The sequence below is a fragment of the Sinohyriopsis cumingii genome, chromosome 6 (assembly GCF_028554795.1).
Source record: "Sinohyriopsis cumingii isolate HCF-2022 chromosome 6, ASM2855479v2, whole genome shotgun sequence".
Taxonomy (NCBI): Eukaryota; Metazoa; Mollusca; class Bivalvia; order Unionida; family Unionidae; genus Sinohyriopsis; species Sinohyriopsis cumingii.
Window position 1 is genome coordinate 137,916,659 of NC_142966.1, and position 144,179 is coordinate 138,060,837.

A 144,179-nucleotide genomic window follows, 5' to 3' on the forward strand; every position below is an offset into this window, starting at 1 on the left:
ATAATAGTAATAATAATAACGATGATGATAATAACAGCAACGAAAACAATTATGTAAGTTTCACACAACTACTACTACCAGGCGTAATAATAATAATAATAATAATAATAATAATAATAATAACAACAACAATAATAACAATAATAATAATAATAATAATAATAATAATAATAATAATAATAATAATAATAATAATAACAATAATAATAATAATAATAATAACGAAAACAATTATGTTAAAGTGTCACACTACAACTACTACTACCAGACGTAATAATAATAATAATAATAACAATAATAATAATAATAATAATAATAACGAAAACAATTATGTTAAAGTGTCACACTACAACTACTACTACCAGACGTAATAATAATAATAATAATAATAATAACGAAAACAATTATGTTAAAGTTTCACACTACAACTACTACTACCAGACGTAATAACAATAATAATAATAATAATAATAATAACAATAATAATAATAATAATAATAATAATAATAATAATAACGAAAACAATTATGTTAAAGTGTCACACTACAACTACTACTACCAGACGTAATAATAATAATAATAATAATAATAACGAAAACAATTATGTTAAAGTGTCACACTACAACTACTACTACCAGACGTAATAATAATAACAGTAATGATAATAGGAGGCTCAATGCACTCTCGTGCATGTAATAAATGAAGTTTAATGGATGCAATGTGTTTCCCATGGGATAAGGTCTTGGACATTTATTGTAAGGGAGTACGATTTATGTAGAAAGTTATTGACCTTGTATTTTTAGGATTGTGCCCTTTTTTGGGTTTATCTTTGTTTTCTATTCTGTTTGAGGGAAGTTTTGCGACATCTGCACCTTTTCATATATCTTCTGTTGCATATCTAGTTTTGGTCTGAGGGTTTTGTCTTCCTAGGGACTTGGCAGAGAATTCGCTTTTAGTGTGCTACGTACATCTTGCTCATCACTACATCTAGGATTGCCGTTACATACATACATACATATATACATACATACATACATACATACATACATACAGCAACAACAATAACAACAACAACAACAATAATCATCATCATCATCATCATCTAATGACGATAACAACAAAAATCTTTAGAAATTATTTTTTGTAAATTCCCGCTCTAAGCAAAAATAAAATTCACTTCAATGAGGTAGATATACGAAAGTTTGTTAAAATTTAAAAGCAAAACTTACATATACAACCATTCCTCCGTTGCTGTATTTGTCATGTCTTGGTAAATTTGACAGTGCTCTTCTATAATGCAATGAATCCAAAGAGGATGAGGGAACAAACTATTTTGTATAGCTCTTTATATCAAGAATGAAATCAGGAGAAGCATGGTTCTCATGCTTACATTTGTACAAGATTCATCTTTCATCCGGTTTCATATACATGCGAGACGGACGGATTGACAGAGGGTTCAAAAACATTTCCATGAAAATATATGACTTCCATCATTTTTTTTTCTTGCTCTCGCAAAGGACAAGTTGTCTGACTTGCTGATTAGTTCAGCTCAACAGCTGCTGGCGGAAGACGAAAGTAACCAGAGGGGAGAGAGAGAGAGAGAGAGAGAGAGAGAGAGAGAGCATGGGAATATTGTTTGTCTGTTGCTCATCCATGTTTCTCAAGGAAACACATCTCCAGAGGACGATTAGGCGAACAAGAGAAGAAACGAAACAAAATAATGTTTCACTGTAAATATTTACAGAAATAATACAATTAGTTTTTTAAAATCGCATTTTTGTTCATATATTTTCAATCTCTTGAAATAACATTTGAAGTTTTTCATATTCAGCCAGATATATGTCGTAAAAATGTCAAAATGTATGGGAAATAAAAAATATTTGGTTAATGGCGAGCTACAGGCCAATATAAATAGCTGTAATTAAAGAAAGGCACATGCCTTGAAATTTCTCAAGATCAATGTTAAGACTTTTGTCTCTCTCGTAAACCACTCAGACAACCAGTTTCACACCATTTCAAATGGTATCACACTATTTAATCTGGATCACACTATGTAAAATAGTACCACACCATTTAAACTAGGTCACCCCATGTAAACTGGTATCACACCATTTAAACTAGGTCACACCATTTAAACTGGTATCACACCATTTAAACTGGTATTACACCATGTAAACTGGTACCACACCATTTAAACTAGGTCACCCCATGTAAACTGGTATCACACCATTTAAACTGGTATTACACCATGTAAACCGGTATCATACCATTTAAACTAGGTCACACCATGTAAACTGTTATTACACCATTTAAACTAGGTCACACCATTTAAACTGGTATCACACCATTTAAACTAGGTCATACCATGTACACTGGTATTAAACCATTTACACCAGGTCACACCATGTAAACTGGTATCACACCATTTAAACATGGTCACAGCATATAAACTGGTACCACACCATTTAAACTGGGTCACACCATGTAAACTGTATTACACCACTTAAGCTAGGTCACACCATTTGAACTGGTATCACACCATTTAAGCTGGGTTACGCCATTTAAACTGGTATTATACCAGTTAAAGTGGTATCATACATATTTTACAGCAGACCTAAAACAACCCAGTGAAAACTTTTAGTTTGCGGTTGCATTGCTAACAACGTTTCTTGAAGTACTCCAAAATAGTGTTATGAACATTATTTTACCATAAAGTCGAAAACAGAAACAAAAGCATGATTAAATATTTCTTGTGGTCATAAAAGTCTCTTAAAAAAAAGCGAAAGTAAACTATGGCTAGCTCTAGATCTCGTGCTGATGTGACCGCCACCCCTAATTAAGAAGCGATATTTTTTAAAAACTAACTACTTAGATAAATAAAGAATGAAAACGTTGGAAACGGTGTTTTCAAAACCTGTCATTGCCATTAATTTTTCAAACCTAATAAACTTTTAAAATGATGAACTTATTTAGAATGTCTAAGATAGTTATAATTTTATTTTGTGTTGTCCTTATTGTGTACAAAGGGCTCTTAACACTTCGTCGCAGTCTACCTGATGTAATGCAGTCTACCTGATGTGATGCAGTCTACCTAAAATTAATGTATCTTTTTCCTAAATTCAATTCTTAATTTTTAATATTCGTCGTGCAATGTATCCCGTAAAGAATTCACCAAGTTGTAACGAAGGCTTTACCATATCTACACGTTTTTATGTACATAGGAAAGGTGAGCTTTTTGAGTTGATATAAGGAAATATTTCACGAATGAAATGGGAACATTACTTTGTCATGAGTGAAATATATCCTTATATCTACTCAAAAGCACAGATTTTATTTTTATTTTATATTTTTTAGGCATAAACATTCCATTGGCGATGATTTGTTCTCTATTCTGTGTCAATGCAAATACCGTCGGCATTACTTCAAAATTTTATAATAATTTTGGACAGCGACCTTTTGCAAATTTATCTTGTACAAATATTGCTTTAAAATGCCAAAGTAGTAACTGATTTGAAAAAAAAATGATAAGAATTTTATTTTCGTAAACGCATTTATTGAGCGGACTAATACGGTAAACATTGTTGAGGTAGAGATACAGGTAGAATAATCACGAAACGGTCACATCCTAGCGTACAATCTTTAAACAAAAGACATGCATGACTGTGAGTTCACTTTTATAGATTTTGGTTCTTTATTTTGTTTGTTTTTGCCTCCAAGCGTGAAAGCGTGAAATTTTGCCTTGGCAACCACTAAGTCTAGTTCAGCAATATCCAATTTTTGATTGTCAGAAAATTTCGGCTTGCAATCAATGCTCATCAATGCCCGATTTCTCCATCCTTTTAAAGCATAGACAAAGTGTACAATAGACCTTTCCTTGTTATGTACATATGCCGCTATATGTTGCACGCACACCACTTTAATGTACGAGTTAAGAGTACACCACAATGTGACGACGGCATGTTGATAATTTCTAAGTAATTGCTGTTACAGGCATGAAGCCCGTTTCCGGAAGGTGTAAACATTCATTTTACCCAGGTCTTATCCTTAATCTTCTCTTATAAGATTCTAGTTTTAAAACAAAAAGGGCAGGCTAGAAGGATTATTCAAAGTCTAAGAGGATAAAAACAGAGTCAGTCACCTACTAGAATGAGTCAGATAGCGGTGTTTGATTGGTTGAATCCCAGCGCTGACGTCAGTGTGAAATTATCAATACTGCCTAAGCAATATTCCAATCAAGGGTGAAGTATACGTCGCTATTTAAGTTGTAAAGGGCAAGAAGGCTTTATTCAACTCGCAACATTCATGAGTATTTTAAAAATGATAACATATTTAGTGACCATTATCCAATCTTCACAACATGCTGGGATATTTAGTATGTATATTGTCATAACATTACTTGAAGGAAATAATATTAACAGCCAAATTTACTTTAAATAGACTCTACCGTTTTCAAAACAACGTACGAAAACTCTATATGTTAATGTTTGTTCTTTATCTTTCTTTTTCAATTAAAAAGAATTACCAAAGACAAAATGTCGACCTTTCTATATCTTTTCTGGACGGGGAGGTTGCGGTGGTGACTTCAGCTTCATGAAGTTAAACATCAAAATAAATTCTCTATTGAATTACGACAAAAAAGACCGGTGATGAAGTGGTGATTTTCAACCTCAACTTTATGCGTGAGTTAATTGACAAATCAATGCTTGCGTGTTCTTTGGTATTGTCTGGACTAACTGTATGCACGAGTTTCACTACAAATCATCAGTGGCGATTTTATTTGTGTGTGTGTGTGTGTGTGTGTGTGTGTGTGTGTTTTGGCTAGACTTTTCCTGGCCATAATATTGACTTCAAATTAAGGGGGGATAACCTTTTTCCCCTTGCGCAAAAGTGCCCGTCTCTTTGTCTTCCCTGCCCTGAAGAATATTATAATTTTATCACTTGACAAAGTACCATAAAAGATAATTTTTAAAAGATGTGACGTCACAATATATAATATATAGCTTATAGACATTTGGAATATATCCGTCTTTTTCCGATGCGAGTAGAATTACTTATACTTTTTGAAAGAGATTTTCTGAAAGAGACATAAGTTTAATCGTAGTGATACGTATCATTTTGGTAAATTTTGGCGGACGAACATCCAGCTTGATGAGAAAAGAACATACTTTTATACTCCGATGAATGTTGAAAATGTTACTCGACGACGCTTCAACAATCAACGAAGTACTTTCAGTTTTAATTCTTTTAATGTTATTCCTGCACTTTGTAGTGAAATAAATTAATCGTTCGGTTTAAATAACATGAAAGTATTGTTTACGATGCTGTTACATCCTTGCTAGTCAGGGTTCCGATATGATAACCCTATCTATACCTTGGCGTATCGAGCAGATATTTATGTGCTTCGGGTCTGTAAATTTCATTGTATACGGCGGCAAGCCACCGCATCCAATCAAAATTAAGTTGTTCAAACTTGAACACTGTTCCTAAATGATCGACATAAGGGTAACACACAACTTGAATGGACTGATAACTAAGCAATTTTCTAAAGTCGGTCCGTGTTTACCCAAATAATTTTCACTCAAATACACATGCAATGACTTCCCTCTGGTACATAGTCATACTTTCGATGTTAAACTTCCAATGTATCCTTTTTAGGTCAATTGCCCCCACCATTATCTGCCAATGTACAATGCACCGCGCTATTGGTTAGTTGGCATTACATACTAAGATTGACAACTCGTAAACCAATATATGTCGCTAGGCCACAACACCAATCTATCTGTTCGATCCGCCAAGGTATAGATAGGATCAATGCATTGGAACCTTGGCTAGCGAAGATGGTCAAGCCGAGATTTTGTTCCATCGCCGTATCAAACGATTTCTTCCCCTACCCAGGGCCGTCTTAACAACATTGTAGGCACTGGACAAAACAATGCACTGGGGCCCCCTACAGGCCCTACCCACCCACAGGAATAAAATGCTAGAAGCGTGAGGCCCTGGGCAACTGCCCAGTGTGCCCATGCCTTAAGATGGCACTGCCCCTACCCCCACCCTCGAATCGGGACAAAACGCTTATCCGGTTTGGTATTTATTACATATCCCCTTTTTATTCACATATTCTTTCTAAACAATTTAATGCATACTTAAAAATAATTAGACATTTAGGTGTTTTATGAATGATAGTGCACAACTCTTAACATGTGCATGTACTTAACCGTAGCTACGCCTATATAAGCTTATAGGTAAATCGAACTGCAAACAACATATATAGTCACAGTGTACTCGTGAAGAAGATCAGTTCAAAAATGTGTCAGATTTAATGGAAATTTAGTTTCTTTCCGAATAGTGCCTTTTGCTTCAGGTTAAATGGGGATGGGGTCGAGATAAAAGAAACTAACTGTATCCATTATATTAGTCTTAAGAAATAAATTATCTCGAGATGAAAACGAAAAGACAATATTCTAGTTCGAAATATAATCTCCTTTCCCTCTGCCTCGACAACAACCACCTAAACAAAATTGTCCGTCCTTTGATCTTTTTGCATTTTAATGACACTGATAAGCAAGAAGCAGGATGAATCATAAGTGCATTATATTAAAATCATGCATGGTTGTGTACAACAGCGTTACTTGCAAATACTATGATTCTACGATGGATTTTCAAAGTTACTATTTATTGTGTGCCATTCACGCAATGAAACAAATGAAAATGAACACCCACGTTTCGATTATTATGTTTTCTCGATTTTTACCAAGTCGCTTCCTCAAGTTGTGCAAAATATAGGACAAAATCAGTGAGGGCAAATGGGTTAAAGGATACATTTTCATTCCTCCCTATTGGAAAAGAGCTTCTGCATGCTTACAAGAAGACATAAGAGTGATCGACCCATAGGAAATCGTTAGTATGTCAAATAAAAATGCCATCTATCATGTAGCAGACTATACCCATTCTTCTGCTAAAGTAATGATTCGTATAAATTGTTGTCTTACATATTAATTCTGCTGAACAGATATTAAGGCGTGACGGATAAACACAGACATATTCCAAATCTTACCCAATGCAATAGCTAGCTGTATGAATCCAGCTGCCAGCAATTATTTGGAAGCAATGAAAGAGCTGATTGTATGAGAAATTTTATTTCAGAGTCTAGCCCATGTGAAAGGTAATGTGATTATATTCAATATTCTGGATATCTTTTTTATTTACTATCAGTATTTTCATGTCAATATATTCCATAAATATACCAAACATAAATCATTTTTATTTCATTGTGTTTCACACTATGTCCAGCCATTGTGAATTACAAGGTGACATTGCTTCATTAATATATTCAACTGAATATTTGTCGGTCAATCAGACCTGTTCATTAGCATTTCAATGTTCCTCCATTTGTACTTACAACACCGTTTCAACTGTTGGTTGATGTATAAAAAATAGCTCGCGGTCACTAACTAGATTTATAATTTTTATTTGGTATAAAGAGAGCACAGACTGCTTTTAAACATTTTCTAAAGTCACAGAAGGGTAAATTACGAGTTTTTTTTCATTCATATAATTTTGAATGGCTATAACAGGTGTTATGTTCAAAGATAAAAAATGTTTTTATAAGTTATTAGGACACATGTGACTAATATAGTCATCATTGTTTTCTTCATATTCAAAAGCAGATTTGAGAGAGAGAGAGAGAGAGAGAGAGAGAGAGAGAGAGAGAGAGAGAGAGAGAGAGAGAGAGAAAGAGAGAGAGAGATGGAAGGGTTTTAATGAAATGTTCATAAACACGGCATGCAGCTGTTTCATAGCATTTATATAGGTTACATACAACAATAAACATGGTAGGTATTTAACTATTCATAAGCACAAAAACTATTAAAGTACGACACGTGAAGGTTAGGTTCTATGATGTAACAAAAAGAATGTTCTTTCTGCGAATATACACATTTAGTAGTCTCATTATATCCAAACACATTTAGACATATTTAGAAGTCTCAATATTTCCAAATTTAGACATATTTACAAGTCTCAATATATTCACTTTAGTCATATTTATTAGTTCTCAGTATATCCACTTTTAGACATATTTAGAAGTCTCAATACATCCACTTTAGACGTATTAAGAAGTCTCAATATTTCCACATTTAGACATATTTACAAGTCTCAATATATTCACTTTAGACATATTTGTTAGTTCTCAGTATATCCACTTTTAGACATATTTAGAAGTCTCAATACATCCACTTTTAGACATATTTAGAAGTCTCAATATTTCCACATTTAGACATATTTACAAGTCTCAATATATTCACTTTAGACATATTTATTAGTTCTCAGTATATCCACTTTTAGACATATTTATAAGTCTCAATATATCTACTTTTAGACATATTTATAAGTCTCAATATATCCACATGTATACATATTTAGAAGTCTCAATATAACCACATTTAGACATATTTAGAAGCCTCAGTATATCCACATTTAAATATATTTAGGAGTCTCAATATATCCACATTTAGACATATTTAGAAATTCTCAGTATATCCACTTTGAGACATAATTAGAAGTCTCATTTACATCCAAACACTTTTAGACACATTTAGAAGTCTCAATATATCCACTTTAAGACATATTTAGATGTTCTCAGTATATCCACTTTGAGACATATTTAGAAGTCTAGTTTATATCCAAGCAATTTTAGACATATTTATAAGTTTTCAATATATCTACTTTTAGATATATTTAGAAGTGTCAATATATCCATTTTTAGACATATTTAGAAGTCTCAATATATCCACATTTAGACATATTTAGAAGTGTCAATATATCCACTTTTAGACATATTTAGAAGTTTCAATATATTCACGTTTAGACATATTTAGAAGTTTGGTTATATCTAAGCACTTTTAGACATATTTATAAGTTTCATTTTATGAAAACACTTTTAGACATATTTAGAGGTCTCAATATATCCAAACACTTTTGGACATACATATTCTTCTAAAAAAGGTGTTCAAAAGTATTGCTCTCTGGCAGATTTATCATTCATCTTATTTGTGTTGGGGACACTTTAGCGCTAAACGCCAACCTTGGATCTTTTATGCATGATCGAATTTATCGCAAACGGCAGAGTAGTTAAAGAATTTTTAAGGAGTTATGATCGCTCAGATCTGAACGTTTCTGATAAGGTGCAATCGCTAAAAAATGCTACACACTACCAAGAAAATCCACCGCTGTATTCTACAACTATTTCTGTCAAATTCACGCCATGAAGAGGTGATAGGGCGGAATTTATAGCCATTGCGCAAAGGTCGAAGTTGAGTGGAATATTCGAAAACAAAATTCAGCCAGCGTAATTGTAAAGTTATACTTGCCGGTTTATGTAGTTGCTGTTAAGCACAAAAATAACTTCAGCTCCCTCCCCCAAGACATGAAAAAATAAATACAAAATTACGTTTCGTGGCGTAGAAATGATAAAATATGGTTATAAAAATAGATGCGAAATTTCTTGGTGCTGGGTCTTATTTGCGCCATTGTATTACATCGCAAATTTCTTGATCTCAGCTTTTGGAAACCCACAGTTTTTTTTACGTCATGGACGTAAGCGCTGAAACGTCAAAACTGAAATGTCAGAGGTTGACGTTCAGTTCGATGGCATCCAGGGCTATTCTTACCACCTCGTCCGTGTACAACAGGTGCTTCTTGAACGTTCTCCACAGATTATGTACATTAGTTTGTGGCATCTATGTAGACTACAATGATCTCCTTTACATTTTGTAAAGAACACCACCGTAAAAAGGACCCAATCATTTACAACCTATTTTGTTCACCTCTCCTCTACTATCTAAAACAAAACTTTGCTTTGAAATCACACCGGTATGTGAAGTTAAAATAAAAATTTTACTATGACACCAAACTGGCAAGTGCAGTTTGACTGATTTCTATTGCGTTTGATAGACAAAGTAGTTATTGTTGGGCGATTTATTGCTGGGCGACAAAATTCATCAGTCCAATCCTTTCTTTCTGCACTTATGGGATAGTGAAGATATCGTTCGGTACAGTACATTATAGCTCCCAAAGTTCAAAGTCAATTTAACACCATCCAAAGTTGAAGATTAATATAATACCGAATATGCACTAGTGTTGATAAGAAATTTCAATCTGGGGGTCGGAATGTGAAGTGGGAACAAGGTTTTACCAAGTTGTTGTCCACAAATTCTGACCAAGAGGGTAAAGTTTTCTTTTTCCACCCTAGTAAATATGATTAACTATTTTTCTCTCATTTATTTCAGTCTCTGGTTAAATTCATAAAGAGGGATAGATTGCAATGTCCTGCAAATAAAATAGGCATTCATTTCAATCATATGCAACATAAAGTCAATTTCAGGTCATCATATTTTCTTACATGTTGATTTTATATTACACATGAACAGGCATAAAAGGAAAACACCCTACCAGTATCCTGCTGATTTTTCGTAAAACGAAAAGGAATTTCTCAATGACCCACTCCTTGCCGTTTTCATCATCAGTTGATGAAATTTAAACCATAAAGAATCTGAGATTTGTGAGACTGTGTCACAAATGTATAACATCAGCAGACTGTATCACAAATGTATAACATTAGTAGACTGTGTCACAAATGTGTAACATCAACAGACTGTATCACAAATGTATAACATCAGCAAATCAATTACATAATCACATAAATAACATAAATTGGTAGCTTATCATTACAGTAAATAAAATCAGTCTGCTTAAAAAAAAACTTCAAAAAGAAATTGATAAACGATTAGTTCATAAATTGCCCTGTGTTTTTTTTCTCCTGAGAAAAATATCATATGGTACAGTGCATTATAGCTTCCAAAGCTGAAGATCAATTTAATAAGTAAACAATAATTTGTGATGCAAAAAATAAAGAATCTGAGCATCTGTGAAACTGTTTCACAAATGTATAACATCAGCAAATAAATTACATTATTATATAAATAACATAAATTGCCTCGATATTTACTCGCTCTTAATATTTATTGCGAAACAATTACAATTGGTTCCTTAAGACTTCCTGTTATGAACAAAGTGACATTTATCACAGCCATCTTTAGGACGTAACGTATCATCTTTAATTTCAACCGTCCATAAAACACGGGCACGTTTTGCAGCGAATCAGTGCAGCAAACAAAATCCATCTGCTTGAAAAACTATTCTTCGTAAAGAAAATGACATAATGTCCGTTCATAAATTGCACTGTGCTTTTTTTCCTCAGAGTTCTTGTCTCCTTTGAATCCTATGTACAGCAACGGAAAGCTGGAATCTTCAGTCATCATTAGTGAATTTAATTTATGATTCCAAATTTACTACTTTGATCACAACTAGATCAGGATGATATGTAAACGTATCCTCAAGCAAGCTGTTTATTAACTGGAAACCATTTATGAATGAAAATGATCCCCAATGTATATTCTTCGACGGTTGCAGATGAAAATGAAATTCCACACCCACACCCACACAGCGATCAACACACGTGGTTTTCTTTTCACCTACAGTTCGGACAAAATTCTGAAAAGCTTTTGTACCTCTAATTAGTTCAAAATATAAAGATACACTATTTAAACTTAGAAACAAAGTGGACATGGTTTGACCTCCGCAATAAAATTACAACATTCGGTGAGTACATTTTTTTTGTTGTTGCGTCTTTAGAGCGTTTTTAGCATTGCTGTACTACCTTTCAATTACTTCTATGTAACGCTGATACATGTTTGTTCTTGTCACTGGTAAATTAAAATATTTGCTGACAACAAGTCGCTAACTTCCCCGATGATCTAAATATAAATGGATTGAACAATTAACTGTCGTTCACCTAGAAAATGTCAAGTTCACTGAAGGGATAAACTATATTACATTGGAATATTTATTTGCTTTCAGAGAGGTGGCCATGATGAAGTTGTCCAGTAATCTCGCTAATCACCTGGCTGTGAGGAGGAAAGTAAATGAAACCTCATATTATCCTCAATCAATGTAGATAAAATAATGAACGAACCAAATAACGGATCAATAAATAAATGAATGACAGAAAATGCATTACCTAATGATCTTCACTTTGATGGCTTAAAGACTTTTTTGTTACTGCGTAAAATAAATGTTACAAAATGTGTTTCTTGTACCATTTTTATGACGAATTTCTGCTGGAATTATGTTTGCTACAAAATATGTCTTTAATTACAAGGCGATATTCTGTCTTGCCCAAGAAACAGTATTGAAAAATATTCCCCCATCTTGTCTATCTTGCATTTTCACGTGAAGTTGGAAGGAAGCTATGGAACGAGCCTGCATCAGTGCGCGTTCCCCAAGTATAGGAACCAGAGCCAGTAAATACAGTTAAAGACGAAGAACATGCTCGGAAACAAGCATCTACTTAAGACATCAATCCTGCTAATACTATTTCCCTTCTCCGTGTCCGCTTTCTGGGTCAGTTTGGACCTATAAGCCATGTTCCCAGATAGACATCTCAGACACAGGGATAACCACTTGTAGTTCTCGCGTTCATTGTATCGTAAACTATACTTGAACATGTCTATGCGCTCTTTGCCCTCCTCTATCACCCCGGGAGGAAGGATACTTGGATTTTTCGGTAATAACAGCGCCTGTAAGAAGTAGCACACATATGAAAAGAACTGAGAAAACTAGATTTACTACTCACATACTGTGTGACGTATTTTGATACAAAAGTTTTGTTCATCAGTGCTATATTAAGGTATATAGTGAACGGTGTTTTTAAATTGATATGCATTAGTTACGTCAGGCATATATGCAACCTAATAACAAAGTACACATTATTCATTTTATTAGATTAATAAAACAAGCAGCTACTACTACTACTACTACTACTACTACTACTGTTTCATACTGTAATGACTAGAATTAATGGAAATAAAGCAATAGTTTTCATGTTAAACAAAAGTAGTTTATTTCAGTTCATCAAAGGACCTTAATTGTTTGAGAGTATTTACGTCGTTTACTATATTGATAGCTTTTGCTGCGCGCTTATAGAGAGGTACCTGATCTTCCTCGTCCTCTTCCTCTTTTGTATCCTTTGGTAAAGCCTTGGTGAAGTAGTTGACGAGAGCATACTCTATCATGGCAAACATTTCAAAGGCAAGACAAAAATTCAAATAGAGGTCCAAACCTGTAGCGTAGGAAATTCGAGGAAAACCTTCCCGGGCGTTCATGCCTATTCCTGCCGTTGCTAAAATTGTCATCACCCCTGTTTATAATAATAAAGGAACAACTTGATAAATAAATAAATATTCAAGGAAAGAGCTGAAATCGACACTCTGCATCTTGGCAGTACCGGGTTTAATCACTAAGTCCCTCTAGTGCTGTGCAACAAGAATTTCTGGGTCCTAAACATCAAAAACAAATTTAACCGTCAAAAATACCTGCTTAATTTTAAAAAAAAATATCATTTATCGGTTATCCTCCACAACATCAAAAACACAAGAGACACTAATACCATTTGCTGTATATACGGGTTTATGAGTTAGGTCGAAACTAAAACAACGTATATTCAGATATTTTGTCGTACAATGTATCGGCAGGGTCTATGTTGTTTGATCTATTGACTATTCCTAAAATAATTGCATAGACCCAGATCTGCTGAGGCATTCTAGCAAGACTGATTTGGCTCTATGCAGATTACATATTAACCTGACTTATATGCGAAAACATTCGGTACCTGCACAAACGGCTTGAGGTTGACAACAATCAGGAATATATTCCGAAGAACTAGTGCCTTGTTTGCATGGTTTGATTGCCACTGACTTATGTGGTAAAGTTACTTATTGCAATAATCATAAAAGAACAAATCTGAAACTTTAAGAAAGTGCATAAAAAGTTGCATTTGCTTGTTTAATAAAAACAGTACGATGTAAAATCTCCCTGCTTTCTGGGTCATGCAGACGCTTTGTGGTTACTTCCTCCACGTCAGTTTGTTTACATTAATAATACACAAACTGGAGACGGTCAACTTATGACGAAACCTTGCAGATATTATTGAACTAAGATGGGCTGATGTGCAGCAAAAGACAACAGAGGTCTATCGGTTATGACAATTATGTCATATTGTTGAGTGCTTATACATAAAACAGAAGAAAATAAATTGTGGTGTGAGACCTTCTTACCTAGAAACACTCTTCCTGGTGCTGCATCACGATGGATCCAGAACGAAACGAAGGAGAGACAAGTAATCAGGCTGCAGGGGAGGTACGTTTGCAGTAGAAAGTATCCTAGGTGGCGCTCGAAATGTATAAACACCTCCAACATTGAATACTCTTCTGAAATACAGAAAATACACAAGCTACAAAATTAGATCATTGGCTACTGTCACATTTTGTTTGAGTGTCAATGAAGTTAATGTTATTGTAACGTCAATGAAACTAATGATAGTGTGGTGTCAATGAAGCTAAGGTTATTGTAGTGTCAAGAAAACAATTTTTTTTGAATATCTGACAACTATTAGCTAAATAGGATTTCTTATATACAAGCATTTTATTGTACTTTTCGAGAAAAACAACCATTTCACAAAAGTCATCGTTCAAGACAGTTTATTAGGACTTTAGCTGATGAATTATATTTCAATCGCATGCACAATCCATGTAATATCCAAAAGTATGGTAGAGCATATCAAACTGATTTTCTCCCTTAATATACATTGCAAAATGCACCTGTGCGAAGACAACAGTCATCACGTGACCCATTCACTGTGGGGCATTTGTGCGTGTGTGAAAATGAGACGCACGTCTTTAAACAGGCACGAATAAATTAGAGGAAAATCATCAACATAAGACGAAAAGGAAATAAAGCATAAAATCTAGGACGATGAAAAGATGAAAAAATCAAGTCGAAAAGTGACGAAGAGCTGAAATTAAGAGAAAACTTATTCCTGTTAATGTGCGAGCTGGAAATCGTCTTATTAAAAAACACGCGATACCGGTACAAACAACGAGCATACTCCTACTCCATTATAACTTTATCATCTAATACACATAATATATACTAGTTCAACTAAAGACCCACGGGTAGTTTTTTTTGTGGCCCGCGCTCATATAAAATGTCAGTCTATCTAGTTATCATATTTCAGTCAAATGAAAAATATGCTATAGTTAATTCAATAAATACATTGAGGCATTCTGAAATATATTAATTACATGGTTAGTCACGAAACTTCCAAAATTAATAGTTCTGACAACTTTTATTTTATAGTTGATCACTTCTCGTAATGGACCATTAGGACACTTTGCATAACAAAAATCACGGGTGGTTCATTGATTGGCTGATTGATTGAAAGACTCATTGAATAAATGATTAAGTAAAAATTTGGGCTTTGTTTACGTTTGCTTCGCAAATGCACCTTCTATGATTAAATAAAAATGTAAATTAAAAAGAACACAGAAAAACAACAAAAAGCAAACAAATCTACATAAGAAAAAAGTAATTAATACACATGAAGTAGCTCGACATGCTGTGCACTCCTCAGTCTAAAAATAATCTGTCTATCCAGCGTGTATGTCGGTTGCTAATTTGATCTGGTATTGTAAAGCACTGTAACACAAATATGTAGTGCTGATGCGATTGGAGTAACGTCCCTTGCCTAATGATAGTTGCAAGAAATGTGAAATAACGTGCTTTGTGAATCTGTTTGACTTGAAAAAACTTAAGGTACATGGAAAATAAGGCGATACTTTCAAAAGAATATCACACTCCAGATGATTTTTATTTATCACATTATAACTATATTCATTGAAGCTTATACAATTTTAAGGAGACTTTTCTAAGAAGGGGATACACATGAGAACCATTTGGATCAACCTCGTTTCTTTCCCATGCGAGACGAAAAACGTGTTTTTGTTTTTGTTTTTTTCTCGGGGAGGGGGTGGGATGGAAAGGCTGAGGACTACTTGACTGATAAATACAATGTGAAAGGAATTCTGAAACGGAACAAATTATCACTTGAATGACACTTTATGGTATGACATAATAAGCTTTGAAATATTATTACATTTTTACCTCCCATAGTTGTATTCTTTGTGACATTTCTGCAATGTATCCCTACAAGGTCGAACTGGGCCATGCTTAGGTCATCATATCTGTCCACAGATTTGTCGTTGCCGTATTTCCAGACATAAATCACATCTTTTGTGGTATATCCACCTAAATGTTAAATGTTGTAATGAACTCATAATTCAGAACCGATTCATTCTGACCCTATGAAATGTATGGAGACGATTACGGGACATAAGTACCAAACTAATAGGTAACATTACCTTGCAGTGCAAGAAAGAATAAAGAAAACAAAAAAAAAAAAAAAAAAAAAAAAAAAAAAAAAAAATAGAGAAAGAAAGAAGAAGAAAGATATAAAGGAAGATAGACAAATTGACGTAAAGAAAGGGTGGACAAAAATACATTGATACTGATGGATATACACACAGACACGTTTAATACTGCATACTCCATTATACAACTTGGAACAAATTCTAAAAGTCTCTTTGCTTGGGTTCTGACCCTAGCTTTGCCATATTTTCCGAATGATATGGATGACTACTACAAACCATCGTAAAACTTTTCAAATCCCGAGGCAAACATTATTGTAATTTCCATATATTAGATTATAAATTCGTTCACGCACAAAACTATGGCGTAAAATTCTTAAGCACTTAAATGAAAAATGAATCGATTAAATATTTCCAATAAAATAAATGAAAATGAAGAAATCAATGCACGACGTGAGATTTTTTTTTTTAAAAAAGCTCCCTTTAGCGCCTCTTTCAACAAAAAGAAAACGAAGGCAGACATGAATATACAGAATTTAAACAGTCATGTGCAACTTTCTCAAGACCAATTGCAAATAAGCGATTTTTAAATATATCCGTATCATACAAAAGTTGCCGGATAAAACCAGGTCGATGGCCTAACCAGGCCGATGGCCTAATGCGGTCCGCGGGCCGTAGGTTGTTCATGCCTCATCTAAACAGTCATAGCTAAAATACTTAGATGTTTATTTAGTCAATTTTTAAATATGTACAGATCTTACGGTAGCAGCAGTCACGATGTTTATGAGTTCATCTGTGACTTTGAACCATTTTTGAAGTAGATCAGCAGTAGAAGATTTTGACTATTTCGTTTTATAAATGTTCAGTTAGATTTAACAATTTGACTTATGAAATTATCGATGCAAGAATGTGAACACGCTCACTATGTACATGTTTACCACAGGACATGGTCATTTAAGATAACGAACGGAGTGAAAGATAATGTCATTGGACGTTTTATCGACATTTAACGTAGCAAAGGTTCAACATCGTATGTACAAGATGCCTATTTGACAGATTATAGTATTTAGCATTAAACACAGATTGGAAATCCATGAATATAAGAATCTGGAGTGCGGGTAACGAACAAATCTTGCAATAACGTAAAACATACGGATAATATATATTTTCTGCTGTAGAATAAATACTCCTCACAGACCATGAACATACCATTTGTGTGTGTGTATATATATATATATATATATATATATATATATATATATATATATATATATATATATGGGTGTGACAATTGTTCGGTAAAAATAGTCATAAAGCAATTTGAAAAACCGTTTCAAAATGACATATCTGTAAATGTTTAAGAAATAATTGAATAAACTAAGATGAAACTGGTCACGAGAACTGAAATAGAATGACAAAGACTTACTGAGAATTAAATAATAGTTTAATACGGGGACGTAATGGCTATAACACTAAAGGCTGCCACTAGGTTGAAATAAAATATTTGTAATATTTATGACGAATGTTAAATTCAACATAGATAAAACGATAAAAAAATAATCTGTAAAACAGATATACAGGCATATATATATATATATATATATATATATATATATATATATATATATATATATATGCTTGAATTTTTTCTGCATACAACAGACAAGTTATAAGAACACAAAAAAATATATTACAATGAAGATAATACAATAGATATATACCTGAAGAAAGCTTAATTTTGAATTCAAAATAGAATTATCAACACCAATAAAAACTATCTATATGTTATTTATCATGACTTGGAAGGTATCATTCAACCTATGAAAGCAAAATTGATACGCAACTCAATTCATTATCCTGGACCATCAAAACAGCCGAAAACATTCAAGCAGTATTATCTTTGTATGTTAAATAAATACCCAAAATGCACCAACCAATAGTTAACAGAGGAACAGACTGTATCCAACTATTTGACAAATAAAAACCCCCAGACAAAATGGAGAATTTAGGGCCACAAACATATATGTCCATAGAGGGAGCTGAAAAACATCTTAGTTCAGCAAATGTTTGCAATATGCCAGAGAATGAGATAGTTGAGGAAATGAATAGACCATGGCCTTATAATAGATACGTATTAAGGTCCAGCACATACCGAACTTACTTTGAATTACAAATATCCCAAACATTTTACATTGTCATTCATAACTTGTCCGGATATGAAAGTCAACTGGTCAGCAAGACACTGGTTAATATAAAAGCAAGATCAGGACGTAACAATTTCAATGTAAAGAAATACATTTATTTCAGCGAGGATGTTATAGTCCATAGGGTCATTAAAGAAGGATAAGAAATCACGATTAAAAAGACATATCAGCCTCGAAGATAGCTTTAGATTCATGAATCATTCATAAGAAAAGTTGGATAAATGATAAAATACTTTAACAAATTTAACAATTTTCAAACATGCATCATACATATTTAAAGAAAGAAAATTATCCGTATTATGGCATGGATGGTTTTGAAATATCCAATGCAACCAAAGATAAAGTTTGTTCACCAGTTCACGGTTCGAACATATGAGACTTTTGGTCGTGAAAAGAAAATCCATTGAAAATATGATATAGTTTTGAAGAAAAAGACAAACTAGCTGCTTATTGTTATCGAGCTCAGGGATTGCATGTAATGTAAATGTAAAGATATCAGTTGTTAAATTAGAGCTGTTAACAGACCATAGCGCATTAATGCTGACTGAGGTAGAATTAACAGTGGAACAAGCAATAGAATGTATGGTGGAACAGTAAGTAGAATTGATAGTGGAACAAGTGGTAAAACCGAGCATGGAACAGGAGGTAGAATTTACATTAGAACAAGCATTAGAATTGATAGTGGAACAAACAGTAGAATTGATTGTGGAACAAACAGTAGAATTGATTGTGGAACAAACAGTAGAATTGATAGTGGAACAAACAGTAGAATTGATAGTGGAACAAACAGTAGAATTGATTGTGGAACAAACAGTAGAATTGATAGTGGAACAAACAGTAGAATTGATAGTGGAACAAACAGTAGAATTGATTGTGGAACAAACAGTAGAATTGATTGTGGAACAAACAGTAGAATTGATTGTGGAACAAACAGTAGAATTGATAGTGGAACAAACAGTAGAATTGATAGTGGAACAAACAGTAGAATTGATTGTGGAACAAACAGTAGAATTGATTGTGGAACAAACAGTAGAATTGATAGTGGAACAAGTGGTAAAACCGAGCATGGAACAGGAGGTAGAATTTACAATAGAACAAACAGTAGAATTGATTGTGGAACAAACAGTAGAATTGATAGTGGAACAAACAGTAGAATTGATTGTGGAACAAACAGTAGAATTGATTGTGGAACAAACAGTAGAATTGATTGTGGAACAAACAGTAGAATTGATTGTGGAACAAACAGTAGAATTGATAGTGGAACAAACAGTAGAATTGATTGTGGAACAAACAGTAGAATTGATTGTGGAACAAACAGTAGAATTGACTGTGGAATAAGAGGTAGAATTTACAGTGGAGAAAGCAGTAGAATTTACAGTGGAAAAATCAGTGGAATCGATAGTGGATCATTGACAGCGGAGCAAGCAGTACAATATACAGTGGAACAAGCGGTAGAACTGATAGTGGAACAAGAGGTAGAATTGACAGTGGAACAAGAAGTAGAACTGAAAGTTGAAAAAGCAGTAGTGGCAACACTAGGGTTGGTGTCACCCGGTGCGGTAACTCATGGTGTCACCCCATGGACCTCCTTCCTGCATAAAAATTCAAAAATGTTATAGACAGTCATGTGCGGTAACTCATGGTGTCACCCCCATGGATCCATTCCTTTACAAAAATTACAAACATTTACAGACAGTCATGTGCGGTAACTCATTGTGTTACCCCCATTGACCTACTTTCTGCAAAAAAATTCATTTTTTTTATAGACAGTCAGTTTGGTGTCACCCCCTCTGATGATGACAGCCCCCCCCCCCCATTGGCGCCACTACCAAGCAGTATAATTTACAGTGGGACAAGCAATAGTACTGATAGTGGAACTGGAAGTAGAATTGACAGTGGAACCTGCAGTGGAGCTGACAGAGGAACAGGAGATAGAATTGACAGTGGAACAAACAGTAGATTTCACAGTAGAAAAAGAGGGAGAATTGACAGTGGAACACGAAGCATAATTGACAGTGGAACAAGCGATAGAATTGACGGTGAAACAAGAAGTAGAACCGACAATGGAACACGAATCAGAATTGACAGTGGAACTAGAGATAGAATTGACAGTGCAACACGAGATAGAATTGACAGTCAAACAAGATAGAAGTGACAGTCAAACAAGAAGTAGAACCGACAATGGAACACGAATCAGAACTGACAGTGGAACTAGAGATAGAATTGACAGTGCAACACGAGATAGAATTGACAGTGGAACAAGAAGTGGAATTGACATTTAAACAATAAGTGGAATTGACAGTGGAACAAGAGATATGATTGATAGTGAAACAATAAGTGGAATTGACAGTGGAACAAGAGAAAGAATTGACAGTGGAACAAGAGATGGAATTGACATCGAAACAAGAGATATAACTGAGAGTGAAACAAGAAGCAGAATTAGCATGATACTACACGGACATGTTTAATTAACTGATAAATATTTACTTATTTAGAACCATAGCTTGACGACACGTTATAGTAATACAGGCTATTAGTGCCAACTAAAAGTTAGGTTCTTTCAGTAAGATAAAATATTAACACGAAAAACTATAGCAAAATATACCCTTCCAAATAAAAGTAAACATATTGTCAAAGAAAAAGATTAAAAAAGGCAGAGATGTTACAATGCCTTGATAGTTACATGAAATGGAAGATAAAGGTAAAAATGCCTATCAGAATCAAATCTATCAAACTTTAAAGTTACCTTATTTAATATGCATGCGTGGTAAACATTAGTTCTAAGTGCTTTTCACTATGGAAGAGTTATAAATTCATAGTGTCACGAAGGAGCAATGTTCGTCACATTCAGTCTGATTCAAATGATATTCTCAAGATCGCCTGTCTAAGAACGCATGATAATATTTACATGGCAATAATTACATTAACAAAAGATGATAGGCTTATGTGTAGAGGACACAATATACTAGTGATATGGAAAAATGGGAACCAGCCTGGAAATGGGTGAACAAAAAATAGAGTATATATGGGTTTGGTTGACCAGGATTGGTTAATAATGTAAGTTATGTTTTAGGGAAAAAGAATCTTTTTAGAACTTGTCCTAGTTGTAAGTGGGAAAAAATAGAGACATTGTTTTATTGTTGGAATTTCAGTCCTTTAACAGTCTTGAGTTTCGAACACTCATTGCTAAAACTAGCACCTGACTCTTTGGTGCGGAATTGAATGCACATGTTTCAAACACATGCAGGTCCAGAAAATGCCGCGGCTTATATCCTTTCCTCTACACAGAAGCTGACATCCAGGTTTCATCTATACTGATAAATATAGGTTTGATCATGAACACTAAATTTTTTTAAAGTTTTGAATTTTTAATATCATGGTGTTTGCATAGGTTTTAGTATGGGAACTGAATTAGTACCGTGAGTCCTAGAAGGGTCTTATTCCATTGAGATCTTGTAGAACTGAAATTACTTGATAGATGGAGGCAGACTATAAATAGCAGCAACCATAGATTGACCTCATGTTATGGACACAATTCAGTAAAACCTCATTATCTGAGTTCTGCTTATCTGACAGATCGCTATAACTGAGAATGATTTCTTACAAGTCTGTCATAAACTGAAGCCTTTTATTCAACTTCTCCTTTATTGGACACATTTAGTGGCAAAAATATGAGTCGGATAAATGAGATAGGACTATATTCTAGAGGCCATTGAACAATTTCCCCATTTTATCAAAATTAACTACTGATATCCCTTAAATTTTTATGTGATTATTGCGAAAATTGTCTATGAATTTTTAACGTTTTGATTCCTGCACAAAGTCATATAGTTTATATATGGTAATTACTACGATCATTTTGATCACAACATACAATTTCAAGTCTGTTGTACAATAGAAACTAAAAAAATTATCTTGATAAATGCCACAAAAAACTGAAATGTTTAAATGCTTCTAAATATAAACTAGTTAGAAAAAAAATTAAATGGATTTAAAAGTTAAAATTATTATATAAGAGAGAGAGAGAGAGCGAGAGCGAGAGAGAGAGAGAGAGAAATATTTATAGTCTATACTAAATTCTGATGAAATTGAGGTCGGCAAGTTAACTACCCTTTGTTTGGTCTCCTACTTACAGCTTCCGATGGTAAGTGGGCAGATCGGTTTGTCCATTGGGTACATACTGAGTTTCATTGGACAGGAAGCCCTGATAGTCACCCTGGCAAACAAAATCTCGATAATTAGTGCCAACATATAAATTAATAAAAACTGAAGTGATTACAGTAAATGTCAATTAAACTTTATTCATTATACTAAAATATGCCACATTCTTGTATCCCGCAGTTTTAAGAAGAGCACGAATATTGTTACACAGTCCATCTTCACGCATGCAATGTCCTTGAACTCTTCCCACACCGTTAAATTAGCCATATGAAACTTAAGTTAGCGATAATCATATGGATGCATATTGTGCCAACACTTTTGGAACTTTCATGACACCCCTGGGGGTGGGACAAAAAGGACATGTATTTGTTTTTACAAATAACTCCAGAGTTATATGTTTGATATGCCTGACAACTTGCAGTTGTGATCAATGACCAAGTCGTTAAGAATTATGACCCTGGGCTATAACATAGACATTCCAACCCCAAAACTATATTTGCACTTACAGGACATAAGCAACTGGTGTATATATTTAACGGACATCGACACTTGGGTTTATCCCTGTACCTCGGGAAATGAGTCCTTGAGTCATAACTTGGGAATTATTGAGATCCTTGTCATATCCCCATTATATACTTAATGGGCAGAATATGCAACCGAATCTGACCCCATGGTCCAAGCCTATCAACAAAAACTTTGCCCTTGGGTCATTGGTTTATAAATTATCACGATCTCCACTTTTTTAACCATATACTTATAGGAAATGAACAGATTAATGCGCATATTCAACCGATATTTGTCCACGGGACGATCACAACCTTGAAGAATATACCCAGAAGGTCCATTCTTCTGGGCATAGGTCGCAAAAAGGGAGCGTGGAAAAAGTGTTATACATGTGTAACACTATATATAACAATATATAATCAATAAAGCCCTACCATCTGAATACGGCTATCCCGATTTTCTCAATTCTTGCAACAGACTGAATTTTTACCTGGAAGTATTTTCATTTCTGTCTTTACAAGATGCATGTCTATGCATTCCGTGTGTGTGTGTGTGTGTGTGTGTGTGTGTGTGTGAGAGAGAGAGAGAGAGAGAGAGAGAGAGATTTCTGTTCTCACAGCTCCGGTGGGATTTAATGTGTCAAAAGTCAAACGATTTGAAGGTGTTTTCTGAAACAAAACTGTAAACAGATCACGAAAATAAAAGTCTTACTATTTTCTGTCTAAATGAGTTTCAAAAATTGTGTTGTTTAACAGATTTAACATAAAACTCAAGTCTGAAAAATGGGAATAGGGGTAGTGTTTGAAAGCCATGCTACACTGTAAAACTTCTTCTGTAGAATGACTGGTCATTTCATGAGCTCCTGACGTATTTAAAAACAATTTTGAAAATCAGATGAAGGTTAGAATGGACAAGAAGTCAAAGTTTAACCTAATTCCACTGAAAAACGACGACAACAAAGAGGAATAAATACAGTTCAAATATCTTTTCTCATACATCAACTTTCGACTTTTAGTTTGAGTAACTCTTTTGTATAATTAAGGTTAGGCACACAACTTTAGAGTTTTATTTGGAATACAGCTATTTTATTATCTTCTGTTTCCTAATTAAGGCTAGATTACACGATGTCCTCTCGTCAAGATACGTATGCATATTACACGATTTCCTCTCGTCAAGATACGTATGTATATTACACGATGTCCTCTCGTCAAGATACGTATGCATATTACACGATTTCCTCTAGTCAAGATGCGTATGCATATTACACGATGTCCTCTCGTCAAGATACGTATGCATATTACACGATTTCCTCTCGTCATGATGCGTATGCATATTACACGATGTCCTCTCGTCAAGATACGTATGTATATTACACGATGTCCCTTAGTCAAGATACGTTATGTATATTACTCGATGTTCTTTTGTCAAGATACGTATTTATATTACACGATGTCCACTAGTCAAGATACTTATGTATATTGCACGATGTCCTCTAGGGAACATGCGTATGCATATTACACGATGTCCTCTCGTCAAGATGAGTATGTATATTACACGATGTCCTCTCGTCATGATGCGTATGCATATTGCACGATGTCATCCCGTCAAGATACCTATGTATATTACACAATGTCCTTTAGTCAAGATACGTTATGTATATTACACCATGTTCTCTTGTCAAGATACGTATTTATATTACACGATGTTCTCTAGTCAAGATACGTATGTATATTAAACGATGTCCTCTAGTCAAGATACGGACGTATATTACGCGATGTCCTCTAGTCTTGATACGTAATTATATTACATGATGTCCTCTCGTCAAGATACGTATGTATATTACACGATTTCTTCTCGTCAAGATGCGTATGCATATTACACGACGTCCTCTCGTCAAGATACGTATGCATATTACACGATGTCCTCTCGTCAAGATACGTATGCATATTACACGATGTCTTCTCGTCAAGATGCGTATGCATATTACACGATTTCCTCTCGTCAAGATGCGTATACATATTGCACGATGTCCTCTCGTCAAGATACGTATGTATATTACACGATGTCCTCTCGTCAAGATGCGTATGCATATTACACGATGTCCTCTCGTCAAGATGTGTATGCATATTACACGATTTCCTCTCGTCAAGATACGTATGTATATTACACGATGTCCCTTAGTCAAGATACGTTATGTATATTACACGATGTCCTCTCGTCAAGATACGTATGCATATTACACGATTTCCTCTCGTCAAGATACGTTATGTATATTAAACGATGTCCTCTCATCAAAATGAGTATGCATATTACACGATGTCCTCTCTTCAAAAACACAAACAATTAAATAAACAAATTATAAATCTTGCTAGTGCAATACATTAACCAGATGAGATCATATGCGCGACATGCACGACTGAAAAGAAGATGCAACTGCATTAGATGGCTGTCATTCGTCCATTAATCTTCCGTCTTTCCTTGTGCACCTGTCATAGTGTTTTGACAGAATTTTGCGTATTTATAGAGAAATTCCTGAACTCTTTGCTTTTTTCAGTTCCTGTATTAATACAGATGAACGGTTGTCATGTTTGTTGAGAAAGTCCTTTACTCTTTACTTTTTTAGTTCCTGCATGAAATCCGATGAAGGATTGTCAAGATCCTGAGTCAAACGAGCGGTCCTGGTTATGGCGTATATCTGAACTCTAGCTTTGCTGCTTTCTCAGTATTGGTTCTGTCACCAGGCTCTCCCCTACCTAAGCCAAGTGTATACACAGTGACTAGTGTTTCATAAGGTATAAAAGTTAGCTGCTAAATACTACCCCTACCCTCATCTCATAAAGTATAAAGGTAGGCTGCTAAAAGCTACTCCTGCCCTCATTTCATAAAATATAAAGGTAAGCCGCTAAAAACTACCCCAACCCTCATTAAAAAAAATATCAAGGTAGGCTGCTAAAAACTACCCCTACTCTCATTTCATAAAGTATCAAGGTAGGCTGCTAAAATGTACCTCTATCCTCGTTTCATAAAGTATCAAGGTAGGCTGTTAAAAACTTCCCCTACCCTCATTTCATAAAGTATCAAGGTAGACCGCTAAAAACTACCCCTACCTTCATTTCATAAAGTATCAAGGTAGGCCGCTAAAAACTACCCCTACCTTCGTTTCATAAAGTATCGAGGTAGACAGCTAAAAAATACCCCTACCCTCTATTCATAAAGCATCAAGGTAGGCTGCTAAAAACTACCCCTACTCTCTATTCATAAAGTATCAAGGTAGACAGCTAAAAGGTACCCATACCCTCATTTCATAAAGCATCAACGTAGGCCACTAAAAACTAACCCTACCCTCATTTCATAAAGTATCCAGGTAGGCCGCTAAAAACTACCCATACCCTCATTTTTTGAGACTTGTGTTGTTCTGGATCATGTAATTTGTTAGACAGAAAATAGCATGATGTTTACGTTTGAAATCCAGGTAAAATGTTCTTTCAGAAATATCTTCAAACGTTTTGTTTACAGACACAACAACTGATCCCTCCGAATTACGGGACTGTACCTTCTTGAGAGGTAAACACGTCCATCTTCGCGTATTCTCACGAATAGATTGGGTACCGTGATGTTGTGCTGGTACGATTTTCGACCGTTGATAAAGTATGTGTTTGGTTTCCAAATGTGGTACAGGAAGAGATTGTTGAGTGTTATCTCATCTATGTCACGAATCTTGAATTTAAGACGCTCATCATACCATCTCTGACGGAAATAACACTGGAAAGAGTACTCCTGTAAAACAAAAATCAACGTTGATACATTAAAAAGTGTATATATATATATATATATATATATATATATATATATATATATATATATATATATATATATATATATATATATATAAAGTAAGACCGAAAGAACACTTTGCAAAGCAGTAAAGCTCTGATCGTCACTTATTTCTATTCATTAATTGCCTAACCACTGACCTTTTGAAGCATCATATGACGATTCTTAGCATGTGACATGACGCGTGATCATAAATCAATTTTAGGTCGAAGTAATGATCCTCGGTACACTAAAATCTTTTCAAACCGAACAATTAGTTTTCTGAAGATGGATTTCTATCTTGAGACATTTTAATCAAACGATGAGCTTTAAACGACCCTCATCAAAACGTCATGTCTAACGTACAGATCTCCCTAACTATTAAAAGACTACGTTCTCTTTCTAAAAACAAATACTGGTAGTATCTCTGAACGGCAGATTTTTCCGTTTCCCCAAACTAACATTTTATGTTTAAAGTTTTCGTGAACCTCTAGCACTATTATTAGCGCGCGCCAGAAACCCTTAGTTAGTAGATACGTCAAACTGAACTGTCCTGCAAATAAAAATTCCAAGTAATCGCTGATGAACCCTATCGATACATCGCTTTTTAAGTTAATTCTTAGCAATCATCTTCAAATTTCGATCAGTTATAAGCGTGCAAAAAGAAAAATATATTTAATTTGGATTTTGTAAAGGAAATTGTACGTATTTTTCAGTATCCATCCACCATTACTAATTTCAATTTATTGATCATAGCCCTCAACAGATAAAGTACACGTGCAAATGATAAGATGTATATAAATGGCAACAGGTTAGAAGTATATACATGACAACCGAAAAGACATATATATATATATATATATATATATATATATATATATATATATATATATATATATATATATATATAATGAATATGACAACCGATTAGCATTATAATATGCAATCGTTAACAATTACATGTTTTAATAATAATAATAATAATAATAATAATAATGAGGGCTTTGTATAGCGCCTAATCTTTAGAAGCTCTAAGCGTTTTACAACATTAGACAACACCTGTAAGAAAAAAAGACATATAATGATATGATTCCAAAAACAAACACCATGAAATTAGAAAACATAACAAAAATGCTGAGAACATTTAAGGTAGGAAACATTATTACGTCTTTAAGTTTGTTCTTGCAGTCGAAATAAGTGAGTTTTGAGAGCACTCTTGAATGGGATCACCGTGTCTTTGTGTCTAATTTCAGTGGGCAATCCATTCCACGTTGCTCGGCACTGGTATGCAAAATAACGCTGTCTATATGACTTTGTTTTCATAGTGGGGATACTGAGTATACGGTTGTCAGAAGAGGAGCGTAAGTATCTTGCTGGTGTGTACACATGGGTGAGGTCAGATAGGTATGTTGGACTAGAGTCCGACAGTGAAATGTAACACAGAGAACAAATTTTGTGTTTGATTCTGGATCGAATGGATAGCCAGTGTAGGGTACAGAGCAGCGTGGAGGTGTGCTCTGATCGTGGTACTCTAAGTATGATCCTAGCAGTTGTGTTTTGAACATTTTGAAGTTTCTGGAGCAGATATTGAGATGAACCAGTCAGAATTGAGTTACAATAGTCCAGTCTTGAAAGTATTAATGAACACACAAGTGTTTTAGTGGCATCAACTGAAAGGTATTTGCGAACTGAGCTGATGCGTCTCAGCTCAAAATATGCAGCCTTGCATATGTTCATGACATGTTGGTGCAATGTGAGTGTACTGTCCAGAGTAACACCTAGGTTTCGTACTGATTATGTGAATTTAATGTTGGTGGTGCTGATATTTATTGTTTGAGGTAAAGGATGTGAGTGAGAAAGTCTTTGTGTTGTGATCAGAATGGCCTCAGTTTTATCATCATTCATCTACAGCTTGTTACATGTCATCCATGATTTCACATCAGAAATGCACCTCTCTACATCTTGGATGGTAGCATCAACTTCATTTGGGTGGCTAGATTTGTATATTTGGGTGTCATCAGCGTACAATTGGTGAGACACTGGATGATGATCTATAATACTTGAGAGCGACTGAGTGTACAGAATGAAGACAACAGGTCCAAGAACAGACCCCTGTGGAACACCACAACATAGATCAACTGGGCTGGAGTGTATTCCATTTGCAGATACAATTTGTGTCCTGTTGACCAAGTAGGACTAGAACCACAGTAAGGCTGTATCATGAATGCCAAATACATGCTGGATACGGTGAAGTAATATATCATGGTTTATTGTGTCAACTGCTGCAGACAAATCAAGGAGTGTGAGGACTGTAGTCTTTCCGCTATCCAAAGCAGAGAGAATGTCATTAACTACTTTTAGAAGAGTAGTTTCAGTACTGTGGCAAGGGCGATATGCAGATTGTACATTGCTAAAAAGACTGTTTGAACTCAGATGAGATACAAGCTGGGATAGAACAACCTTTTCTAAGATTTTTGATAAGAATGGGAGATTAGAACCTGGGCGGTAGTTCTTTAAATCGTTATGGTCTAGTGTTGGTTTCTTCAGCAGAGGCTTTACAATGGCAGTTTTGAAAAATGATAGGAATTCCCCGGACGAGAGAGAGGTATTAATAACATCAGTTAGTGAAGGCAATACTGGATCTAAGCACTCAAGCAGCAGTGATGTTGGAATTGGATCAAGTTCACATGACTTTGGTGCACTCTTCATCAGGATTGTACGTACGAAATACATAGAGACAGGTTCAAATGCTGCTAATGGTTGCCGCTCAAATTCTGTATCCCAACTGTATGGTAACGACGAGTCAGTTGAAATTGTGGTGTCAAGCTTATCTCTAATGGTTTGTACTTTGTCACGGAAGAAATTTGCAAATATGTCCGGAAGGTCGACTGGAGAAAAGTTAGTTGGAAGTGGTGTAGATTTGTTCCTTGACATTAGCTTGTTAGTAATGTCGAAGAACTCTTTGCAGCTGGACCTTTCCATGATCTTAGTAGTGTAGTGGGCTGATTTCGCTGCTTGGACTATATTTGTGACATTCTTTTTAGCGGCTTCATAGATTTACTTATGAATAGTGAGTCTGGTGGAAAGCCAAAGCCTCGCAGCTTTACGGCGGTCTCTTTTAGCAGTGCGAAACTGGTCCCTAACACTGCTATACCATGGAGAACGCTTTTGAATTGATACGCTGCACTTGGTAGCTGGGGCAGGTTTGTCGAGCAATGAACGCAGGAAGTTATAGAGTTGTTCTGCGGTAGGAGGTAAGCAAGTTGTTGGGTTTGCTTGGATGTCGTGCATTAGTTTGGTTCTATTTATCGTACGGAGGTTTCTCTTAGTAGCAGATAAAGGCGGAGGGTTAGGGACTAATATGTCAAGATGTCATATAATGCAGAGGTAATCTGATGCAAGGCCATGGGATACCAGGAAGGACCGTAGAATATTATCATCCGGTCTATGAAGAATCCAGTCTAAAATGTGACAATGCTAATGGGTGGGTTGGTTAACTGACTGAGGCTGAAAACATTAATGGAATCTATGAGTTTTGATTGGGTTTCCGGGACAGTCAAAGTGAAAGTTGAAAGCTCCAAGAATGCCACCTATCGAATTTCCATACTCCAGGAGATTTGGAAACTGTTCCAAAAAGAGAGATTCAGCCAGCTCGTTTTTTCTACTAGCAGGAGGGCGGTATAGGCAAACAAAAATGGACTGACCTTCGTTCCAATGTGAGTGTGGTTTGCACTAGTTCAAACGATATGTGGTCGAAATTGAATGTTGTGGTGTGGTTAAGACGTTTGATCATGGAGTTCTTTGTGATGACAGCAATTTCACCTCCGCGAGAGTTACGGGGGAACGACTTGATGGAGTAACCAGTGTGTGTGAGATCTGCACACTTGGGCTCATCGCCTGACGTTTTTAGCCATGTCAGGAAAAAGACGTCACTATTCTGGTCGTTGATAAAATTAACTATTTCTGTGCGCTTTTCCGGTGGTCATACTGACTGGGCGTTGAATAATGCAATACGCAGAGGTAACTCTTGGATAGTTGACACAAAAGTTGACGATTTAATAGGGATTTGAATTAGGTTATCTAAATTAACTGTCGAATTGTTTTAAAATTGTTGAGCCGAAATAAGGGAGATAACTGGAATTCTTCTTCCTGTTCTACGACGGCCAGCTTTGAAACAACGTTTCTTTTTTCGCTTCTGTTTACATTTAGGTAATGATGAATGTAGTCCCAGTTCGTTTTGTCTGCAACACAATGTAGTGTGGAGAGCCAAGGAGTGATCATTTAAAGCAATTAATGAGGGTCCATCATAGCATAAACGGGTTGACTGGTGAGTATCACGTGATGACGGTTTGTTCAAAAGCAGCGGAGCAAGACAGCTGAGAAAAAGTCTAATTGTTCTCATTTCCAAAACAAGGAGATGAAGAAACACATAGGAATTGAACAGCCAATACATAATGTACACAATAACGTAGATGAAGACAGGCAACAAGCACAAATATCATGAAAACGGCACTAAAAAAAAAACGGAACAGCTGTATCAAGCCGATTAAGCGATAGCGGCCATCTTGTTTAATGGTACAAAGTAAGAACACAATAGTTTGAAGAAATTATCATTTTGAAGTAAGTTCAAGGTAGGTTTTGCAATAAGTGAGGTCAAACGTCAAAAGTGCACTCAAAAAGAAAAACACAATATACTTTTGATAAAAACATCCCTCCTTATATTCTATGACAAATAAAGTCCAAAAATTGTCATACCATGTTTGTATCAGAAATAGGGCCAAAACTTCGAATCAGCATGTCGGCTTCGATCAACAACGGGGCACCTGCCAATGAAAGTTGATATACGGTTAAGTTGAGTGATCCGACTGCGTGAAGTATGACATTTTTAGGCAACCAGGTAATCGTTCACAGCCGACTGGGCAAGATGACATTTAAGATGACATTTAAGTAGTTGACGCTTGACGTTGCATCCGTTCAGTCATGTTTTACCACTATAATGCAAACATATTTGTACTTTGGTATATTTATCTTTCAAAGCGAGTTTAATCGTCTGATCTTAATGGTTCTAGGCTTTTATTTAATAGTAAAACAATTTTATTATGTTCTTCAGAAACTTTTATATCGTCAGATTGTAAAGAATGTTTCATATGGCAGATTGAGAATGCGTAGCTCACAGAGGATAGCGTGAAATTTGTTATTTACGTGTAGGGGTGGGTGGGGTATATAACAAATTATAAATTATAAATTACAAAACGTCACTGAAACTATGCAAAAGGTACTGTTCAACATTTAGTTAAATTGTTGAGTGATGAAATTAGCCAATACTAGCAAGTGATGCAAAGGAAACTGGACTTTTGACGTTTTCTAATACAGCACTTTCCTGGCATCTACCATATATTTCCTTATTTAGTCCTGCGGAATGAGTAAAGTCAGTTACTTTCAACTTTTTCATACCCAAGTGCTAACATTTTCTTTGGGCTACCATTTTATTAGACACTTATATTTTATTCTTCCGCCACTTTATGGTATTCCAAAAAGACTTGTTGATGAAATATAAAGACTTTTGTTTATTTGAGATTGTTCATCATCTTTGTTAACTCTATCACAGTTGTATCTGTACCAAGTTTTATCATTGCTTGCCCTTGTACAACATAGCCGTTATTAAAAACAGGCTTTTCATGTGTCTTATCAAATTCGTCTCAGCCACTTTTTCGACTCAAATGGATTAAAATAAACTAACAAGAATTAGATGTCACAAATGGTGAAAATAGAAATGGCTTTATTTTCCATGGAAACTGAAAAATAAGCAAGAACAGCAAAAGGAAACCTACAGAGACTTACGTTGACAACGTTCACTGAAATGGTTCTGGACCTATAAACATTAGACGGTAAAGAAAGTAAGAACACCTAGGAAACCTTTTTCAAGGCAAGATCTGCTAAAGTATCTAAATCATCACATGTTATCATTGCAGAATTACTACCTTAGTTGCTTTACTTGATTTTTTTTATTACCGCTCCGGTGACCTAAATGGTTAGAGCACCTGTTCGAACTCTGGCCGAGTCCTACCAAAGACTTACAAAAATGGTACTATCAGCTGCCAAAATCGATACTTGTATCAGACAGTCAGATGAAGTCTAATATCTTTGAGTTAGGGGACCGCTCCGGTGGCCTAGTGGTTAGAGCGTGGGTTCGAACCCCGGCCGAGTCATACCAAAGACATACAAAAATGGTACTAACAGCTGCCTCGCTTGGCGCTAACCATTAAGAGATTAGTGTTACGACTGGTCGGCCTGTGACTGGGTGAGATATGATGCCACATGTCTGCGGTATGATACCCCAGTGCTAGACATCGCTAGCAACTGCCTCACTGCATAGCGATATGGCTGGAAAATTGTTAAAGCTACATTCAAAATCCAAATCACACACATTCTGATTTTTTTAAAGTCAATATGGGATACTTCTATCAGCACAAAGTGCTAGCTTCATGATATTCAACCACATCAAATATAAATAATAACAGAGAAAATCAAAGACACATAAAATAATGATAAATAAGTATGTTCTGGGTGCTTAGTAATCGATGTATTACTATTGTTATTACTGGTGTGTAAGTCTGGAAAGTATTTAAATATTTAAAGGAAAAAAGAGAAGATGCATAAGACTACGTCATCAAAAATCTCCCCGTCAATAAAGGTTTGCATGTTTTAAAGCTTCAATATTTCTTCTGTGTTCTGGTATTTATTAGCCTTTTTCTTATTTTTTTCCCATGGCTTTGATTTATAGTGCGTTCATCTAGTCAATACTTTATATTATGCCGTTAATTGGTCAGAAAAGTCCAAACAGATCAAAGAAATTATATGATTTGTATCTAAATTATCGTCGCTAATACCTTGGGGTTTGTTAATTTCAACCATCTACACATGAAAGCATGAAATGCTAAGTATTCTTAAAGTTGTATCGGATGTTAGATATTGTTTGAAAGTCATTTGTTGTTGTTTTGGGGTTGACACCATTTCTCAGCGAGAGATAGACCGTACATGGCGGGCCAGTAAGAAAAATCCGAGGAAAACACCGGTAAAAACGAACGACCCACGGGAAACTACTGGCAACTTTCTCACATACCTACATTGGTCAAGACCGAGTCTCGAACCTACGCGGACAGACGTGAGATGACAGTGATCGGTCAAGACCGTTCGGCAACAACTGGCCCCTTGAATGACCATTACGGACTTTTTCTTGAATCGTAAATTATCTAGAATAGTTCTTTTTACATTATCGTGCTCTGTCTTCTTTTCCCAAATAATTGTTGTCATCTTTATTTTCGGACCTCCATTTATATTAGGAATCATTATAATTTTCTCTGACTTATTTTATCATTTTAGCATTTTCCGTAAAGAACCCTTTGTTTTCTTGAGGTTTCCTGAAGGTTTTATTTGTACAAAGCTTACGGTAAATATACAATTTTCAGCTCATTTGAGACATCTCATAGTCTCCATTATCAAGGCTGTTTAATGAGATTTTCAATAAAGTGTATTTTATTCAAGTTTTCCCCATATCTTTCTTTGTAGTCAAAACAACCTTATGAGCCGTAATATTGCGAAGCTCATGGTGGTACGATCTTTTCTAACCCATTCGTAATAATTACGTTTGGTTGAAAAGACAATGCTTTGTACATATTACATTTAAGATCGTTTCTATCGCACACTATGTATCCTGTTATGGACCTGTTCTCGTCATGAGAGGTCCTAAATTAAGAGAGTTCACTTCTAATATAAAACAATCCTTGTATAGGAACAACACATGGTTCATCTTTAAAAAGGCTGTAAATTTTCTAATTTACTGGGTATATTATTTTTCTTGTAATAACTTGTGTCTTAAAAACTGGATGTTATCTTTCGGCAAAGTAAACGTCGTCTGTCTCTACATGAATATGAGGAATGTGTTTTTATTGTTGTATTATATTGCATTTTATTGTAGGATATCAACCACTTAGAAAACTCTAACAATATAACCATCCCCCTTCCCTTCAATAATTAGGCTTTGTCCATTAAATGTTCTTTAAACTTATTATTCCATATTTATGTATCTATGATTGTTCTCTTTGTAAATCATTGATCGTACTGGGCAATACTTGTTATCTATATATCGGAAAATAATGTCTGTATATTTAGAACTGGTGGGATGGGTCAATCAAAGCAACATTATAATATCGATAGGTGATTTGCTATTTCATACATTTTGTAAAATCTCTTTATAATGGTTCGACGAAAACCAGAAAAAATAGTAAACGAAAAGTACCTCTAGATTTAAGACGGCCGCTGAAAAAGCCAGCATATGGATTGCCTTTAATATATTCAAAGTTAGCAAGAACCAAATTTAGCAGAAACTAAACATGTTTTATTAGCCTGGAGAGAACGAAGAATAAATTCAATATTTTCATTGGTTCCTTGCATAAGCGAAAATCCTGCTGTTTTTTTTTTTTAAACCTTTAAACCATATCGTCAGATACTAAATGTTATCTAATGTTTTTGATATTATTCAACCATCTCAGTACAAATTAAATTAGTATTGAAAGTTATTGAACTGACAGAGAGAAAGACGGAAAATCTAAAGGTCAGGAGATGAACAATGATGCTTGATACATTCAATCCTCACCAGACATTTTGTACACTTAGTTCGTCATCTATTCAAATGAATTTCAGGCCTTCATATAATCATTATGATTCTCACTTTGAATAACGTAAAAGTAAGACAATTTTATGTTTTATCGTCCCAAATCAGTAATGTCATGATTCTAGGCTTTATTGTGCATATAGACTAATTCGTTGCGGAAGAAATTCAATATTTTTATGTTGTCGATCAAACGAAGCCAATGGTTTCAAGCATTGTCACACATATTTGTTAACACGGTTTTATAACGAAGATTTATACTCTTTCTTCAATAATTTCCTAACTATCTAGAAGATTTTCTTCAAGAGCAAGATTGATAGACTGAATTATAAGAAACTTTGATGCTTGTTCGTAAAATAGACTTAGAAATTTACAATAACAAAAGCTGTATGTTGTACTCGATTGTCTTAACATATCATGAAGTACACGATTTCGCCGTTACAAAATCAGTTTAATCAGATAATAGCAAAATACGATTCAACCGAATTATATACGATTTATTCACGACTGATTACTGAAGTTTGATAATACTTTATAATCAACTGTAAAAATTTTGACGATCAACTATAAAGAAACCATTTAACTTCTATTATTGCTTATTTCATTTACGTCTTTTGTTATTTCTTTTTTCATTTAAGTCCTCTGTTATTATTTAGTTCATTTACGTCCTTTGTTATTGCTTATTTAATTTACGTCCTCTGTTATTGCTTATTTCATTTACCTCCTCTGTTGATGCTTATTACGTCCTCTGGTCAATGACTTCGTGAGGACTACTTACAGTTCCTTAATACTTAAAGTTGTTTCCATTACTTTTAAAATGTCCTCTCTCAATTTACTTCAGCTTTGTTCCTGTATTCCAAAATTTTAACTTGGTCTAACAAAAATATTATAAATCCATGCCACAAAGTGTTCGCCAGTTGGTAGAATTATTGACAGAAATCTGTAATACTTCTCTATAACAAATGACCTTTGTTTCGTTGTCGATCAGTATTAATGGTGCCTCTCTGCACTATATCGAATGTTCCTGCATATGGCCTTCTGTATGCTAGCTATTAGGTAGGAAGAATTGCTTATTTCGGGGTATACGGAAAACTGTTCAACTATGCAGTGTTGACCACCATTCATAAATGACTAAAATATAATTGCTCTTGCTATATATGACAAACAAACAATTAAAGTTATTAGTTTAATTTCTGATACTTTGTAGCACTTATGCGTACGACGAACATTCCATAGACTGATTTTTGCCAGTGAAGTAGACTAGAAACCCTTGTCTACTTTAGACCTTTGCAAGCTTTGCACACGAACTTTTAGCAAAGGCAGTTTATTTTAAACCCAGCCCGTGGGTCAGTAATGTTACTACTGCTACAATAAAAGGTTGAACAATACTTCCCGGTTTAGAAGTCTTGGTCATCCTCCGCGCAAGCAAAAAGCAACACAGTTGGCCGGCTCGTCAGTATGTTTCTCACTTAATTGATATTGCGTACCTTATAATTATTTAGGCACAAAAGTAAATCCTTATTTATGTATTTTTCAGTTATTTTGGAAACAGTTGGAAGTACAACTCTCGGTCCATAATTAATGTGATTCAATCTAGAGCTGTCCATATCGATGGTAAGCAATTTTCTGAAATGTCGCCATCAGGAAATACATTTACTGAAATGCTTTTGTTGATTAAATATGTTCACAGGTTTGATACAAAGCCAGTTGATGAATGGCGTGTTTTAGAGCTGCTCCCATCAATGCCTGTATCTTTCATGGTATCTAATTCCATCAGGCATGTGTATACACGACTCTTTCATGTAGAGAATAATAAATTCAACGCTCGATAACATCTTCCCGTTCAATTAGTTTATCAGGTTTTGAGTTCTTGAATCTCCAGATTTTTGGTTGGTAGCAAACTTTGGCAGGAACATATTCAGTCGTAATATTTTGTTCACGTTCCATGTCAGACACATATTCAGTTGTATTATTTTGTTGTACAAGTCAGGCATAATCAGTAGTTGTACTATTTTGTTGACAGTGCATGCCAGACACAAATTCAGTTGTTGTACTATTTTGTTCACAGCCCATGCCAGATACATATTCAGTTGTGTTACTATTTTGTTCACAGTCCATGCCAGATACATATTCAGTTGTACTATTTTGTTCGCAGTCCTTACCCGACACACGTTCAGTTGTACAGTTTTGATCACGGTCCATGTCAGACACATCTTCAGTTGTTGTACTAATTTGTTCACGGTCCATGTCAGACACATCTTCAGTTGTTGTACTGTTTTGTTCACGGTCCATGTCAGACACATCTTCAGTTGTTGTACTAATTTGTTCACGGTCCATGTCAGACACATCTTCAGTTGTTGTACTGTTTTGTTCACGGTCCATGTCAGACATATCTTCAGTTGTTGTACTAATTTGTTCACGGTCCATGTCAGACTCATCTTCAGTTGTTGTACTAATTTGTTCACGGTCCATGTCAGACACATCTTCAGTTGTTGTACTGTTTTGTTCACGGTCCATGTCAGACATATCTTAAGTTGTTGTACTAATTTGTTCACGGTCCATATCATACACATCTTCAGTTGTTGTACTAATTTGTTCAAGGTCCATAATATGTCAATAAAGTATCTGAAGTTATTTTGGGTGGTGGTGGTGGTTGTGTTTCAATCTTGCAGAATGCTATGAACGTGTTTCCAGAGCATAATTCAATTTGTATTTTGTAATTGCTTCTAAACTTTGTTGCTATGATGATCAAAATTTTTATTTCATTCCTATTTTTGTCATTTGGTACGTTTTGTTTTATTATTGTTAAAATTTCTTAGTTTTTTACTGCATGTATTTCAGGAATAAACCAATCTGGTAATTGTTAATACTCATGGCGTTGTCTTACTACCCAATACACATTTCAGTGCATAATAATAATGAGCGTTTGCCTATGTTATAGACATGACATAACCTGGTGTATAGCACTCATTAAGGCGACTGATCATTGTCTTTTCTATCAAGAAATTCCAAGGTTTCAATTATTGCGATACAAGTGATCGTCGCTGAAATATTTAGACATGCAGACCGTTTAAGCATTTTGCTTTCATTTTCTAGTGCTGGACTGGTATTGTTCATAGTGATCTAATCATCAGAGGCGTTTAAATTATCGTCAAATTATTTATTCTGATTTTTTATATAACCTCATTGAGACATTCACTGTTCCAAATTATACACGCTCATTAGGTTTTGAAAAAGTAAAAACTGTGTTCAGCTTTACTACGTCCACTGTTTTACTGTACACAGTAACATGTCCTCAACAATTGTAGCAAGTGCTTTGCACATAACGGTTGCAATTGGCGTCTGTTAACAAGGACACATTACATAATATTGAGAAATATAGTACCAAATCACGATTCTTTCGTCTCGGCTCGTAAGGTGACCTCAAACCGCATGGATTAGTGAAGTCTTGGTTTGTTGCGAGATTGGGTTCCATATACTCAGTTAGACTCCCGATAAATGTGTAGTCCTTTATTGTAAAAGAAGGAGATTATTATCTGCAAAAGACAGAAGCTAACTCACATACGAATCTGACACTTCCTTAAAAGATCCTGCCGTAAATCCTCTTTAAACAAGATTGTACGTGATTATATTCTCATAAGATTCAATGGTTGGTAATAATATATTATGTGTCTCTTAATTATCGATGCAAGTATATGCATTTTGTAAAAGTCTTTAAAATGTCTCGAAAATTAAAAGTTTAAAACTTGACATTTTAAACCTCATCCAGAGGGTGAAAGTACACATACCCCGACACCCCTACCCCAAACTTAAACTCAGCCTCTTGCCCAAGTTAATAATGGACAAATGTACAATAAATATATCAAACAAAATATTCGAATATTTCTTTCTAGTCTGTCTTCTTTTTTTCAATAGTTATATTTGTTCTATATATTTTTGTTATTATTTATGTTAGCAAACTATTCATTTTATAGTGCATACGAGGTAGGTTTACACATATGAGCTGAAAGTTAGAAACTTATGTAAACCATGCTAAGAATTATGAAAACCATACTAAGAATTATCTTGACGAAGACTAAATTATTTCTTATAAAGCAAATATGCAATGAAGTGCTGATGGTCTAGAATTTAAACAACAATGAAAATAAAGCGCAATACTCATAATTAGATTTCAACGACTCAGATTAAACCTCTTTCATAATTTAACTTTATGTGGAATTATTCATATTTTATGCACACCCACTGAGACAACTTAATCCCCGTATTGGCTCCAAACAAGCTGCTGCATGGAACACTCCGTATAATGAAGACAGACAGAAAGCGCATTAAACTCGTAAAGCAACAGGTTCAAGTCCGTACCTGATCTCTCAAAAACCCTTAAACTCTGGATCTTTAAAATTTATCTAAATCGCGACCAACTATTCACTTAAATGGCCTAACTACAGATATAAGATGACGTGCACTAATCAATAATTAGTTTTTTTTCCCAAAGATTTAATACGATTTGACTCCGAAATGTGCTGATTTAGATCTCATTTAAATAACACACGATAAGCTGCAGCACGTACGTTAATCAACATAACATGTCTCAAAGAAGAAAATAAGCCTCGTTGTACAATGAAACCAAATAGCATCTGTACGAATTAATGAGGTGTGCTTGATTCTTTTATCGTCGCGTTCGATAGTTGAACTATTTTACACCGCCTCGTATTTTCTTCCGCTTTCGAGGTCAACATTAGCAGTTACCTGCAACGTGATTGACTTAAAACATAAATATCTGGCTTTGTCTTATGAATCCGCTGAATTATCCCCTTTACCCTTCACCCTCAACCCGTGACTCTTAGAGACCTTGTTTTAAATGGTTTAATCTTCATTATGTTTCATTGTACGTTTGTCACTATTATTCAGCCTATATGCTGCCAGCATTGGAAATATTTAAATGACATAATTATGAGAAAATACTACATCTTATGTACTGATTCATAGATTCCAACCAAACCAAAGTGGGCATCATTCTGAGACCTATTACATCAAAGTCTAATACTGGAATTTTCTACTGCTGACGTTTTATTTTAACGTTATTACTCTATATTATTCTACAATTCGATGGAAAATGCAGTGGACAAATCGAATAAGAGGTCCGACTTTTGTGAGAAGAAATAAATCTTGAAGAATATGTATAAATAAAAATAAATAAGTAAATAAATCAAACTAATTTGTAGCGTAATTTTCCAGCGATTTCTGAGCGACACAGTTGCATGTCATGTACTTGATCAGGACATTTAGACATATTTCTGAAACAAACAGAACTATGAGTGAAGATATTTTGAGGTTCTTGTAAATTTGACGTGTGACGCTTTCTGGACATGCGTTTGACAGATTGATCACGTTTTATATATTGAAGGAATGCTTTGACATTTAATCAGCGCCATACGTACTAATTTTACACACTCAGCTTTCAAATATAAAAGATAAATGTCAAGAGCTCTCATCACAGCTTTCAGACAGAAACACTAAATGTCAAGAACTATCATCACAGTTCCAAGACTGAGATGTTACCATAGAAAGAGGAAGTTTAATTAAGCCATAAACTTGGCTTTTTTGAAGTTTTTATTTGTTTTATGAAACTCCAGGACTTTTTTTATTTTTTGAGAAATATGTTGTAATTTTTTTTGTAGAAAACAATAAATTCCCCATATTACTTTCGAGTAAATTCTGATGTCGTAGCCATGGTATCTCATCAAAGATGAATGATAAATGTATCAAAAGTTCTACGTCATCAATTTATTCACGACAACAATATGTAGCAAATACGAATCCAATACCGTTAAAACAATATATGCTCTAAGTACTTGCTTTGAAATGAAAATGTATTGTTTTAGCCTTTTTGTCGCAAAGTCAGTCTCTCATTTCCATGGAAACGTTCCATAGCAATCATACATTGTTCCATTCACGTAATCCACACAAGAAACGACATTTTAATGTCCGATACATTTTTCGTTCTTTAATTGTGAAATTTATATCGTTCTTCACGACCTGAACTAATTGTCTTATATATTCAGAAATAAGTTAACTTTTAATTATTTCAATTTCGAGCATAGTTTTAAACACAACCGTGTATTTAATTATAGCGGAATCTCTCTCTCTCTCTCACTGGTATATATATATATATATATATATATATATATATATATATATATATATATATATATATATATATATATATATATATATATATATATATATGTGTGTGTGTGTGTGTGACTTTGCACTTTTACTGTTATAACTCCTGTCTGATGAATGTAAAAAAGAACGTATATATATATATATATATATATATATATATATATATATATATATATATATATATATATATATATATATATATCGCATTGTTGCGAATAGAGAAAGTCAAATTATATTTGTACTATTTCTTCACAAATCAGCTGCCAAGTCCAAAACATAACATATGCCAGAGGGATTTTAGCATTAGAGAAACAAACTATTTATAACGTGAAAGAAATTAATTTTAGAGAGGATGTAAATCACACCGAATGTCCTTGGACCTAAATGCATGCTACATAGACTTCGTTTATTATAGTTTATGGATTCCGATCGGAACAACTTGACAATAAGTCTGTTTTGTGGAATGATGTTAGAATGTTGGCGCATCTTTTATGTAAACCAGAGTCCATTGAGAACAACGCTTGCTTTAGATAGCTGTCATCTGATATATTCTCTGTACTGAACCCCCTACCCCACAAAACAACAAAACGATGGTGCATATTTCTTGTCAAGCACAGTTACAGCCTCCATGGTTAAATTTCTAAAGCTTGGCATCTTCCAAACTGAGCTGTAGGTGAAAGCAATTATTCACTTCAGCGGCGTTACGGCAAATTAAAGAAGACGTGCTCTGCTTAATAATAAACCTTTTGCGAAGATTTAATGCGATTTAATTCCTACTTTTGCTGAATTGCATCGCATGTATTAAACACACGTAATTTAATGAAAGGCATCTGTCTTAGAGGAGATTATTTAGTTCTTTCCCGCAGGAAACCAACACGGTTTCTGTTCAAGTAATGTCTTTGTGCATGAGATATTCAGAAGAAAGAAACACAAAGCATCATAAATACTTCCGCCAATGGAAGCATTGGCTTCATGTCTTTTATATCAACTTTTTCTTTGTCGAAAATTGCAACTCTGAGTTTCTGAATTTCTTACTCCATCAATCCTCATTTGGTTGACAAAAAGCATTGAGAAAGAGGTTATGATACAAAAGATATAAATAGATCTCCCTAATAAACCGTGTGTTTTCCTCTGCAATAATTGTCATAGAAGCTTATGAAATAGTTGCCTAAACAAACATTTACATAAGGCCGATGCGAGGTAACAATGGGAACAATAAGTACACACAATGCTGATAAAGATCACGTGATGAAATAAACACGCATATCAGTGCATATTGCTTTATATACAACAATAATGCTCAGGATAACTGTATAATTTGTAAAGGTTGCAGACCCGACTAATTCATATGAGCGACGATCATTGGTATACGTTAGTGGTTAAAGCTAATCAAATGAAATATCAGTATGCGTTGGTCAATTATAGGCAAACAAATTGATAAGCAAAGAAAAAATGTCAGTCAAAACTCTTCATTCTCAGATCAAAGATAGTTTACACGATACGTTTTCAAAAACATTCAAATCTATGACCAGACTGTCACGATAAAGATGAGAAATCCCTGATCACTGAATATTTAAAAATAAAATAAAATGTTAAAAACATTTGGTTCAAGCTGCCGCTGTGCAAAAGAACTGGTTTGTCAAAAAAGGAATCTTATAACGAAATTTGAATCTTTCCTTATGACAACAGATGTATTATTTTTGCGTCCAAAAATCTTTAGCCCTAAAGACAATTTAGTTCTTGGCGCTCGTCACCAGTTAGACATTCCCTATTGATATATTATTTTACATTCGTTTGTTAGGAATTAGTTTCTCATTCCAACACGTTATCGATTACACATTCTCTATTGATAGAAGATGATTGTTCTGAATCATTTAATCAAAGTTAATTTTCCATTTCCAAAGGACATGATCGGTCATATTGTAACCAAAACTTATTTTGGACTCCTGAAGTATACAACTAGATTACAAGGCAGGCACGTCGGTGGAGTAATTTAATTTACCGGCTCTAGATTAATCCCCACGAATCCCACCCTTTATAAGCTGTACGTGAAAGGACTGGTCAGAATATTATCTGATATTTTAAACACCATTATTGGTAAGAAAAACCAATTGTGCAAACAAAATATTTTTTATCGTGCGTCTAGGCCCTGTTCTAATGGTAATTATTATATCTCCAGAGACAATCTTGGCATTCTTGATTTAATCTCTATTTAAAATATGACTACAAATCATTTCTTGACCTCAGTTTTGTCATCGCAAATGCTACTTTCCATTACACTTGATGCGAAGGAAAATTAAGTAAACCTGACGTAAGCCCTTTATATTTGGGTCGTCTATGACACAGACTTAGGTCCTCTATTATTCTAAAATGAAGAACAAAGATTAAAGAATGTTATATTTTTAACGTAGCATTGACATGGGAATTAGGCTCAGTGACCGAAGGCATAAATGCAGATATATCCAAAGCGTCTATCTTCTTTCCTTTATGAAATTTGTCAATAACCAGAAAATGGTTTGATTTTATTACCACATGAAAATAATCTCCTGTGGATTATCGTTATAAGTGCCACTTCCTTATTTAGGTTTTATTACTTAGTCTGTGTTATGTGAGTTTGTTTTTCCTTTCGTTGACACATCATAGCTCCTCTGATATTGCTGTGTACACATTCACAGTTTTCATGTTTTAGTTATAAGCATACTGTAATAGAGGGGTTATGTTACGTTCCGAGCACAAGTAACATGTCAATGTTGCTTTATTATATGAATACGTATTTTTATGAGACCAGACATGATACGTATCACAAGAAGTTGTCACAATAATATTTCGATTATCCTTTTGAAACAATTTGAATAAAACTTCATAGTTATGAACTAGTGTTTGGTTGTTGTGTTTTGGTGTTTTTTGATCGACAGAGTAGATTGTTTTTGCATGTGGAAGTGTATGAAACGTTTTACCTTTCAAATTAGAAAACATAAAGTACAAGTATGCGTACTCAGGAGCTTTTAGAGCTTACGTGATAATATACTTAATGTAAAAGATAAAATGGTAATATAGTTGAAAAATATTACCTTATCAGAAGTAATGCCATCTGAACACGCAATGCAAATATTCTAAAAAGGGAATTTTATTATTTACCAGTGCTAACACTTTTTATGTTGAGAGTGCCTAAAATGGCAAATTGCCAAATGAAACAAACAGTATATATAATGCTACGTTCATTTTTATTTAAGTGACAGAGGGTCTAAGGCAATGGCCTTTACAGACCACTGACATCTGACATAGGTATGTGAGAAAGCTTGCCAGCAGCATTTACTTAGCTACTTGATGGCCGAAGGGTCCAAGTCGTTCAATCCTCCAAAGACTCTCTCTCTCTCTCTCTCTCTCTCTCTCTCTCTCTCTCTCTCTCTCTATATATATATATATATATATATATATATATATATATATATATATATATGGTATCCAACGGACATCGATTAACCATGATCAGTTTTCCATTGTGGTATAAAGCTAAAATGTTTACACAACAAACATAAAAAACCAGCAAAGACATCTTCCTCGTTGAGCGATAGACTATCCTTTATTCATGAGCTTGCTATGCAAAGAAAACAGTTTAAGAGATTCAGGTTTTATTGTACCTTGTGATAAAGATGCAAATTGCATCCACATTTGCCATAATGAAATCCACAGGCATAATTTAAGCACATTTCTACCAGTCACCTATTGTACATCCCTTATAAGACGACGTTTCCAATTATATGATAGACAGTACGTTACAGTCTCAGACAAATTATTAGGCATTAGGGCAGGAAAGAGAGATTTCTATTCTTTGTGACAAGTCCAACTCGATAACATTTCCGCAGTTTAGATTTCCTAATTTAATTTATTATCTCTTCATCTGGCCCCAAGTGTTTGCTTCTTATACCCTGTACTGGAAATACCGACTTAATAACTAGGCTGAGACCGTGACACCGGTTTTAGATAATTAGTTTGCATTAAAGGACGTTTTTATGTCAATTACATCAGATTGCTCAGTCTGACGTCCTTTTGTTTACTAAAGGGGGATCCGATGCTATCGATATTGCTTTGTTATACAATATCTACAGGTGATTAAGTATTAATGAATGAATTCTGGAAAGCATGATAGAGACAAAAGTTTGGGGTCATGCTATTCGATAACATAAAATAGCACAAATAATGGTAAACAATATGATCTCTTTAGAACAATTCGTATCCATTAATTTCTGTAACCTTTCTTGAAGGCCAGGTGCATGGATCCCACACATAACACATAAGTCCTTTGAAACTAATAAATGATGGAGACTTAGCTGTAAAGTGTCTGTCAAATCTGCGCTTGATTTTATTTGAGGGACCCTTTCTCAGTGATCACTCATACTCATTAAATGTGTCTGAGTAAGATTTGAATTTTAAACTAAAATCTTTTCTGCATCTGAAAATTATTACGTTACTAAACCTATTGACTTTGAGGCCTACCTCCAAATCCCGGCCGTACCTCTTTCTTGTAGCCTTGAAGGAGCTGGTCTAAAACCTCGGTCACATTCTCAGCGGCCGTAGGGTACTGGGCAGAACATGATCTAGGGAAAAAGAAAGAAGTAAAATTCTTTGTCTTTTTTGTTGCGAGGAAATTCAAAAAAGGATTGTAATACAAAACTGCAACATATTCACTTGTTGAACAATTAAGGCAATGCTTGTATGGAAGACTGCAGGTTAGCTGCAGGGTCATTGACATATTATGCAAATTTCCTAGTCATTGAGACTTATTGACCAATATCAGAAAAGCAATGCTTGAGTCACCAGAATATCATATTGCTGTGATTCCTTTGTCCACCAGTGGCTCGATAGCAATAAATAGTATGCAGTGGAAAATTAGTCAGGTATTTGTAACAAGGGAGTAAACTAAAGTATGGTTCTCTGATCTTAGTTCTGACTGATGGCTACAAAAGGCTAATAATCGCGTGAACATTGGTACCAGCTGGATTAGAAAAAGAGACATGCAAGGGAATCAAGAAACGATTCTTGGTAAACCACAACAATGGTCGAAGACCGTGCAATATTAACCATCTTTATGTTGTCGACCAGATATATTTTAATGCCTTGAATGGCGCAGTTACGGTGACTTAAGCAAACTGAATATTTCTGATCTTGGAGGTTCATATGCAATGTGTTTCGCACAAGTCCGATCTAGTGGTTTTCCTCCTGTCTTCCCGACATTATTCAATGAAGAGAAATATATGTCGACTTAACAGCCACACGAATTGCTATTTCCTTAACATGAATATTCGACAATGGCTGTTGATTTGGATTTAACTTCGATGAAATACCACGAATTCACTGAGTACTAATACGTGCAGAGAAAATATTTTGATAATTGAAAACTTCTATAACCTGGTGTACTATGCAGACATACAACATAGTATGGTCTCAACAATACACCTTTATAAGGATCAACTCGGTAAAATTTAGTGGTTCTATCAGAGTCCTGTTCTGGCGAAGTTCTGTAATGCTGATTAGTTGATAACTCTCTAATAACGGCTTTATTGGGCATAATGCCGACTCGAAGGATGATAGTTCTAATCGTACATTCTAGACAGAACACACTTTATAATGAAACATATACATATTTTACATGCTTAAAAAGAAGACAAAGCATTCATTCAACACCAATTTCTTACGAAATTCTTACATATGTGTGAGTGACATGCAAATGTAGTCCTGAATTTATTTACAGCTTGTGTATCTGAATGTCGGAAATTGAACCTTGTAGCTACCTTTCTTTACAGGAAACGAACCATCACTGTTACGATGCAATGTCTGACAAGAATAATGCACCCTGCTTGTTAGAATGCAGACAATCTCAGAATCTCACGGACCTAATGGCTTTATGTAATAACTAAAGTGTGTTACTGTCGCAGCCTGCTTGTTGTTTGAAGCTGCTGGCAGACCATTAGTTACGTAATGAGAAAATAAAATCGAAATCAGTCATATGTCTTTGTAAAGGTTTCGGTGAAACGCTTTTGTGCAAGTTCATATTACTACTGATTATTGGTCTCCATGAGTATGAAAAGAGCTTACATATAAATCCCAGCACTTGCACCATTTCACAGTTTCTTTTAAAAGAACTCGATCTGCGTCAATTGCATAACCATAATACATTTTAAATGCCTTGTTCTAGGCCTCTCAATGGTGTGATCAGAAAGTTACGAGTAACATTCTCCGGTTCAAAATGCTTTATTAAAATCATTTTATAAATAAATGATGATATATGATTTGATTACGATTCAACAATCGCAGACACGTTATCGGCATATCTTGCCAAATACGTCATTAACATCTGATATAGTTCAGTCGGCTGATCAATATAAATGTTTTAAAGGTACCCAAGTGCTGCTAGTCAGTTTTTATCCTTCTGTGTTTAGTAATCTTCTGAGTGAATGGTCAGTCTTGTTACCATCCACTTGGTATCTGATAGAAACATACTAAATTAATGTTCTGTAGGAAAGGTATACCTATGAAGACAAATCTATCTATCTATCTATCTATCTTCTAAAATGCAGTCAATAGTCGTTAGGTACATTCTTTAAGGCTTCAGGAGAGTCGGTTGAGTGCCCGTTTAGACAGTCAGAAAGAAAGATGTGGGGTTTATTAATCAAAGTTGCTTCACCTTTACAACAATATAAGATTAAATTACTAACCTGATGTACGTGATTGTGTACATATATGGTCCAATTCTATATAGGCTCATCAGATATATAAATTTATTTACAAATGTACACAAAATGCGCTTTAACAACATTTAAAGAAAACCTATCGATACAAATAATGACCTACATCTAAATACCATGGAAATATTACACATCCAAGATATAAAAAGGAGAGATTGTTCATTTCAGTAGATACGAATGAAAATTTGTAGCATATGAAAATAAAGTAACAAGTCATCTTGCTGTTGTATTCTTCTTCTTCTTTATTTATTTATTTTTATCAATAGATGGGCTAAACCTGGTTTAATTGCATTGCAGCTTAGTTGCCCTTGTACTCGGATTAAGTAGCAAGTGAAATCATTCTTTCCTCACTGGATTACAATGTCATTGGAGCATACAACATTATTGGATATAGAGACCCCAAAACAATATCGAACTTGGTAGTGTTATGTATATCTATAGTTTGTGCATGACTGTATCTATAATGTGCGTAAGTTTTGTCCATAACTGTAAATTATAGGGCTCGTCTATAAACAAGGTATTAGCTAGTTAATTTATGTAAACGGGTATATGTTCTATTTTAAGATATTAATGGTGCCTGACGATTGCATAGGATCTATAAAATAGTTGTTTACAATCATTAATAATAAAAGTTTTGATACGAAACGTGTTTACAAATTTTGTGTTATTTCTCATTGGATGGTGGGTTCTTGGAAGAAATAAATTAATTTCCCATTGGATGGGTTTGTCACGTGGATTCTTTTGCGACTTGGAGTATTGCGAAATGTAATGCAGTGAGTAGGAGAAAATAAGGAGAGAAATGAGCAATTAATTCATTCCTATTGCACAGATTCTTTTTTCACATGTTTATGTGTTAATATCTGCCTGCAGATGAATGCTGTATTTATATATAAATTGAGAGGAGATTTTTGATTGGATTATTAACTGGAACTACACAGTGCTTATTGAACCAATGTATTATTCTTAAATCGTTGAGAATTTATTCAAAGGAATTCTGGAGAATGCCATTGTTCTACACCAGAAATTTCGATGATCTGGAATTCATTCGGAACAATCGATTCTTTATAACTTGTGACAAAACGTTCGGCATTATTTTGGATGTTATTCATAATACTGTAAGTTCCTTTATAAATTGGCTTTAGTAGTGAACCTGTACACTTATCTATATTATGTGAACTCACATTTCCACTTGGCAACGTTAGAAACATGTACATATTGGAGGAAAGGTATACTAGTAACATGTTTAGCAGGAGCAGATGGAATGAAAAAAAGACTATCGAATTTATGAATTCGGTCCAACACAAACTTTCTGAATTTCGATATAATTGTAATCATTCTTTCTACCCTGGGATTGAGATTGTATATTATATCATTGATTTATATCACTAGTCAGCCCGATGAATGTTGTTTTAGTGTAACAAAGATAAGAAACCGCACACTTTTTGTTGGCATTAATAATGTGATCTGTTAATAAGGCAAGCATCTTCACATTCTCTCCATAAATTTAGATTTAACAGTTCCCTTCAAAATCTGACACATTACAAAATGGGTAAAAATAGGATAAAAATGTGATTCGCATGAAAATAAAGAAGTCTAAGTGTCAAAAGAAAAAGAAATAGAGCCAAAGGTTTGAAAGCTGATAAAACAAGCACGTACTCCCAAAGCATGCAGTAACGCACGATCTCTTGTCATCAATGGTATGAGATCTTCAAATCGTTACTGTAGTGTCTCAAAAATTAACAGGGCCCCGAGTGGCCGAGTGGTCGAAAGCGCTCTCCGTTACGGATCACTACCATCTCACCTCTGTCTGCGTGGGTTCGAGTCTAGGATTTGGCCAATGTGGGTATGTGAGAAAGCTTGCCAGTAGCTTCTCGCGGGTCGGTGGTTCTTTCCCAGGGTTTTCTCGGGTTCTTCCTCCAATATTAATACTGCATATCGTGTGCTGAAAAATGGCGTTAAATCCCACAACAACAACAGCAACAACAATTAACCTGCTTTAATTTTCAAAAGCTCCAAAAGTATCCGAAACCTAAAATCAGGAAAGTCTGGTGGACCTGGTGGAATAATGATCAGAGCGAACTGAATATTACCAGAAATCTAGCCTATGCTAATAAACAAATATCATCCAAACTGAGCTTAGAAAATGTAGAAACTGCTAATAGAAACTTAAACAAAGTTTAATTATTGTTATCTAATTTCTTCGCTACATTTCTTTAATTAATTCATTAAGATACACACTTTTGTATATTTCTTTACCTTTCACGTGCTAAAATTTGCATGCCATGTATGTACCAATATGCAAATTTACTTTTGCACTAGCTCTGTAGGTAAACTCATTAAGATTGATACATGTTTATGTTCTTACCTGTTCACATGGCAAAAAGTATACACCATACAAACTCACATGCCTGCGATAATCCACATACATAACCAAATTAACATATGCAATATACATATGTTTGGACATTTGCATACATGTATGTAAAAGGGTGTACCACAACATTGCACATTCGAAACCATGGACTTAGGTCATTTAATAACTAATTAGAAACAAAAACAAGAATTGAAAATTTTATAGGTTTAAACCCATAAAAAGTTCAGCAAAAAGCATTGATTCCACAGCTACGACACCCTAAATCGGTTGGCAAAAATTCACCTGGAGAACATCGTATGTTTTGATAACTGCATCACGCTTAATTTAGATTTGTCTGTTTGGTGGGTTAAACGCCACTATTTAGCACATGGTACATAGAGGCCAGAAGATTAAATAGAGGATCAAAACCTGGAAGAACCTCCGAATAACCGTATCTGTACAGGTAAGCGCCTTAGAACACCTGGCCGCTCGCGGTAGCCAGATTGCTAAGATCATTTCTTTGCAGTCACATTCATGTAGAATGGACAGATTTGAGCAAATTAATCAGTGGAAGAATCAGGTTATTTTTCCTTTGATTTTATATCGAATTTCAATATGTGCAAATGCATGGTAAAAAGTGTAATATATGAGTTGCTATGTTCCAATAGGGTGTGTTTTATATCACTTGTTCTGCTGTAATAATTATTTTCATAGGTTGGAAGACTTCTCAAACTCATCTAAACACACCACCCACCCATATACCCAGATATACATTTTTGCGGACGTAAGTGTTTGCTATTTTGTCTGAATCAGAGGTCAATACAAATTTCAACTATTCATATTTTAGTGATTGCAGATAATGGACGGTTCTCATTCAGTGTCGATATTCAGCAGTTTTTTCTACACCTAACATATAAATAAACACGAAAAGTTGAATGAACTAAATATAATTTGACTGAAGACAGGTTAAAACTACTTGTGTACCGTTAAAGAAATAACACATTAGGAAAAAAAAAGCATACAGTGAAGTTGTATCATGTATTGTACATGTGTATCCGTTTACTTACAAGCAACTTTAAGCGGTCTGAAATTAATCAAGTTATTAGCTAGGATTAACAACACTAATGCTAACTGCCCTTTCATTTGTGAGCTTAACTGGATGCCGTGTGTTTACAATTGCCAGACGAGGTGAATAGTGCCAACAGTGCTGTGTTTTCACCATTGCGAGGTAAAGTACATGGTGTAAAAAGTGCTGCGCCTTCGTCAGTGCCAGGTGAAGTAAACAGTGTACAGCGCTGTGTCTTCCCAGTTTTTAGACTAATTGCATAGAGTGAACAGTGCTTTCGGTCACCATTGTCATGCACGGTACATGGTGTAAAAAGTTAGATTGGTTGAGGTCTTTTGAATACTTTTCAGTGTCAATGACTATACTATCTAGTCATAGTTGAGCCATAACTTTAACGTAGCATAAGAATCGAGACCACTAAAGATATATAAAAAAAGGAAATGCAAAACTGTTGAGTTGTATTTCAACTTTCACGGACTGGTGCAATGTGTTGTCTATGTTTATTTGATAAGATAACGTCAATGAGATATTTAAGAACAAATTGGAACACACAGTATTGTAATTCTAAGAATATTTGTAACATTACTGTATTTTTGAAAGACATTTAAGAGTCGGTGCTGATTGAACATATATATATATATATATATATATATATATATATATATATATATATATATATATATATATATATATGCCAGGCAAAGTATATGACGTAAATAGTGCTGTGTTTTCACCACTTGAATACAAATAATACTATTGTACAGGTTAAAGGCTTTTTATTTCGTACTTTACGAAGATTCGAACCCAAGTCGACGGGTACACGGATCCCATCGCCTTGACTGAACACACCAGCCCATATTCCATCACGAATAAACACACACCACCAAAAAATGATGAGCTTTTAATTATTACTCTACGGAGATTCTAACCCAGGTCCGCTGTGAATATTTATATATCACTATAATTTATCCTGTATACCTTGATTTCTTTAATAGGAATCAGGAATGACTGTGTAGTTAGATTATAATTGATTACTAGGTCGTCACGCGAGTGTGTCTGCTACACATGAGTGCATATAACACCGACTCAGTTGCATCAGTTTTTGGTGACGTATGCTTAGTCAAATACACATAATGTTATTAAACAGCACGAAATTGGCGAGCTCATATGGAACAAAGGAACAAATAGAACGACGTGTTACGTTGATGATTTGAAAGTGCAGACAAAGAATAACGAGTAAAACAACAGCAGCAAAGAATTTGTGTGCTAGGATGATCTATATTGCAAATAATTTTCAAAAAAATTACTAGTGGATTCTAGTAACAAGAAGCCATTCGTATGTACATTATTTAGATAACGTTACTTTCACTTCATCCTGTGATGTATATACAATAATTAATGAGGTACACCTTTTGTATTTAACCAATTCTCTTGAATAAAAATATTTTTGAAAAAAGAAACTATATAACTTTGACTTTCATAACTTAACATATAGGCCATGTATTAAATGACAGGTTGCGTGGAGTACCAGGTATATTGTAGGGTGTGGTTGCAACAAATGGTAGTGGTAGAGAAATAGAGCCCCAGTTTTCTCTGTTAATAAACTTCAGTCCCCCAACCTGCGAGTTAACTGGCATTGCACGAGAGATCATCGTACGACTGTTTTATTCCAGGACCGCAACTTTCTTTCAGATGTTTTTATGATCCAATATCTTTTTCACCATTGTCACATATATTTCTTTCATGCCTCACGTTCCCTGCTTAGCAGATTCTGTTCTTTAAATGTTACATCGTCTATCAAGATAAGTGTATCCAACCATTCTTGACTGCTCACTTGATAATACTCCTGTTTGTTCCAAATCATCAGCATCCTGATGTAGTGTCGTGATGTCATTTGAACAAGACTACTCTTCATCATTCAGCGACACGACAAGCACCATTCCGAAGTCGGCCAAGAAGTATAGACATGATCTATGAAGAGTTAATACCAGTCTGACATGTACATTTGACTGATTCTTAATAACTTTCGGATGAAAGAAAAGAAAAACTTATATTATTTCATCTTTTGATAAAAAGATTGACTTGAAAGGGCAATACCCTCGAATAGACCACGGAAATTATACATGGAAATATTTCATTCCTTTTCTGGAGGGGGGAATCATAATCATAATGTGTAGGGATGCATTTCGGGGAATGTATACCAGGGGAAAAGCCCCTCTCATACAATAATTCCATGTTAGAAATATATAAGATCACATCAGTTCTTATCTACAAATGTGATGACCACTTACACTATAAAGCCTTATGCCAAAGAGATCTTGATTTGTTTACCATGGCTGATTGCAGCAAGATTGCGATCTACACGAGTAAATAATTCGGCCGCACTTAACCCAGAGTAAATAAGCCTGAAACTAAACCACTGACACAGTACAAATTGGAGGAAAAGAAAATGGATGAACAAGATGAGTCTGTCGAATATAAACAGAGGAAGAGACAACAAGTTCGACTGTAACGTATAATTATATCGACTATATGAGGAAACCTCTGATATCAGCTCGCTTTCATTCGTGAGAGCGCAATGTTTGGTATGGTGTCATGTACGCAGCTAATCTATTCGCAATACAAGAGGCGAGGTAACATGATTTTCATTAAGTTTTCTTTGCGTTCTTACAGTCCTTGGACTGGACATTACTTGCCACGTAACAAATTAATAATTTACTATTGGAACCACATAATGGATTTACAAGGACTGGACTGCAGGACAACATGACAATGACTTTAATGACTGAGCGGAAACGTAAAACATGTTTTACACATCCTAAAGAATCAGCTTGCCACGATTGTCTAGATTGGCATTGTGTAAAACACTAATCGTACAATGCTAGGTACAAAATGAATTCATTGTTATTCAGTTTTTTGTAATGATGTGTATGGTTTTAATATGCAAGATTTTCTGCAATGTACAATACAAGAATACACTGTGCTATTCACATGCATCTAAGAAGCGGATAAAGCGAATTTTCACTCAATTCATTAGATACAAGGACCGAATAAAGCAACCAAAAAAAATGGTTTCTATTCAAGTTATCAGAACCGATCATTAGTTTCTACTTGGAATGTGAATAAACGAACCCTGCATATTATTTTCTTTATTGACAGAAAAAAAGGTTTAATTTGCAATTCATATTTCTTATCTTTAAAGTGTTCGCTGATTTTGTACTGCATACATCGACTTCTATGATTAGACTGACTGACATATATATGCGTATATTGTTTGACGCGGTTAATTATCTCTCAAATGCATAGTTGATGTATATGTACACAGAATCAAGGACTATTTCGTTAAAAGCAACTCTACAGTTTATATATATTTACAGAGACTCAAAGACACTTTTGTAAAAGTAATTTTAGAGTTAATGTATATTTACAGAGAATTAAAGGCTATTTTGTAAAAACTAATTCTACAGTTGATGAATAGCTAAAGAGAATCAAGGACTATTTTGTCAAAAGTAACTCTACAGTTTGTGTGCATTTACAGAGAATCAAAGACAAGTTTGTAAAACTTAACTCTACAGTTTATGTATATTTACAGAAAAGTAAAGACAATTTTGTAAAAAGTACCTCTACAGCTGATGTTTAGTTACAGAGAATCAAGGACTATTTTGTCAAAAGTAACTCTACAGTTTGTGTATATTTACAGAGAATCAAAGACAATTTTGTAAAACTTAACTCTATAGTTTGTGTATATTTAAAGAGAATCAAAGATAATTTGTAAAACGTAACTCTACAATTGACGTAAAGTTACAGAGAATCAAAGACTATTTTGTATAAAAAGTAGCTCTAATTTAAATACATTTACAAAGTATTACGAACTATTTTGTTCCAATAGTTAATACATATTCACGTGTCTTTCCGCCACGTATCTTTCTCTGCGTGGACTATTCATTATATTATCTATTACATACGAAACTGGGGACTTCTCAGACGTTTAACGTCTGTTACAAGGATTATTTGTTATGTACGTATGCAATAATGATCGAATATTCAAAATCACTCTAGAAATAAGCGACCAAACCAGGAAGATTGAATCAAACCTAAAACATTTTGAATCCAAAATATTCTTTTTTACAACAATATGTATCAGCAACGACATAAAAATTAATGCTTAAAAATCCTTTACATTTATAAAGTCGATACAATAATTTACAAATAAAAGAAATAAAAGATGAAAGAAGAAAAAAGCACACTCGTTCCGAGGGACATTATATATAAATATAACGATGACGCAAATTGTCAAACTCAAAGAGAAGGAGGTATAAAATAATGTGATATCTTACCTAATTAGACACAAGGTGATGACAAAAAGTCCGATTGATAACATCACTCTCACAACTTCAAGTTTTTACTCTGAACGGTTAGTCGTCTCGAGCAACACTCTTTAGAATATCCCTCCGCTTTAAATATTAACATCACTCGCTTACTGGATGAACTCACCAGCTATCATATTTTTGAGCATTATTACTTTAGGCTGAATTCTTGGATGTCTCTCTGATCCTTGTGATGCCACACCAACAGGCGCTTTCTTTCTCGTTCACAGCTACGGTCCACAATCAATACACAGTGTATATATAGTCATATTTTGTTCTTTGTATTTCATTATAGACAAATACAAGAGGCGACGTCTAATCGCTTTCTAATTTTAAGACTGATTGGTCATAAGTAATTATTGATATTTCTTTAATAGCTATATTGTTAAGAGGATGGATTCGTACTTTAAGGGAATGGTATGACGACTTTTATACATCTAATACATGACTTCAAATGTGTATGATCATTCCGAGTGAGCGATTAAAAATGAGAACAAAAAACTTACTTGATTCAGTATAAAATAGTTGACACGGTTGTGACAAGACTACTTAGTATATTTTTTGCATAGGCATGACTTGGGTTACACACTGAAATTATTTATCATATACAAGTCCTAAGATCTATTTTAATACACCGGGGTATGATGTCTATTTGATTACATTGGAGTCCTAAGGTTATATTTGATTAATAGGAATCGACAATTATTGATAGGCGTACGTTATGAAGCAATACTCTGAGTAAGCCATTAGGTGCTTTCCAATAGATACATTAGTTTGAGTGATGATGATGATGATATATATATATATATATATATATATATATATATATATATATATATATATATATATATATATATATATATATATATATATATATTCTTTTTCTTCATCGAATATTACGTATAAGTAACTGATACAACTTCTTTCACCCAAGGACAACGAGAAGATATTGCCAATTCTTGTATCAGATATTGCTTGCACTGTTGAAATCGTATTTCAAACAAAAACAGTTTCCAGAAGGAATGTTTTTGAATTTCAAATATTTATTATTATTATTATTATTATTATTATTACATTATCCTCACAATATATTTATGTTTTTCGATTAAAATCTTTAATTGTCAAAATCCATTGTTAGCGTACCTTCTCTAGATACTGTCAGATGACTAAAATAATTTATTAGTTTAATTATAAAAATGAAATAGCTAAATAAAACATCATACATTGTGTGTTAATTGTTAATTTACTATTTTCCGTGTCAACTCATGTAAAGACATAGGGAAGGAGATTTTACCTTTAAAAACAAAACAGGATTGTTTTTCTGTGTGACATCTGTGGTCTCTTACTAGGACCACATGGTTTTTCATGAAAGTCCAAACACACATGGAGAAGCTCTCTCTTTCTCTCTCTCTTTCTCTCTCTCTCATACACACACACACACACACAACACACACACACACACACACACACACACACACACACACACAACACACACACACACACACACACACACAAACACAGAGCAAAACATCGTAAGCATCCAGTTATCCATTGATAAAAGTTGTTTATATTCTGATTGTTACAAAAATTTAAGAATGAAAACTTTCTTTTTAAGAAAAGATGGCGTGACTTCACATACTGCACATCTGGGTACCGCACATTGCTACAAGTTTATGGCAGTATTATGGTAAACGAAACGTCAGATTAGCGTTGCTTCAGGTAATACTTGCGAAACATACGTTTGACATTGAAAATAAAAAAATAATACAGACGGTACAAAACGTTAATAAAATGTAATTACTGTATTTGCTACCAAAATAAAAAGGTTGGTGAAATAAATATCTTTGCGCATGTAATATAATTTGTGTACATGCATTTAAAAGCATGATTGACTCAACATCAAAACCGTTCTCGGCTCTTGCGGAATTGTGCCTAGAATTCGAAACTTGTCTCGCCGGTAAATAGATCTTTTGCATCGAGCACTTCATTAGATACATGTAGTGAAGACAGCAAACAAAATCCAATTTCCACATCCTGATTTTTAATCATAGCCATCAAACCGCCTTCAAATTAGTGAACTTTGATTTTTACAAGGATGCAAATTTGCTAGGGAGCCAACAATGATCGTCAAATAACCTCGACAATAGGAAAGTCGACGTAATCTGTAGTAAGTATGGCCAGTTTGGGTCCTTGTCTGGCTACATACATCGCATATGTAGTTATTTCTACAAGTTTAGAAATATCGACTAGATTCTTGACGCGATTCTTATTTGCACTAGTACATTAATAATCATGTGGGGAAGACTAATTTATACATTGCTCGACTGACTATCTCTATTTACATTTTCAACAGACATATTTACTGGGAAGCCGCTTAATAATATGGATGAAAGGTCTGCAAGAAAAGGATGATAAGCTAACAAAATCACCTGAGGCAATATACGGAAATTAATGTTGTATTGAAACTTGTCTCTTACGCAATAATTTCGTCCTGACTGTTATAATATCAGCATGCTTGCAACTGTTTATTACTTGCTTATGATTATAGTATAAAATTTAGTAATTTACTACTAGAACCATGCTCTCGTGACAATGTTGAAAGAAGTGTGAAAATGTTAAAGACTGACGGACCTTTAGATAAAGTCAAATAAAATGAATGTGTAAACAAACTTGAGTTAAATAACAGCTTAAAAAATCAATTATCAACTTGATTTTGCATATTACTATTTTGCGATCTCTGACAAGGTCAATGCCACTTTATAAATGACCTTGCGAGAAAGTAAACCAATACTTGCATTCTTACTCATCTTTCATTTTTCTGTTACCTATGTGAAGGGGATTGCTGGTGTCTTCATTTTTAGTTCCTTTTAAATATGAAGGAACATAAGCATTTTAACACCGAACACTTATACAACGTAGAAAACACAAAAATAAAACTCTTAATCTATCAAAACACATTCAGAGAGACCATACATTCTATACCGAGCAGTGTAAACGATCTTGTAATCGCCTTATTTCTTCCAAAAATAATTAGAGAGGAAAAATAACTAAAAAGCCATCATGTTACTACCCAAAGAATTTACACGATTGCTGCCTTCACAATGTCACACAAAGGTTATTCTTAAATAATCTATACATATAATCCATAATGTTTATCTTCACTTTTATAAGTATTTGCCAACACCAATTGTTTTCTTAATTCACTTTTTAAATAAGTCCTTTGGTGGGTCCAAAGGTAATGACGTTTCCTCCAATGTATTTATTTACGACGGAAATGATGAGTAACGAATTCACACTTGAACTTTCCCTGAAAAGATCTGTCAATTAAGTCGACGAATGGACAGTATCCGAACACTTTCGCATAAAAAAAGAATTCATTGAAAGTAGGGATGGTCAGTAATGTAATTATACCACTCTTTGAAGAATTCTCATATGAGATGAGGGTCCTTGCGTCTTTCAAATTGTTTTTTAATTCATTATCAAACATTTGTCGTGTTGTACTTGACTAGAATAATTCATTTGACAATCGTAACAATGTTCTTTTGTTATGCGTGTGATTCGTTCAGCTAAATATCGAGGAAAACAGTAGGCAAAACGTCGGTCTCGTTCCTGACGTCAAAACTGTATCACTTTCGTCTTTCCCTTTGTGCTTGTGATGGTTGTTTTGTACGGAACCATCATCCTCTTTACGAAAGTCCACGACTTTGTGCTCCACCACTTTCTTTCTTTATTCTTCTTCACCACATGTGTCTGTGAATGTTGCTTTACTGGATGGAAAACATCATCCTCTTGTTCAACATTCATGCATTTGAGTTCCACGTCTTTTGTATTCTCTTCTTTTCCCACGTGTTATCATTCCATCTATTTAATAATCTATGATCACCTCTCTAAAACAGTTGATTTGTAGAGTATTGTTGAATCCCACACACATCAAGATCACGAACACTTCGTTCACTCTAGCCATTGAAAACAAGTTCCACACTGGGTTAGCCTGATTTTATTTGGTGAAATATCCTTCGTCTCTGTATCGGTTTGGAGTAACATCAAATTCCCACAAACCATATTATCCTTAATAATTGTCGTCCTAAATGCCGTGATGAAATGGGATGAAGTTTTACCCCTTGGGATTCTCGCAGCGTTATCACCATAGGTGGCATGACCAGCAGTGTTGTTGTAAAGAATGGTATTCTTAGCGTGTTTGTGAACTGCTTTTGGCATATCTTTATGCCACGACCCTGCTTCGGACTACAAGAGGAATCCATGGTTTAGACAGGAGCGTCAAGCCAACTAATAGGTGCATAACGGTGACCCAAGAGTTTTTTTCCAAAATGAAATCAACAAATTTTCTAGTTTTCTTGAACGTTATGTTAGTATTTATGGTCTTTATGTTCGTTTTGAAGAAATTCATTTCCATGTGTGAAACGGTATTGCTTAAAGCACGTAATCCTCGAAAGACGATCCATTTTACAACGGGTGCTACTGAATGATGAACAGATTTTAACATACCCCCAAACCATGCCATTATTTTAGAGCTACAGTTCCTTGAGGGAAATATTATTTTGTTTCAAATATCCTTTTATACTAATATTGATACTGTCAAAACAAGATTTACTAGCATAAGATCAAAGGGTGTACCAATGTTCGGTGAATGTGATACATTTTTCCTCATTCATTTTGAAAAGGACTATGACAGAATCCAAGGTGAAATGAATGACTCTAAGCAACGGAGCAGCTGCCTTTAAAATGACACTTGACGATATTAGAGTAAACAAGCATCAGATATAGTCCTACGTTCAGTTCGATTGGGGAACTAAAATGCTTTTAAAATCTGTTATTCTTGTTCACGTCTTTGGATAGACGGCAAGATGTTGTTTTTCCCCCATAATAGCAAAGACACCGGTCTTAAAATAAGTAATAGAAAAGAATAAGAAGCAACAAGCTTTCTAAAATTCAAGAAATAATTTATTTCCCTAGAATACAAAGTGAAAAATGGGATAAATTCCAAATAATCACAGAAATACAGTTCTGAATAAATATTAGTGGAAATCCAAATTAAATCCAACGTTTGAAATGTCGATGCGCCTGTTGTATTCCGCATAATGCTGATGTGCCAACAGTCTTTTGCTTGATCACAATGGTACAATCTATAAATTATACCTTCATTCGAAATTTAAGCATAAATTCAAGTCTCTATTTCCAAACATGTTATTTTGAGGAGTACATTGTATTTCAACAGAAAAATCATCACTTGGATTAAATAATTTGAAGACATAAATTACACGACATAATACAATTCATTCTGCCAAGATCTTTTAGAATGAATGAACCATTTTTCTGCTGACAAGATTATCTAGTCTTCCGCCTGACCTCAGGTCACAATTAACATTTTTTTATACAAAAAACACCTACTACCTAATGGACAAACCCTTCTAAACGATTCATAATATTTACAAGATAAAATCTTAGTTATAATTTGAAGTCTGTTACTAATATTGCAATACAAAATGCGTTGTAAACAACAGGTAGACCCGACAATTCGTAGGGAATTTACAAAGTTCAAGACTCAGTTTGAGATATACATGTTAACTACAAAATCAAATTCAATAATTCAGGTCAGGATGAAATTGAAATCTATTTGGACAACGTCAAATTCAACATACAAAATATCACATTATGAACAGCATATACTGAAATGAAAAATAAATGAAAACGTACTTGCAAACAATGTCAATTAAATATACATAACAATTCCCACAGTAAATGTTGTTGATCTTGTTGTTAAAAAGATGAAATCTACGAAGGAGATGTACCTGTGTTTAGCTGCGTGATTTTGACTTCTATGTTTCGAATAGTCGATGACCTGTGAATCTGCAATATAAGAAAAGATATTATAGAATACGGAGTTTGACTTTTCGTGTTCCCATTGTAAGTGTTCTTTGACCAAGAGTGCTCTCGTCCTTCTTAGTCACTCTCTGTAACTCGGCCAAGTAAGAAGGTTTCTTTCAATACTTCACCATTCATGTTAATTCAACACTTCAACTTTCGTTGTTTCCAATTTTAATACAGTAGGTTAACGTCCACATTCTTGTTCTAAGCACGGAGCAAGTGTGTGATCTAGTTTGGAAATGAATTTGTTATCCAATGCGAAGCCAATCTCCGGTTTTTAATCACTTTCTTATTCTGATCATTTCATGTTACAACCAATCCAGCAAACACGGTCATTTCATTTTGAGGTTTCACTTCTTCTGGAGCACGTCCGATACTAAAATGGTACGATCGATTGCATGCCTCTACCGGACGAGTTAAAAAATGTTTACAACACTAGAGTTTGTATTAGGATTTTCAGTGGCAAAAACTAAATATCTTTTCTTAAATTCTTGCTTAATAAAATCAGTGACTTTGCCGTCGTCGTACACTTTGTTTTAATATAAGTGTTAAAACTAGCTATGTTAGAAGTCAAAGGCGCTACTTCAGCCCAGTTTGAAAACAAATAGATAACACAAAATAAACCTCAATTGCACGTCGCTACATTGGTGATATCGGTTAAATTAGTGTTATCAGCTAAATCTACTTGTGCTTGAGACTCAATTCGTGCTGCAGAAGTTTTACGTCTGGGAAGGTTTCGTCAAATGCGATTGTGCAACGTGTAAGTCGATCACTCTTGTGACTATTGTTTGTTTCTGTGAATAGGTTAATGAGTCGTTCTTTTCAAAACGTTAAAACAACATGCACATACTGTATTGATGACTTTTTGTTTTGTCAACGAATTTTTTTTAGCATAGAAGCAATGAATTTAGCAATTACCAACAAAAGGTCCCAATTTTTAGGCAAACGAGGAGGAATATATTTGTCCATTTCTTAGAAGGTTTCATTGGTCGCTTTAGATGATGATGTGAACTTTGTGATATCTTTGTACAGGAGGAAAACTGAAGTGAATCTTGTTCTACTTACCAGATGGACTAGATCATGCAAGTTCTTGTTTGGAAATATATATTAAACGTTGTATCATGCATTGTACTTTTTCATAGAAGAAGCCACGTTTTGGCCATAGCTGCAACCGAAAGAGCATTAGAGGACGTCAACGGAATTGAAGTTTTGTTAGAAATGTGCTTCCATAATTTCTTCAGATGTGGGATCACTTGTCTTAAATCAAATCTAGATGACATCATCATTAGCGGAGATGTAGAGGAGACAAGTACAGCGATGTTTGTGAGTTGCAATGCCTTTCTTTCTTGAATTAGTCGTTTTATTTTGCATCTATGTTGTCTTTAAGTCTGAACTGACTGTCCCACACTTCTTTTTGGTTTATCTTTTAGGGTTTGTTTTCTTATCATGTATCTTAGAATCCCATTTTAAAAGTGAACGAATAATTAACATCACTAGCCCCTCCCAATAAAAGATGCACTTCCATAATGTTTCAAAATATTGATTTTTGGTTTGAGTATCAATTCTTAGATCAGCCAGTTCTGACTAAACTATAATATGTTTTTACGTTACGATTATGTCCTTTACGAGTGAAGCAAGTTTAGTTTCTTTTTCCGCTTCTCCTACCATGTCGCAGAAGACGACAATCGATGTTTAATTAAAGTCAGTTCTATCCCATAATGTTTGCCATGAATTTATTCAACAAAGAACGCTCATTCTCTATAACATCACAATATACGTTGTGGAGAACAATAAACGAAAGTTATTTGTGTTTGATCACACGTTTGAGAAAATCGGTTTTGCCTGAACTACAAGGTCCATCGTGCAACTTGTTAAAGAACTGGCGAAGATACAACGCCTTTCAATATTGACGACTAGATCAGCCGTCAATGATTATGAGAACCTCTCAACATTGACGACTACATCAGTCGTCAATCGTTATGAAAACATATGATGCAGCCTTAACCCTCGAGTCGTGTTTAGAATTCTAAGATTTCTTCTACGAAACAAGACAGTTAAATTGAATGTTGTCATTGTGGATAACAAATCCACATGTTCAAAATACAATTTATATAGCATAGTTTCCCTAAAAATACAGTTCGCTTACAATAAAAAGTATACGTCGAAAATATAGTTTTTGATAGATCAAATGTGTATTTAAAATTTAAATTCCATGACACGACATATTTACATTGCAAAAATACAGTTCATAGTAAAAACATATCGAGATTTTAAAAAGACAGTTAATAGCAAAAATATTGAATTACTGTTCTTATTGTCACCACTATTCATTTCAAAATTAGTGTTCATGGAAAATAAATGCATATTTCAAAAATCTGTTGATGGTGATAATATGTTTAGTTGAAAAAGCACAGTCCATGGTGTAGCAATGTACAGTTATGAAAATACACGTGCGACATATTATTTCAAAACATTCAGTTCTTGGTATAATTAATTTAACATCCAAAACATACAACTCATGGTACAAAATACTTAACAAAAATACAAATTCATGGACAGCAAATGTGAATTTCATAACACTGTTTTTATGTTTTGTCTCTTTCATGGCGAAACGAACTGACATATCTCATAAAACCTAGTTCATGTTTTCTCTCCTTCATGGTGCGAGATATTCACATTTCCAACACCACAGTTCACGGTTTTCTTTCTTTCATGTTTGTTTTTGCGTTTCAGTTGAATTTATACAAAGTCTGTGTAAATACAGTCTACAGCTAAGGAAGTAACCTACGAGTTATCCCGTCTTAAATGATAATCATATTTTAGACAAATTAAAAGAAGGTACTAAAAGCACGGATACCATCTTAAAATTTTCAATGCAAGCTGTATCTTTATACTTCTATTCATAACGGAATACATGAAAGCATGTACTTTATTTCTTTCTCAAACGAAGACAAATCCTACTGCGGCTAAAGAGTATGGAGTAGTGACTTCCGTTCAGTGTAGCCATGACCCTTCGAAAATCTGGAATTCTAAAGCCACCTCTTATAATGCTAATATGCGGATAAAACCAGGTATCGGACTAGATCCGGCCCGCGTACCGTTGATTGCACATGTCTGCTTTACTATAATCGTTTCCAGTCGGAATAATTTCGAACCACCAAAATAACACGAGCAAATCACATCTGGTCTTAACGGTTTTTAACCTGATGATATTTTGTTTGGTACACCAATAAACCTTTGCGTCGTCAGCTGCTGTTGAACGTGAAACGTGCGTCATCTAAATATTAGCATTTCAATTAATGTCGAAATCGTCGTTGAACTGTTGAACGTGTTAAAATTAGTTTATGATACTAAAAAGTGTTCACTCTGCAGGTATACTAAATTCAATCCAGACTTCAAACAGTCGTGTATGATGGATAGTTTCAATGATATTTAGCTTTTTACTGTCGTTTGGATTTCTCTAGTATGGATTTTTATAAATTTGTAATGAACAGCTTTCTCTAAGGGAACTAGAGTCTAAAACATTTTACATTTCATATTTGACCTGTAGGCCATAGTTAAACATTTTCTGAAAGTATATTTTTGATATCTTTTTTTAATGCAAACTATTCTTCATGGGCTACATAATAAATTCGTGGAACTTGACTCTCTCGGACCCTTAAAGGTAGATTGCATTAATTGGGATCGATCATTTAGCTTTTGAAATCACTAACGTGAACTTATTCTTAAATTTCTCTGATCTTATTCGGCGACAAAGAACTCTTCGTCACCGCTTAAGTTCTGGTTCGTCGCTGGAAAGATCTTTTCATGATCATTGTTGAACCCAGCTTGACTTGACTAAGTTACCTCTTTATATAGCGCCCCTTTAACGATGTTTGTGTATGTCATAATGACTAACCGTACTTAACATTTGCCGATGTCTGCATGAAATAGGAAGTTATAGTTTCGCTGCTTTCAAACCTTTCACAAGCTAACAAACTTACACGTGTCATAAAACATTAACTGAAAATAGTTTTGCCGGTTTCAAACAGCACAGATTCATTAACCTTGTATTACAAGAAATATTAGCTAGCAGTAAAGTAGCAGATTTTAGGGTGAACAATCCATCGCCAACTGGAAAATTGTATCACAGTTGTATCGAAACAATTAAGTCATTTAATATTCTCCAAGAGTTTTTTATGTGTGCCAACAACGTATTAGAATATGTGTTGATGCACAACATTACATCGAGGCTTGTATTTTATTGCACATTACAACTTGACGGTGTACATTTCAAATGGCAGCCTAATGTCAAATTCCCCTTCTCCGTAAAATCTTTAAACCCTATTTAGCAGTATTCCTCTTGTCCATCAAGTAACACACTATGCTACCAATTTTTCAATTCTTACCGTAATCAGGTTTGTTTAGTCCCGTCTCTTTCACAAACTATCCAAATGCATGTGAGATGTATAATATTTTGATCAAATCATTCATACAATTTGTCATAAGTTTTAAAATTGACAAAGACGAAATAATTTCAGCTTGCGCCTTGTTAATGCAACCTGTTTTAGATTAATGCAATAATGCGAGACTCAGGTTCTATTTTCATTGTTCGAAGTTAATGATCTGTCATTTTAATAAATTTACCTGATATATATTTTGCTGAAGTGAACCTCTCTTATTCATTAAACATGATTTTTGCTTTATATATATATATATATATATATATATATATATATATATATATATATATATATATATATATATATATATGCCTTACACAAGACTTTGTGTTCATTATGTGGTGATATATTTATCGTACAATACTTTAGAAATGTATGTAAAAGATATTACATTGGTTATTGTCAAAAGATGTAAAAGATATTCCATTAGTTAGTGTAAGTTGTTATTTTCGAAACGTAGGCCTAATTCAGATTTTGTATTATATGGGACGTTAGAAGGTCTTTGTGGAATCTATGATTAATAACATAGAGGCCATATCACGGCATAATGTATTTCGTTGTCTTTTCCCAAATTAAGACATATATCATGGCATAATTTATTATGTTGTCTTTTCCAAAATTAAGACATATATCATGGCATAATTTATTATGTTGTCTTTTCCAAATTTTAGATATATCCTCTATGAATGTTCATGTATCACTTACTCTATACATACTGACGGTATAAATTTGGGAGAGGAGGGAAATGTTGCACATCAACAACATATAAAATAAACGAGCGTTTAGTATCTTATGAAAACCCTTATTTTTATTGTCTATTTGTACTCATATAATTGTAAATAAATTGTCCACTTTGTTTTCGATTTTTATATCACTTGATGATTTATATTGTATTACGCAACGAATCCTGTTCTAATAAGGATTTGTTCTCTAGTATAAGACCAGAAAACTGGTTCGGTTGTTAGGAACCTGGTGCTTTATATTCACGTATAAATGAAACTGTAACGGGTTTACCTCTAAATGCAATGCTACATTTGTAAACCCAAGCCAATGAACGTAAAACCAATGCTAATGCAAGAAAGCAAATTTGGGGGGTGGTATCTGTCAATCGTAACTGAATCTTTGTTTTCCATCGACAGTGGGATCTGTCAATCGCAAGCAAATCTTTGTTTTCTGCAATGCAATTACTCAATCACGCTTGAGATGCATAATTACATAAGTTGCGAGTCGCTGAAATGCGGAGGATTTCTTGCAGAGATCGTATCGATTAATCAGGAACTCCTGACGCTAACATGCAATGCATTCTAGCGAAAGGAATTGCACATGACAGAGCTGTGATGGCTTCAAACTAAAATATGAGGGTACGAATTAACTCATTCTATACATCGAGAAGAACGGTTTAAAATAAATTTTGCATTCGATCATGGCGAAACATGGCAAAAATGTATATCTTAGATTTCGATTAGTATTACCTCTTTTATTGTCAATAACAGAAATGTTAGTGAACTTTATAAAAAAAAAGAATAACACCGGAACTTCACATGTAAATAAAAACATTCTTAAATTATATTGGAATAATTATTGTTGAATTGTTTTCATGTAAATTTGACACTTTCTGACTAGATATTATAAAAGGAACTTCACCCAGTCTCTGAATGTGTTTTGCATTTGTGTGAAATTAGATTCTAAATGATAAACAACCAAAACAAAAACAAACATTTTCCAAACATATTCAATTTCCAGATTTTTAAAAACCTAATTGTGTTTAATACTGCACAGCAAAACCTACTTTTGTCTAATACTGCACGGGAAAACATAATTGTGTCTAATACTGCACGGGAAAACCTAATTGTGTATAATACTGCATGGGTAAACCTAATTTTGTCTAATACTGCACGGGACGAGAACCTACGTTTTAGATGAGAGCTATATTTGACTTACAAGAAAAACATAATCACCAACAGGCTTAATGTAATATAGAAGAAAATAAGTATATGCTTCAAATAAAAAATTCCTTGGCAATGTTAGTGATAAATAATTTATCAAACGATGATCTTCTAATTGTTATAATACAACATGATGCAACATGTATTAATTAACTTTGCAAGTTTATACCTTGGCTTTAAATTGATCAGATATTGGCCTTTTCCAGATCGGTTTATATTAATTAGCTGAGTACCAACTTTATCACAAAAACAATATAAATAATCGTATTGTCTAAAGAGGACTGAGGGTGGCACAAGTTTGGCATTTATTTTTTCTTGTCACTGTCTAAAAGACTAAAAGTAATGTAATCCATGACAAAAAAGACCCACAACATTTGATATACTGAAAAGAGACTCATTCTGCAAATTGTTATTAAAAAATAGATATATATACCGCTGCTGTTACTACCACTACTAACATCTTTGTGGAATGTATCACTATATTCATATCCGGAGTGGGTAGCTTTGGATTTGCAAAGAATATTCCTAGAAAGATATTTCTACACGACTGGAAGTCATTGTTCTTGATAGTGTAAGACTCGAATTTTTCAGGGAACAAAATTGCCAGATTTAGCATGTGATACAGTATGTCCGTTGTAACTGTTGTGCTATTGTATTGTCGCATCTAATAAGCCTTCGACAAGAGAGATGTAGTGCACGTAGATGGTAATCAATTAGCCACCGAGATCCTATAGTTCCTGTATAAGGAATCAATCATACATGAAATAGCTCGATACTGATAAGATTCCTACTGACAGACAGAACGCCAGTACAATTAAATTAATAAATAAGATTATTACATAGAAAGGAAGTATACAATTTCAGTTTACGAGGTCACCATGCACTCCATTCGATTCAAATCGATCACTTTTGATTTATATTCCAAAAGAGAACAATATTTTACCAGATCGTTTAATCAACTGACCTACTTTGCCCTGACGTACTTAAGTAAATAAATTCGTGACGAAGGGAGATTTGCTCTGATACAGAAAAGCATGAATGTTAGAAGTTCTAAAAATTGGTCTAAGAAGTTTAAAATTGTCACAAATATAAAACAACAGCAACAATAATAAAACTCGTTATTCTAATTTTTATTTTTTACATGTGAGAACTTATTGTAGGATGCAAAGGCGGTCTAATCGTCCAAGAATCTGACAAGTTATTAAGCATTTTATCATTGTCTACTGAGTTCAGCTGTAATAAATTTTTAGCTGTAATGAATCTTTAGCTGTAATAAATATACTTAATAAGGCTGCATTATCAAGAAACTTGCATATGTTTTTATCAGACTAAAAAACACATCTGTAATAACGCAAACCTATTTAAACATTTTACAATTGAGTTATCTTAGGAAAGCGTAATCAGCACGCTGTCCCTAATATAAGGGTTCGGTAAATGCTTAACAGTTCTTGCATTGATAAACAACACATACCCGACTTATAAGTTAAGACGGGATTTAAAAACATTACTGACCAAGGCAGACTTGATTAATAATGAAAACATCCACCTTCAAAATGTTACATACAGCGAGTATATACGGGATTGAAAAGCATCACTGAACAATGCAGACCTAATTATTAAGGAAAATATCCCCCTTCAAAAAATGTTACATACAACACCAAGATATGCAAGCTGTTTGAATCATACCTGTATATGGTTCTACTATTCAAATTCAATTTTGTTTTGTTCATGCCACGCGTTATATGCCATTTCATTTTTCGTGGGTAAATTACAGTCTGTGCTGCTTTCTGTGTTAAAAGTGAATTTTCAAGAGTTCGTAAATTTTAACCAAGTGAAGATATGTTTAAAATAAAAGTAGGTGTTAAAAATACCCCATACCAAATTGGCGGTAGACGTTTATTAAGCTGGTGGGGTACACACTTATTTGGCGTTTGACACTAATGCATGTTTTCATGTCTGTCTGGTCTGGTAATTTTAAAATTTGTGTGAAATATTAAAGTGTGACTGATCGTGTAATTTTTAGAGTAGTTAATTAAACTGACAGAAATGGAATTTGAATTTCTGGAAATTTCACGAATACGTTATGTACTTAAGCATTTGCCCTTGCAAAAGAAAGAAGATACAATATTCAAATTTTCAGTATCGTCCGATTCTAGTAATGAATAAACTAATATTGTTCCCTGGTGTTTGGAAGCAAATTTAACTAACGGATATTAGATTTCGATTCGATGACGTCTACATATAGTAAAACACAGACTGCCAACAAAGTTAAATATTTTCCTCCAGTCTGCAAATTTACAACTTTTCCGAACTACATTTAACTTTCATATCTTTTTTATCCTTGATATGGACTTAATTATAGACAAGTTAACTTCCAATTTCAAAAGCGTGGGAGAGTAGCGGAAAATGGGAAACCAGTTATATTTCAAAGACCAGAGAATCTATCCATACGGATCTTTTTTCTATTCCAGTAAAAGTGTATGAGACATTGAGTTATTAATATGTTTGGGATTCTAAATGAGTTGGTCCAGCAATTAGAAGCCATGACTCTTGCTGTCAGTGCAACAAAAATGTCCAGCAATTTTACATTGGTATATGTAATTATGAAACAGATATATCTCCAGACAGTGCGTAATATCTTTAAATTATAATTGGTAATGCTGTGAGGAATATTTCATATTGACTTATAAAACCTTAATGTCCAGACAGTAGTCTTTAATATTTAAATATGGAGGCTGTAATTTATCTCGCTTCTGATTTACATGGCACTAATGGAAATGAAGAACAACGATCACCCAACAGTCGCGGAACTACTGCTGCATCAACACTCTACTGAATATACTGTAGTTGAGAAAAGTGCTGAGCGAGGCTATTTTAATGTAACGAACTCCAATATATAAATCATTGCTGGACCTTGAAAGTTAGAAATTGCTCTGGAGTTACAGGAATCCATGGTGGGGTCATTTCATTTTCGTCTCCATTTGTCAACATTTTCATGATTATCTAAATGAAAATCAAGAATTTCATACAGTATCTTCGCACCGGGGACGTGAACAAACTTCTACAGAATACAAACTTGACTCGTGAATAATATTTGTTTATATACTCTGTTCCACAACAAATTCACCTGCTATGCAACGCCTATTACAATTCATGTAGAAATGCAATGCAGATTACAATCCCGTAGAAATGCAATACAGATTACAATCATGTAGAAATGCAATACAGATTACAATCATGTAGAAATTAAATACATATTACGATTATATAAATGCTATACATATTACAATTCATGCATAAATGCAATAAATATCGCAGTCCCTGTATCGATGATATTGATTAACATTTGTTTCATCCTATAATATACGTACTTTCTAAAAGTATTATGGTGATTTGTATCCAAAAAGGCATTAATCAAGAAAGTATATTAATTATTTAAGTTCCCTATAACTGTCTTCTCTCTTCCGTCAAAAATATACGAGTTATTGTTAAAGACATATTGCATCAGCATGAGAAATGTTTTAGATTCATAAGTGTATATTGTAAACGTTTGGGACTTGTCTGTACTACTTTTCAACTATGTTAATGAGTTGTCTCATTCTGCAGCAACGTTCTCGGATTTATTTCTTTCAGAATTCTTTAAGATCAAACCCGATAGCTATCTACGTGGACACATATACGAATGGGAATACATTCGTTACATAAGCGCAGTTGTTGAAACTCATTCAAACAACCGAACAATAAATCAGCTTTATGACGGATCCGATTCTATTGGAGCTTGTTTATGATCGTTAGCTCAAATATTTTGAAAAGCGCCGTCGAATACTTATACTTTTTTACAACTTTATCGAATTTCTTAGAGGTTAACATAGCTTTGTAATTCTAGATTTTAAGTAATCGTTAGGCACATTTAGACGTATACATGCCTTGCCTTTGTGATTGTAAGTTATGATATTGCTGAAAGTCTTGGAGTAACTGCGTACAAAGTCAAATGGGCACATATTACCGCTGGGCTTAAATTAAATAATTTTGGCTGCTTTCGAGTACAAAAAGCTGAGAGTTGTTTCACAAAGCGTTATTTCATCTTTAAGAATCTTACACATGCTCAAAAACCGTACCCGAAATAATTCATCTGTGATCCTGTCGACTCATGCGTGAAAGTGTCTCTACCGTCTCTTACATAATTTTAGATACAGAATTCCAACCAAACGTTGTAATCCCTCTTAAGAATTAGTGTTCCGCATTTTAAATTGGTTAAATAAATGCAGAACACTACTTCCATTATAACGTATACCATGAAAACTGGATTGTTTTCAGAGCACTAATAATTAACTTCATATGACTCGTCTCTTAACGAAAAATATGGCCGATAACAAGAGACACCGAAAATAAGAATAAATTGCAAACAACTGTTACGTTTTCCCATTTCGTCAAAATTACTTGAAAGACATACCACAATAAATACATATTGTTTTGAAATATATAATAGTTTATGATATCCTCTATCAGACATCTACATGCAAATTTATACGGAAATTCTGCTCGCTGTCAAAAGGTTTTCGTCAATATAAATCGTTAATATTTTGGATATCGACGGAATTTAAGTAGCGTCTGAATTTTAACAGTTTTTAAAAACCTTTTATTTATATGCACAATAGTTCATCAAAGTATTAATAACCAGTAGCCACATTACATGCACAATATAATTAGTCAATGACAATGTTTAATGCACAATTTATTTAGTCAATCAAAATATTTGATGTACAGGTTATTTAGTCAATCACAATATTTAATGTACATGTTATATAGTGAATAAAATATTTAATGTACAAGTTATTTAGTCAATCACATTATCTAATACACAATGTTATAATATATTGCTGTTCAGATCCAGTAGTAAAGCTCAAAACATAATGCTTTTAATAGCATTTTTGCTGTGGTCCCACCCGCATCAATTACTACCAATATTAATCTGGGATCACCGTAAGGCCGGTACATTTTCTTACCTTTTATTAGTAATATCCTTTTGGATCGAAAATTTGCGGGAACGTGTAACACAATCAAGAGTATGTTTACAAATCTATAAATCCGTCCGTTTCTTGGATGCAGTAGGGGATGTTACAAACACGCATTCAAACAAGGACACTTAGTTTTCGGGGGTCGCTTCGGTCCGGTAGATTTTAAGTTTTGACCAGACGAGGTAAGACGTCGATCTACTTCATCGTGTGTTGATGCGTGAAATAATTTCACATGTGTTCTTTTGACGTACTTTAGAAACCTTCAACGACGTTTGCTTATGTTTCAGGATTCTCATTGATGAACAAATGGATGTCTCTTTTCTACAATTCTAATTGGAAAGATAGGATCAGAAATTCTTAGACTTTTTCTGTTTGCCATTAGAGAGGGAGACGACTGCTTTTTTTCAACACCAAGTCAAGTGAAATGTCATTTATGTTAATTCATTTTAGTTGGCGAACCTCAACTGCTATTATAAGGGCCACTTCTATGCCTCGAAAAGATATTCTTTCTATCTTACCATCAATGTTTTTTGTTTTGTGTCTTTGTTGTTATATGTCTATGTTTGTGTATGTGTCTGTTGCAACTTCACCTTAAAATCCTTACCCATTCTCCTTTGACTCCAACGACCCTTCTACCATATAAATATATTCCCATGTCCAACCTAAAGATCGCTTTTCCATAGGATATTTCCAAAACCTACATAGATCAGCGCGTACTGAGCTCAATTTGAACAAAGCTACTAAGTTCCCACCCGGCTGAGATCAGCCACTTTTAGCATTGTTCCATTTTTGTCACCATGTTACTTTCTCCTTGTCCCAATCACTTACCTTTGTCTCCCAATTCTCACATATTATTACTTGTAAATATCACAAATACAGAGGGTAAAATGTCACTCAAAGTATGCAAGCATGCAAATTTGGGCTGTTAAATAAAACTTACAAATTGGCCTAAAGTACCAAAGAAGTTATCAGGTAAACAAATATGCCAATAAAAGCACCAAAACATCCAACAAAAATTAGCTGAGAGTAACAGTAACATATGCACGATTCCCAGATTCTGAAACGATTGATTTAAAGTGACCTTACTCCGATCATTTCAGGCTCTGAAACGATTGAGTTAAAGTGATCTTATTGCAATCGTTGCAGTCTCTGAAACGACTGAGTTAAAGTGTATTTAGTGCGGTTGTTGAAGACTCTGCACTGCTCATTAAAAATATTGTTACGATGCTTGCATATGAAAAATAATATACGTGAAACGAATTTAAACACAGTGGACCGATGGCGAGCATGGATCGAATTTAAAAAACAAAATGGGTATTGCCATTGCTGATTTCATTCACATCTGTATTTTAGCTGTACAATCCTAACTCTTACAAATGTTGTCGAATAGAGGCGCAAAAATTGTGCTCCCTGATAAAATTAAAGCAATGTCCATTACTTGTGTTTGGACACAATACTGTAATAACCTGCATTTACGTAGGGAAATAATCACGTGTGTATACAGTAAACACAGTGCTTTATCAGAGAACTTCTTAAATGATCTGACATTAATATTTTCTACGATTCTATGTTTTGTTTACTTCTTCGATTAATTGTTAGTTGATATAGTCTACATGTTTTGAATTAACGAAAATAGGAGTAGTTTTGCTTAGTTTTGTTACTGCCGCACTGGCAACCGTTTATTGTGCTATTGTCGCACTGGCAACTGCATATTGTGATATTGCCTCACTGGCAACTGTTTATTGTGATATTGTCGCACTGGCAACTGCATATTGTGATATTGCCTCACTGGCAACTGCATATTGTGATATTGTCGCACTGGCAACTGCATATTGTGATATTGCCTCACTGGCAACTGTTTATTGTGCTATTGCCGTACTGGCAACTGTTTATTGTGATATTGCCGTACTGGCAACTGCTTATTGTGCTATTGCCGTACTCGAAACTACTTGGTCTTGATATTGTGAGTTCTTGAATAACCATAAAACTGATGTGATGAATTCTTTTAACGGTGTTATGTATATCAATCAGAAATCTACGGCTCAAACGGAAGGGAATCGTCTGAAAATTGGAAGAAAGATTAGAAACAATAAAGCGATTTAGTCGGGGGCAAAATGGCTTAGTCTATTTTGCAAAAAATATTTTTTTACAATTAAAAGACTGGCCTCAATCAGCGATAGACAACTATCATCCTTTTGCTGTTCATTTTGCATTAACCAACAATTTATAATGTTCTGTGTTCTGCCTCCATTTGGATAGTAGAGTTGCAATATATTTTTACTTAATGTCTTTTCTTTCGTTAATTTTGTCCTTCTAATATTTGTATTAAGTTTCTCTCTTATTCTCGTTTTCATTTTTAATATATTTCAGAATTATACTGAATACACTGAATGTTATAATATTACTGTACTTTGATACTGTAAGACTTAATTTGATACTACAAGACTATTACCTTGATTAGGTAGGATTATGACTTTCATAGTGTAAGACTATTACCTTGATACTTTAGGACTTTGACTTGATATTGTACAAGTACTATTTTGACGCTGTAGGACTACTACATTAGCACTATAGGGCTATGACTTGATATTGTACAAGTACTATTTTAACGCTGTAGGACTACTGCGTTAGCGCTATAGGACTATGACTTGATATTGTACAAGTACTATTTTAACGCTGTAGGACTACTACGTTAGCGCTATAGGACTATGACTTGATATTGTACAAGTACTATTTTAACGCTGTAGGACTACTACGTTAGCGCTGTAGGACTATGACTTGATATCGTACAAGTACTATTTTAACGCTGTAGGACTACTACATTAGCACTGTGGCACTATGGCTTGATATTATACAAGTACTATTTTAACGCTGTAGGACTACTACATTAGCACTGTAGAACTATGACTTGATATTGTACAAGTACTATTTTAACGCTGTAGGACTACTACATTAGCACTGTGGCACTATGGCTTGATATTGTACAAGTACTATTTTGACGCTGTAGGACTACTACGTTAGCACTGTGACACTATGGCTTGATATTGTACAAGTACTATTTTGACGCTGTAGGACTACTACATTAGCACTATAGGACTATGGCTTGATATTGTACAAGTACTATTTTGACGCTGTAGGACTACTACATTAGCACTATAGGACTATGACTTGATATTGTACAAGTATTATTTTGACGCTGTAGGACTACTACATTAGCACTATAGGACTATGACTTGATATTGTACAAGTACTATTTTAACGCTGTAGGACTACTACGTTAGCACTGTAGGACTATAACTTGATATTGTACAAGTACTATTTTGACGCTGTAGGACTACTACGTTAGCACTGTAGGACTATGACTTGATATTGTACAAGTACTAGTTTGAGGCTGTAGGACTACTACAATAGCACTGCAGGACTATGACTTTAACACTGTAAAATTATTACTCGGATACTGTAATAATATTACTTTGATATTGTACAACGATGGCTATGATATTTATAGGAATATTACTTGTATATCGTAAGACAATAACTTAGCTAGAGTATAATTATATAATTATTTTAATGCCAGATAACTATTGCTTTGATACTGTAATACTATTACCTTAACACAGTAAGATTATTAATTTAATACTGTTAAGAAAATTACTTTGATATTGTAAGACTATTATGTTGATACTGTATTGCTATTACGTTGATACTGTAAGTACATCTCTTTGATATTGTAAGACTTTTACCGTAATATAGTAAGACTATATACTTTAATATTTAAGAATATTGTTTTGACACTAAACAATTATTACTCTAATACTGTAAGGCTTTTACTTTGATATTGTCAGACTATGATTTTTATATTAATTTGATACCATAACAATATTAATTTTAATAAATCACAGAAGTGTGCTCATTATATAATTTACATATGTTTTAAAATAATGATAGCAATACCCGAACCAACGCATTACTTATTGTCTGCTCTGGAAAAATAAAATTGAATGCATATTACAAAAATATTAACAATTCTATATTCTTGGAAATTCAACTCAGATTTAACACAATAGGCAATTAACACCGAGGTTTAGCCAGATTTTATTACTCACACCATATAAATAATAAATATTCTTTTTCTTTTTCCTTTTCTGGGATGACATCTCTACCATGTACTTTTAAAAGTTTCCTTTATATATATGCTTTCGTCAGTGAAAATCGTATGTAAGAGGGTAGAATTTGATAGTATTGTTCGTTTGCAACATCTTTTGATTCTTTCTGTGTATGTTTAGTGGAATTATACAGATAAATGTCTATACAGTATAATGGAATTATACAGATAAATGTTTATACAGTATATTGTAATTATACTGATAGTTGTCTATACAGTATACTGTAAATATGCAGATAATTTTCTATACACTATACTGGAATTATACAGATAGTTTTCTATACAGTATATTGGAATTATACAGATAGTTGTCTATACAGTATACTGGAATTATACAGATAATTGTCTACCGTGAGATCTTTTGCCTTGTTGTAGTTCTCCATGGAAGACCTTAGGTAGGCGTTCTACCGGCATGAGGACATCATGGCCAGCCCATCGGAGTTGTGCCTTGCACAGCATGCTGTGGATACTTGTCATACCTGGAATTATACAGATAATTGTCTATACTGTATGTAGCAGAGATTTGATTGTTTTTTGTTTTTGGTGTAACATGAAGTTGGCCCTTTATCAATGGTTTCAGCACTTGAATCATGGCCTTAAGACTTTTATTTGACTTATATTGAACCATGGCCTTAAGACTTTTATTTGACTCATATTGAACCATGGCCTTAAGACTTTTATTTGACTCATATTGAACCATGGTCTTAAGACTTTTATTTGACTCATATTGTTATCAGCAAATCAGGTATATGGATCTGGTCCAATCTTAGGTTTAATTAACATAACCCTTAAATGCACGCACCCCTCGTCCTGAAATATTAAGCAATGCTAGTGAAGTATAAGTTATATGTCTAAATCCAACTCAACAGTGTGTGTAATGAAAACGTATTACATAAAAAATAGGGTTGAGTAATGTTTTATATGTGTTAGTGGTTAACGGTAGGTAAGATATCAGGTTTAATGACTTGCCTCTAGTATCAGGTTTAACGACTTGTATCTGGTCATAATATTAGTGAACGTTGAGGAAACATAAAGGGTAATAAAGTCAATATTGTAATGTAAGCGATTTTGGCATGTTTGTTTTCGTCACTATCTATGTATACTGAAATTCCAAGCATGTCCCAATAATTAAATAATAATTTGAGCAATACAGTCGTAGGAGAGGCGTACTTGTGTTACACATTTTCAATAAACGTTTTCATGAATCATTTACTTAACCTATTTTCCAGTAATTATGGTAAGTGAAATTTCATATCTATCTAGCTATCCATCCATCCATCCATCCAATCCATCCGTCTATCTATCTATCTGTCCGTCCGTCCGTCCGTCTGTCCGTCCGTCCGTCCATCCGTCCATCCATCCATCCATCCATCTATCTATCTATCTATCTATCTATCTATCTATCTATCTATCTATCTATCTATCTGTTTATCTATCTATCTATTTGTCTATATATCTGTGTTTCCATGTATCTATCGCAATACTTACTATACATGGGTTGTAGAGGTACTCAAAAATGTTACCAGGAAAATTCTACACCATTACTACACAAGTCGGATGATACTGCCAACTTCAAATATAGACACCATTATTACATTTCGAGTTTTAATAAATGTTTTCATCTTTAAATGATAGTTGTTCAATAACCTTTAGAACCAACGGGACAATGGTTTCCAGAAGAGTCATGAAATTCAATTTATCGAACGAAGTTCTCGGTGATTAGTCTTTAATAATACCGCTTGATAGTTACAATATTCGACCAATCCAATTAGCCTTGTACAAATGGAGAGGTACAAAGACGGTACAAAGACGCCTTTTGTTGACCTTCGGGCTATAAAAGCCACTAGAATGTGCCTCAGTGTAGCATACATAAATTGAATTAGTTCTGTACCAGAATATAAATTATAGATTTGCACCAAGGGATACAATTTTTGAAATACGAGGTTAATTGATGACATTGCCACAAGAAAGGGAAAGGGGGTCGGTCGATTTCTTCTCCATTGACTTCGCATTCTTCACCTGTCGAATTACAATTATCCCGTCTCTTCGGTAGTATTAGAAAAAGACTTTTTCTTCCTCCCACCAAAAGAGTCAAAGCACGAAAAAGAAAATCAAATGTACTATATTGGTTTTACGTTTACAGGCACCCCATTGGTTCCCTGTCCTTCCCGAATAATAAGCCTGCAACCTCTCAAATTAATAAAAACTTTTCATGTAGTACTACATTCTCTTTTCTTACCATGTTCCTGCAAGAAAATTGATGTAAATATGTTTTATATTGAGCAAACTCAAGGTCTTCACTGTGCTACAATGTTTGTGATCCTAGAGAAACGTACATATTTGTTATTGATATTAAATAGGAGGTGTTGGTACTGATCGGGATGTTAAACGAATTACGGAAGCGTAATAAAGGCATTTTTAACTCAATGGTATATGGCAGCATTTCATCAGCAAAACTAATAAGTGCCCTATGAAAATATATAATAATCATAAAAAGATGAAATATGATGTACATAATAAGGACGAATGATTGTTTTTATTGTTGCGCTTAAGAAATAGTTCCAGACTATAGTTAAATTCATAATGGTCAGATCGATTACCAGCAAAATTTAAAAGTAATGTTTCCCCCAACCCCACAAATTATAATTCAAAGAGCAAAGGTCCTTCCAGATAAATAAAACATTTGACACAGCCAACATTAGTTTTCAACACTAGATGGCTAATGGAATTTCGTGTTATGTCACTTACAACGGTTAATTCGGGTTGGTTTAGTCGAGCCGTATACATCGATTTCGATGAAAGTGTGTTCAATCTTTCAATAAAACGTGTGTCCGCGTGACTTCTAAGCATTCCATTTATTCGATATTCATGTGAAGGGATGATTACTGGATGCAGAAATGCAAGATTTACTGTTTGCATTATTCGATTTGCATTATTCGATTTGGAACAGTGTTACAAAAAGACAAATTTTGTTAAGAGTTGGAATCGAGTCACATAATAAGAAACATTGACTCATGGGATATATTTTAAAACGTAAAAGTGCTGCGGTTGGATAACTTTCTGTCAGCCTAAAGACCAATATATGTGTACATTCTTTTGTTAACAGAGATAAGTTTATATACCCTTATAATTTAACATTCAAACGACGCTTGTCATAGGTTGGATTCCATGTTAGTTATCCCGTTCTCACTCCCCGCCATCTATCTGTTGCCCATTACCCATAGTTTTATTTGTAACGAGCTCCTGTCGGACAAATTGGTCGTAAAAATGTTGTGCGTAAAAAAGTTTCCCAAACAAAGTTGAACTAGTATTAACTTTTAAAAGTAGATTATCCTTTTCTTACAAATTATAAGTCAAAGAATAAGCGACCTTCCGAATAAACAGAACATTTTTCAACACAGTATGTCCAATGCGCGTGATGTTGCATTGTTTGATGCAGTACCCCGTTATAATGCAGTAGACGATCCATGTTGCGTAACCTAACATGTCACTTTCACAACTAAACATTACAATGTTGCAATATTCATGTTGAAGATGGTTTACTGCATACAGAAATTCCCATATTTAATGTAATGTATTTTGATGGATATTTGCAGCACTTGACATAAAACAGTTGACTACAGAATATGAAGAAGAAAAAAATCATTTGAGCCAGAACTGCATCACAAATTTACCGCGTAAGTATGCAGTGGTTGGATAAACTTCTGTCAGTTTGGAGACCGGTTTATGTCCACATTCTTCTGTGAACAGGGGTGAATTTATTTACTGCTCTAAGTTAACATTTAAACCACGCTTGTATTTAAGGTGATTTCATGCTACAAGTTTACACACCTCTCCACCCCACCCTACACACGCACTATAAACTGTTGTTGTTCATGTTTTGGAAATTTACGCCATTTTTCTTATGAGGATATTATTACGCATGACATAACAATCCCCCGTGGGGGTAAAGTGTCCATATTCAGACAGCCGAGATAATTTGTCCTCAATTTCATTTCACGGGTCGAGTTGAAAAATGGCCGTCAAAATGTTCATTGAAAACAAAACATTCCAGAAGGGGGGGGGGGCGGTAAAAAAATTCCCAGGATCGCAGCCAATAAGTGAAGAGAATACTGCATACTAATTTCATGGGCTTATTTGGACCAAACAAAATCACATAAAGCGATATGTTCACATGTTACAATTCCAAAAATATGTAACTGCACACAATGTAGGCAATGTGTACCGGTTATGTGATAATTAGTACTACGTCCGAAGTTCCTCCGTCTTTGGAGTTTGACATCTGATTTTTTTCTCATCAACGCGACAGAGAAATCTAGCTGTTTTGTTAACTGAACTTTTCTTATCTCAGTCTAGTCATCTCAGACCAGTCGTCTCAGTTGAGGTATCCACGCGCTCAGAACTACTTTTGAAAAAAGAAAGAAACTCTTGTTGTCTTCTGCTGTGCCTGCAGTAGTTGTCCTAAAATCAAACAATAACAACAACAAAAATATAATAAAAACATAGTAACTTAACATAAATCCATCTTGAGAGCACACCATACAAAATATTTCGAGATAGACAAAGACACACACGCACACGATGTCGAGCTATTTGGTATTGTGCTAGTTTGTTCCACACATCATGGTCAATTTTATCATATCTGCAGGCATAAGTACATTTTCAGGTCAGCTACCTAACCATTTTAATACTTCGTGTGCAACAAATTATATACTGTTAGCTACATTTAATGACACTGCCCTGAAAATTGACTGTGCTACAGATAGGATAAAATTCTCAATGCTGTGTGGAATAAACTATGACAGAAAACACTGATCCATGCACATAGACTATAGACTTATAAACTTCATAGCTTCTGTGAGGACAAATAATATAACCCCTTGACTTGAATTTCCTTGTCTTGGTCCAGAATCAAAACATGGATTCTATTAATTAAGGGATGCTCAGGCTATACAAATTACTGGCCACAAAAATCCCAACGCTCTCAACAACTACAGAAAATTTAGCAACAGTCAGAAATGTGTTATGTCAAACATGCTTTCTTCTAATTTTGTTAAGCATCTCCATTGTGCCCTAGTTGAATAACAAATATATCTATAAACTTTAATGACAAATAATGCACTTATCAGCCAGACGGAATCATTCATCCGTCCATACAGTATTCCATAAGCAAATTTCACTGTAGCACTCGCCATATTTCCAAGACAAAAAATAAATTTTAAATGAATCCGTGAACTTGAAAGTTTAGCATATGGTTATCGGCTAGGGTCCGTATTTGGAGAGTCTTTCATACACGGGGGTAATTTTGCAATCAATATTAATTACAAAACAAGTTTGCCCCAAACAGTTTCACCTCATCCAAGGAAAAGGAGAGTTATATACGATAGTGACACAGATCTCTAATTACCTATGAATAATCTAATGAAACATGTTACTCTTCGTTACAGCTTGTACTAAGTATAACTACAATAGAGCTGTGTACCCAGAATCGTTTCATTATTTACAATGTAACTTATACAAATTGGAACTGATGAAAATGAAACACTTTCTTGTAATAAATATTAGTTATTTATTGTTAATTTTATATACCATCCATTTATTAAATATGATAATACCTCATTACTATGCAATGTTTAATGTTGTTATTTTTCTTTTCTCACACGTATAAACTGTACGTCGTATGCAACGGTCACGCCAAAGCTTTCATTAACATATCTGTATTAATGAGCCGCATACAAACATTTGGACGTGAAATATATTGTACTAGTAGAGAGTTCTTTTTAATTCAAAGGAAAATATTGGGTGAGAAAAATAATCTACGTTGGGGTTTGGACCGAGACAAGGAAATCCCTGTCACGGGGTTACATTACATGTCTCTCCACTTGGCAAGCCTCGTGTGGAGAAAAATAATTGAACCCCTTGACTGGTATTTCCTTGTCTCGGTCCTGACACCAATATAGATTCTATTAAGATCAGTGGTTCCCAAACTCTTTTGGCCGCCACCATAATAATATTTTATTTTTGAGCCTTTACGAATCCGTTTCCACATTTTGATAAGTTTTGAAACCCTTACAGAAGATCATGGCCCCCAGAACGTCCTCGTGACCCTGATTTGGGTTAGACGAACGAAGCACAGATTCTTATAAAACTGGAAATGGCACTCGACAACGCTTCCAGTCAACGAAACTTCACTTTTAAGTTTTGATTGTTATACCTGGAAATATGTAGTGAAAGAAGTTAAGACATCATTCAGTTTCCATAGTCTAAAACTACTGCCTACAATGATGTTAGTTATGACACGTCATCTATTAATAGTGACGTCAAGTAAATTATTCTAACATAGTAACAATGGTAGGCAAGACAAAAGTGAAAAAAATAGTCATTATTTAAGTCTGCGGTTTTTCTAGCAAGCGATGGAAAAGGCCGAGGATGTACCAAATAAGTTGGAAAAATAATGGAATTACGTAAGATACACATGTAGAGATGTATTTTGTCTTCGACTACAAATTGATGATCGCTTGCTTGCTTCTTTAAACTTTTTTAAAGCTTGAGAGATTTTTAATAAAAAATATGTTATGGTTTATATCGCCCCGAGTGGCAATCACAAAAATAGTAGGGAGGTTCAAACACTGATGGACAATTTCTTTTTGGGAAACTAATATAGGATCCAAAAGATAATTAGTTTCAAAATTAGGCCAGTACATGATTTGTTTGTTAATTAAGTTAATTAAGGATTCACAGATGGTTAGATTAATCTGAGTACGTAAGCCACGATTTAATGTGTATTTGATTATTACAAATGGAGGACTACTGTCAGTCGTACCATCCCTGATTAAAACGAAGAAACAGAGACCAAATAAACACTGGAAAAATCATCGACAATGACATTTTGCAAGATTAAATAGAATTTCAGGATAACAAAAGGTCCGCGTAAAGGTATTATTTCATTTGTGTAGTAGAGTAAATTATCTGCCATTTCTTTTATTAGACCTAAGAAACAGCTTTAAAAGTTCTTTTCTAAATAATCGCCTGATGGAGATACTGTATCTATATTTACAGTAATGGGATCTTGATGGCTAGATTATGTATAGTCCGGATAATCCGGTCTGAATAAGATAATCCAGATCATTAAGGGACCTGAAGCGATAATTATTATTTTTGTTATTATATACCTATTAATTTTCAGCCAAATTAATAAAATCCCCAAAATGTAACTGAACAAAGAAAGAAATTGCTAAAGATGTCAACATTTCTGACAGGAAATCTATCTGAAGTCATAAACCGTTTTTCATTGTGTAACAACCGCACATATAGATACGCAATTTTATGAATGAAACGTGTATAACTGCTTTGATTGTTTATGACACGAATTATTCGATGAAACGGGGCAGCAGAACCATATATGTGATTTACAGCTTTTGTGTAGTTGTCAAATTTTGCATCACGGAAGGTATAACCAGCTGATAAATGGGAAAGTTAATAGCCGAGGCCTGGGTGTTAGCTTTGTAACTAGGGTTCTGTTTTGAGGAGGGGACAAAGTGATAAGCTCCGATGGGGACTTGGCATGGAAATGATGGAAGCAGTATTTCAACAGTTATTACAGCGGGATTGAACAAATTATGGGAAATTGATGTTATAGATTTGTTAAAGAAAACGTTACTCATTCCAGTTGCATATCAATATATGCCACGGCTTAGCTATTTACGCTTGGTCAGTTGTACCCAAGAAACTTCGAGGAAAAGGTAGTTCCAGAATAGTTTCCGAGTGTAGTAATACAAAATTAGAAAACGAAAGTATCTTTTACATACTTTTGGGATTTGTCGGTAAATTCTGGCTCATTCTTGTGATAAATGTGAATTGGTATATAATATAAAGGCCCTGTATTGTCGATTAGCTTTAAAAACTATTAAAAAGTATAAAACACAATTGACACATACATTTATATACGTTTCCTCTTCATGTCTAAATTGTACTTTTTTTTACTTCCTGCGGGCTCAGGAATATATATATATATATATATATATATATATATATATATATATATATATATATATATATATATATATATATATATATATATATATAATCCTATGGTCATATGCTTCTCTATTAGTCCCTGAATATGATATAAGTTTTAGGTCATAAAAGATACATGTTCCCATTTGCATGGTGTGATGGACCATTTTAACAGGATGGTAGGCCTACTACTAACCAGTATGGAATACCAAACACCCGAGTAGCCTACCTCTGAGCAACAAAAAACTCCAATAAAAACTCTTCATTTGTCACATTCACGACCTGAGCGGAGTACACACTTTATATTGCATATTGTGTTCGTATGCCCTCAGCAATAGTTTTTAGTGTAAACAATCTACCATCCACCACTATGGTGAAAAGTTTAAGTACGTGAAACCTAAACATGACGCCGTTAAACTACATTCAGCTGCAGCTTTGAGTGTCTTCTCGGCTCTGAGCAATAGCTGTGGCGAATGAAAACGTTTGTGTGGCCTTCCTTTTTCTTGGCATCATAGTCACATGGCACCGATATTATCTATATAGATAGGTTGGAAGGAAACTGGTCAGCAGATGAATACAGTATGGTTTTCATGAAAGAGCTATGTGAGAATATGAAATAAAATATGGTTTCCGTAGAAGAGACGTGTGAGACTATGAAATAAAATCCGTCTCATTCAACAATATGTAAGCAAGAATTATTGTTGTTTTTTAAAAAAATACTTATTGCCGCCACCTGACAGAAGCGTACATCAATATATACACTCCGTTGTACACTGGCGAAATAACATGCATACCTTATTTTGGCATCAATTACTTACTACCTATAATTATAACATACAAGTCCAAACCCGTTTCCGGTTGGTGAAATCATTATAATTATTTAGCTCTTGCCATTTGGATTGTTACAATGGAATAATAAATACAATACCCCCAAGCCCTTTGTATTCAAGTCAAATGTTTTTACAACGATTAATAATCTTTAGAAACAAACGATGTCACACTTAGGTGAACATTTGACTTTGCAGTAACAAAACTGTTCCTATATACATCTGATAAGTTATACTATGTGGTACGATGCATTAAAAGGGTATTTTTGAAACAATCAGAGAAAAAACATGAAAACTATTAAGACCACGAGTATGGTTGCAATGCCGCCTTAGAAGTCTTTGTATACACCGAGAACATGATAGTTTCAGCTGTTTATTTATTCATTTCTATAATATTTAGATAATAACGATTATAGCCAATAGTTAATATACAGGTGCATCGGCACTTTATCTAAATCCATAATTTTATTATCGACGCGATCCAATGGATTAATCAAACATATGTCGATATTATCTCATTTGAACAGATGATGGACTCGGTATTTGCATTAAGGCCCCTCTAATTTCCATGATCAGTATAATCATGGAACTGCACTCTTTTTCTGGTTGTGCGTGGTTTTGGTGAAAGTCGTGTGATAAAAAGCATTCATACTTTTAATTTCCAGCTTTTCTAAAGTTTATTTCAAATAAATACGAAACCATTCGGTTTAAATTTTAATTCATGACTGCGGATAAGACACGAATAACCAGAATTCTCTGTCTGTCTGTCTGTCTGTCTGTCTCTCTCTCTCTAGAGAATTCTGGTTATTTATGCCTGGTTATATATATATATATATATATATATATATATATATATATATATATATATATATATATATATATATATATATAGAGAGAGAGAGAGAGAGAGAGAGCGAATAGATCAATCTATCACTACTGCATTTCTCTCTGCTGATGTAATTTTTACGCCGGTTTGAAGATATTTGATATGGTCTTTTGTGAGTCTTAAATATGACGGTCTAGATCAGAAATTGACATTAATTAGTTGTTGATGCCACTGTACACTGAAGGAAACACTCGTCATTGGCAGAGCTATGACAGTTCTAATGAAAATCATGCGACCGAATAATTTCAATTTTTCATCTTGTGATTTTAATTTGTCTCAGTAATATCGTGATAAATTGATCAATATACACCCAAGGCATTAAATGACCCTATCTCGTTCTTAAACACTTAACTGATTTCTCCCAAGTATTTGGCAACATAACAAAGACAAGGCTCTTGCTTCGATGAACCCATGACATTAATTAGAAAAGCCTTCTCTCATAACTATTTCAATTTCCATTTTACTTTGTAACATTTTAACAAGTCTCAGTTATACATGATGTGAAAACCTCAAGATTTACATGGAAAAACCAAATACTATTACGCTTCGTAACATTTTCACAACAGCATAAAGTCTTTGCAACCTTTAGTGCTTTTGTCCGCAACAGGAACGCATGCGCAACGACAACGTCATATGATACAAATTCCCCCAAAATCTATATAGTGAGCATGCGTCTTAAAATAAATTTTCGATACATTGCTTAAACACGTACAGTTGGTTTCGAATTGAATTTAATTGCAATATTGTTGTCCTCAAATAGGAAGAAATGAATACTTTTGAGAGAGGTAAATTCTCAAAGGGCACAAGAAAGTGGCCATTTCTGATTAAATTGGGTTAAATAAAAAATTAATTGTCAAAGCTACGTTAAAAATCCAAATCACACATGTACACAGACACACAAAATCCTGAATCGTCTGATCAAACGAAGTGAACTTATTTTTCAAAGTACAAAAACATTATGAATTCAGGGATCATCTTAAAAAGAGCTTTGAACTTTTCAATCCTAACTGCAGACAAAGGCAATGGAAACCGTAGTAACAACGTGTTTATACATGTCTGGAGAATATATGTTATATTTTAGCATATATCAAACACAAGAAAATTCCCAACCGTTTGCTCCAAATGGAAATTAATGACTTTATCAACTGACGGGAAAATGGCTTTACAAATTGTATTGGCGGTGGTATTGGAAAATGAGTTAAAGTCTATATCTCCGATACCATTTTGAGGATATATCCATGAATATTTGTAATCAATAGAAAACGTTTCAATATCTTTCATGATGGGTAAATATTTCCCTGATGGAAAGCAAATAATCTTCATCTCGGAAATAATTAGAATGCGGCATTTCTGACAAAATAAACATCAGAAATCTGAAAGTTTATCGAAAAGGTATCGTTTTTTTAGGTAATCAGTCAATCATTCTTGAAATGTATAAACACATATGTCGAGGGCCATTGTAAAAAGAGGGATTGAATCGAATGATGATATCGACATGCCAAGAACTCGTGATTTCATCAACCTAAGCACTTTTGTGGAAGCAATCGCATATGTCCGGGAAGAAGGTTTGACATTTAAAAAAATGAATTCTTAAAGCGTGATTGACTTTAATCTTTCTATTATGTTGTTTTAGTTTGAGAGCAAAAGGCTATAAATAATTGCTTGATCACTCAGGACGGTATAAGATTTAATATCGCTCAGATAAAATGAGCCTACTCCGTTAAATCACTTACCTTTGTGACAGAGTTTGGCAAAATTACATTCAGTGTTTGCATTAAAATCCTTTTGAACTTAATGAGGGAGTTGAAAGAAGGAAACGTGTAATTTACTGAAACTGTCATTCTTGAGCACGACGAGGTGCCTTACATATGAGTAGTCAGTGTCACAAAATATGATGACTTTTCATTCAGTTTGTCAAGTCTTTGATGGACGAGTCCAGTCAAGAGACGATTTTAGCATAGCATTAAGGAAGAAACAGAAGGTCTTATAGCATTTAAAATAACGAGACATCTCATAGATTGTCAAAATACTGTACATTTAAATCAATTCAGAAACTTAAATCTTTCATTCTTTTGAACTGTCACCGCAGTCATTCCAACAATAGGTTGATTTTCGTGAATATGAATTTCATTATCCACTGGTCAGTGTAACTTACCTGGCTTTTAATTGCACTGGTAAATGGTCAATAAAAATTACCTGGTTTTTAATTAAATTGGACACTGGTTAGTTAAAAGTACTTGCAGTTTAATTACATTGGCCACTGGTCAGTAAAAAGTAGCTGGTTTTCAATTGCATTGATCACTGACCAGTAAAAAGTACCTGGCTGTTAATTGCATTGGCCACTTTCAGTAAAAAGAACCTGATTTATAATTAGCCACGGCCTACGTCACTTCTACGTAGCTGAATTACGCCATTTTCTCTGAAATCGTATTTGTGTATGGCAAAAATATTCTTGTCTCTTAATTAAATAGCCAGTATACTACTTTTATTCAATGAGTTAACAAAATATGCAGGTCACAACTATCCTTTTAATGAAGGCTGAGGTCTTAGGCACGTTGATGACAAAATTCCCATCTAACAACTTTTTTGGCGGGAGTGGGCCGTATAATGAAATTTTGAGGTGGGATGGGGTAAATGTCGGGGTTGGGGTTGGGGGCAAAAAGATCCGCTGCTGAGCTACTGTTCAGAACTATGTAAGTTTGGTGATGACGTAATAAAGTATTCTTTAATAATTTTGCATATCAATTTCAATTTCTGGTATATTTGCACAGTTTTAATACTTTTTACATGTTATAAGTTTATCTGTTTAATTATTGTATTTGGCGTCTATGCCTCTTATTCAACCATAAATTATGAATATAATTTTTAAGGAAAGTGCTAACAAATATTTTTCCACTGACATATTGTGATTCCGTATCTTTTTTAAATTAATATTTACTCCTACAAATTCTACTAAAGTAGATAGAAAAACTGATGAGACATTTCTAACTTCCAAAAATATTAATTATTACTCGGATTACTTGGATTATCATAGGAAAAAATACGCGTCATGTGTGTTAGACGACGTGTTGTGTTGCTAGCAAAACGGCAATCAGTTTGTCTTACGATGGTGATAAAGTGCAGAAAGGAAGCAATGCATTAAAAAGTGGCTGCTCTAACCTATTGCAAAACAGGATTATATTAGTGCTGTTGTAGTTACACCAGATTTCCTCTGGGCAAGCACCAAAAATCTTCGAACCAATTGCAAAGGTAATGAGCAAATGATACATCGACCTCAATGAACTTGCGATGACAAAGAAATATATTTTTATTTATAATATTATATGCCCGCCGAAGCTGATAAATGAGCAAACTAATATTACTATTGATTAATCAGTAGGGATATGTCAACAATCAAGACCTTAAGCGAACTCAATACAAGTACATATTAAAAAGTTTCTATTTTATGAGGAGGCAAGTTTTCTCATAGTAGCAAAGTCTTTATTTTGCTTTGCAATTTTAAATCTCTGAATGATATGCTAGAACATTTGCGGACCGCTTATATCAACAATAATAAAGTACCCTAACGTCCCTGGACTGTTATACATATCGATGCTGTCTTAAACATTGATATGCAGAGTCACTTATTGTGTTTAAGACAGAAATACGGCCAGGTTCCTGGATTGCAGCATACAGTGGTCAGTCCTTTTTGAAAATGTACAATACTAATTAGATTTGTTTTAAGCACAAGAAATAATGACTCAGACAGGTGATACAAATATTTCATTAAATTAATATCAATGTGGATAGCAAGCTATGTGATTTACATATTACAGTTAATAATAGTACTATCTCGAACAGGAGTATTAACCTTGACGGTGAAGGAATCAATTAAGGATTTGCTCTGCATAAATACACAAAGGTATTAGACTCTCATATAAATATTACAAACTGCGCTTCGACGATTCAACGAAAAAAGAGATAAATCGGATGAAGATCAGACTTAGATATGATATGATGTCCTAGTATATGAAGCAGTCGATTTATCGTTAATCTTAGGAATGGCAGAATTTCAAATAAATCTGCAATCATCCATAATTAGGAAAGCATTGAAGAAAGGTAGCAATTTGATGTTGTTCATGTACCTTGCTTTGATTTGTTGAAAACGTCCTACCAGCCTAAAGTATAACTTGAAGATTTTAACACTATTTAAAATGACTGACCACAGACACTTTACAGAGAAATGAAAATCACAGTATTAAGGCATATTTACTACGATCCTGAAAGTCGATTTGCGTACATAAATTTCAAAATGCAAAGCAATCCTTTCAAGGGGTTACCTTCCTAACTTCAAATCATGGACAAACAATTAGGAAATCGAAGCGTTGAAAACTTGAGAACATAGACGGAGAGCATTTAGAGGGCATGGAGTATTGAACGAGAGCTATCCGCATAACATAAATATAACTAAATATATTTGTGTATGTGTATGTGTGTGAAATGGAAATGATATGAAAAATCGTTAAACAGTTGAAAACGGTTTGCATCTTAAATGCATGACGTCCATGTCGTGAAGGTCTGTGGTACTTAAAGAGCCACAATGCATTAAGTATTATTTTTTTCAAAGACTTTGAGTTTATTAAAGTAATTTCTAAAATGTGATACATGCGGGGGGAAAACCGTGCAGTAGAAAAAAGGAATGAATTTAAACGCGCCAGATATATCTTCCTATTTATTCCATACACCAGCTGGGTTATGGGATATTGAATTATCGAAGGGTTGATGAAATTGATATAAATGGTGATTCAATTACATATTCCAATTTATTTAATTTCTTAACTAAACAATTTGTCGTCATTGTTATGTATAATATGTCGTTGTTGCTTGGACGGGATAAAACAACGCTTATACATCCACATACAACACCGTGAACAAGCACTATAGCAGGACAGGCATAACAATGATTCATGCAACCCAAATAAAAAATATACATTAGATAGCAAAATCAGACACACAACAATCACTCAAACCCCACGTCATATCGGCAACATTGCACAGATCCAAACCAATAAGAGCACCTCTTGTCATTTCTACAATATTCCCTCTAGGAAATTCTTCGATAAAGTGATACATAGCTAAAAGGGGAACTTGTCGAGAAATGGTGGAGAACTCAGTTTGATTCTAAAGTACGCAAAATAGAATGATGATGTACTATTTAAAATGAATCCATCCTTTCTAAATTTAATTTGACGCCTTTGTGAACAGTGAAATATAGTCACACATGACAAAAAGAACGTCTTTAGCTAAACCAAAACTATTTTTAAGGTATATTTTGCCTGCATGAAGAGCATTTGTCGCGATGACGCGAAAGTGTTAGACAGAATATATTTTAAAACATATATCACTGATTTCCTCTTGAAAGGTTGCAACTGAATATGGTGTAGAACAATTTATAGACTTTTTGTTTTGCAGTACATGACGTTTTATAAACTTGCCAACCAGTCATATCAAATACTAAGTCACTTCTATTAATATGACGCTTACAGCAGCATACAGTTTCAAAGTTATGTTAACAAAGGTAATAGTGGAGTTCGCATATGCAGGATTACAACTCTAAATTAAATTGTATATGGAGAAGTATTACACGATTATGCCATAATTAGGTTACGTTTCTCGACACATTTGTTAATGGTTAGGTCAGTTTATGCATTCACAGTGGTACTACACCAACGTTTCAAAGGTAGACTATGGTGACCTTTTTGATAAACTCGTGAAATCATATACACATTTATGTTTAGGTCAGTTCCTAAGACGCTGTTGTTTGTACCGTCACAAGAAAAGACCAGTTAATGCATGCTTAAAATACTGAACAATATTATCAAGTAGGTCATTGTGACTTGCTTTAAAGGCTCTAATAACAACCATCACCTTTTATATTTAAGTCAGTGTATGTGACACTATTGTTTGCAGTCATGAACTACCTACATCATGTATTCTTGAGGGATACTAAACTTCTTAAACAATATCAAGTTATTATGATTTACTTTTCAGGTGTCAATGACAATGTGCATTCTTTCACCTTTGGATGGTTTTCGCTTGTGCATACGTGCTATATGCACACACTTTGAAGAGTGCTTCATATCGATATCAAACGTAGATCAATGATACTGTTGTGTATATTCAATTTGTATTGTTCGTTATGTTCTTTTTAATAATTATGTGTTATGTATAATTATATTTTGGACTTTCACCACGCGAGATTATACGAGATCTGTTGCTTATTCGCATGATAGCTAAACTTTTGATCTCGTATAGAATTAGCCCGCTACAGACAGTGTGTTGTGCCGATGGCTATTGACCATTATTTAGTTGTGGAATTAATACAGGACGTGGACAAGGCATCAATAATCATACATCAGATGATAAGTGTGTGTATGTGTGTGTGTATGTTTATGAGTGCTTGTGAGTGTGTGTATGCGTGCCTTTGTGTTTGTGTCGTAGAATAACAACATTTGCTAACATCGTTGCAAGAAAAGCAATGTTGAGTCATGGTCAAAGTCGTTTCAACCTCTAGTGCATTTGTCATGTTTATTTATTTTATATATATATATATATATATATATATATATATATATATATATATATATATATATATATATATATATATATATATATATATATATATATATATATATATATAAATATATATATACACATACACAATAAATAAAGAGAATAAATACATTACAGAATTATCACTCCGTGTCCTAGAATGAATATATACCTTATATAACGAGTCACTCTGTGCCCTAGTGGAGTCATTTTGTATCCGAGAGGGAATAAATACTTGATATAGCTAGTCACTCTGTGTTGAAGAGGGAATAACTACCTTATATAATGAGTCACTCTATGTCCGAGGGGGAATGAATACCTTATACAGTGAGTCACTCTGTGTCCGGGAGGAAATAAATAACCTATACAACGAGTCACTGTGTTCTCGAGGGAACAAGTACCTTATACAATGAGACAACCAGCTTGTAATTCATTCATAGTATCTCTCTTGTCTCCTGAATTTTGACTTGAAAACAATTGCTTCAGCATCACTCCAATGGAGATATTCAGGACAAGCGTCAGTTGTGGAGATAAAAGTATTGCTGGCAACAGTTACCTGAATAGCAGGAGATATTTATCGTAATCAAAGGAGATATTTATCGGAATCGCAGGAAAATATGTACAGGAACTGTTGGCAAAAGTTAATTTGCCGTCAGATTTCTAAAACTGGATCAACATCGGTGGTGCGTTTCATAAATTCCATTAGAACAGACATAAACGTAGGGCAGTATTTTATAAGCCTTTCAGTACCATTTTACTATGGGTTGTTTTCACAGACGTCACGATTGTGTACACAAATACCCACAGTGCAACGCGCTCACCTTGCACTGCCATTTTGAGTCCCTAACAAACCTTTGTCAACATCAGTCATTGCGCGTATTCAAGATAACATTTCGATTTAATCGTCGATAAGGATATTTACTTAGATACATAGATTATATTTTAAATTAGGAGCTCCTGTAGCACGAAAGACAAAATAAAGCTGGAAGTTCCTTGGCTTATATCGAAAGGCGGAATATCGATGTTGAACTGTTATCACGCATGTTACTACCAAACAGAAATGCAGTTATTACTAACAAACAATAATGAAGATTGTCATCTTGAACCAGTATTTTCGGATTACGATTTTTGGGATACAATAACAGTTACGGAATTACAATTTAATGCATGTGATTATGCCAGAACCTTTATGTACAAATACTTTTCACAGTGGATGATATTGAATGAAGGCGAGAACAGCTCTAAGGTCTTTAATCTTCAGTATATTACAAAAAAACATGTTCCTAAAGGAACATGACTGCGTCGAATGTCAAAGCCGAGATTTCCTGAAATGCTTATAAAAGTATGAAGTTATAACTTAACGATTGACTTTTTGACTTGAATGATAAGCAAATGATTGATTTCAGTCCATGAAAATTTAAAATCATTATATGTTGCACTATTTTGTGTATCCATTTGTTTGTGTCTTTTTACTGATGGATCTATTTGTTTATGAAAGAATTTCAAAGATGGTTGAAATGTCATTGATTTATTGAAGAAAAAGGGGCGACATAACGAATTCGGTATAGTGTGGTTGACATACACGACAGAATCTGGTATATAAAGATAACATTAGGCACACAATGATACGTGCCTTCATAATTATGTTGGAAGAACAATATTGTTAGGTGTCGGTTTGCGTGGCTAGCGAATCAGTATGGCGTATATGGAGGTACACACGTTTTGTGAGGCCACGTGTAAACAAGGGATACATACTACGGTAATACCACGTGATTGTCAATGAGGTTGATGTATTGTTTTTGGGACTTTTTATGTTAGGATATTAAAAGCAAGACATTCTTGCTTCAACATTGCTATTTCCACAGATTATTTCAAGGTTTACTGTCAATAAAACACATGTTTACTTTGCACACGACTGGTGCTAAATACCTGATAAACCACCACATATTCCAGTCGTACTAAGGTGACGTGTTTGGCGCACCATATTATTTTTGTAGGTGTACTTTTTCTTTGCAACGCGTGACGCCTACATCGCATGCGCGGCACGTGCGTAATACATGTTACCGCGCGCGACTATATATATATATGTTAATTCTTTCCAGAAAATCATTAGTAGCGATTATTCTATGGATTAATTTAAAGTTAAAAGAGATCAACTTGGTATCCTTGGTACAGTATTTCGCCCGGCTATAAATCTCAGACCACTCCTCACTACTTATATTTTTTTAAAATACTTGCATCCAAGTTTCTTGCTTAGCAGTGTGTTGTCTTTTAGCTTTTTATTAAAAACGATCTTTGTAAACAAACTTGAGTGAATTTTGTTTTTGCAAGTTCATTATTTTATCCTCCTCCTTATCAAACGTATAATGTACTAAATGGTTTTTTATGGCGTCTTTCCATGCTTTTGGAATTTTGGATATTAAGGATATGTATTTCAAGAGATCATAGATTCTACTTTTTTGTTTTATTATTTCAAAGGTTATCAAATTACCGTGATCATCTACTAGTTTTTTCAGAATTTCAAAAGCGGCTTCTGTCTAGGATTTGCATTGATATAACATTTTAGGTCGACACAATTTAAAAACTCATGGATAGATACTCGTTTGGACTTTGCAGATCCTCTTTCCAATTAGAGACTGTCAAAACCACATTTCTCCAAAAACGGTTTTTATAGAGCTTACTAAGTTCTTCTAATTTCCTTCTCCCTAAATTCCAAATATCCTTTTTATTTCTGAGTATAGTTGTATTGACTAAGTTCTTCCATGTCCCATTTTCCTTTTCCAGCAATCATTTTACGCAATTTATCTTAATATACCTAATAAATGAAAATATGTGTATCATATTTAGTCCTCCCTCGTTTTCTGAGGATACTAGTGTATCTCGTTTTATTCTCTCTACTCCCCCCCCTTACAAATTTACGTAATGGGCGATTTAGTTCTGCTTCAACTTTTGCTGATGGATTTGGAAGTGTTGAAGAAAGGATGTATGAATATGGGAAGAACAAGAGTGTTTATAACAATTACGTTACCCTTTATTGACATATGTCTTTGACTTCAGCTTGCCAGTATTCGTTTCGACTTTGTTAGCTTCTTCATATAATTAATTTCCACCATTGTTTGTAAATCTGGAGAAAAATCTATGCCAAGGAGTGTAAAGTTAGATGGGAACCAAAACAGACCCATTTCGGGACATATTCTTTCATTAGAAGATTTACTGTTTCCAATCCAAATAGCTTTTGTTTCTGTTATGTTACATTTAAATCCAGATAATAGAAGAAGAAAAAAAACGTGCAAGATATTCGTAGTTGTTTTAAATACACGATGCTTTAAAATAACATAAAGTAGTAAATAAGCATGTATTTTAGTCTTCGTATTTGGAAATACCATCCAAAAAAAGGTTCACAAACAATGAAGATGTATTGTGATCATTGTATTTAGACTTTTAACACTGGATATATAATCGTTAGATGAAAATGGCAATTGCCACCACAGCGCCTTCACACTACAAGAAAACGATGATTGGAAGATACAGCTAAAGTTAGAACAACAATAGAAATTACTGAGCCTCCTTCTATTTAAGAATTTCGAAAAAAATGTACTTTTGCATTCTGTTTCTGACTGAAAAACGCGGCGTGTTGCTGCCAACTCAGGATTCAATAAAAAGGAATTATCAGCAAGTGCTTAGATGCTACACACATTCTAGGTTTCGTTATCGTTTTTGATTTTTATAACTTAATAATATTTAAACTCTTAGTTTTGGAAACTACTTCCAGGTCACTTAGCAAGCCAATTAAGATGATGCAATATTTATGGTATTATTTTACGGAAGTGAAAAGAAACTTTCACATCTAAGCAGGGTACGTGAATTCTTTCATTGAGAGGGAGAAAAGTTTTTAATATTGCCAAAGCAAAGTATCAGAAAAATTATAAATTAGATGACGTGATCTTTACTTGACAGTCAGTATCACACCGCTGCATTTGCATTAAATGTAAAATAAGTCATTATTTATTGGAAAGGGCTTAAGATGTGAGCTTTTTCTAACTCAACCTGAATGTTTCTTACCTGTCAGATTTGACTGCAATATCTCCTTCCAAGATGTTAGATCTGTCTAATTTAGGTATATATCGCATCATCTTACATGTATAAAAGTATTTACAGAAAACGGAAAATAGCAGGCTACCTTTGCTGTGCATATGTACATGTATTTACATACGAAACCATTTTAGCATTGAAAACATCAAATATTCATAACAGATCTCAAATATTACAATATTCAATCCACATTAATTTTATCCTCAACCAATGACATACTCACTTATTGCATATTTATTTTTTGGAAAGTTCCAGAATGTATTATATTTACAAAGATCTCAGCACAAACGTTGTCCGTCTTACAAGTTCGAAATGTATTTAACTACACAGGCGATCATCGATATATGTATTAGTATTACCCACAGGATACGAGAATTGGTCAATGTCTTTGATTAGCTATATTAACCACAGGATACGAGAATCGGTCAATGTCTTTGATTAGCAATATTAGCCACAGGATGCGAGAATTTGTCAATGTCTTTGATTAGCTATATTAGCCACACGATACGAGAATTTGTCAATGTCTTTGATTATGTCTGCAAACCTCAATCTGTTTTAGAAGGTAAAACTGTGGAACTTCAGTCTGATTTAGAAGGTAAAATCTGTGTAACCTCAGTTTGTATTAGAGGTATAATCTGTGTAACTTCAATCTGTTTTAGAAGGTATAATCTGTGGAACTTCAATCTGTTTTAGAAGGTATAATCTGTGGAACTTCAGTGTGATTTAGAAGGTATAATCTGTGGAACTTCAATCTGTTTTAGAAGGTAAAATCTCTGGGAATTATGGGTTGCAATAACTGTCCTGTTTTCGTCTACGAACTGAACATTGATATTTCCACAGTCTAGGCTTTCAAATCAAACCGACAAATCCTTCATAGTTATTGAAGATAGGTTTCTACGACTCTTAATCAGACTGTCTAGAAAGAAGGAAGTCATGTCTCTGAAAGTCTAACTACTGACTCTAGGTGTGAAGGACCCACCACAGCGTGGGGTGTCACATATGACTCAAGGTGTGAAGGACCCGCGACAGCCTCGAGTGACACATGTAGTTCAATGTGTCAAGGAACTACGACATCCTCGATTAACACATATGGTTCAAGGTGTCAAGGACCTTCCACAGTCTTGGGTCTCCCATATGACTCAAGGTGACAAGGACCCACAACAGTCTCGGGTGTCGCATATGACTCAAGGTGTCAAGAACCCGAAACAGCCTCGGGTGTCGCCTATGACTCAAGATGTCAAGGACCCATGTCAGTCTCCGGTGTCACATATGAATTAAGGTGTCAAGGACCCATGGCATTCTCCCTTGTCACATATGACTCTTCAGATTCTTTTTCCAGTATGAATATACATTCTTTTAATTTTTAATAACATTGGTATAATTAAGATTAAATAATTTGCTAAATTGGTCTTAAATGACTTTATTTCCACACCGCTTTGTCTGTGAATTCGTCTGATCAGAGCTGCTATATTAATGTGTCTTTCTTCAACATCAATAATTTATTCCTAGGGCGCTTTTATATATGTTTATGTCATAAAATATTTTGTCGTCAACACTTTCAATCCACTGGTTATCTTGATCATCTAGTGATTTACTTCGACATGTCTGTGTGAGGCAATGACCAGACATTATTTCCTTTATGTCCTAGGTGCATTCCATACAATATATCTAATTAAATATAATAATTCCTCGGATGCATGTAGTTTTATTTTGACTCTACCAGTGTAGGAATGTGTGATACCAGCCAGGATTATTAATGAACCCGATTTCATGCGCAAGATGTGACAATTATTTCCTTTTAAAGTTGTGGAAAAACATTAAAATTTTAAGACCACGTGGCTGTTTGGAATAATAATTTTGCTATCAGAGTTACGCGGCATGCAGTGGGCATAGTATGAAAGCATGAAACTCAATATTATTTTACAAATATTTCGATTAATTTGTTATATAGTGATAATTAAAATAAAAATAGGCTTTTACTGGAGTGGGGGTGGATCTTAGAACTACTTAAATGGAGTTTGCAAATATCGTGCACATCTTTTGAAAGTTTGCTGGAGCGATCTATTCTTAATCAGATTTTGAAAGGCAGATCGTGATTCAAACTAAAACGTATATTAATAAAGAACACGATCAATCGTGTCTAATCTCTCTTTGTCATGCATCTGAAGTAAATCGAGATCATTGTACAACATATCATGTGACACAATCAGATCATTGTACAGCATATCTTGTGACACAATCAGATCATTGTACAGCAGATCTTTTCACACAATCAGGTCTAAAGCTGATGCACGTGTCGCTTGGATCGTCTGCTAAGTTTTAGTTTCCAGCTCCGAAGAGCGGTTTGATCATGCAAGTAGATTTATGGTTTTATAGAAGACATTTCAGGATCATAGAAAATGTTAATCTCTTTGTTCGGATTTTATTTAAATGAAGTCTACAAAAGTCTGTTAGAGCTATTTTCCCGCGTAGTACCCCAGTTGTTGCACCATATAAAATCCCCTGTGTAGTACCCCATTTGTTGTACTATATAAAATTCCATGTGTAAGTACCCCACTTGTTACACCATATAAAATCCAATGCATGGCACCCATTAATTGCATCATATACCATAGATCTGAATCGAGAGTCGCTTTGCCCTCTGAAAAGTAATGGCATTTCTTTTTACTATTCTGTATGCTAAATCTTCTGTTGAGAATTTGAGAATGAAGCTAAAGAAAGTCAAACGTACCTGCCTATTACCCAAAATGTATTGACAGGGCCTTCTTGGCATAGCCTTATACCTTATGACAGGGCCTTCTTGGCATAGCCTAATACCTAATGACAGGGCTTTCTTGTTATAGTCTGGTACATAATGATAGGGACTTCATGGTATAGTCTAATATCTAATGACAGGGCCTTCTTGTTATAGTCTAGTACCTATACCTAATGACAGGGCCATCTTGGCATAGCCTTATACCTAATGACAGGGCCTTCTTGGTATAGTCTAATATCTAATGACAGGGCCTTCTTGGTATAGAATAATACCTAATGACAATACCTTTTTGGTATAGTCTAGTACCGAATTGCAGAGCCTTCTTGGCATAGCCTTATACCTAACGACAATCTAGATGGCACAGCCTTATAGCTAATGACAGGGCTTTCTTCGCATCGCCTTAAATCTAATTACAGGGCCTTTGCATATACTTGTAGCTAATTACAGGGCCTTCTTGTCTGCTGGTAATTTCTTCTGATTCATGCCAAAGACAGACATGAAGCAGCTCGTGTAGCGGTTATTCAGTAGCAGCAGTATATATACCTTCATATCATCAATGTTCTGACACGTATTTCACACTTGTCCTGAGGGGTTATCAATCACTTAAGATAAAAATTATACTGTCCCTGAAACGTTCATTTTGACAGGTCATTACTTAACGAGTTTTCATTCGAAACAATTACTGTCTTCAGCATATAAAAACAATTTCGTGAAGAAAAATGTCAGTTTGACAATACTAACAGACAGTCTGAGGAAACTAATTCCTTCTGTATGCTTTTTCTGTTTGGTTCTTTGAAGATAAAATTTATACTTTTCATTTATTGGGAGTAATGAAAGTAGAACTTTGTACACAAAAAACACCAGAGAGAGAGAGAGAGAGAGAGAGAGAGAGAGAATTACCGTATCCAGGCAATGTTAAAGAGTTTACATTGATTTTTAAATGATTTGAATATCAAATGAACACTATTTATCAAGCTTTAATTAAATTTTTGACGATGAAATTAAAATATTGCATGAAGCGAAATCGTCACAACATTCCTATTACTTTCTCCTTTCCAATGTTCACAACCTATAATCGCTTTGACTAATGAAAGCACTGAATGACTAAATATGCATCGCGAAGAGTGGATGAGAAGAAATTTTTGAAGAATACATCCGCGTTATTCCGTTAAAGGAATGTAAATTTTTACCCATCAATCTTTCTTTCGGAAAACTAATCAGACAGTTTTTCGATTGAAGCTAACACTTCAACAGCTTTATTTCAGAGAATTCTCCCAAGACACGATAATTTAAATGTCATATTAAAACACAATAAACTTGGGCAAGGGATTCGAAAATATTGCATAATTCGTAGCGGCAGGCAAGGTAGAAATGTAATTTTAAACGATGGTTTTGTGTTTTAAATATATTGAGACTACGTGGATTTACGCTTCAGCACGGATCAAACTTCTATCCATAATATTACTATACCGTGAGCACGAATATCAGGTTACCAGTCCATACTTCATATCACATTCCAGGAAGTTAACTTAACAGCTAAACTATTTTTATATAATTAAACCAACGAGGTCTAAGATCTATTCTACTTTCTTCTTCTCGCTTTTCCGTAAGGGTTTATCCCCAGCACAAACAAGAAACACCATCTCTCAAATGAAAGGTGACTTTAGTTCAATGTTTGTTACATGCTACACATAATTTCTTGTTTCATTTGTGAATCGTCTTTTGTGTTTGGTGGATTTGTGCGCTTGGTAGATTCCGAAAGAGACTGGGTTGGCTTCACACCAGATTCGCACTGTTGTTGATCAGTGTACACACACACACACACACACACACACACAGATATATATATATATATCTACACATAGACCAAATACGCCAACAGCCAACGCTCGACGAACGGGATGTTCTGCCAACGATAGAAGAGTTGAGGACGGCCATTAAATAAACGAACTGTGGCAGGGCACCTGGAAAGGACGGTATCCCAGCGGAGGTGTACAAGGCTCTCAGTGAACAGACTCTCGAGGCATTCCACGATGTGCTAATCATCATCTAGACGGAAGAGGAGATGCCAGACGACCTCCGCGAAGCATCAATTGTGACCCTCTATACGAATAAAGGTACACGTGGGGACTGCAGTAACTATAGAGGCATCTCCTTGATCTCCATAACTGGCAAAATACTTGCTCGCATCATTCTCAACAGGCTTATTGCGGCAGTGTCATGAGATAACCATGTCCAGTCTCAGTGTGGTTTTCGCCCAGACCTCTGCACCGTTGCTATGATTTTCGCAGTGAGACAAGTCTAAGAAAAGTGCCTTTAGCAGTCGGGCTACAAGTTCTTGCAACATTAGAAACACCACTCCCTATGTAAATATTGTGGCACAAATTATTCAAACATAAGCGCAGAAGAAAAAGACAAAATAAGAAGAATACATTATGTGTGCAAACAATTCAAGGATAAAGCTTTGAACAAAGGAAAAAAGATGTGAAATATCCATGGCAAGCAAATAATGTTGTTACCAAACATGGGAAGGATTGAGTTTAGTATAATTACACCTATATCACTATTGATTGGTCATGATACACAATAATGGGTATTAGTGATACTAACATCACAACTATCTATATCCGATGCCTCCTTCGTGGACCTAACAAAAGGTTTCGATACAGTCAACAGAGACGCACTGTGGGTAGTACTCAAGAAGCTTGGTTGTCCTCAGAGGTTTACCAACCTCATCCGGTTCTTCCACGATGACATGACTAGACAGACTCTCTCAGACGATTAACCCTCTCAGAAATTCACCATGTCTAACGGTGTCAAACAGGAACGTGTACTCGCTCCAGTATTCTTCAATCTCTTCTTCACACAGGTACTGCTCCAAGCCATCCGTGACCTTGAACATGGGATATACATTAGATATAACTGGATGGAATAGTGTTTGATCTCCGTCGCCTAGCTGAAAAAACCAAGACGCTAGAAAGACTTATCACTAAAACACTCTTTGCAGGTGACTGTGAAATCATGGCCCATGAAGAGACTCACCTACAGGTAATTATGGACAGGTTCTATGAAGCCTCCAACCTATCTGGACTCACAGTTAGCCTAGGAAAGTCAGAAGTCCTCTTCCAGCCCGCCCCGAGCACTGTCCCTTTACAACTCTGCATCACTATTGGCGACACGCAGCTGAAGAATGTGGACAGTTTCAAATACCTAGGCAGCACACTATCCAGTGATGACTCCCTGGACAAAGAGATCACTGCGAGGATCCAAAAACCCGGCCAAGCACTCTGAGGCCTATGAACCAAGGTCTTTCAGCACAAGGCCATACGCCTGTCAACAAAGATGAAAGTGTACAATGCATTTGTCCTCACGTGTCTCTTGTGTGGACTGTCTACCGAAGGCACATCAGTCAGCTGGAACAATTCCACCAGCGTTCCCTGAGATCCATGATGCGGATCAAGTGGCAGGACCGAATCACCAACCAGGAAGTCACTGATACAACCAACGCAACAAGCATCGAAGCCAAACTAATCCTGGCCCAGATTCGTTGGACTGGTCATGTCATCCGTATGGATCAAAACAGAATCCCAAAGCAGCTGTTAGTCCAGGCGAGCTAGTTCAGGGCAACCGAAACAAGGCCGCGCTCGCAAGAAGTAAAAAGATAATCTGAAGACGCACATCACATGGACAGAACTTCAACCTCACCAGTTGGAGCTCGCTGCCTCAGACAGAAGCCACTGGCGAGCCCTGACTACAAGAGCCTGTTCCACCTTCGAGGTTGACCGCCGCTAGCGTCTTGCTGAAACTCGTGAGTGATGTCACAGACCTGTATCTCAGCCACCCCCAATCCACCGGTGTCCCATGCCCCATCTGCAACCGCCTGTGTGCATCGGAATTTGGACTCAGCAATTTGGACTCCGGAGCCACATGTGCGTCCATCGTCGATGACATCGCACAACTTGTCTTCCTCGGCTTGAGAGACTGCCAAGAAGAAGAAAAAGAAGCTATATATATATATATATATATATATATATATATATATATATATATATATATATATATATATATATATATATATATATACATACATATATATATACATACATATATATACATACATATATATATATATATATATATATATATATATATATATATATATATATATATATATATATATATATATATATATATATATATATATATATATATATATATATATATATATATATATATATATATATATATATATATATATCCTGGAACGTGATTATCTAATTTGTATAACTTGTATTCATGGCTGTAAAACGTTCAAAATATCTTTAATTAAAATTTGCAAACGTGACCTAAGTATCTTCAGAGCATAGTAGTTACATCGGATATATAAACAAATGCTTACGAGTGTGTTGACAATTATTGACAACACCAGATGGACTCTATCAGCACATAGTGATGTCATTTATTTGGAAAATTCTCCTTCTACATTTCAGCCCTTAATGAGCATCGTAGCATCCGGTATAGATGGTTGTGATGCATATACTAAGGACGTCATTATTTACAGGCACATCTAACAATAAATCTTACTAAAAATGAATTTTGCCTAGCTTGTCACAATTTTAGAACATATTGTGAGACTTCGCTAAGTTAAGACTGTATATGCTAAGGTTAAAGTTATCTCCGTAGTTTAAAACTATCTCTGCTTTTCCTGTGCCTATTAGTAAAAGCTACTGATTCGAGTATTGGGTATGGCTGGATAATATCGGAAATTGTGCTAAAATATTTCCATAATTGCTGAACCCCTGATTAATTTATTGAGTAAGAAAACCAAAGTTTATTAGAATGACAAATGTCAGGAGGAGTTCGACAAATTAAGATAACTTTTGTTACGATAGCTTTTGATGTTGCAAGAATACAATATCAATATTCGGCACATCAGGGGAAAAGTAATGTTAATCGCATTTGCACTTTCACAACTATAGCAGTTTTATATTACTTTAGTTTCTATGCATTTCGTACATTCATTATTCCTCTTCCTGTGTCATTTCATTATTATATTCCTTTGTGTGATTCTTTTCCTTATGAGGGGAGGTGTTATGTATATTTATATTGCTTTTGTTGTTGTTGTTGTTGTGGGGTTTAACTCCATTTTCCAGCACACGATATGCTATGCATGGAGGCCAGTATTAACGGTGGAGGAAGAACCCGGGAAAACCCGGGAACAACCACCAACCCACGAGAAGCTACTGGCATGCTTTCTCACATATCCTCATTGGCCGAATCCTGGACTCGAACCTACGCAGACAGAGGTGAGATGGCAGTAATCCGTAACGGAGAGCGCTTGAGACCACTCGGCCATTCGGGGCCCCATATTGTTTTTGTAACTCCTGGTACAGTATTTTATCTATTTTGTATAATTTGTATTCGTGGCTGTAAATTCTACAGATTACCGTCAGTTAAATTTTGCATACGTGACCTGAGTATCGTAAGAACGTTGTAGATACCTAGGATCTGTAAATAAAGGCTTCCGGACGTGTTGACTAATCTTGATAATAAGACTTAATGGCGCCTATTGCTTAATTTCTTAGTGGATGATTAATTCTGTAATCCAAGTCGAAGCAAAATGAGTAGTGTTATTTGTCACTTGGGGTCTATTGCAAAATACAATCGAAATAAAGGGTGAAAATAAGAAGAGAATTAAACAATCAGTTCCGTTTTGATTTTGGACTTATTCTCATTTCTTTTGTTCTTGTTGTAAGTCTGCAGATGTGTTTTATGTTGTACTTCGACATTATTCGAGAGGAAAAACATTGGTTTGGACTTTTCATTGGAAATAGAAAGTGCTCGTTCTTTGGACTATATTATTATTCTGGAACTGTTATAAATTATTCCAATGAATTCTGGATAACGCGATCTTGCCAACGTCACGATTCTTGGAGGACCAGTACATTTCCTGTTTTGAAATTTATGAGGAAATTTTCATTCATTTAGGGCATTCATAGACCTTTGTAAGGATTAGTTAGGAGTCACTTCATAATACTGTAAGTACGGGCCAAATTTTCATTTAAAACTTTGATAATTAAATTGTGAAGTTCTACAAAACCTCTTGTTTTTGCTCTTTTCTGTTACTGAGTTTGTGATCATAGATTCGTAACAATATAGTGATGTATATTTAAATTGTACTGCATGAATAACTTTGTCCTTCACTGAAGGAAGGAGTTTATGCCTGCCTGATTAATGTACCTTTTTAAAACATGTTTACCTGGATTTTTGTTCTAGACAGAGTCTTGATTCTGACATTAGAAGATTCTAGAGAAAAGAATTTTTTAAAAAATTTTCCATTAAGATAATTGAGTTTTTGTCCCAAAAGATTATTCCGAAATGGGTCATGTGGGAATGTGTATCAGGCTGTTTACATTATAATTCTTTATTCCTGTTTTAACATATGTATAGAAGAATCATTTATTTAGATGTGTTCAGTTATCATTTGAGAGGATTTATTTATTTAAACTATCCGTGGGAATAAAGAAGAACTCAAACGTTTGTATGGACTAAGTCACTTTTTTGGATCATCGTGAATTCATTCAGAGGCATTATATCATCGTAAAACGTCAAGACTGTTGGCGCAGCAGCTTATCCAGGACTATTGACACATCACCAAATTCAAGATATGTCATTAATTCGGAACACTCTGTTTACTTCACAATGCTGCAAGTTCCTCTCAAATTTTCATTGAATAATTTAGAGATTTAATTCATTTGTTAGGTATTAAAAAGTTGTTGGTTCGCTTCTTTTTCTGTTATTTTAAGACCATTTAGGCGTAACTAGAAATTGGCTTTTCACCCAAGATATGAATTTCTTTAGAATTTCAGAGAATTTCAAATTGTCTTTGAAATTTAAATTGACTTTGTGTTGAAATATATTTGTTCCTTGTAAAGATTTTAATTTTACATATTTAAAAAATCTTAAGTGAATCCAAGATGCATACAAAATGTCATCTAATATAGTGAACTTTGTTCCAAATCCTACCCAGGGACGGTTACGGTCTTTGGAAAAGGACGAGTTGATTGACATGCTGGACATTATGCTACTACGGATGTATAACAAAGTCAGAAAAAAAAAAACCAATTCCTCCAGTATTTGGTGTAAAAACGTAATTGTGATAAACGTGCCTCGGGTTTGATTAGTACGACTGTATCTGGTTCAGATAGGAAATTAAAAGAATCGCATTTAAAAAAAAAACCGGATAATAATAGAGTGAAGAAGACTTCAGCTTCAGAACGAAATTATGGAAATTCAAATTCAAAAGGAAAGAAGAGAGAGAGAGAAATACAACTGCAACACGAAAAAAGGAACAGAGAAAGAGAAGAGAGACGCAAGGCAATGCAAATGCAAGACAAAAAAAAAAAAAGACTGGGAAGTACGAATTTAGAGACAGAGGAAAGAGGGAGAGACATATAGAAAAGAAAGAGAGGGAATTACAAATGCAGAGAGAAAGAGACGTGCAAATCCAGAAAGAAGACAGGAAAATGCAATTTAGACTAAAATAATAAGAAGTGGTAGGAGCAAAACACACATCTCTTGTTCAGGCTTTGATGCCAACAAAACTATTAGGTTATAGCCCCATTTAAAGAAAAAGAAGTTGATCAATGTTTCTCTCATTTTGAGAAAATGGCTGGAACTTTACAATGGTCAAAAGAGCATTTAACTTTATAATGATAAAGTGTTCTCTTTGGCAAGACTGGTGAAGTCTACGCTAAAATATCGGTGCAAAACAATGCTGGTTAGGGCTGTATCTTGAAGGGTTATGAATTGTAGAAAAGAAACTGATAAAACTTGTATCTAACTGAAAAATAATAACAGTTTTATAGGTGTTGTACAGTTAAGAAGGTTGATAATGATTTGGATAACCCCACACAGCGCATACTACTTCAAGAGTTCAAGAAGTGCATCCGTAGTGATGCTAAGGCCTATCTTGATGAGCAAAGGTTCGAAACTTTGGAAACTGCTGCTCTAGCAGTTGAGGATTAATCTCTGACTTATAAAGTTTCATTTGTCAATAACTCTTTCTTTCAGTAGGTATTTTGTAAAATAAATCATCTCTGTCTCATTGAGTAATTCCAAATCTAAATCTGTCACACCTTTTAGTAATCAAACGCCTGGTAAGACTGATCAGGAATCATTATCTCTTAATACGTGTACTTATATTGCATTTAGAAAAGGCACTTTACTTCTGATTGCTACAAAATGAAAAATATGCAACAACATAACAAAGACAGAGCTATTTCAAATTCTCTTATTTCTATGAGGTCAAGGTCAGGGTTATTTATTGAAGGCAAGACATTTGTTGGATGAAACAAACCCCAGTCTTATTTAATTGTGGAGAATTATGAGCCATTTATGTCTAAAAGTTATCAATCACTTATTTGTGATTTCGCCAAGCCTATTCCTATTAAATGTTAAAGGACGCATGTAGTTCTCAGAGTCTTGTATTATACGGTACGTTTCCTTTATCTGAAAAGTCGTCTTCTTGTGAAAGTGTTCTCGTTTAGGAAGTAGAGTGCGACTTTGTTACTATTCATCTCCACTGGGTAAATTTGTCATCAGACTTAGACTCAGGACCCGTGACAGTCGGAACAATGCTTTATTTACTCATTAAAAGTACTAATTTATTACTAGGCTATGACCTAACTGGAGATAATGTTGTGATTAATCCACTTGCAACTGACAAGCCTTGTTTTGATTAACTCCTGATGTATATCCCGCGCCTGCTTTTTGCAATAGTTAACCTAAGAATTTGCATTTTACTACAGGGAACATACTCTCTGTTGACTGAAATCAACAGCAACATGCTGATGAATGGCAATTCGCTGTCTTTTTCATTGCATCGTTCTTGGCTGAAATACATAGCAACATGCTGATGAATGGCAAACGCTGTCTGCTCAATTGTATCATTCATGACTGAAATACACATCAACATGCTGATGAACGGGAACAATCTGTCTGTATCGTTGTGTATTTTTCGACTGAAATAACCAGCAAAATGCTGCTAACGAAAGCACACTGCTTTATTGTATAATGTTTCACTGTCTGCTTCATTGAACAATTTAAAACTGAAATAAACTGCAACATACTGTTTAACGGGAACACGCTGAGCATTTGTTACGAATCTCTGGTCTCCAACCTAGCAACAAGAAAAGGCAAAACCAACACGTTTAGTAAAATTCAACAAATAAATTCATTATCCAAGATATTAAATGAAAATTATTGACGAACTTATAGTGTAGTAAATTAAATCCCGAATAGTCCTAAAAGTTTATCACAAGTCCAGAAGTATGGAGTGTTCCGAATACATTCAAATGTTGAATGTGGTGATGTGCCAGTAGCATTAAATGTGGTGATGTGCCTGTAGCATTGAATGTGGTGATGTGCCTGTAGCATTGAATATGGTGATGTGCCAGTAGCAATGAATGTGCCAAAATGCCAAAGTTTTGCTGTATCACAATGATGTATTCCAAAATTACCTTTGAATTGAGTCGCAATAATCCCTAAATAGTCTTTTAGTCCAAGCAGTCATATGACCACTTTGTAATTGCAATAAATAATTTAAACAATTGATTCCTGTCAAATTAAATCTAAACAAAACAGTAGATACTTCTGCAGACTTAAATTAAATTAGAAATAGGAAATTATTCACTTCCTCCCTATTATATATTCCGACAACTTTATGTGATAATACATCCCACCTGACCTATCTCGCAATATATCCATATACCGTAAAGGGGTTCATTATCTAGAATCTTCTAAGTCCATAATCAATGCTTTGCTTGGAACTCAAATGCAAGTAAACAACTTTTTATAGCTTATAAATGATCATTATCTTAAAATATAATTTTTATTCATTTACAAAAAGTGTGATATGGCTCTTTTTTAAAACGTGATAATTATCATCTACAATTGTGGACAAAAAGTAAAATACGTACTATAGAAGTAGACATTGAATAATGTTTGACTGAAATAATAACATCATCATGATCCTAAACAGGAACACACTATGTGTTTCAATGTATAATTTTTGACGGAAATAAACAGCTACAATATATCGGGTGTCACTGCAAAAGCAATGAAATTTCAAAGCAATTTATTTATTTATTTTAGGTCGTTTTTTGGAAACACACTGCATTAGTGCAACCTCCCTAAAGTAGGAAAATAGTATATTGACGCAGTGTCGCAGACAGATAATCTGAGTTGAGCTTAAAAGCACGATGCAGCACTTATTGTTTGTTTACCGGATTCCGGAAAATTACTAATTTTCTATGGATTATGATGATGTGTCTAACCTTGATATGGAACTAAAATCCAGCAGCTAGTGTCGATTCGTATTGACCACTGTATTTCTGTTTGCGACGTCATGAAAAAATGTCTGCATGAAGCAGCGACAGTACGCTCAAAAGCTATAGATTCAACAACACCAGCATCGGAATCTGTGGGTGTAATTAGTTCCCAGCAATATCTGCAGCTGATTTCTTCTTTTGTTGGTATAATGCGCGTCTGACGTGTCTTATTTCCGTTAATTGCTTTCTTCTTTATGTTTGGTTTTCTTCGTTCAGATTGTCATTAGCACAGGAAAATGTCTTACAAATCTATAGGAAATAAGGGAATCTATGTGCACAAGTTCCTGTTTTCTGAAAACTAGTAAAATACATTGAGAGTACCTTTTTGTTGTAAATACAGTTTCTGCGTTTCAGCTAAGATGACGCGTATAATAAGATTCCAAAGTTTCACCATGATTTATTAGAGATGATTTTCCTTAAGTTTTAAAGCGATACATTCTTATTTGCATTCATTTATTTCTAATAACTTAGCATATATTGCGTATTTATAGATCATAACAGAAAGTATGATTTGGGAACACAAACGACTCCGTATTTCGTGGGAATGACTGGATGAAAACTCTACTTGACAGATTCATCAAAAGAAAAAGATGAGTAGGCGAGATCGGTTGATTCATTATGTCTGATTGGTTGATTCGTTGTGTCAGATTGGCTGATTAATTGTGTTTGATTCATTGTGTATGATTGGCTGAATCATTGTGTTTGATTCAGTGTGTCTGACTGGTTGATTCATCGTCTGATTGGCTGATTCATTTTTTCTGACTGGTTGAGTCATTGTGTTTGAATGGTTGATTCAGTGTGTCTGATTGGTTGATTCATTGTGTTTGATTTGTTGATTCTGTGTTTCTGATTGGTTGATTCAGCGCGTGTCCTTGGTTCATTCAGTGTGTCTGATTACTTGGTTTATTGTGTCTAGTTGCAATCTGACGCAGTTCCATCCTTGACAAATTATTAAAGTATCATCAATAGGTAGGCACACGTTTAACTGAGTGATAAATATTACTGTACGCCATAATCATTTTGTCATTTTTATTCACTTATTAGTCGGGCTCCAATTGCAACCAATACAGACCTATACCAGTCGTTGCATAATACGGTAACATATCAGAGTCTATGATGTTTCTTCTACTGATTACTCCTAAAAAACTGCATAGATCCATATCTGCCTGTGCATTAAGCAATGGCATAACTATGCCTGCGCAGTTTGAAGTTGGATCCGACATATAGCCTGTTATAAACGGTATGAGACTTATGAATAGAAATTACTCTTTTATCTAAATCTTGCATCAACCAGACAGTTCAATAACTTTAGAGATTACTGATATTAGTTTCTAGAAACATAGATTTGATATGCATGGACAAAATGAAACCTTCAGAAAAATATAATTGGCGGACTGGATTCGCTACATGCGTGTGTGCAGCTAATCAAATCAATATATTTATATCTTATTTAAACAAAAGCCAACGTCCAGCTCACGATTGTTATTTTTTAATACAAATATGCACGTGTTATAACATTTGACAAACTGCTGTGTATCCACTGTATTCACTAGAACCGTGAGAGATTAAGACTTTCATAATAATCTCCACTTCCTTAAACTTCCTCTACTCTGGCATTACGAGTGAAATGTTCTACTTCCTGTAGCACGACTTCCTCAATCGAAAACATGCAGACGAGAAGGCGCGCAAGAAAATTTTATTCCAAGATTTTTAATTTAACAGTTGGCTTAGTTTTCTCCATGTGGTCGAGGTTTGTGTTGGCAATGATTGCACATGCAATAGAAAGCTAATATTTCAAAATAAATGAATTAATCGTAAATAATTTATGGAATCCATACTGAAAGTAAATTAATTTCTAGGTAGCAAAATTGGTTATATTGTAATTAGTACTTACACCGTCTCTGAGCTATAAATTGTTTCCAGTTGGAGGTATTAACTTATTAACTTGACATATTGCTCATCCAGTTGCAAACTTCAAGCTTGTGGCATTTGATTTACAATTCAAATCTGAATAACATATTCAAATGTATCTGTTCAAATACCGTCTGCGACAATTATAGGAATCGCAGTACGTTCAAATAATGTGGCGTTGGAATAAAGTGAATGATTGACGTGGGCCTAAATTTATTAATTTTTTTTGCTTGGATGGAGGAAGTTTATTAGAAAATGAATAACAGACAAAGATGCCACGATTCAATTTTTTTTTGCGTGAGACGTTTCGCTTCAGACAATTTTAATACAGCTATTCACATTCGATACAGTTCGATATACGTATATTAACTGTGCACCTTCTGTGCACACTATTGGAATGTTAATTACTACATTGTTAAGAACTGTCGAAGACTGAATTGCAATGTCTGATCCAACAACGCAAAAAACGATGACATGAAATAAATCAGCAATTTGCATATTGAGTAGCAATGATTAAAATCAGTTCAGTTTTACTGCCGACAGAATATTTTACTCAGAAGTCTATTTCACTCTGCTAGGAACCTATTTCACTCAGAAAGAAGTATATTTTACTCGGACAGAAACCAATTTCACTTATATAAAAGCCTATTTCACTCGGAAGTTATGTGATGTAACTAAATAATTTAAAACAGTATGAGAGTTTTCTGCTCACAAACTGTTATATTTTAGAGGGATCAAAGTCCTCGTTATGAAGTATCTTAGTAACCAAAAATAATAGCCAGTTATCATCAGACACCATACTCTCGTACACCTGTTTGTATGAACTCTTAACGTGATGTTAACACTTTTGAAAGATCGTTACCATTTTTATGGAACTTTGTTAATTACATTAGGTACAACAAGTGCTTATTATCATTTGTACAATATACACATTGGTCGTGACGTGTAAAGTTGTACAGAACACGCTTTCTAATAACTGTTTATCGCGATAATATTTTTCAGCATAACCGTTACTAAGAACAGTTTAGCGTATGAGAAAATATGTACTTTGGAGTGTGGAGGAGGTGAGCTGGCTAAGTGTTTTGTGTGCCAGACTAACTACCAACAGTGTGAGATTTCAAATCATGCCTAGGTTAGGCGCAGTCGTCCGCCATGACGTGTCTATGTGCGGTCTTAAAAACGAGATAACCTTTCATGTGTTGATATGGCGTTTAACACCAAACCAAGCTAGTCCAATCGAGTAACTAATGAAGAATTTAAACGAGTCTAATCGAGTAGAGAATGTTATGTGACACTTATTTTTTACAGTGTATGTTCACTACCTTTCATGACGCAGAAAATGTCTGATTTTTTGAAACGCTTAATGAAAAGATGACTATGGCTATGGTGCGCATGCCTGAGATCTTGCCAGATATGCAACGGTCTTACTTGTTATAATAGCTGCTTTACTGATTGTGTTTTCACGACGATGCAAGTAGAAATATTCAAAATGAATCTTACGATCTCAAAACGCATACCCTTAAAATTGCAATACTTCGAGTCCATAATTTTCATTTAAAAATAAAATAAAATCAAACGAGGAGATAAAAATGCGCGATTAAGTCTCGGACTAACCTCCGGGTAAAGCTATAATTCTATTGATCCATGATTACCTCGGGATTCCAGGTCACTTGGCTTTTCTGTACATATGGCCCAAGGATAGTGATAAGCCTTAGTGAACGTGACACTATATATATTTTCGGATTGTATGCGTCACTTTTGAATTCTTTGAGATTATTTTGTGCGGATGCGGGAGGTCGCGGGTTCGAACCCCGGCAGTGTCATACCAAAGACGTATATAAATGGTACTAGCAGCTGCCTCGCTTGACGCTCAGCATTAAGAGGTTAGTGTTAGGAATGTCGGCCAGGTGTCAGGATGTGACTGTGTGGGACAGAATGCTATATGTCTGCGGCATGATGCCCCAGTGCTAGACATCACTATAAACAGCCACACTGCAGACATCGTAGCGATATGACTGAAAAATTGTTAAAAATCCACATCACACACAGAGATTATTTTGTGCAATCGTTAAGTTTATTGAATGAATCATATAACTGAGGAGTTTTCTATTCCGGTCACACTCGTCCATCATGAAACAATGAACTTGATTTTCACCTAAGCTTAGGGTCATAGAGAGTAGTGTCAAGTCGGCTGACAACTTGTCACAGGAACAAAGTTTTTCCTGCGTATTATCCTTAAAGACACGCTAGAATGAAGACTTGTAATTTAAACACTGTTTTCAGTGTTCGTGCTGTCTCACAGCAAGGAAAATCAATACAAACTGAGACCATTTCGACTTGAATTCATTAGACATGGATACGACGTATACAAACCAGATTCCACTTGATAATGTGCTGATCATTATGATCTTCTCACACCCACGTTAATACAGCGCATATTAAAGTGCCATCTCGTGACCCGATGTTGATTCGTGCGAGATCGTTTTCACGATGGCAGCCCCCCCCCCCCGGTCTTTATGTAAATGCATATAACTAAGGTAGATTTAAACCGACATTTGGTTAGATGGCAGCAACAAATGTAGCTGAAACAGATGATGATGTAACAAAATAAGTGTGCAAAATAGCAGATGTGATATATAGTTTCAAGCGAAAAGCAGACACGCAACGACAAAGGCGTTAAGGCCCTGAGGTCAAACGTGCTCGCCTTAGCAAGCAGTCATATGGCGGCGTGACAGACATCTCATCCATTGAGGACAAGGATGGTTCACTTCCACCAAATCTGACGATACAGATCAAGTGTCAGAGATTCCGGATATTTTTTTTTCAGAATGGTTTAGCTACCATTATAAGACAAATGTGTGTTATAGTAGATATTATGTTACGCCATTTAGCAAAGTACAAATGAAGATATCGTCTATTGAATGAATGAGGCAAAGTTTGCAAAAGAAAGAACTCATCTACAAAGTTGTTATATGGGCCTTTCTTGGGACAACGGGAACTTAACATTAGCCATACGGTTGCACAAGAAGAAATCCCATGTCAAAATTGTCCATAGATTTCATTGGTTGCCCATTCTGGAAATAAGGTGAATTTAAAATAGGATTTATTTTATCCCCGGAAATGTATGGTCAGATAGGCTACTCTGGGTACAAGGGAAACTGTAATGTTAATTGTGTATTTACCTATAATCCAACACACACCGCTACAATCCAACACACACCCATATTATCCAAACACACCCCGCTACCATTTCTTTTAATTACAAACCTGCACACACCTTGTCTATCCAAAAAGGTGGGAGTGTTTATAGACATTCTATACTTACGTAAACACCATATCACACAAGAAGGGGTAGGATGCGAAAGAAGTGAGATAAAATAGGTAAACACTCTTTCACAAACATACGAACACAAACCTGCACACACCTTGTCTATCCAAAACGGTGGGAGTGTTTATAGACATTATATACTCACGTAAACACAATATCACACAAGAATGGGTAGGATACGAAAGAAGTGAGATAAAATAGGTAAACACTCTTTCACAAACATACGAACACAAACCTGCACACACCTTGTCTATCCAAAACGATGGGAGTGTTTATAGACATTCTATACTCACGTAAACACAATATCACACAAGAAGGGGTAGGATACGAAAGAAGTGAGATAAAATAGGTAAACACTCTTTCACAAACATACGAACACACTATCACAACAGGGATATAGACACACTACTATACCCTCACACACATTTAAAAATAATATGCTATTGCACAGAATAGAGAAGTGGTAAAGGGTTAAAAGACTATACCATAAACAACATAGATACTTACAAAACAAAACAAACATAGAGCATAAAGGTAAATTGGCAAACGATCAGTATCTCTCTTTTCTTGAAATCTGGGTGGCCCTGAAAAGGGCTGTTTGTTTTGCTGCTTCTCCCCTCTCTCAGCAGTGCTCGCACCATAGACCGCATATCTTTGTCACCAGTTCTTTTCATGCTCATTTCAGGATATTTTGGTGGAGATCACGATCCTAAAACAAGGCTGGTTTCTCCACTTCTCCAAGTCTTCCTCCTCTGGGATGCAGTTTTTATGGCCCATCTGGCGATATTATACATGGGTCTTTATTCAGTTGGCATTTCGGCTCTAGAAGTCCAGTTTTCTCTTCTGGCACTCCGTTGTTGCTTTCCTGTCCTTTGGCCAAGCCTGGACGATCTTCTTCACATCGTCACTGATTACCTCACGCCTAACGATCTTGATTGTATTAACGAGGTCATCTACCTCTTCAGGTGACGCTTGTGAGGATCGACCTCGAGCTCTTCCGCTCAATCCACGAGGGTGTGAACTCTCTCTTACTGTTCAAGGGCTGTGTATAGCTTCCCAATGTGACCGTTTCTGTTTTTGGCTGTATGATCTTTCCTCACCTTATCTTTGTGCATGTTCGATGATGAATTACACGACAGGAGAACGCGCAGCTTTATATGCCTCACACAGAATAAAACCCTCGCACATAATACAAATGGAATAGGCATTTCATGGACCTAAAAGAAACCATTCTTCTGAATTGTTTGCATAGTTTTATACAAGAGCAGAAGAGTGTTGATAGACAAACCAATATACTCAAACAAACACACGATTCATACACAAATGCCTTAAGACGAGGGTTTTAAGTTTAGGTTTTGGGGCAAAAACACATGCATGCAAACAAATACAACTACAAGACAGGAATATAAGGCTTTAGTTGCAAACAACACAAATATACTCAATAAAACCATGCACAAATATAAAACTAAAATATAATTTACAAATGATTAGAATATCTTATTATAGAGATCTGGGCGGCCCTAAAAAGGGCTGTTTTGTTTTTGGGAGTGGAGTTTTACGTTTAGGATGACGACCACGTCTTACCATTGTGCTAAAACGATATATGGACGCCTCTTCGTGAACGATACAATGACGTCCTTCCTCACGCCACGTCTTCTTCTTGCTGCTGTGTTACTGTTGTTGTTCCTGCCTCGGTCTCTCCTCCCAATCCTCTTTACACTTGATGATCACTTCTTGCAGGACATCTTCTAGGTACTGGGCAATTTTTAACAAGATGGTGTTCTTCCTGTCACTAATCTTGTGAAACAGGTACAGTACATACCATGTATGTTCACCATAGCTTCCCTTATTCTTTTAATCTTTGAAGTCATTTTGCTTGCTTGACGAGACAATGACTGATAACCAGACTGGTGAACTCGCCGCTTCATATGGAAATAGCTCTGTTGTGAAGGAAAATATCCTTCCGATTCAGAACACGGACGTGAAGGAAATCATGATCAAGAATGTCTATCTTTGTGTGGAAATAATCATGGTTTTTACGAACCGTTTCTACTCATAAAGAGTAGAAATTCAAGTTTTCATTCACTAACAAACACCACATCCCTAGAAAAATGCTTTTCTTCAGTCTACACATCACGCCCGAGGAAAAAAAAAGAATATCACATCCCTTCAATCCTATATCTCGGTCAGCTGTCGATATTCTCCAAAAGCTCCACTCTGGCTGCATTACGTGTGGTAAAACGAAGACAAATGGATGAAACATGCTAGAAAAAGTGGAATAAAGAAAATTGGAACACGTTCTGTGGATGGCTAGGATTTAGCAAATCGGTAGATCCTCTACTAATTCCAGTGAGTTTTATTTCATGGATGCTCTACTTGTTTCCTCAACGACACCTGAAAAATCTTTTCTCAGAGTTCACCATGGAAGAATTGTACGAGCTAACATACCAACAATGCTAGAGGTTAGAAAGTCAAATATACAAAGTGATATTAATGTGGGAGCACGAACAAGATAGACATTTCAAAAACCGATCCAGAATTTAGACACATTGTTAACAATTGCGACACGTGATTATCGAACCTTTGATTCCACAAGGCTGTCTTAATAATTTTCTACAGCCAATTCTCGCTTCTCCTCAGGCTGCTGTTGCTGAATTGCTAGTAAAGGTAACTTCTGTTGTTGCTGCTGCCGTCTCAGTGGCGACAAACGTTGACGTATTCAAGGAAGGTTTAGAAAACTTTGTAGCTTGGTCTCTTTTCTTGCGTTTAGGTGTGAAATCTGATACATTTATCTCGAATACTTTAACTCAACAAAAATGCCCTGTAACATAGTCACTATTTTGTTTTCACTATTTCTGCCATTCACAATTCGATTCTTTTCTCTTCTATTTTTGTTATTTACTTTCTTCTCGCGTTCCCGGAAACAAGAACTTAAAACCTTCAACTACAACATGTTTAAAGTTGTCTATTCCAAAGCTTCATTCGCATTTTGAAAAATCAATAGGAAACGTTCTATTACACAGCCTGCCACTTTTGCAGAGTAGGAATGTTCAACTTTCAGATTGTTTCCATTTGCACACATTGTCTGTTCGTATGATTATGCTGTAAAGTGGCAGATTTCAGCGAACAGTAAAATGGCTGAGCCATAATTAAATCTTTATCACTTGTATTTATTTGGTGACAGTCTAAACCGACAAAATGGAGATATCAACGGTGCACCAAGGGTCGGCTCGACAGTTGCTAACAACGCAACCAACAAGTACCGATTCAAGAACGTCACATGTATTGCTCCCTGCCATCGATAAGCAGATGCCTCGATGTAAATCCAAGAAGTCGTCTGCTTGTTTAAAGAATCGCCACCACACATGGAATTATTGAACTAGGGCGGGACAAAAGGAGGCCACATTCAGCCAGGTATAGTATTTCCAAACGGAAGTGGCTACAGTGTTGTTATTAATCACAATATAATTCATTTAAAGCATTTGGATTTTTTTACAGGATAAATAAACACACTCTGCCTTATTCAGTTGTTTTTACTTGTGACAATGGATCTCCAGTTAGTATGTACCCTCCTGTGTACCGATTTATGAAATGAGGTTTTCAAGCTAGGCCGGCTTGGGGTGGGGGTGGGGGCTTTTTACTTAGGATGTAAATACTATATCTGACATCTTTGTTTCCAGAACGTTATTGTCTCTTACGGAGTTGACTTCAAAGCAGTAATGTTGCTGGTATCACTAACTGGACATCGACGTGATTCTCTTCATTTTACAGATGTTATACATGTTTCGTTGAGGAAAATTGATATTAAGATCAGAATTGGTGAGTTGTTCATAATTACAAGAACAAATAGTCACTTAGCCAATATTTTCTTATCGCGCACAAGTAAGATATTAGATTCTATATTTTATGTTTTAAAGGAATAATCACACATACTAGTTTCCTTATACCTTGTAATGATCTTAAACTATTTACACGTTTCAAGCACCTAATAACGTCGTTTCTAAGATATAAGTTGCCCCATGGAGTAATCTACGAATGAAACGTTCAGGACTTAATGATGTTTTGACTCCCAGCTTGATCTTCGGCTGCTGTAGGAAGGATGCCATGGAGGCCATTTTAAACATTCGGCTAGATATTACAGTGTGGAGTTAAGAAATGTTTATATGATACCGTGAAGCGGTATACTGGTTTAGTTCAGCAGTACTGAAATGTAGTCCTTTAACATCCAGCATGACTAACGCTATGGTATTCAGTTGTAATGCTGTAACATCCAGGGTGACGAATACGTCAGTACTGAAATGCAATGCTCTAACATCCATGTATTTTGAATGTTGTCTTCCATACAATTTTTTTTTCTAACTCCTTAGTCCTGAGATTTATTCTCTCTTTCTATTCGTGGCAATTCACTGTGAGATGTCTCTAAAATTGCTTTGAATTCTATGGGAACAATGTGGGAATTCAAAATGGAAAATTAAACGAAACGCGACACCTGTAAGTCGATGTAAGTTGATGGTTGATTGTAAGTTCTTTGCAACGTAATATTTGAGGAATTACTGACCCACCCAGCAGGAATGTCGAGGCATTCTGAGGGATTTCTGACCCATGTCCAGCAGGAACGTCTAGGCATTCTGAGGGATTACTTACCCACCAAGCAGGAACGTCCAGGCATTCAGAGGGATTACTTACCCATTTCCAGTTAGAATGTCCAGGCGTGATCTTCATCATTTCCTGGAATCACTTCAATACCATGGTGAAATGAAATCACAATAGAGGCGAATCTTTGATTTTTTAATTATCTGCATACAGAGTTCCACTGAATTACCAATTGAAATGCTCACCTTTAAATGTATCACTTCAGCTAGAAAGACTAAAAAAAGAGGACGTTGTAGCCATATGTAGGTCAACTTTGTCACAATAGATTTATAGTACTTTAGCAAGGATGATAATTCTTTGCTTTTTATCGATCTATACATTTTACCTAATCACTCACAAAGTAAATAAAGTCCGTTGAATAATGTAAACTTTGTGCTCGATTAGGTAACAATTTGCTCTTGGATAAATACCCAACCATGATCATTAACTCTTATAATTCCAATTTGCTTCTTTTATGTATTCGTACCGGCGGATTTCATCAATAAAGCGTTCGATTTTAGGTAACTCGTAGGTTTCTTTCATTGGCCTCTTTACACTGCGCCAGAATAACTAGTCCCATCTTTGCACGGCAATTGTCACAGACTCTTATATAGCGTTATAGGGTAGATCGCCAGAGCAGGTCATAGAAATGATCTGAAGAACTTTTGTTTCTCAGTTAATGTTTTTTTACTATTTGATTTTATTAGACAATAAAATTGCGTATGTCACGTGTTGTACTAACATCCATTGTTCGTGCTTTCTATGCATTTCTTTCTTTCAATACCAAAATCGTGTTCATTTTTAGTGAGATCCCTTTATCGTCATATATACATGAGATTTAATGATAGTTGTGCCTGTAAAGCCTGCCATGTATTTTGGTTGGGTAAATGGACGGGTTTTAGGTGCATGACTGTACATTTACATTGTTTGAAGGTCTAATCGGTGGTTTTAATCAAGGGTAGCAAATCTTGATCGGAAATCACTGGGTAAGGGTAGAGGCACCTTGTTGTTGTTATAAAAATCTGATTAAATTCAGAACTTCACTGTCCTACGTGAAGATCTGACAGCAATCACTTAGCGGTCATGTTTTCTAGTGACCTAGGTTATTGCAAAAATCAATACTTTTATCAGATAATCAGATGAAGTCTAATATCTTTGAGATTGGGGACCGCTCTGGTGGCCTAGTGAACAGAGCGTCTGCCTTGAATTCGGGAGGTTGTGGGTTCGAACCCCGGCCGAGTCATACCAAAGACTTACAAAAATGGTACTAACAACTGCCTCGCTAGACGCTCAGAACTAAGAGGTTAGTGTAAGGACTGGTCGGCCTGGTGTCAGGATAATGTGACTGGGTGGGACATCATGCTACATGTCTACGGCATGATGCCCCAGTGCTAGACATCACTATAAACTGTCACACTGCAGACATCGTAGCGATATGACTGAACAATTGTTAAAGCTACGTTAAAAATGCTAATTACACACACACACACACACACACACACACACACACACTTTGAGTTTGGGAGACTGAGCAGTATTGTTGAAGAGCATCAGTGCGTGCCTATCGATTTGATTCACTCTCAAATTAATGAAAGCTGCATTTCCGTCGGCAAATTCAAAGGTCACCAGAACATGACCCCTAAGCGTACGCTATCAGATCTTCAGCCAGAGTAGTGGAGATCTGATTTTAATCGGATTGGTTGTTATTATTATTACGGTGGAAGGATGTAGTTAGACAAAGCTTTACCTAAGGTACCATGGAAACTGACTAGAAAACAGGTATTCCCCAGAATTTGCCTATGTGTAAACGTGTAACATGACCGTTTATATCCAATCTAGAAAGCACAGTCAATTTAAAATAATTGTAATGATAAACCTATGCGTTTTAGTACAACATAATCAAAGCAGATTTAGTTTTGTTAAAAAATTATCCATTTGTCATATTATAGTGCAGACTGTGAATTTTCCTAGGCTGGCGTTTCTCTTAATTATTATAACGGTAGAATGATTGTAATTCTGGGAGATATCCAGATGGAAGTTGATGACGTCATGATATATTATTTCAATGCGGCTAAATCTCAATCGACACCACATTTAACGTAAAGATATACGCATTTGTATATATGAGCTGAACTACCAACAGAGAGCGGGAGTTGGTTTCTCGCAACGGCTGTTCAAACATACATAATGTTATCATCAATTCCACCCACTTAGTTGCGTCTGAGGAATGACGAATTGTTAATGTTCAGGCACCAAGATAATCTACAGTAGTGAATTGGGACTGTTTAGCGTCAATGGAAAATCCAGTCAAAAATGTGTCCCAACACTTTGGCATCAAAACTTATAGTGTCAAGGTGAAATCCAGTCAAATCCATCAATTTATCACACTTAAATGAAAAAATATAAAATCGACTAAAAAATGTTTTAGGCAAAAGAATAAATGTTTTTGAGGAAAACATAAAACATAAAATCGACTAACAATTGTTTAGTCAAGAGAGCAAATCTTTTCGAAACAGTGGAGTGGCCGTTGGTATTTTTGTTTACACCATTCCGTTAACATAGAGGGCATCGCATAAGTCTTCTCTTCCGCAAACGTCTTCTGATAACTGGACCGTAGATGACGGCTCTTTTCAGACAGCCTGGTCTCTCCACATAGATCTTTCTTTCCCAAATGCTCGTATCGGTGATCCGGATGATTGTCCATGATGATTTGACATGCATGGGTAAGTCCGTACGGAACAGCATCGACGATACGAGAGCAGATGATTCAACGTTAGTGTACATTTTGTGACGAAAACAGGTGAAGGGAATGAAGTGAACCGCTGTTATTTATAGTGAAAAAGCGGATCGAAACGGATTGAGGTCTTTTTCTCACCAATCCCAACACGCGTTACAAAATTCAGTCATAGTGTGGAGTCTGTCTTCTAATCCGAAGAGAGCTGACTGTGACGTCACATTCCTTATATAGATGCGCTAGCGTCTATGCGCAGTGAATCAATGCGACATAGTTTTCAAACATGACGAAAACTAAGAAGACGATGAATTGGGGTGCACCGGACGTGGACACGAGAAGCGATGGTATAGCAGCTGCTACCAAAATCAACACAGTCCTGCTTCCAGAAGAGACCGATTTTAATTGAGATTTAGTGGACTTTCTTCTTCCCAAGAATGTGTTCCGATATCAAGAACTTCGCCACGTTCTCCTTCCTTACCACATGTCCAGGATTTTAAACAGAGACATAAAGAACAATAGTTTTTTTTACAGCAGCAGAAAGAAGCAGAACAAGCTTTTCTCCTTTAACATCAATAGCAAGAAGAAGAAGACGCAAAAATAAGGAAACGACAGGAAGAAGAAGCAGCAGTAGCGAAGAAACAATGTTACGGAGAGAAGTAGGACAGTGAAAGTCAAATAATGACGGTACTCTTAGACATTTTAGCAGAGTCAAGGAGTCTGAAACAAATGTATTAGACTTCTTTAATGCGACCCAAGAGAAAAAGACCTTCCCGGAGCCAAACAGCCCAACCCCGTTACTACAACTGAGATACCAGCCCTAGTGATTTCTACCAAATCATCGACAGTAGCAAGTCCAGAAGTAGGCCTTGGCTGTGGCAGAGGCTTCAGGCAGTCAAAGCTGATTACTTCCCGTTTATGAGTTTGCTTTTTTAACAAACATACACCCAACGTTCCTTTTCAGGGCCACCCACTTCTCTCGAAAAGAGATAGTATTCCTTTAGCAAAATCCAATAAAACTCAAAATCCTTTTTTCTGCTCAATGATGAACGTGTGTGAGTGTAGGTCCATATTCTCGAAATCAAACCCAAGAGACACTTACGTTTTCTGTCTGGTTTATTCTGGTACAAACTTTACAATCCAATTCACAACACAACACTTTAAACAATTCATAGACTTCTGTGTCTTTGTTCCCTTTTATATGCAGATCTTCACTTTCACAGGTTTTTCCTCTTCTTCACTTTCTCCTCGTCTACTTTTCTTTTCTTTTTTCTCTTTCTGGACGTGTATGTGGTCTTCCTTTCGGGAGGGTACCTCTTCTACTTCCTGTTCGGACCCCCTCTCTTCCTATGGCTCCTGTTGTTTCTGAAGACCAATATCCTTTTTCTTGACAATGATAAAAGAGATCTTGACGTTTGTCTCTTCTGACAGCTGTCTTGTTTTTTTGACGGTCTGGACATTCTGTAGTCCAACGACCTTTCTTCTAACATATATAGTAAATATCTTGACTTTTATCTCGAAAGAAGGGGGAGTAGTCTCTCGGCTTGTCTGGAAAAACCTTTCGTATGACATCTCGCAAAGCTCTGATCAGAAGTTCGATCTGTGCTGGTCATTCCATCGTTCTGGTAGATTTGAGAGTGAAATGAATACTGGAAAGGAAGACATTGACCCTTTATATTCCATCGTTTAGGGAAGACACTGGCCTGACACTGATATAGGGACCAATAGCGTTTAAAATAGTCATTTGACTTTCTTCAGTCAAGCAAATTCATGCAAGCAATTTTGAAGATGACATGAGTGAGCCTGAATCCATACCTAGAGAGACTTCACAAACCAAATTTCACCACTACCACTAATACACCTTGCAAACGTCTACCAAATTACTGAGACTTAAAAGCACTCCTCTAGAAAATTTAGAACCACAGTCTACACGTATACGGTGAAGTTTAAAGATGTCAAGTCTGACGTGCCGTTGGAGAAAGCAGACGGGTTCATCACCGATGTGTGGGATTCTTTGTTAAAACTGAAACGACAACGTCAAGCCAAAGAAGATGATCTCTTGAGACTTTCCATTCATCACGACAGTTTGAAATCCCCGATTTGGATCGAGTTTAGCAGCCCATCAGAATTAACACCTTCCAACGTCATCGACGAGATTCAACACGTGCAACCATCCAAAGACAATTTTACATAATGATGGAAAAGCGACACTGTTCATGACTCACGTATCTCTTCCACAAGGGATCGGACGTAAAAGGTTGTTGTTGGTGGATGACCTTGGCATCACCAAAAATGACCCTCGTCCAAATTAACAACCCTCAAGACAAGATGTGTTAGTCTTTGCCATCGTGACGGCACGAACGTATGCCGAAAGAACGACATGGTAGAATGGAAAAGAGCCTGAAAATGTATCCAACAATCGGACGGAGCCAAAAAACAAAGAGAAGGAGAACTCCTGTTATATTGAGCGGGTCTATCCAAAGACACACCCTGTGGCATTCCTGAAATGCAAAATCTGCAAGACGTCTTGGCTCTACGCTACACCTTGAAGGTACACCCTCAAAAAAGTGCGCGGACCTCTGTTGTTTCGAGGCAAAAATGTCAAGGATGGAAAATATATTCGTGTGTATCGTCACGGTAAACATTTGTTGCCATTACCAGTATCGATGCATTCCGGGATACAGTTATTACTGTGAGAAATGTGAATACGGCCATAACAATCGAGAAAAACACAAGCATTGTGGATCGAAATGTGAGGGATGTTTGACCTCTCAACCCTGTCTTGATGCAGAACAAGAACGAGTGCATTGCCCTGCTTGTCAGCGCACTTTTGTTGCCCTGCCTATTACCAACAACATACGAAAACGCAAGGTTCACAGCAGAAACGTGCTTGCTGAGATTCTGCCCTACTGATGGACAAGGCATAAGTACCAACAGTACCAAGTCAAACGAATGTTCAGGAAAGAAACGATGTCACATTCGTCACCAAATGCCGGACTTAGAACACGAATGCTACATTCAAAAATACCATTCCAAACATGAAGAGAGTGATGACCAGAAGAAGAAAGGTAATTTAATTGTTTTCGATTTTGAATTCATGAAAGACAACTGTATTCACATTCCTATTTTCTGCTTGGCTCACTGTGCGTGCTAGTAGTGCATCCAAGAGACTATCTATAATCATTGCTCTCACTGTAGCAAAATTCCTTGAGGACGTGAAAAAAATCTTTCGCGAAGCGAACACGTTCGCTAATTTCGCCCAATGTATATTAAACCTCATCGACGAGACGTTGAGCCAGATATAACGGAGATTGTCATCGTAATGCCACGGCGATGGCTCACACTTTCTCGGAGTACGATGGGAACTTTATTTTCAGATACCGAAAGTCTCTTTAAACGGAGCCAAACTCATTTCCGTGCATGTGGGACAAGTGCAGTTTAAAGATTCGATGAGTTACTTGGACATGCCTTTGAGTCGAATGCCTAAAATATATGGAATGACAGAATTAACCAAAGGCTATTTTTTCCCGCACTTTTTCAATACCGAAGCCAATCAACACGCCGTTTTACCCCATTTGCATGAATCTCACTAGTACGAAACCGACAACATGCATACCGAACAAAGAGAAGCTTTCTACGCTTGGTACCACTCTCACGCCTCAGACCCCTTCGACTTTTTGGAAAAAATGTTAAAGTATTGTCGTTCCAAAGAAGACATATTACATAGATGCTGTGGAAAATTTCGAGAATTATTATTCATGGAGCTCGGAGGGATCGATCCTTCGAAAGAAGCCTGCTCCTTTGACAAAGCCTGCTCCTTAGTGTACCGCCAACGAGTCATGCCTGAGAACACACTGTATGTCATAAGCCCTCAAGCCACCAGTTTTGAATAACGTCAATACACGGTCAAAGCCCTATGCTGCCTAGATTACTTGTGCGATAAGGAAGACAAATGGATCCAACATGGCCGCAATGGATGAGGCGGTCCATTTGGATCATGAAGCCCATTGGGAAGCGGCTTTGTTGGAAATGATTCACCCTTACACAAATTCAAAACATCAGTGAAAAGGAAATACTTTTCAAGAGATGACTAAAATCGGGTTTTCTGGTGACACAGTGCCAGCAAGCAATCCATTATTATGCATCTACACTTTCAAAATTTGGGCCGGCTATTATTTCAGTGGTCAATATTTGGTGGACATGATTGATAACAGGTTCGAGAATGTGTTTGGCAAAGCCCTGAACAGAGAGCCAAAAAAACTGGTGTTAAGATTGAGTACCATAAAGTGGCTCCTCGCCTACTGATGAAATTTCAGGATACCGAAACGTTGGCCATTAGGTTTAATTGTACATTGTTTGAAACTTTGGGTGGACATTCACATATGATAACAGATAATTTGAAAGTCAACAGCAATATGGATTTTTACAAGTGTTTTGGATCCCCGGTAGAACTAAACCAAGGACTAAATTGGAAGACTAAATTTGATTTTTGTGTGCTCCAATGTGATGGAGTACAATGTGGTGGACACACATCCGTACCGTTATTGCTTGACATTCCTTTCAAATTGGATTCTACCACAAACAATGATGTTGATGGTGGAACATATATCACGTTCACCAAGAATGTGTACAACCTTATTATCTGCCAGTCGATAAGTCGTATTTAGACACTGCCAATATTGCTATAAAACGAGATCTGGGAGAAAATATTCAATTTACCAAAGGGAAAGTTACGTTGAAACTCCATTTTCGAAAAAGATTCTATAACGACTTGTAAGTCATGTATCCTGTGTACCGAGGAGCCGCTCGACAGCAAGGACATGGGTTAGGAGATATGCTAAAATCGGCCTTTCGCTTGATGCAAGATGCCGCGTTGAAGAAAGGCAAATAATTTCTGTAACATTTCATCATTGACAAACAAAGCCCCAAAGAAACTTTCTTGAGAGCAGGCAAAAATGTCTTGCTTCAAACGGGCAAAGACATTTTGGGTCGGCGAGAAACTCTTATAAATGCCCTGAACGCTGACGAGTCAGGTAGTCCTGCTTCCATGACGCCACAGCAAGGACAAGGTAGAAAGAAACAACGAAGACACCTCTCCAGAGGCCTTTACACCCCCAGGGCTAGAAAGACTTAGAAAAGTAGAACCGTTCGAGACATAGAAGTTTGTGATTATTAAAAATCACAGAGAGAAAAAAGAAATAAAGAAAATGATCCACAGAGAGTCTTGTGCCTGTTCCAAGTAGGAACTGGATCTGTTTACCATGCCACCCAATATGATGACGAGTCCCAATGGGTATAATTTCATCCCGTCTCCCCTTTGACAGCGTCATCGAATTTGAAATTAAAGAACAGCCCGAAATTGCATCGATCTGAAGAGCAGTTACTTGTACCTGAAAGTCAAAGTGACGGAAACGGACGACGACAATTTGGGGGCCAATAACAGTGTAGCTCCCTTCAACAATTTCTTGTACTCCTTGTTCAGTGAAATTGATTCGCACTGGTCAGCAGCAGCTTGGATACTTACCCTTACTGATCCTACCTGGAAAATCTCTTGAAACCCGACACATCAACCAAGTTCACTAGCATTACAATTGCTGAGGACTATCACAATTTATCGGGATTTATCGCGCGTCGAAAGAAAAAGAAGACGTAGTTTGGAATTGATGGATTGCTTGCATTTGGATATGTGGTTGGAAGACAAGTATTTGTTGAACGGTGTGGATGTCCGCCTCAGACTGAATCTCAGCATTGAAGCTTTCCATTTGATAGCTTAAACTGATTACGCTAACGCTTAAAATACTGTCATCGAAGAAGCCAGACTCTACTTACGACGCGTGAAAGTGTTACCTAAAGTGGGAAACGACATTGCTCAGACTTTGAGAAGTACGACCGCCAAGTATCCAATACGACGCGTGGAAGTGAAAATGTTCACCATTCCCGCTGGACAACGATCCATGATCGAAGATCATTTGTTCAAAGGACAGTTACCCAGGCGTTTACTTATTGGTATCGCCAAGAATTCAGCCTTCAACGGAGCCTACAAGGAAAATCCTTTCGAGTTTAAACATTACAAACTGGGCAAGATTGAAGCCAGTCACAATGATAAGACTTTGTGTACCAGACCCTTTGAGCGTAAGTTTGGTAACGAGAAGAATTGCTTGAGATCGTCTTGTCCCTTTACAGAGCAACGGGGTAGTTAGGAACCAACACCAGTCACGGTATTAAGTACGAGGAATATGCAGAAGGCTACGAATTGTGGGGTTTTGATTTAACTCCAGTCCAAGGCATCGACGAGGGATATTTTCATCCTACAAAATAGGGGAAAATTCGTGTCGAAATTCACTTTTCAGAAGCTCTACCCCCAAACAGCACAGTGAACGTCATCATGGATGCCAAATTTGATAATACCATAGAAATCAACAGTTTAAGAGAAGTGATTCTAGACTATTAGAAGCCATGGAAGACTGCTATCCCTCTTTGAATGGAGAAGAATCTATAAAAATAACTGGTAAGCAGAAATGGAATGAGGGGCACAACCCAAAGACAACGACAAAGAGGTCATAGTGATGAGGTCGAGATGTCCAGAACAAGAAAAAAATTTAGTCTCCTGTTTTGTCAAACACCTGGCAGAAATAAATACGGAAATGACCGAGGAATATTGTTATGGATGTCTAAATGATCATCCCAGTCAAATTTAATACAATAAATTTATGATGATGAGTCAATTAAAAAACAATTGGATGAGTATCTGGAGGACGCTTGTGGTCTCATCTTAGAAAAAGCAGTGTTGCATCAGTGGTATAAGGACTTGCATGAGCATTACTCTCCACACTGATTGCTCTAGAGATCCATCACATAGAAGCTCTCTTGACTCAGAGTGCGGAGACAAAGCGACTAAACGGTTATTTGTCAGGAATTTTCAAGCAAAAGGTCAGGATTTCATTGATAACTTATCATTACCTGTGAAATACACAAGAAGAAACCCAACAAAACAAAAAATGGAAACCTGAGAACTTTATTAGCTTTTGAACAACTGCTTCTTGAAATCCTGTCGTGTGTTCTAAAGATGAGAAGCACACCTCAAGACCATCAAGCTTATGTCATCAACACGGACGACAATCATCTCCCAGAAATCCACTGGATAGCCGCCTACTTCACTAAAGAGGGTTGCCTGGAGCATTTTGATTCGTATGGATTTCCATATTTTGAAGACGAGATCATCACCATTATGAGAAGAAATGCTCAGACGACACGATTCAATAGTGTGAAATGAGAAGTCACATATTACATGGTGTGTTGACCATATCGAGCGTATTTTCTTCGTCAACGCATCCTTGGATATCCCTTAGAACAGTGAGTGGCCTATTTTGATCGCAACTCTTCTAGAAACGATGACAAAGTAGATCGGTGGTTTTTTGACCACTATGTTTATTCTTTGTCTTTAGCTAGGAAACGTAGTGTATATCAATGACCCAGTGACTTCCATCAGTGGAAATCTAAATTCACTTCACAAAGTTGTCAGCCTTGTCAAAATAGTTTGTTTGAAAAATTGTTTGTTTGAAATTATTCGTTAGTTGATTAAACAGAAATGTTGAATTTTTAAAAAATGTGTCTGTCGCTTGTTTTCAAAACATTTTGTGACCATACAAGCTCTTGGACTTCTCTCTATCCCTAATCATAGAGATAAGCTATCATAGCGTTCCGACCCAGCAACAATTCATCATTAAATTGGAGTATGGTGTCTATGCTATTCACAGACCCAAGATGGAGATAAGCACTTAAAGAAGACGAAGGAAAGATTGAGAAAGCTGCTGAAAAAAAGTAAAGGAGGAACGAGGACGGAGAAGACAGAATATGAATGAGAGAGTGTAATGAAAAAATTGAAACAGAAGAAGAGAACGGAAAAAGGAAAAATGAGGAGAAGGAGAAAGAAGAGACGAAAAAATGTAGGAGAAAGTAGGAGAGAAAATAATTACTTGTTGGAGGAAAAGAAGAGATTAGAAGAGAAAGAACAAGAACAAAACCAAAGGCCCTTTTAGGGCCACTGCACTGCCTCGAAAAGATTTGCTCTCTTGCCTAATTTTTTCAATCGATTTTATATTTAAGTGATACAATTTTCACCGAATTACAGTAAAGGAAATAAAACACAAATATATTTAAATAAAATAGCCGATCTGTTTACTGATAAATTTAGTTCATCATAGGATCGAGTGAACAATCCAAGTCAATGCCTTGTGCAATTGCATAACCTGTTTTTTCGTTCACTCCACTTCCACTGTAGCTGTTCTTTCGACTTTTGTCGGTCTTGCCTCTTTCGGTCCTCACGCTGTTTGCCTCTTTCCGTCTTCAACTCTATGTGTAGCACGTAGATTCACAGATACGTCACAGAATACGTCTCAGAATTCGTCTCAGAAATTACACGTCGTATCATACGTCGCAGAATTAATCCGTCACACCATACGTCGCAGAATTAATCCTTCGTACCATACGTCGCAGAACTAATCCGTAGCACCATAGGTCGCAGGAGCTATTTACTCCTGTTCTAAAAATATAAATAGAGACAACCTAAATTTTCTGTTGTTTATGATAACAAGGGCTTTTGCATTATTCCCCCTCGTTATCAGATCTTACTATCGGTGCTAAACAGATGCTAAGGTTATCAGTCGGCTCCACATGTCCTATAATGACCCTAGTTAGTTTAATGGCTAATTCATCACGCAATAACATCAGACATTAACACCACACGATGCCTAGCGGTTCCGAGCCAGCCTTAATTTACACAAGTGAATAAATCAAATACATTACATGGCTTCTACATCATTTCAGTCAATACACACTCTCCCTTAATCATAAGTGAAATCTTCTACATTCCGTGAATTCACACGGATTCTCGTAATCATATTAACTAATGTAATGCATGAAATTCTTAGAACCTAATTCTTATTCAAACTAGACGACAAATTCAAACAATTGGTCAAACTTATCTAAAGAAGATTCATGTACGACTTCTTATGCATAAGCTCAACACAGTTATACTTCATAAATCAAATTGATATAAGAATGTAAAAATTAAATTCATGCAAACATAAGTAAATAAATTCAGCAAAACATTATATATATGGCATCACAAATTACATGGAATTGTCACAAATACCTTTGAGCTTTTAGCGTTTCTCGCTTCTACCGACAAATTTGTTCGGTTTTTCTCGACAACAGTTTTACAAGAGAATTTCTTTCAACCTCTCTTGAAGTTCTCTTGACTTGTTTTATCTTGCAGAAAAGCTTAGACTGATTAAAATTTTCGATGTGGTGATATTAAGACTAAGAAATTTAATGTGAGAAACACGCCCCTTATTTAGCGTAACCAATCAGAATCAAATATATCTGCCGCCTTTTTCCAGAGGCGCCAAAGTCTGGAGTCAACTTGACCTTCTACGTTGCGACTAGGGTTACTGGCAGTTTTACCATGAAATCAAAGTTTACCGTGTCCCTAATAGTCCGTCTGGCTGCTGTACAAACAAATGCTTAATTAAGAATGAAATCCCCACCCCCGAAATGACATTACCGATCATGGCAGTATGGCGATTTGATACGTGCCTGTCCCCATAAATCTAATTAATTGTTCTCTGGTCTCGACTAATGTGTTCTTCGTAGATCGCCAGAAATGTACCCCTTCACATAGGCCCATCTTGTTGGAGGAAAAGAAAAAATCAGGGATTTTGCTCTCCAAATGTTTGGAGATCTAATCTGATCAGTTACACGTCCTCAGGTGAACCTTTTACCTCAGACGTCCCTAGTCTACTTAAGCAGTCAGCCCCTACATTCTCGCTGCCTTTAATATACCGTACCTGGACTTGGTACTGTTGTAGAAATAATGACCATTTCATTAATCGTCCATTTATCAACTTAGCGTGAGCTAAATAGGTGAGTGGTTGGTGGTCAGTTTTCAGAATAAATTTTCGTCCATACAGGTAACGTTGGACTTTAGACATCCCAAAGATAATCGCCAAGCATTCTTTCGAAGAGACCGAATAAATGCGTTCCGCAGTTGACAATTTCCTACTACTGTAAGCAACTGAGAATAAGCTTCCGTCATGCTCTTGTAATAGCACTGCCCAATAACCTCTATCACCAGCGTCAGTACGTAGAACAAAATCTAGTGTCACATCAGGCAATTTAACTACTGCGTCTGACGTCAGTCTATCCTTTAACGTCTGAAATGCTCGTTCACATGCATCTGTCCATATGACTTTCGTCGGAGCTTTTTCTCGAGTTAAGTCTGTCAATGGGCTCGCAATAGCGCTGTAGTTAGCAACATATCGACGATAATACCCTGCCAGTCCCAAGAAAGATCGAACTTCCGTCGTAGTGGTCGGTCGTACTGCGTCACTAAGTTGGTCGACCTTGAACCATCTGGGATTAACGTGTCTTCGCTGAGAGTATGACCTAGGTAGGTTAGTTTTCTAAACCCTATATAGCACTTAGATGGTCGTGCGGTCAGTCACGTTTGTCGAAGTCGCTCTGAAACGTTTTTGTTTTCTCTCAGCAGAATGATATGATCGTCCCAGGTAGCTGTCGCTAAGAGTAAATCGTCCATGAAGTTTGAAACTCCAGTCCCTATTAATGGTTCAATTAATTTTAGCATCACACGTGTTTAGACACTCGGCGCATTCTGGACCCCGAATGGCACGACTACCCACTGGAGTTGCTAAGACACGTTTTGCTCTGTCTCCACTTCGAACTGGTATTCGCCAGTATCCCTTGGACAGATCGATGTTCGAAAAATACTTCGCATTGGTCAATCCGGCAAATATGGACTCAGGGTCAGGTAAAAGTTCTACTACTTGGAATTCCGTGATCTTGTTCAACTTCCTGTAATCGACGAAAAATCTGTGTGTACCGTCTTTCTTCTGTACCAACACAACATGAGAGCTATACGCCGGCTCAGTTTGTTCTATAACTCCCAAGTCTATCGTAGCTTGAATTTCATTTCGGACAGTGTCTAATTTCGCATAGGGTAGCTGATATTTTTTTCAACTTCACTGGTTTCTCATCCAGTAATTTCAGGGTTAACTCCTCCAACTCCGTCTTGCCAGGTCGTTCTGTCAAGACGCTTGAGTAGTCTTGGAGTAACGACTGCACTTCCTTAAGTTGCTTTGGCGTTAACGTCCCGTCAAGCACAACGTCGACGTATGTTTCTTCCCTCGTCAAAGGAAAACTAGGGAGTACTTCCGCCTCTTCTCCGTTGTCGTCGAGTTCTTAAGTTACGACCGTAGCAACCACGAGCTCCTTGGGTGTTTCTTTTTCACGGTAACGTTTCAGGAGATTTACGTGGTACAACTTCTCCTTGTCTCCTACCCGGATACGATAGTTCTGTCCACCCTTTTTCTCCGTTACCACGAATGGTCCCCTCCATGAGACTTGAAGTTTGTTGTGCTCTAACGGTAGCAACAACACCACCTTGTCACCCACTTCGAAGTGACGTTCCTTCGTCTTTTTGTTGTAATATTTGGCTTGACGCCCCCTTGCGTCACCGAGATTCTCCTGAGTCAGTTTAGAAACCTCTTCCAGCTTGTTGCGGAGATCAACAATATATTGGTATGTTGTTCGCACTTCCTCCGATGCTTTCTCATCCGTCCATAATTGTTTTAACACAGCCATGGGTCCCCTGACTGTCCTGCCATAGACTAATTCAAAAGGCGAAAAACGTAAACTTGCTTGTGGTACTTCTCGATACGAAAACAGTATCGCGGGAAGGTATCGATCCCAATCCCTGGGTCGATCATTACAGAGCTTCTTCAGAGCCTGTTTCCATGTCCCACTGAAACGCTCCACCAAACCATTGCACTGCGGGTGATACGGGGTAGGTGTCAGGTGTCTAATAGACCGTAATCTATTTACATCTTCCATCACCTGGCTCACAAACTGCGTCCCCTGGTCAGTCAGTATCTCCTCAGGGACACCAAATCTCGACCAAACTCCTAACCCTTGTCAGCAACCGTGACTGAGTCAATGTTCTACAAGGCTACTGCCTCCTGGTACCTTGTGGCGTAATCAACTCTCGTTAGTATATAACGATTACCATTTTCTGCCGCCGGCTTTATCGGACCTACCAGGTCCATCGCCACTCTCGTGAAAGGTTCGTCAGTCAGTGGGGTGGTGGGGTAGTGTCACTTGGCGATGAGAGGTCTTAGGTGCCACCTGCTGACACTTGTCGCACGACAAACAAAACCTCCGAACATCCCCATACACACCTGACCAGTAGAACTCCCACACTAACCTATCTCTTGTCTTCGCCCATGTGGCTTCCGAGTAGACCCTCATGTGCCGGCCTAAGCACTTCTGCTCGCTACGCTCTGGGCACAACAACTTGCTTGAAAGCATTGGTCCCTTTCTTGGCGTACCGATTCAAAATACCGCGTTTCATCGCGAACTTCACCTCGCTCTCTGGCATATTTCGTATAGACCCATCTTTTGCGTACCTGCGTACCATGTTGAGAGACAAATATTCCTCTTGAAGTTTCCTCAACTCGCCAGGTAGCAAATTGTCTATGGGCGAAGTCGTGGGTCTTAGCGGCTTTGACCCTGACCTTCGCTTCATAGCCCTCGTCTCAACAGACCCGACGTATACAGGTGTAGACGTCATAGGGTTAGGTTGTGGCAACACATACCTACACCTCTAACCTACACCCTAATATTACATCATCAGACAGTCTCGATAAACACGCTGCTTGAATTCGTCCCTTTACATACGGCACATCAAGATCAATGCAACGACCGGAAACGAATCCTTCGTCCACTTAGCAAATTGGACCTCAATCGTCTCGCCTGTATAATCCCCAGGCTTAACATACATACTATCCACCAAGGCCGGATAACTACAACCGGTATCATACAGTACGGTTGTTAGCTCACCGTTAACCGTAGCTACGCTGTATTAGTCAACTCCACCGTTTCATGTCTCTTAACAGTATTCGGAGTCACCGAATTAATTGTTGTCGGACGATACTTCCTACAATCCTTAACGACATGGCCTGGTCTGTTGCAGCTGTAATACACCGGATCACCTTTCCTCCCCGTGGTATTCTTCTTTGCCCCTGAGTCTTCCCCGACCCCCGAGACACCTTTTTGGCTGTATTTTCCCTTGACGCTATATATTTTGACGCCGAAGTTCCGGGACACTTTTGTGACTGGATTTTCTAATCATTACTATCTACTTTTCATAAAATGACATTGAATGTGCAACCTAGAATAAATGGAATGAACTAATGGCAATCATGACTTAATGCTGCTTGATTTAAATCCCGTTACGTTAAATTCTTGAAGTGCATTGAATACATTGTCCAGGTCTGATTTATTGAAATAGAACTGCAGTCAGTCTATTGTGTATTTAAAGTTTGAGCTTTTCTATGAATATTTGCATTTTTCCTCAACTTTCGTCATATCTTTGGTTCATTAATTAAATACTTAAGTTACATTTTTAAGTTTTTAGATACTGAAGTTAAGAAAGGAAATATCCATTTTCGGAAATTTATTATAATGTTAAAACACTGTTTACCTTTTTCTGACTGAAGGGTAAATCTTAAGATTATTATCATGGTCTAAGTAAAGGAAATGTTTACCAATTTCATTATTATAATTTTAACTATAACTAACATTTTATATTGTAAACATTTACCATTAGGTAATAGTTTTGTTTAGAAAATACTACTTGTGACCTACGCCAGGTAGAGTTATGAGGGGTATAACATCTTTCCTGCAATAACATCTGAAGCAGAAATCAGTCTTATTATTGTGTTCAGTATTTCGTTTGGTCTGGAATTTATTTATTCATATTAGTTATGCACTGGAAATACAAATTGCTCATCTTAAATAATGTTCTTGGAAATGGAGATTGATAGTGAAATTCAAAACAAGGATACGTTCTTGGACATTATTATTATGATTAAAAAAAAAGACTATTGGCACATCAATACTATAAAGGCTATCACAGGCACATCAACACTTCCATCGTTGGATTTATTTTGGAATACCACTAAGGTTTATTCAGAACTTTAATCATTAGGACTTGAGTCAGACATTTTTGGATTATTTGGATTAATACCACAAATTGTTTCTACATTATAACTATTTTTTGGAAGGAAAATTATTTGTTGATTAGTAAAAAGCTCATTGCTTTTCAATCGTTTCATTTACTTATTTGAACACCACAGAGTCGTAATATTTCATAATGCAGATATGAGAATTGTATACTTTTAGAAAGGTCTCCGACTTTACAGTACTTGTAGAAAATCTAACTTTAAAATCCTGGTCTTATGAAGAAAATCTAACTTTAAAATCCTGGTCTTATGAAGAGGTATTAAAAAGGCCACAATTAATTATTGACAAAGATTGCGACAGAGCCTAGTTAAGCTTTATTTGACTAATCCAAGATGAAGGCAGGTAGAGATCGAAAAAAAATATAACCTTGGCTACAGTAGACCTATTACACAAGGCAAAAGAAAAATGATCGCCACCATACTGTGTCAGCAAAACAAACGATAAGACTATTATGGGTGGGGTGTCTGGGCAAACAACTGATAATACTGTAATGGGGGTCTGGGCAAAGACAACCAATAATACTGTAATGGGGGTCTGGGCAAAGACAACCAATAATACTGTAATGGGGGTCTGGGCAAACAGCTGATAAGACTGTTATGCCTAAACACTGATCATTATTGAACATTTTTCTCATAGCATTGATAATACCATTTTGGCATTTCGTAATGTAGCGATTTCAGATAATCTAAGAATTACATTTCTTCGGTTTGCCCTTAACCCACGGTTCCATTTAAAAAACAATGTATCTCCATGTTTTGCTAATGTCTGCGACTAACACTAGAGTTTATTGCAACCACAAACAAAAGACAAATTATTGAGGATAGCAAAAATGAAAACATCGAACTCTCTATTCCAGATTGCATGTCACTACAACTTATATTCTCTGTGGTAATCGTTATGCACACATAAAGATCCAATTTTAAACATTTCAGGACACATTAGGATGCTGTAGGATATATTAAGATACTGTTTGAGGGATCTGATAAAGGATTTGTCTACACCACGTAAGTATGTAATTTAAAGATGCATTGCCTTTTAAACAAAATGTAGAAAAAAGCATTTTCTACACTTTCCATAGGATTATCTGTCGTACGATATACTGAGTACAATTAGCATCATTTAACGTAAACGTATTTAGACTGCAGCTCTCAAAATTATACTGAATATTGAAATATTTTCAGACTGAATTTATTTTTACATAACATTGTTTTCCCAACTCAACCTGTCTAGTACGTATTAATCTACAATAGTTGTCATTACATGACAAAGTTCCAAGACAGAGTTTTAGGCAGGAGGAAGCGTAAGGGTTTGATAATAAGTTCGAAAGCACGTGCAGACTGATTTACAAACACTAGTTAAAGGAGAATATCGGGATCAGGTTGGTTTAGCTATAGATCTACTATGATCTGGGTTATGTTAAAATACAAATTCCGGTGTCAACAAATATGAATTCGACCGACAAGTAGTGGACACCTTTTCTACACTTATAATAAATGCCAACTTTCTGCTGCTAATGCGCGTGCAGACATGTGGGCAATACAGAGTTGTGGAACTGTTAAAAGTAAGAAACAGGCTATAATGCCGATATTAAGGTTATTATGAAAGTTTATTCAATACGTATTTTCTGAAGGTCAGCTTTTATAATGTGCTAGTAGCAGAAAGTTTTATTGCCCATGTACTTTTTTAAGCCCAAATTCGCTGTTTATAAAAACAAATATTGACTAGCCGATGCATGGCAGCCATGGATTTTCAGATCAGTGCGGAAACAGTAACTATCACTTAATACACACGAGGCTGGTCAAGCAAGATGTGAAAAACAAAACATTTACTGATTAATGTCTTAGTGCAAGGAATTGTAAACTTTATAATTTATGGGTGGGGAGCTGGGTTGCCGATTGGTCTAAGGAGCTTTCCGTTACAGATCACTCAAAACTCACCTCTGTCCGTGTGGATTCGAGCGTCTGTTCGACAAAACGGGGATATAAGAGATATCTTGTCAATAGCTTCCGTTGTGTCGGTGTTTCTTCTCGGGTTTTGATGAGTTCTTCCTCCACCAGATATACCGGCGCCATGTATGGCCGATAATGTGGTGACAGTGGTGTGAAAACAACACAATAACAAAAAGAAACCCATCTACAGGTAAATAGCATTCAGTGGTGTCCAATAAAATGTCATGCTTCATTTGTCAGTCACTGTGTAAGGTAGACATGGCTGGTGAAACAGTCAATCATATCCCACGGAGGAATGGCTCTACTTCGTGGAGTCTTTCTTGAAATGACTCCTGTTGATATCTGTCCCGGTTTATACTGGGGTCTCGGCAGATCTCTGATGTAGCCCGTAATCATATTATATATTAAGAAATCCTCTAATTATGCCCTTGAGTGGCAAAAGAAACGTTGGAGAGAAAAAACACAAATATTCTAAGAAAAGATGGAAACTAATAAATTGATAAAACCGTCTTATCAAAGCATATGTAATTAATTTATCGTATTCCAATTAAGATTGTACAATAATATGGTATGACACGAGCAATTTGTTTTATTTGCCCCAGAGTACTCAGCAGTTATGCAATACTCAAACGTCAGATATGTTTGTAAAGAATTTAGAACTTTATAAGATCTAGAGAAAATATATCTATTTGATATCTTAACAAAATGAAATGGTCGCAACATTCCAAACAATATCTTATAATGTAAGCTCTGGCTATTTCAAAGCTATATATTTAACCCAAATAACGAATAAGGTCCAATTATAGCAGTAGATATACAATTGTCTAGGAATAAATATCTGTTCGGGTCACCGCGATAGATTCATCGCGATGGACGTAACGAATTTATAGCCTCAGACGGAATTGCTGTTTAATGAAATTGTGTCACTAAAAACGGCAACACTGAACACTTTAGAGAAAAGAGATTAAACCCCGATTACATCCCCATAATTCACTTTTGTGACTCTTTACTTAGTGGGGAAATGGTGTAGCTCAAGAGATATTGCGTATATACGTCATTTAGTAAGTTTGATTTATTAAAACTTCTGGGTTCCTGAAGTTATTCAAAAGATGTGAGTAGTAAATGGGGGCACCCTAGCGTCAAGGGGAATTAGCATTACAAGACCCCTTGGGCAACTCTAGCGTCAAGGGAAAATTAACATGGAGAAAAATCGTGGGTCAGATTAGCGTCAAGGGAAATTAACATGGAGAAAAATCGTGGGTCACTCTAGCGACAAGGGGAATTTAACATGGAACTATAGTGTGGGTCTGTCTAGCGACAAGGGGAAATTAACATGGGAATAGAGTTTGGGTTTGTCTAGGGACAAGGGGAATTGAATATGGGATATTTTTTTTTTAAATTTAAATTTAAATTTAAATTTAAAAAAAGGGGTAGGCAATGGAAAGGCTATCTCTTTTCGAGAAATATGGCTGGCCCTGAAAAGGGCCTTTGGGTTTTCTTCTTCTGCTTCTAATTTCTTCTTTTTCTCCACCAAGTTCTTATTTTATCTCCAACACTCTTTCTCTTCTTCTCTTTCTTTTTCTCCTGCTCTTCTTTCTTCTTCTTCTCTTCCTCCTCTTCTTTCTTTCTCTTCTCATTTTCTTCTTCTTTTTCAATCTTTTCGTTCCATTTGCTTATTCTTATTCTTTCCTCTTCATCCTCCTTCTCCTCCTTTATCTCTTTCATGACACCACTAATCTTGTCCTTTACCTTTTTTAAGTTATTAATTTCCATCTTTACACGATGGGGACTATAGGAATAATGGTCTTCAACCAGTCTTATTAACATCTGCTCCATCATCCCTAAGTTGTCTAAAACGTCTTGTAATGTTTGTATTTTGTCCATTTGGTTAGAAGCCATCTTCTTTTTTTATTCTTTGCAGAATGGTTTGAACGACGAATACTATGGGTTCTTATACTTAAAGCGCGTACGTGAAGGAAAACATCCCCCTAAAACGTAAAATTGATCTTACCTAGATCATGACCAAACAACGCGCGAACGTGAAGGAAAACATCCCCCTACTTTTTCATTTCATATAATAAAACCCAAACTATACTTTCTCATTTCATATAATAAAAACCCAAACTATACTCTCCACATACGCTAAGAAACAATAAACAAAATCCATAATCTACTATCCACACAATCTTACGTGAGCGCTTACAAAACCCAAACTATACTCTTCACATACGCTAAGAACAATAAACAAATCCATAATCTACTATTCACACAATCGTACGTGAGCGGGTACAAACACAAACACAAACACATAAACACAAACACACAAACACAAACACACAAACACATACGCTAAGAACAATAAACTAATCCATAATCTACTATCCACACAATCGTACGTGAGCGCTTACAGAACCCTAACTATACTCTTCACCTACGCTAAGAAACAATAAAGAAACCCATAATCTACTATTCCCACAAACATACCTGAGCTCTTACAAGCACCAACACACAAACACATACCCTCACACTATCTTAAAAAAGAGTTAGTGTTTATAATCACACTACTCTACCTACACACATTGGCAAATCGATCGTTATTTCTTGTCTAGAGTATTGGGTAGCCCTGAAAAGGGCTGGTTTTTTTTTAACTTCATGGACACCTGGTTAATGGTGGCACCTTCCAGGCCTAGCGCCACATACACATCTTGTCCCCCAGTTACTTTTTACCTTTTTGGGGGAGAGAGCAGAGGCAGGATATGTCGCTTCAGAATCCCAATTTTCGCTCTCTGGGATTCTGAAATTTCTTCTTCTTCTCTCCTTTTCCTCCTCCTCCTCTTCTTTGTATCTTCTCTCCTCCTCTTTGTATCTTCTTTCCTCTTCTTCTTTATATCTTCTCTCCTCCTCTTCTTTGTTTCTTCTTTCCTCCTCCTCTCTTATCCTTCCCTCCTCCACAATGGCTTCCACGGCCAGTTCATTTAATATGCGCCTGGCATATTCCAGATGCACATGAAGTTCCAACAGTTTCTCCAGTCTCGTGTTCATTTTTGGTGTTGATCAATCAACAAGGGTAGCTGGACTGCCGAACGAGTTTCAATTTATAGTGAAAGCACGGACGTGAACGAAAACATCCCCTAAAAACATAAAATTGATCTTACCTAGATCATGACCATAAAACAACGCGCCGACCTAAAAGAAACACCCACTCACTTTTTATGCTACCCATCACTATTTTAAAATTTTTTATAAATCACTTCAATAGACTATCCACATACGCAAAGCAATCCAATCTAACCCCAAATTTACACCTCAAACACCAAAAAAAAAAAAAAAAAAAAGACATCATTTTAATCTACTATCCATACCAACTTACTTAACCACTTACAAACACAAACACACAAACACATACCCTCACATTTTTTTAAAAAAGAGTTAGTGTTTATTTTCACACTACTCTACCTACACACATTGGCAAATCGATTGTTATTTCTTTTCTAGAGTATTGGGTAGCCCTGAAAAGGGCTGTTTTTTTTGTTTGCTATGGCATTCTTTTTTAGTTTCTAAGAATGCGATGTCCTCTGAGGATAGACTTTCTGGCGATAGGTCTGCTTCTTCGGAAAGAGAAGAAGAACTCTTTGGTGTCGATACGACAATCGACAAAGCCTCTGTCAGCTTCAGGCTGCTGCTGCTGCTCTTGTTGTTGTTGTTGTTGCTGTCTCTGAAGTCTGTACTTCTCTGTCCATTCTTCTTTTTCCCTGTTCATTTCTTCTCTGAAGAGCTCTTCTATCAGGTCTTCAGTGATTTTTAACATTCTCACATTCTCTATTTCTTCTGGCTTCGGTATCAGACTGTGTCTGACCCTATGCAAATTCACGTAGGCTTCGTTGAGTTTAGCTAGTTTGGAGCACATCTTCTTAGGAGGATGAGTCGACAATGGATGGTTAGACTGGAAACAACCCGGTTCTTAAAGTCAAAGCGTGGACGTGAAGGAAAACATCCCCCACACGGTTTTTGAGTCGCAACGTTTAGTGAGTGTCATGAGAGGGATAGTAAGAAATGAAAGAGCATCAATCCAACATTCTTATAGCTAAACAAAAGACAAAGGCATTTTTTTTCAAAACACAAC

At 35.5% G+C, this 144,179-nt stretch overlaps 1 protein-coding gene across 1 annotated transcript; it reads right to left on the reverse strand.

Moving 5' to 3' along the window:
- Positions 1 to 12,956: 12,956 nt before the first annotated feature.
- Positions 12,957 to 103,916, reverse strand: LOC149798085 (gamma-aminobutyric acid receptor subunit alpha-6-like). The gene is made up of 8 exons (XM_089960836.1): positions 103,801 to 103,916; positions 46,356 to 46,456; positions 31,757 to 31,824; positions 26,742 to 26,965; positions 22,657 to 22,739; positions 16,057 to 16,200; positions 14,172 to 14,321; positions 12,957 to 13,255 (listed from the first exon to the last, which is right to left on the reverse strand). Exons 1-8 carry the CDS (start codon positions 103,914 to 103,916, stop codon positions 12,957 to 12,959), a joined length of 1,185 nt encoding a protein of 394 aa, XP_089816962.1.
- Positions 103,917 to 144,179: the final 40,263 nt, after the last annotated feature.

Coding starts and splice junctions, on each gene's coding strand:
- LOC149798085 (XM_089960836.1), bottom strand. CDS start 103,916: ATGTTCAAGGTCACGGATGGCTTGGAGCAGTACCTGTGTGAAGAAGAG. Junction 16,201..22,656: donor CCCACTTACCATCGGAAGCT/GTAAGTAGGAGA, acceptor TTTAACATTTAG/GTGGATATACCACAAAAGAT. Junction 13,256..14,171: donor ACCAGGAAGAGTGTTTCTAG/GTAAGAAGGTCT, acceptor TATTATAAACAG/GGGTGATGACAATTTTAGCA.